The sequence below is a fragment of the Pseudophryne corroboree genome, chromosome 10, assembly GCF_028390025.1.
Source record: "Pseudophryne corroboree isolate aPseCor3 chromosome 10, aPseCor3.hap2, whole genome shotgun sequence".
Classification (NCBI taxonomy): domain Eukaryota; kingdom Metazoa; phylum Chordata; class Amphibia; order Anura; family Myobatrachidae; genus Pseudophryne; species Pseudophryne corroboree.
The window spans coordinates 99,826,902-99,971,080 of NC_086453.1; the positions used below are offsets into that span (position 1 = coordinate 99,826,902).

The following is a 144,179-nucleotide window of genomic DNA, read 5'->3' on the forward strand; positions in this document are numbered from 1 at the left end:
TACCTATGCTTCCTTCGTAAAAGCTTCAAAAGTAATTAAATATCTAATACTGGATGGAATTAGATTTAGTCAAAGCCATTCCTAAATGATCTTTAATATCTGTTTGAAGCAAAATTGTATTCATTTATTGTATTGATAGGATGTTACTATATACACATCAAAAGCATTTTAAATAATTATTAGTTCAAATATAGGTAGGATAGAAAACGCCTTTATATGGGTTAAACTGGTATAGGGTTATTTAAGATTGAGATGTATAAATAGGTTCAAGGTAGAATAAGGAGACTTAAGACTGCATGGTAATTTATTCAGTGAGGAAATACAGAACAGAGTAGGTGTACTACTCACAGCCATTTGTGGTACTATTGCCCGAAGACAATTAAGACCTACTATTAACAAGCAAAGAAAGAAAGAAAGAAAGAAAGAAAGAAAGAAAGAGAAAAAAAAAAAGACTGTTTCATATATGCCTGTTCTATTCAAAATCACAACCTGTTTGTGCAAAAGCAATATGGACACTTGTCACAACTGCGGCATTGGAAAAACATTTAAAGGACGCACAAGGCTAAAGACCATTACTGAGGGTCGTCACAAGTACTGAATGTTCAAGACACAGCACTCGACGTACACAGCCCTCTGCCTCAAACAGCGAAATGGCAAGCAAAGGAGCAGCTGCTATGAAGAATTCTACTTCAACTGCCTTCATGATGCAAACGTAATACGTCTCCAATGGCAAGCAAACCACGCAGATGACATTACTCTCCCAGTAAATTGCTACAGCCAAGAACAGCAAAAATGTCCAAACGTACTGATCCAGATACAGAAAAAAGGTCTACAATTGGGCTATGGTATTCCAAATGTCTGTAGAAATTAGTTTTCCTCATGAATACTGAATAAAAACCTCAGTCTTGTCTGCTTTAGTTAAAAAGTAGAATAAGGTTAGGTAAGCTAAGAATTTTTAGAGATTTTTAAAAATCATAATGGTTATTATTATTACACTTATGGTATATATTATGGTTACAACAAAAGTTATGTTTTGAAGAAATTTTGAAATGTATTTGGAAGCAATTACGCTAGTTTAATGTGTGGCCAATCAAAATAATTTCTCATGGCCACAAGGGGGCGACTGTTGACATATAGGTAATTGTCCGCACTCAATATAATATTAGGGCAATGGATGTTGTCTGAATCAAAATATAATTCATTATAAATAGGCGATGTAACCATAATGAACAGTATATTGTACATATATTTTGTAGTAAGGGAATAGATAAAATAGGCTAGTATATATCAGTTGAATGTTTAGACAATTTAGTCACTTCAAAGGCACACAGGTAATGGCATGCGCAAGGAAGTGCCTAAGACTACAATCAGGAATCTGCATATCCTGAGCAATGTATGTTATTCGGCCTTCTGCTTTGAGACAATGACTCCTAGGATCAATTGAATTAACGAAGTCTCAAATGTTGATGAACACTAGCAGTATTTACACTCCAAAATAACCAAAGGAAAACCTTGATAGACAAACAAATATCAGACGCTATGACTCCAGAATTCACCCCCTGCTCGTCACTGTTGAACAAATTATCTGATATGTTTTACAACACCTTTGAATATGTAAATTGGGATTGTTAAAGTTGGGATATAAGACAGGGTTTGGAGCAGTCTTTAGTTAGTGCAGAGGGAAAGAGACAAGGAAGGATCCTAAGACATCAGAAGAAGGTAGCTATGCATTTAACCCTCAATAATTCTTGCAAGTGTACAGTATGTGTGTTAATTGTTTAAGTTTGTAATATTGTTTGTGTTTGTTTAATATGTACTGCAGTTAATAATAATTATAGGATTTATTATCATTGTGTTTTTCATATCTTGTATTTTGTATACCTAGAATAAAGTGTTATTGAAATAGAGCTATTATTCCATGGTTCAAACTCATTTTTTGGAATCTCTAAATCATACAAATCTGCATATATTATATAAGGCTCTGCAAAGTTGGACAATATATTTATACCCCTAAGGTATAGAGCATTGATATATCAAATGAGCCAGAAGGATACATCCCTGCATAAAGTATATTTACCATGTGCACAGATGTATTGCTTGGACAGTAATTGTTTTCAGTAGCTATATTCATACCCACATAGTCAATGAGCCAGGATTATATATCTCTGTAAAGTATAATTACACTTTACCTTGACATATCTCTTGGACAAGTAGATATATAATTCCTAAACCCAAATGAGCCAATCACATGCATATGTATAGGAATGTTCATATAATGTACATTGCTGTGTGATTGGACTAGTGCTAATCTCTGCCCCTTTAGCTATGAGCCAACCTAATTTGTAAGCCTATTATAATATATTTGCAGATGTAAGATACATAAAGCATAAATCAATATATGATATAATAAATATATATTATATAAGATTCCACGCTGTCCTTGTCTCTGTAGTCCGCAGGGACAGGGGGTGTCTGTGCCATGGATTCACATAATATATAACCACTTCACCTAGTGTCACATGGTTACATCCCTTAATGACATGTGACCACGCCCACGGCACGCAGGCACAGTACCACTGAGAAAAAAATGCTGTGTGCACCACAGGTGTCAGTAAGAAGTGTCTGTCAGTAAGTAGTGTTTGTGTCAGTACATTTTGCATGGTGTCTGTGTCAGTAAGTTTTGTGTGTGTCAGTAAGTAGTGTTTGTCAGTAGGTTTTGTACTGTGTGTGTGTGTCAGTAAGTAGTGTCTGTCAGTAAGTGGTGGGTGTCTGTGTCAGTAATACCCCTTTCACACTGCAAAAATAACCTGGTATAGACTGGGTATATTGCTGGGTCGACACGTTCCGATGTGTGTTGTGAAAGGGGTCATGGGCGAATTCTGGATTGCCTGACCCAGTAATTCAACCCTGGAATAAAGAAGGGTTATTCTCGGGTTAAATACCAGGTCCGGTGCAGTGTGAACGGGTCACCCAGGTCGATGCAACCCGGGACCCATAGGGATGATCTCATCTCCCAGCACCGCCTCTGCACCTGATGCCGACTCCATCTCCGCCCACAGATGGCAACCCGAACCGGCAAATTGCCGGGTCGGGTTGGCGGTGTGTAGGGTCAAATGCTGGGTCCCACCCAGGAATGGACACATTTCCAATTCCCAGGTGGGACCCGGCATTGTGATGTGAGAGCGGTATAAGTATTGTGTTGTGTGTGTGTCAGTAAGTAATGTCTGTGTCAGTAAGTTTATCTGTGTTGTGCGTGTGTGTCAGTCAGTAATATCTATCAGTAAGTGTCTGTGTCGGTAAGTTTTGTGTTGTGAGTGTGTGTGTTAGTAAATAGTGTCTGTCAGTAAGTGGTGATTGTGTCAGTTAGCTTTGTGTTGTGTGTGTGTGTCAGTAAGTAGTGTCTGTCAGTAAGTGGTGACTGTGTCACTCACATGGCATAGGCCACACCTATTTAGACCACACCCACACCATACTGATCACACCCCCACATCACTAGTCACACCACCGCAGCGCTGGTCACACCTCCTGCCGAGGCACACAATAGGCCCTTCCTAAATTTCAGCTCCAGGCCCATATGGACCTTAATCTGGCACTGACTGCATTGGACTGGTTAACAAAACTGAGCTCCTGTGCACGGAGGCGGGGTTATAGAGGAGGCGGTGCAAGGCATCCTGGGAACAGTAAAAGCTTTAGCCTGTTGGTGCCTCGGATCAAGATCCAACTCTAAACCCCGATGTTATTCCCTGTGGAATCCAGTGCATCTCGCAGAAAGAGATTTAACGAAGGTAAGTTCTTACCATAAATCTCCTTTTTTGTGGACAAATGGCAGGGGACTGAGACGCTGTTTTGGGTACCGAGACTCTTTTCATAAGCTCAGTCATAGATTGTTTTAAGAACTGCGTCTCTTTCTCATTGCGGGACAATTTTGTAGAAATATTGGAAATCATTCCCCTTATGGAGTCCAGCCATGCTGGCTCTGACCTACTAGCCTGGGAAGGGACAGTACATTGAGTACCCACTGGTGAACCCCCTGGAGAAGAGGAACACTATGCCTTACATGAATGACATTCTTTGCCGAACATACTGTAATAGTGACAGCATACACACACAGGAAAAGGTTAAAATGCACAATTAACCCACAAAGAGCCCTTCCAGGGAGACACAGAGAAAGTATGGAGCCAGCACACGGCGCCCTTACCGCTAATTCCAAGCTTAGCCGAGTAGCGGACTAAGTTCCCAGATTGGGGACTTAGTAGACTAATGATCGCTCCCCCCCTGCTATGACCCCCTGGTACCGCTGAGGTAACCTGGAGTCTTTCCAGAGGAGCTGCGCATCCCTGTCAGTCAGCGTCTGTGTCCGCTGCAGAGGGAAAATGGCGCCTATGAGCTGCTGGATCCGCTCATAGTGAAGCCCCGCCCCTGCAATGGCACGCGTACTTGCCGCTTTTTATTTATACTGGCTGAGGTAAATTTAGTGCTTAAAATGAAGTCAGCCCCCTTTTAACTCTGTGATGCCAGTCTGGGTACTGTGTACACGTATAGTGTACTTAGACTCAGTTCGCCCACTCAGAAGCTTTGCGTCTGCACTGTGTACTGAATTTTGAGACACAGCCGCCCCATGAAGAAGCCGTGTTTCTCCGTACCCTTGTGCCGCCATAATGGCCTGCGACCCGCTAACCGGGGCGCCAGCTTAGTACTCACCACTCTTCTTTCTTCTGGCTCTGTTAGGTGTGGCGGCGTGCTGTGGGAATGTATGTTCGCCGTGGTGGGGCTTGCGAATATTTCCATCAGGAGCTAGTGTCCTGTCAGCGGAGAACGGGATCATTAACCCTTCAAGAGGTTGGGCCGTTCTCCCCCCTAAGTCCCACGTAGCAGGCAGGCTAGTGCCATCCAGGGGTGGTCTTCAGTATGCCGACTGTCGGGATCCCGGCGCACAGTATACCGGCGCCGGAATCCCGACAGCCGGCATGCCGACTCTTTCTCCCTCGTGGGGGTCCACGACCCCCCTGGAGGGAGAATAAAATAGCGTGGAGCCCGCAAGGGGCTCATTTGCGCTCGCCACGCTGTAGGTATGCCGGTAGTCGGGCTCCCGGCGCCGGTATGCTGGTCACCGGGAGCCCGGCCGCCGGCATACCATACTACACCCGCCATCCAGTACTCCCTGAAAATAACAAATATATAAAATAAATGCAGAAAACTCTTCAGGAGCTTCCATAAGCGTGACTTGCTCCTCCGTGCACATTTTCTAAACAGTCTGGTAGGAGGGACATAGAGGGAGGAGCCAGCGCACACTGTCAAATTCTAAGTGCCCAAGGATCCTAGTGGACCAGTCTGTACCCCATGGTACTAAATGGATTCCCAGTATCCCCTAGGACGTAAGAGAAATAGTATTTTATCCATAATATTTCCATGCCAAAATAATTTAAAAGATTTTTACTTCATTAGGAATCTCATTGTCTCTGGAGCATAGAACACAAGTATTCAGTGTTGTTACCAATTTGAAAGGACTTCTTGTATACATAATTGCTTACCTAAATAATAATTCGCTACGGTCTGTGTGGTCTCCAACACGCACACCCCAACCACTCCCACAGCTAGCAGACAGGACAGACTTAGGAAGAGGACCCAGCCGCCAGAAACAGGCTATGTACAGGAGCGGGGAGGCAAGACCAAATGTGTGTGGGGGGGATTGGATGGAGCAGGACAGAGCAATAAAAGATAGAGGGGGGGGGGCAAAGTGGGGGGCAGACTGAAGTGACCCAGCCAATGGGTTCCTTTACTAGTTATATTTCTTCTGTGAGCTTTATGTTTTAAAGTGTAGGAAAGAAGGTACTATTTTACTCCATTATTATTAATTATTATAAATATACAGCAGCTAATGGGATGGCATTTTAGCACTGTAACTATTGTAATAGATGCAACATTTGATACCATGGAATTCTGATTGAGCGCCTGAAAAATGTCTGTGGACTGGATGGCACAGTACTTATATGGTACAAATAATTTCTCACCGGCTGGTCACAGAGCGTTTTGTCTGGCGTACATTCATTGTCACCAGTGCCACTGCCATGTGGTGTCCCACAAGGATCTTTACTATACCCCATGCTTTTTGCAGTATACATGCTACCACTGGGTGAAATAAGCAGACGTCATGGCTTGGTCTACCACTGCTATGCAGATGATACACAACTGTACCTGTCCTTTGATCTGGGTACTCAGAACCCAATAACAACCTTAAATGGCTGCCTAGCCGAGCTCCAGTAGTGGATGAGTGCCAGTTGGCTGCAACTGAATCCTGATAAAACAGACGTCCTTATGATAGGACTGCAACATCATAGGACAAGACTGCAACATAGCCAACCAAATGGACTTATGCTTGGGGATTCAGAATTACAAACCACTGTGCGGAATCTCAGTGTTTTCTGGGATGGTGGCTTCACACTTAAACATCAGATATCAGCAATCATCAAATTCTCAATCTTTCATCTGCGGAACATAGCCAGAATCAAGCACTTAATTCCCTCTGAAGATTTGCCAAAAGTCATACATGCATTTGTATCATCTCTATTAGACTACTGCAATGCCCTCTATCTTGGCCACCCATCAAAAGAATTGCACCGCTTACAGCTGCCAGGCTGATAACCAACCAGCCCCGTTCCAGCCGCATATCACCCATTCTCTACTCCCTCCACTGGCTGCCTGTAAGATGGCGAAACGTCTTCAAGATTGGCTTACTGACTTTCAAAGCACTACATGACCAGGACCCAAGGTACCTAAAGCAGCTTCTGAGTCCTTACTGTCCCACTCGATTACTGCAATCTGTAGATGAAGGACTTTTGGCAATACCAAGAATCTCCTGTAATTCCTCTGGGGGTCGTAATTCATGAGACTCTTGTTCCATGGAACTCTCTTCCCCGCACAGTGCGAGAGGCCCCCACTCTTGAATCCTTCAAAGACAGACTCAAGACTTTCCCGTTTACTCAAGCATTTCTGTAATGTCCCTTTAGTATCTCCATGTTCTCTGTATTTTATGAAAAGCTTTTCTGTACTGTATAATGTTAATTCTGTTAAGTGCCTTGATGCCTATTGGAGAAAGAGCGCTATATAAATAAAATTGTTATTTTCTGGAGAGATATGGTAACAGGGTCTTGATGTTTAGAATGTTTATCACCACCACAAAATTTCTCCCGTGGCACATACATCATTTAATAAGAGCTGTTTATATCGCGCTCACATATTACACAGCGTTTTATAGAGAATATATTGGTCAATCACATTTGTTCCCAGTGGAGCTTACAATTTATATTCCCGACTACACACACAGGTTAGTTTTGTTTGAAGCCATTTAACCAGTTAATGACAATGTTTTTTGGATTGTGGAAGGAAACCTGGGTAGTGGGTACCCAGGAGAATCTCACGTGAACACAAGGTTATCATACAAATAAACAAATAGAGCACCTAGTGGGAACTGAACAGAGCCCCTGACGTTTTCACTTTGACCATTATACCAACTTCCTGGCCAACTAAGAGTAGAGTTTTAAATGGAGTGTATAAAAATTGCAAAGATGCATGTAAATGTACTAATTTCATTCCTGTGCAGATTACATCTATGATTTGTAATGCTAGAAAGGAAGCATACCCTTTACCATAGGCAACACAAATGGACCAATTTACAATTTGGGGGGATAGCGTGTATCTTATCACTGCGCTAACAGACATCCTGCATCAGTGCTTAGTGCAGCAGTGGAGGAGGTCTTTGCTGTGAGATACATTCTAAAAGGCAACCACAGGAGAGGTGTTCTGCTACCCTCCAGCGATCTCTGTCCTGGCTGCAGCAGCGCTCAGCTGATGCCATACGGTACTGCTCCTGGTGGACGTGCTGCCCATGTATAAGACCTTGCAAAACAAGAAGATCTATCACTGGACTAATGGTGCATGCGCAAAGATGGCAGGAGCCGGGACTGGTAACATGCTTTGCCATCCTCAGATAGCGCTACTTGTTAGGGGACAAGCAATGAAAGCTAATCTTTCCACTGCTTAGTAAGTGCCCCATAATACTATTATACTGCACAAGCCAATGGCACCATGTGAGAAATAGGATTTCTCTATGAGCAGCTTTTTAATACATTTTGGGGTAAGGGTAATAGCCCCTTTTTTGGTGAAAATGCTGATAAAAGGGGTTAGCATCACCACTTGATATATGTACCCCTTAGTAACAAATTAATTTAACATACCAAATTATGCCTAGACGTCCTCTCACAGGGGTTACATACATTTTACCGGTGGACAGGACGCCAGCTGTCAATATCCCGACAGCGGACTCCCACCCGCCAGAATGTCGGCAGCAGGGTGAGCGCAAACAGTCCCCTTGCGGGTTCGCTGCGCTCGCCACGCTGCAGGCTCGGTGGCTCACCACAGGATCGATTCCCACTCTAGGGGTGTTGTGGACACCCACGAGTGGGAATAGTCCTGGTGCGCCAGGGGTTCAGTCTGTCGGCAGTCGGGATTTCAGCGTCGGTATCCTACACACGGGATCACGACAGCTGGCATTTTAACTGCAAACGTTGCACAGAACATAGACAGAAGCCAGTACATGCAGAGGGAACACATGGGGGTATATTTACTGATGTGCGGGTTTTTAGAATTGGAGATGTTACCCATAGCAAACCAGATTCTAGCTATTATCTTCTAGAAGCAGCTAAATAAATGTTAAGAAGACTCTGATTGGTTGCTATGTGCAACATGTCCACTTCTAAAAACCCGCACTTTAGCAAATAAACCCCATGGTTAGTCTCAATGCGGCAATAAAACGCTCTCTGAAATAATAATTTAGGCACCATCAGAAATTACTAAACACTGGTTACTTTGCAAACCCCACCAGCAACATTACATGCTGATATTTATGCTTTAAGACCTCCGGCTTTTCTGACTTACAAGACTTTAGGAGAGGAATTCAAAACATTAACATTAAAGGAACAGGAAGACAATACAAATGGTGTATACTTATTTTAATGTGATACATATTATTTGTGAATAAGCAAACCCAGTGCAACGTGAGAAACAATATTATTAGAATAACCATAGAATGAGGATTGCTTTCTTGGGGCGTTTGGGGGTGGGGGAATCAGAGAGAGTCTGCTGAAAACGCAGGAAAGAAAATATTTGCCAGGAGATTCCAATCTTCACATTCCAAACATCAACTCCATAAGTGCTGCAAATAAAAACAGCGGCATTAAACAGATGCATAACTGATATTGTGCTTTAGTTGCAACATATTTTGTACAATGGGCAAGAAAACAGATGGAGGACAAAATAAAGTCTGCTGTTACTCATAAATCTGATTGGTTGATATAGGCAACAACATATTCTATAGCACAATGCACCACGATGCAATATAGGGCCCAATTCAGAGATGCACGCTAACCCGATGGACAAATACCTTTATATGGAGTGTTTAGTAGGGTTTGCTCAATATTTAGTAAACCTAGCATGGACAAATTCCTACCTTGTAGACCTTGCTGTATCCACAAAGGGTGCAGGGTATGAGGTGCACACAGGACCCTCTTGGTCAAGGAAGGCCCCCTGATGCACACACTGCAACCTCAATGTGTGCCAAGCAGGCACCTCCTACTAAATAGGTGAGATATTTGTAAATTCCGACCAGGTCAGCATCCCGACGCCGGAATGCTGACAGCCGGAATCCCCGACAGACGGAATCCCAAAGGAAGTATAGCTGGGAGGGACAGGACTTCTCTGCGGATAGGGGGAGTTTTAGGTGCCACTAGGGTTAGGGTTAGGCTATGGGAGTGAACGAAGTTGGGGTTAGGCTATGGAAGGAGCGAAGTTGGGGTTAGGCTATGGGTGGGAGCGAAGTTAGGGTTAGGCTATGGGAGGGAGCGAAGTTAGGGTTAGGCTATGGGAGGGAGTGAAGTTGGGGTTAGGCTACGGGAGGGAGCGAAGTTGGGGTTAGGCTATGGGAGGGAGCGAAGTTAGGGTTAGGCTATGGGAGGGAGCGAAGTTAGGGTTAGGCTTAGGGAAGGAGTGAAGTTAGGGTTAGGCTATGGGAAGGAGCGAAGTTAGGGTTAGGCTATGGGGGGGGGGGGGAGTTAGTGTTAGGCTATGGGGGGGAGAATTAGGTTTTGGCACTAAGGGGAGAGGGTTACATTGTAGGCTGTGGAAAGGTGTGTGTGTGTGTGTGTGTGTGGGGGGGGGGGGGGTTAGGTTTAGGCTGTGTAAGGGAGGTTTAGGTAGAATACTTAACTCACCCCTGTCGGGATTGTGACCATCGGGATACCGGTGTCTGTATTGGGACAGCCAGCATTACGTCAGCCGGAATTACATACAGATCCTGCTTCAGGTAAGGGGAACCCTCCCGCAATTCTTACACATTTATTGTGTCATTTTTTTCTGGCTACAACAATCCTAATTCCAAAAACTATAACAGTCTTACCAGGATAACAACTATACTTGCAAAAATAAATGCATGACATGGAGGCATGGCTGAATAAGCAACTCGTGTAGAAAAAGTTATGCCTACAGTAGGTTTGCAGGTGGTAAGTAAAGGCATATCAAAGTGTATATTATTTTGTAAACATTACATGGCTTAGATTGTGTAAGGCCAGGTACCCATCAGGACAATCGGCAATCATGCTGATAATTGGGGTGATTTCCCTTCGCCGCGGCCTATCACAAGTTGTCAGTACAATATTTAATGAACAATGAAACAATCTATCGTTCTGTCCTTCATTAATATGCATAGACACACACACGATAGCGTTTTACTGACCGTGCAGTGTGGTCAAACAATATTGTATGTTGTCCACGGAGCGCGCAATTGAGGGTACACAAAAGACATTTTTTTTATTAAAGTACAACAAATCGTCCCAATATCGGCCCTCATTCCGAACCGATCGTATGCTGCGCTTTCTCGCAGCGGTGCGATCGGGACTAGAATGCGCATGCACTTCATTGCCCGGCGACACCCGTCACCGGGCAACGACACTGACAGTGGAGAAAGCGGTTGCAGCGGCAACCGCAAGAAGATTGACTGCAGGAAGGAGTTTCGGGGCGTCAACTGACCGTTTGAGGCCGTTTCAACTCTTCCCTTTTTCACCAAAAGTAATGTTGATTAAAGGGCCCTACACACTGGATGACATTTTAGAAAGATATTAAAGATATTGTTAAAAAATGAACGATATCATTCACATCGTTCAGTGTGGAGGCACCGTCGATGAACGATGCACGTCCCCACAGTCTTTCATCGTTGGTCTATCATCATCTACCATTGCAAGCCAATTTGGACGATATAGATGTTTGCAATGTCAAATCGTTCATACAAATCGTTCAGTGTGTATGCAAAAAATTGTTACTAAAAAATCGTTAATTGTTCATATTGTTCAAATCGCCCAGTGTGTAGGGCCCTTTGGAGGACAATCCACATTGCACACTTTAATGAATATGAAAAATAAGGCTCTGTGGCCAAGCTGAGCCCCTATTAAACCAATGACTAACCGGTTTATCGAGCCTTCTAAAGAGGACAAGTGCAGAAGTTGCCCATAACAACCAAACTCTAGCTATTATTTATCTAGAATCTTATTTGTTGCTCTTGGCAACATCTCAGCTTGACTCTTTTTTAAGGTTTGATAAGCTTGACTCTTTTTTAAGGTTTGATAAATATTCCCCTGGTATGTCTCACTGAAAGGTCTCATCCCACAAGAAAGCATGTAATATTTGCATGTGGGTGTAGAGACACTTTGCTGCTGAACCATTTACTGTATATCAGAAGTTCCCAAACACAGTCCTCAAGGCATCATAACAGGCCAGGTTTTAAGAATAACCAAGCTTGGGCACAGGTGACTTAATTAGTACCTCAATAAACTTAATTTTATCATCTGTACTTAGCCATGGATATCCTTAAAACCTGAACTGTTAGTGTGCATAGAGAACAAAGTTTGGGAACCACTGCCTTATATTAAACCACATGGCTACCCTTAAGAGCATACTATAATAGGGGTACCATGTCACAAAACTGAAAACTTAATGCAGTCAGCTTTGTAACTCATTTAGGGGTCTATTCATGAAGCAGTGAAAAGTGTGGAGAAATGAGCCTGTGGAGAAATTGCCCATAGCAACCAATCAGCACTGAAGTAACATTTATAGTTTGTATACTATTTAATTGTACGGGGCATGTTCACTTCTCCACTGTTTTCACTGCTTCATGAATAGACCCCTTAGTGACACTTAAGTACTGTTAAAATATTACAGGAAATAGCATGTTCATTTTAACTGCTTCTTATAACATCTATTATAACCTGGTTTGTTCATACTCCTTCGCAACACACGTAGTAACTCATCCGATAAGGCATGCATCTCAGTGCGGAACTTTCTCCGTCCCTGGCGGGTTAGTTTCCACAGGCAAGCACGTCTATGTCCATCAGCACTCTCCCAGCCAGCACTCTTCTCAAAACTACTGCTGAAGCAAAGGTTGTGACGGACCGTATTCTTCCAGCCGTCTGGAGCAGCACGAAAAAATGGAAACTGCTCCCTAAGAATTGTAGAAAGTAAATAGCTTGTATCAAATTGGTGCATAACAAAACTAGATCCTGAGTGAAGAATAGGATAGAACATTCACAAATACTGTATATGTATGTGCCCCATTCCATTCCTGGGGTTTGGATTTGGATGGGAGAGAAAAGGGTAAATATAAATTGATGCTCTTGTGACATAATTGGTATGTACCAATTTTACAAACTCATCAGCCAACCTACAGTGACAGTCTACTACTGTAGAAAGGCAATAATACAAAACTAAACTTGGGACTGGATCGTGTTAAGTGGGTAGTTTAATATCTCGCATGCACTATTGAACTTGTCTCATTTTCTGTCCTGCAATTGAAAAGCAAAACTGTGCCGCTGGGTTTTCTTCATTTCTGGCCCTTATTGGAATTCCTCCCAAAGGATGTAGTTCAAGAGCTGACACTACTCCCTGCCTTATCTTGTACTGTAATCACAACCTAATTCAGGTACTGTCATCCAAACAGAACCCTGCATAGACACTAGGGGGGGAATTCAAATGTTTGAAAAATCGGTTGGGTGTCTGTTTTTTTCCTATCTCATAGACAGGAAAAAACAGACACCCAACTGACTTTTCAAACAATTGAATCTCCCCCTAGGGGTCTGATTCAATTTACCCGAAAATTCCCCTGCCTGCAAATGCTGCATTGAGCAGTTCCGAGCAATTCTGAGTAATTTTGGTCACTTTTCACGTGCAGGTGAAGTGGCATTACTGTCAGTGATCACGCGTCGGAGAGATATCCATCTATATAGATCTCCTGAATTATTTATTTTCCAACAACTTATCTGGACCCCAACATGCTCTTAAAAGCCCCATTTTCAATTACTTAGGTTCACAAACCTACAAGCTGGTCCATCACTAACTGACTTTGGGGCCCATTTATCAAAGATCGCATATTGCATGTGATCTGGGCGGCATCTTACCACCCAGGATCGCATTGCAATATGCGATCCAATCGGCGGCATGTATCACCCTGCAAATACAGGGACAAGGGCTCTGAAAGGAGCCCGTCCCTCCGATGTGCTGAGCGGGGTGTCCGGGCCTCTGCACATGCGCAGTCAATAGTGGCAGCTGTGCGCAGGGGCCATTTCCGGCGGAGGGTTCCTGTGGAACCCTGCTGTAACTACATCCCGCGATATGTAGCCCATAGGCTACCGCAATCAGGATAATCAGGAGATTGCGGTAGCTGCGGGTCTGCCGAATGTATCATTGGCCTGCAGCCAGCCCAATGTATCATTCCCGATATCGATACACTGGGCTGGCTGCAGGTGACAGTGGAGGGCAGGCTGCAAGTATCGCTGCGATCACTCCTTCATACATTCGGGGGATACCTAGTATTTGCGGTTAGACCCCAAAAACACCCGTTTACATAGCCACAAATACTTTTTGATACATGGGCCCCTTAATTATTGACTCCTGGACACAGTTTATGAGAAAAGTCTTGAGTTTACTTCTTTCTTTGAGTTAGGAATAACGAGATAGAAACCTAATAGTAAGTTGCCTGTATTAACTTTATTGAACTTAATGTTTGAAAGCACTGACTCTCATAAATGTTGTAATTAGTCTAATTTATCCACTCTTATTCTTGGCGCTGCCTGTGATTTATTGTCTCTTCAGCTCCTTTTGCATACGATGTATCTTTTACTATCCCAGCCATTCCTGCAGGATCCGACATATCACGAGTGCGGCTCTAGGGTGATTCGATCCGATGCTCACGGGAACGCGCATTGGATCGGGTGTAAAGCACAATGAAAATGCCCAATTTCACCCAATATATCGTCTCCAATGCCCGAATTGGGCTGAAATCGGCCATTATCGTTCTAGTGTATGGGGCCCTTTACAGAAGTACAGTATGTGGAGACTGTAGATGTAACTTAAGTTGGAACTCTCTGGAAGGAACATCACTGACACAGGTGGGAGGGATCAGAGGGTGCATCAACAGTCATTACATGACAAAGTGATGACATCATTTTTATCAGCAGTTGACTTTACAGATTCTGGTCTGCGCAACCATGACGAATTATACATATTTGGGTTGTGGAACAGAAACATAGAAATACTTTAGTGCATAGCCCTGTCTGCATGTTAGTTGTGCGATTCCAATTGGGAAGGTCTCTGTGTCGGGGTATAGTTCGGAAGCTGAAAAGGAGATTTATGGTAGACTTACCATAGTTATATCTCTTTCTGCGAGGTACACTGGGATCCACAGGGAATACATTGGGGTGTAGAGATGGATCTTGATCCAGAGCCACCAACAGGCTAAAGCTTTAGACTGTCCCAGGATGCATTGCGGGGCCTCCTCTATATAACCCCACCTCCAGGCACAGGAGCTCAGTTTTGTTAACCAGTCCAATGCAGAAGTAGGTACGAGAGAAGGCAGATGTTAGTCACATAAAACCACGTTCTCACGACAAAAGAAGGGACCAGCGGCTAATGCCATACAAACCCAAAGAAGCTAAGTGCGTCAGGGTGGGCGCCCTGTGGAACCCAGTGTACCCCGCAGAGAGATTTAACTATGGTAAGACTACCATAAATCTCCTTTTCTGCAGCGGGGTACACTGTGTTCCACAGGGAATACATCGGGGATGTCCTAAAGCAGTTCCTCAAGGGAGGGGACGCACCTTAGCGGGTATGAGAATCCGGCGTCCAAAGGAAGCATCCTGGGAGCGGAAGTATCAAAGGCATAGAACCTAATGAACATGTTCACTGAGGACCATGTAACCGCCTTGCACAATTGTTCTGGGGACGCGCCACGGCGGGCCGCCCAAGAAGGTCCAACAGACTGAGTAGAATGGGCCTTAATAGCTGCAGGAGCTAGGAGCTCAGCCTGCGCATAAACTTGTGCAATCACCATTCTAATCCATCTGGCCAAGGTTTGCTTATTCGCAGGCCAGCCACGTTTGAGCATCTGACATCCTAATAGAGGCAATCCTCTCCACATAAATATGGAGAGCCCTTACCACATCCAAAGACCGTTCTTTGGAGGACAAATCAGAAGAGATGAAGGCCGGAACAATATCTTGGTTAAGGTGAAAAGATGACACCACCTTAGGCAAATAACCTGGGCGAGTTCTAAGCACTGCCCGGTCACGATGAAATATCAGAAAGGGTGGACGACAGGACAAGACGCCTTGGGGGGTCATTCCGAGTTGTTCGCTAGCTGAATTTGTTTGCAGCGCAGCGATCAGGCTAAAAATTGGCAGTGCGGCGCAATGCGCACGCGCGACGTACGGGCACAACGAACGATGTTGTTTTGCACAGGGTCTAGTGATGCATTTCAGTCGCACTGCTTGCCGCAGAGTGATTGACATGAAGTGGGCATTTCTGGGTGGCAACTGACCATTTTCAGGGAGTGTGCGCAAAAACACAGGCGTGCCAGGAAAAACGCAGGCGGGTTTGTGGCGTCAAATCCGGAACTGAATAGTCTGAAGTGATCGCAAGTGCTGAGTAGGTTTTGAGCTACTCTGAAACAAAAAATTTTTGCAGGCGCTCTGCGATACAACCGTTCACACGTCTGCTAAGCTAAAATACACTCCCAGTGGGCGGAGGCATAGCATTTACACGGCTGCTAAAACTAGCTTGCGAGCGATCAACTCGGAATGACCCCCTAAGTCCGATACCGTTCTAGCAGAGGGTAAAAACCAGTAAAAACAGTACCTTGGCTGTGAGCCATTTAAAGTCCACTGTCTCAAGAGGTTCAAATGGAGACTCTTGCAGGGCATTCAGGACAACAGACAGATCCCATGGAGCCACAGGAGGGACATAGGGAGGCTGAGTCCGCAGTACACCCTGAGTGAATGTATGAACGTCAGGTATAGACGTAATTTTTTTCTGAAACCACACCGACAAGGCAGATATGTGAACCTTGAAGGAGGCCAGACGAAGTCCTAAATCCAGGCCTTGTTGCAAAAAAGCCAGAAGTCTGGAAGTACTAAAGTTGTAAGCATCGTAATTCTTAGCAGCACACCAGGTGAAGTAAGAATTCCAGACCCTATAATAAATCCGTGCAGAACCCAGTTTGCGGGCCTTTAGCATAGTTTGGATAACCGCCTTGGAGAATCCTTTGGCTCTCAGGAGTGAAGCTTCAAGAGCCATGCTGATAAACCCAGTCTGGCCAGGTCCGGGTAGACACAAGGGACTTAAGGATGAGGTCTTGGCGTTGAGGAAGTAGAAGAGGACGCTCTATCCAAAGACCCTGCAGGTCTGGAGAAACATTGCCTTCTGGGCCACGCTGAAGCAACTAGAAGAAGTAGTATTCCTCTTTCTTGCTTGAACTTCCGTAGTACCCAGGGCAGAAGTGACACTGGAGGGAACATGTAGGGCAGCCGAAAGTTCCATGGAATTGCCAATGCATCCACGAACGCTGCTTGAGGATCCCTTGTTCTTGATCAGAAGACCGGAACTATGTGATAGTGTCGAGACGCCATCAGGTCTACATCTGGTAGACCCCACTTTTCCACTAGGAGTTGAAAGACTTCCTGATGAAGACTCCACTCTCCGGCGTGCACATCCTGACGACTGAGGAAATCCGCTTCCCAGTTGAGGACTCCCGGAATGAACACTGCCGATATTGCTGGCAGATGGCATTCCGTCCAATTATGGATCTTTGACACTTCCATCATTCCCATACGGCTTTGAGTGCCGCCTTGATGATTTATGTATGTCACCGTGGTGGCGTTGTCTGATTGTACTTGAATAGGCCTGTTCTGTATCAGAGGCAGGGCAAGAATCAAAGCGTTGAACATCGCCCGCAATTCCAGAATATTTATCGGGAGGAGAGATTCCTCCTTGGTCCACCGACCCTGGAGAGAGTGTTGCTCCAGCACTGCGCCCCAATCCCTTAGACTGGCATCCGTAGTCCGTAGGACCCAGTTGGGGATCCAGAAGGGACAGAACCTTCGGAGTCAAGGAGATCATTTGAGACCTGACCCGATGAGGCAGGCCATCCCACTTGGAAAGGATTAACCTCTGTAGAGGGCGGGAACGAAATTGAGCGTACTCTACCATGTCGAAAGCAGACACCATGAGGCCTAGTACTTGCATTGCTGAGTGTATCGACACTCTTGGGGCGAGAGAGGAAGTATCTGATCCTGTCCTTAAGTTTCAGGATTTTCTCTGGAGACAAACTGTCTTTGGCTGTGTGTGTCCAGCAGTGCCCCCAGGTGCACCATGCTCCGAGCAGGGACTAGTGAGGACTTCTTCCAGTTGACCAACCACCCATGGGCTTGTAGGAAGCGTACAGTCAGTTGCAGATGACTGAGGAGAACATCCTGGGAGTTCACCAGGATCAGCAAGTCGTCTAGAGACGGCAGGATCCTGATTCCCTGACGACGCAGATGAGCAGTCATCACGGCCATAACCTTGGTGAAGATCCGAGGGGCCGTGGCCACTCCAAATGGCAGAGCCCAGAATTGATAGTGAAGGTTGCCAATAGCAAACCGCAGATATATCTGATGCGATATGGCAATAGGTATATGCAGATAAGCATCTTGTATATCAAGGGATACCATATAATCTCTGGGTTCCATGGCCAGTACAATTGAGCGCAGTGTTTCCATACGGAACTTGGACACTCTCACAAACTTGTTCAGTGATTTGAGGTTGAGATAAGCTAGAAAGACCCATCAGGTTTCGGGACTAGAAACCGGTTCGAGTAGTATCCACTGCCTCTCTGGGGCAGAGGTACCGGCACTACCACTCCTGTTTCCAGGAGGAAACGCACAACCATCAGTAGAGCTTGCGCCTTGAACGGATCCAAACGGATAACCGATGTGCAGAACAGGCAAGGGGGACGTCTCTTGAAAGAGATTGCGTACCCGTGAGAGACAACTTCTCGCACCCATGTGTCTGAAGTGGTCATTAACCAGACTGGATGAATCGGAGAAGTCAGCCCCCCACCCTGGGATCCCCCAGGGGGAGGCCTGTCCCGTCATGCAGCAGGCTTGTCATGAGAAGCAGGCTGACGAGCAGCCCAGGATTGTTAGGCTTTGGGCTTAGTGGTTGTCGGGAGCACGAGACAATCTCGGGTATGCCTGACCTTCGCTTTCCCTTAAGGCCAAAAGCAGGGAAAAGTGGTACCTTTTGCCTTCTGTGCAGAAGGAGTAGCAGTTGAGAGAAAGGCAGTCATAGTAGCTGCCGATTCAAACCCCATCTTTAATTAGGTCTTCCCCAAATAACATGTCCCCAATAAAATGTGAATACCTCCAAGGACTTTTGGAGTCCAGGTCCACCATCCATGACCTCAACCACAGAATAGAGCGAGCCAGGAAAGACTTATTCAACGCCTTGGCTGCCAACACACCCGCCTCTGGGGACACCTCCTGGTGTAGAAAAAGGTGGCGGTGATATTGTGAGACAGGGAATGTTTGGCATTGTCAGATATATCCTCGGGCAGCTCTTCCTCTAATGCCTGATCCAGTCATCAATCTATTTTGCAGCCCCAAGAGGACGCAATCGTGGTCTATGTACAACACCCGTAAGAGAGTAATAGACTTCAGGCATCCCTCCACACGCTTATCTGTCGGTTCCTACAGTGACGGAACAGTGGTGAGAGGCAGAGTGGACGACACCCGATGGGTGACACATGATATCGAGATAATGCCCGTTGTTTAGACAGGGGGAATGTCTTCCCTGGATTAGACCAGGGGTCTTGTCTGCTGTACACTTAATGGTCAGAATGTGGTAATAGAGTTTTATATACCCTCTGATGTGTGAGCGTATCAGTTTGCTTAACCACAGTAGGGGAATCCTCTTATCAGTGATTTGTAGTATTTGCTTCCCAGTAACCACAAGGGCAGTAGTATCATTTTGCAATGGAAAATCCTTGTCAGAAACACCTAAGATAGGTACTGACAGAACAGCATGTTCCCCCTCTCTTCAGATTAAATATATGAGAAATTATTGGATAGGGAGGAGGAAGCAGCACGCTTAGATGACCCAGAGACACGAGAGTGAGCTGGAATAGGGTTTTGCCTGACCAAGGAATGAGTCATACACTGCAACCTGTGAGGCAAAATTTTCCCACCCAAAGCGGAGTAACCATGGGGACATCGGTGACTGCATACCCTCCAACTGTACCTTTTTGGCAGGTACAGTACCTTTTTATGGTCTGTACCGATTTTTGGCTCTCCAAACTTCCATTGAAAGTATAGGAAAAGGGGAGAGGCCTTTCCTAATTTGTACCGATTTTTATGTTTAAAATGTTGGAGGGTATGTGACTGTAATGTTACAGGTGGTCCCATAGGGGGCATAAAGCATTAAACTAGAGAACCCAGGAGGTTTGAGAACGCAGCCCAGGTTGGCTTCTGATTGATTACAGAAGCTGCGGACTGACTGGGTGACGTATGAGAAATAGTACACAGAGCATCACAAAAAACTTCCCCCTCAGTAAAATCCGTTGCGCATGCTCTGCAGAATGCAGGAGCGTCCCCAGATTTACTGCCTTACATGTTAAACATTATACACAAATGCAAGAGAGCGCGGTTTAGTACGATGAAGCCAGACAGAGTACAATACCTGCAAATAAATCCGTTAGCATGTGACTGAGTACCCAGTAGACAACACCTGCGAATAAATCCGGTATTATGTGACTGAGCACACAGTATAATATACATAATAGGTAAATACTGTGACGCACTATATATTGACCCAGACGGACCTAGTCCCCTAGGGTACAGTATACAGTGATAGATATATTTGGAATACACCGCAGTGAAATTACATAGCAGATACAGGCACAATAAAATTGCATTGGATTATTATATGATTATATGAACACATATAAATACATTATAAAATCTCTCCCTCATACACACTGGGTGACACTCCTGGGGGACTTATCAAATCAGAAAAAACGACAGAGACTGCGCTCCGGAGCGCAGTCTCCATCGTTTTTTCTGATTTGATAAGTCCCCCAGGAGTGCCACCCAGTATGTATGAGACATTGCGGCCTGCAGCCAGGGAAGGCACCGGGGCAGTTGATGGTATAAACAGAATGCCGGTCGTTTGGAGGAGTGTATATATATATATATATATATATATATATATATAAAACAATGCACGGTCTGAGACAAGGATGTATATATCAGAATACTCGTACAATATATTCTGCCACAGGTACCCTTGTTCTTCTTAACTAACACTGTCTTAATACCGACATGTAGAATCCTTAAGTGTTTGTAAAACCACGGTGCTGAAGTACAGGCGGGTTTACAAAGCAGACCTTGCCCTGCAGTCCCGGAGACCATTCGCATTTATTTAGTCAGGGAGTGAGGGACCGTGTAAGGCAGCTCTAGAGCGGGAACACCAGCAGTAGATGGCGCCAGGAGCTGTGGGAGGGGCTACAGGTCAAGCGCCTTATCCCCTATGCTGGTCCTCACCACCTGGTACTGTGGAGCCTTGTTAAAATGGATATTTAGGTATCCGACCTGTGCTCCCATGCCCTGGTGGATATAGTGGGGTCCCTGCACGGCCACAGTGTCCACGCCAGCGTCGCGGTCAGTCTCCTTAGACCGCGACCGGGATGCGATTTAATGGCGGGTCCTGCCTGGGGGACCCTCTTACCTCCACCCTTAGTAGCAGCCACGCGATCCAGGAGAGAGTCTGCGGTGGTGTGCCTAGGAACCGGAGCACCTCCGCCGCAAGTACCCGGGAACAGAACCAGCGGGAGTATGCTACGCCGCTGGAGAGGAAATGGAGCCACAGCACAGTATGTCACACGTACATATGAAGTGCAGCAGCCCTTAAAGTCTTCTAAAAAGCTTTTTCAGGGCTGCCTAGCGCAGCCCCCCTCTTAAGTGACCTGCTTCATGCAGGCACCAACTCTAAAACTGAGCTCCTGTGCCTGGAGGCGGGGTTATATAGAGGAGGCCCCGCAATGCATCCTGGGACAGTCTAAAGCTTTAGCCTGTTGGTGCCTCTGGATCAAGATCCATCTCTACACCCCAATTTATTCCCTGTGGAACACAGTGTACCCCACTGCAGAAAGATTATTTTCGGAATAGAACATCAACAACCACCACACATCAAGATCCAGCTGACCTGCAACCAGACCACATCACACCATCCCTTGCCTCACCAGAGTACCGCGTAAATACATCAACTACAGACAGGACAAAATATGTACAGTTATCAAATTGTGAAGTTCATCCAGTTTTGGAGATGTTGTGTGACATGATAAATGGTTACCTATGAGATAACTGTACTGGTGTTTAGTTAGATGGTTTCTACAATGTTAAATTGGAAATACTTAAAGTAGTCTTTCCCCTACAGCTCTTGCGCACCACTCTGGACACTCCCCCGAGCTGGACCTTGGTAACTTGTGTGTGAGTATCTGTCCACATACCCAAACTCCCATCCTTAATCCTAATACCCTAACAGTATTACCTTCACCCTCACACTTAAACACCTTGAGGGGGCTCGCTGACAGATCATGGGAGTCGGGAGGGTATTTCTGAATTCCGATGAAAATGTTCGGGTGCTGGGCTGGCTTATTACTCCTGGCACAGTGTCAGTGACTAGATAGCTGCCAGTACACTAGTATATTTACCATCCACCTGCTATAATCGGGCGGAGGGCAGATTGGGGAGCATACACTGACAGGGGGGCGGTACAATGAGCAGGGGCCTGTCTGCTACTATCGGTGCTCTGTATGTGTGTTTGTGTGGAGGGGGCACACTGAGGGTTGTTTGAGGAAGAGGGGCCCAAAATCTGTGTCTTGCTTGGGGCCCATTGAAGTCTAAATCCGCCTCTGGACACGGACTACGCCTAGAAATCCATGTTAACTCTACTAGTGATGCTGTGATATTAGATTGTCTGTTTCATCAGGCATACAGACTTTTGGCTGATTTCTAATACCTTCCAAGGCTACTACAGTATCTCACCCTGTTCTTCCAGGTGCCCCTTGTAAGCTCACCTGACAAAGCTGTAAATCTGTTGCACGTTTAGACTGCCTTCCTCACTATTTCTTAACGCCACTGAGATCAAGTTGCAGTAATTTATTGGAGGTCGAGGCCATTTGTACTGAGCTCCGGTCCTTCTTACTCGCTCCTTCTTAACGTGGCAATTCATGCTGGACAAATGAGCTGGACGGGTAATGAAGGAGTTGTCGTCTTCTGTACACTGGTTTAGAGAGATTACAATGAGGTTATATCAGAGCTACACTGAGCTCACTAAAGCCAGTTAATAAATGGAACTTGGCTAAAATTGGATAAGTGTTTTTATTATTTAATCCCCAGAAAACCATAGCCAGCCCATTATATCTAACCTAACTGCCTGGGGGTGGTGGGTGATTGCACTGCCCAGAAATAAACTTCTGCAAAGTTTTTTAATGAACTTTTGTACAAAGGACCATACCGAACGGAAGAAAACACGGGGAGGTTTTATTTTCTGTTCTGTGAAGGCAGAAAAGCTGAATAAACCCTTATCACATGATGAGGTGATGGCAAAGTCAGCGTCAATTAAACATTGGATCGAATGATCTTACAAGATATAAGGGCCTAGATGCATCATCGTTTGGAAAGTGATAAATTGGAGAGTGAAAAAGTACCAGCCAATCAGCTCCTAACTTCCATGTCACAGGCGGTGTTTGAAAAATGGCAGTTAGGAGCTGATTGGCTGGCACTTTTTCACTCTCCATTTTATCACTTTCCAAGCGATGATGCATCTAGCCCGAGATCTGTAGCTATAAATAGTAGATGACATTGTGGGATTCAAGAGAGTTCTAAAGCACAGGGCACAAGTATCTTCTAATGTAAGAAATAGAGGCAGAGGTACGGTCATTTGGAAGCACTTGAGTCATATGCATTATTTTCCTCTGTTTTGATTACTTAGTGTTAGCCCTGTGAGGGGTACACAGAGGAATATGGCATTAGGTGACACCAGGCAGCATCTAATTATAACAGGTGTTTGGACTCCCAGATCATGTGATTTGACTAATAGTTAATAGGGGAAACAAAAATCAGCAACAGGATTTTTTTTGTAATAAAAATACCTTAAAAAAAGTATATATGCTTAACTTTGATTTTTTTACTGACACACTTTACGTACACTACATACATACGAGCAGGGCCCTCCACTCTCATGTGCTTATCCTTCTCTTACTTGAACCATCTTCGACGATACAAATCCCGCAATTTTCTGCCACCCTCATACATAGGGTCACCTGCTGATGTAGCTATGTTTATATACCCTGTATTTGTCCTGTTCTGCCTTTAACTGTAACTCACTATTTTCCTGTTTTGATTATTCGTTTATTTACTCTGTCATTGGGCGCCGCGGATCCCTTGTGGCGCCATATAAATAAAGGATAAGAATAAGAATACACTATATGTATCACCATACAATACAGGATGCATTACATACATACACTACATGTATCATATACTACATGGCGCATTACATGCATACACTACATGTATCATATACTACATGGCGCATTACATGCATACACTACATGTATCATATACTACATGGCGCATTACATGCATACACTACATGTATCATATACTACATGGCGCATTACATACATACACTACATGTATCATATACTACATGACGCATTACATGCATACACTACATGTATCATATACTACATGGCGCATTACATGCATACACTACATGTATCATATACTACATGGCGCATTACATACATACACTACATGTATCATATACTACATGGCGCATTACATACATACACTACATGTATCATATACTACATGGCGCATTACATGCATACACTACATGTATCATATACTACATGGCGCATTACATACATACACTACATGTATCATATACTACATGACGCATTACATGCATACACTACATGTATCATATACTACATGGCGCATTACATGCATACACTACATGTATCATATACTACATGGCGCATTACATACATACACTACATGTATCATATACTACATGGCGCATTACATACATACACTACATGTATCATATACTACATGGCGCATTACATGCATACACTACATGTATCATATACTACATGGCGCATTACATGCATACACTACATGTATCATATACTACATGGCGCATTACATGCATACACTACATGTATCATATACTACATGGCGCATTACATACATACACTACATGTATCATATACTACATGGCGCATTACATGCATACACTACATGTATCATATACTACATGGCGCATTACATACATACACTACATGTATCATATACTACATGGCGCATTACATACATACACTACATGTATCATATACTACATGGCGCATTACATGCATACACTACATGTATCATATACTACATGGCGCATTGCATACATACACTACATGTATCATATACTACATGGCGCATTACATACATACACTACATGTATCATATACTACATGGCGCATTACATGCATACACTACATGTATCATATACTACATGGCGCATTGCATACATACACTACATGTATCATATACTACATGGCGCATTACATACATACACTACATGTATCATATACTACATGGCGCATTACATGCATACACTACATCAGGGCTGGCCAAACCGGTCCTCGAGATCTACCAACAGTTCATGTTTTCCAGGCCTCCTGGAGATCTGTAGAATTGTCAGTTAGGAATGAATGCAGCACATCTTAATTAGTAATGACTACACCTGTGCACCAGCTAGGTGGTCTGGAAAATGTGTACTGTTGGTAGATCTCGAGGACTGGTTTGGCCAGCCCTGCACTACATGTATCATATACTACATGGCGCATTACATGCATACACTACATGTATCATATACTACATGGCGCATTACATACATACACTACATGTATCATATACTACATGGCGCATTACATACATACACTACATGTATCATATACTACATGGCGCATTACATACATACACTACATGTATCATATACTACATGGCGCATTACATACATACACTACATGTATCATATACTACATGGCGCATTACATGCATACACTACATGTATCATATACTACATGGCGCATTACATACATACACTACATGTATCATATACTACATGGCGCATTACATGCATACACTACATGTATCATATACTACATGGCGCATTACATGCATACACTACATGTATCATATACTACATGGCGCATTACATACATACACTACATGTATCATATACTACATGGCGCATTACATGCATACACTACATGTATCATATACTACATGGCGCATTACATGCATACACTACATGTATCATATACTACATGGCGCATTACATACATACACTACATGTATCATATACTACATGGCGCATTACATGCATACACTACATGTATCATATACTACATGGCGCATTACATACATACACTACATGTATCATATACTACATGGCGCATTACATGCATACACTACATGTATCATATACTACATGGCGCATTACATGCATACACTACATATATCATATACTACATGGCGCATTACATACATACACTACATGTATCATATACTACATGGCGCATTACATGCATACACTACATATATCATATACTACATGGCGCATTACATACATACACTACATGTATCATATACTACATGGCGCATTACATGCATACACTACATGTATCATATACTACATGGCGCATTACATGCATACACTACATGTATCATATACTACATGGCGCATTACATACATACACTACATGTATCATATACTACATGGCGCATTACATACATACACTACATGTATCATATACTACATGGCGCATTACATGCATACACTACATGTATCATATACTACATGGCGCATTACATGCATACACTACATGTATCATATACTACATGGCGCATTACATACATACACTACATGTATCATATACTACATGGCGCATTACATACATACACTACATGTATCATATACTACATGGCGCATTACATACATACACTACATGTATCATATACTACATGGCGCATTACATGCATACACTACATGTATCATATACTACATGGCGCATTACATACATACACTACATGTATCATATACTACAGGATGCATTACATACATACACTACATGTATCATATACTACATGGCGCATTACATGCATACACTACATGTATCATATACTACATGGCGCATTACATACATACACTACATGTATCATATACTACAGGATGCATTACATACATACACTACATGTATCATAAACTACATGGCGCATTACATACATACACTACATGTATCATATACTACAGGATGCATTACATACATACACTACATGTATCATAAACTACATGGCGCATTACATACATACACTACATGAAACATTTGTTAGAACTAGAGATGTGCGGTGGACACTTTTCAGGTTGTGTGTTTTGTGTTTTGGTTCTGGTTCCATGCTCGTGTTTTGGATCTGGATTGGTTTTGCCAAAACCACCCTTTCGGGTTTTGGATCTGGATGATTTAAAAACAAAACAAAACATAAACACAGCTATAATCACAGAATTTGGGGGTCATTTTTATCCTACAGTATTATTAACCTCAATAACAATCATTTTCACTCATTTCCAGTCTATTCTGAACACCTCACAATATTCTTTTTAGGCCAAAAGGTTGCACCGAGGTCGCTGGATGACTAAGCTAAGCGACACAGTGGGTGGTACAAACACCTGGCCCATCTAGTAGTGGCACTGCAGTGGATTTTTATAGCATACAGGGCCAGTGTAATGTTATTTGAACAGCAACACCTCTATTTTTTACAGCATACAGGTGCAGTGTGCTTTTAATTTTTAACAACTGCACCCCTGAATTTTTATAGCATACAGGGCCAGCAGCACTCTTATATTTTACAGCATACAGGTGCAGTGTGCTTTTCATTTTTAACAACTGCACCCCTGAATTTTTATAGCATACATGGCCAGTGTAATGTTATTTGAACAGCAGCACTCCAATATTTTACAGCATACAGGAGCAGTGTGCTTTTAATATTTTTAACAACTGCGCCCATGAATTTTTACAACATACAGGGCCAGCAGCACCCCTATATTTTATAGCATACAGGAGGACAGTGCCCATGCACCCTGTACAACCCATGTACAGCTGCAGCACCCGGCCGTAACAGCACATGAAACACCAGTGACAGCCAGGACAGCACCCCTAACACGGCACAGGTACATCACAGTAGCTGCAGCAGCACCTCTACAGAGCACACACTAACCCCACCAACCACAGAGAGAGACAAGTCCGGAGTGAAAATGGCGGCGATGCGCGGGTGATAATATGGGATCCAAAACCCGTGAGAAACCGACAGCGGGATGATGACGTTTTGCCTCGTTCTGGTTTCCAAATCTGGCGGGAAGTCCCAAGCCGGACTCGGATCCGGGATGTTTGGGGGGGGGGGTTCGGGTCTCAGGGAACCGAACCTGCTCATCTCTACTTAGAACCATTTGTTATAGAGATCATTTAAGTGGCTTTTGTATTCTACATCCCTTTGACACATAAAAAGCTAAGTGAGCAAGACTACTGGTGGTTACCAAGTCACTGCTTGACGACATAGCTTCTTCTTCAGAATCTTCCATAGTTGAATAGTCTACAGCAGACGGTGTCCTATTCTCTGGAGTGGAGGACATGTAAGGAGAAGTCATGTGAAGCTCAAGAGGCAACGTAGTATAAATATCAGGGCATGGCATTACCAGATTGGGGTCCACAATGAGCCACAGGGTGGGCTGAAAAGTGTTCTCTAAAATGAAAACAAAATACAGGGCTGTTGATGAGCAACCAAAACAGTATATAATTATTACTATTGCCAGTGTAGGATTATATGGAACCAACATAAATGTCGAGCACTTTGTGAGTTTGTAGGAGGCGTCGGTTCATGCTGTATTACCCTTTCCCAATGTGTAAGAATGCTACAGATTGCCAGACGGATAGTGGTGAATGATGCTTTCAGCGCACTGCATGATAAGTGCTCACCTGCCAATCATGCTATAGCTATACATATATACATATAGCAAAGGCCGTTTTGCTTACCCAGTGGAGAGCCTTCTTCAGACCTACAAGGCAGCATTTCCACGCGGTGCTGTCGTTTTATAGAATACCGCTCCCCCTTCTCATCAGTACCTATAACTAGATACACAAAAGAAACGTAGTTATTACATGTTGCAGCTAATATGCATTTGTTCACCTATAGAATGTCAACAAACACTCCCTTCAGAGGGCAATTGTTAAGGGCCCTCCTAACTGTGATTTCCTGTAGCGAAAACAACACGAGAGAGAGAGAGAGAGAGAGAGAGAGAGAGAGAGAGAGAATTTGCAATTATGAAAACAAACCACATCAAGTATGTCAACCATAGTACCAGCTCCAAAATGAAAAGGGTTTAAATAAAAAACAGACACCCATCACAAGGACTGCAGATAGTATGTTCATGTCTCATATGCATATATTCATAAACCAACTCCATTGATTGAATATAATATTATAATAGTATTTGTGGACCATCATTGGGCAGGATTCAATTGTTTTCAGTGCTGGCAGCCAGTAGATGGTGCCAAACAGAGCTATTCAATTGTTTCTCCAGCACTGGCATTTCAGCTCGCTACCCCCTGAAGTACCAAGCTGAAATGAATGAAAAGTGACCCGTCTGGGCGCCTGAATGGGACTTTTCGCATTGCGCCCATTACTTTGGTTGAGTTTGGCTGCTTTACACAGTCATAACACTACCACACGCCAAGTCATCTAGAAAAATATATTATGGGGTGTGGGCATGTTCAGAAAGAAAATGGCAAATAAAAAGAAAAAAAAAGAAAAAAGTGTCAGGGTTTTTCTTGCGGAGTCATTAAAAAAAACAAACAAAAAAAAAACAAAAACACAACAGGTTGCAACTGTGGTGGCACTTTGGAAATGTATTTGGTTTTCAATGCTGAATGTCTGGCCCCTGAGATGTTACCTAACCCGAATATATTTAGGAAACAGAGTAAAGAACAAATTAAACAAAAAAAAAACACTTAAAAAAATAATAATATTCCGATACAGAAAAAAAAATGCTTCATTTTTTTCATTGAATATCTCTTGCTACTGTAAGGAGGAGTAATGCAGTAGCCTAGCTCGGGGTTTCCAGTTTAACTGTTCATGCGTAAATCGGTAAGCTGGGTCACACATGTGCAGACCCAACAAGGCTGTCACTCTTTTGCCACAGAAATATTCTCTTGATAAATTACAGCAATAGGAGGTTTTCTATTGCTGGGATCAGTGGTGTTAAAGAAAATAAACAGATGGATTGTAATAAACTTCACAAGAAAGAGACACATCACTGGGCTAGAACTGAGCTTGTCTGACGCCTAAACCCATTGCACCATCACCGAGACACAACCGAACTAACCGAGTGCCTCAGGACTCATTTTAGTGACTATGGGGCAGATCTATTAATCCTGGAGAAGTGATAAAGCAGTGATAAGTGGAAGGTGATAACGTACCAGCCAATCATTATGGGTTTGAAAAATGACAGTTAGGAGCTGATTGGTTGGTGCGTTATCACCTTCTACTAATAACTGTATGCTTTATCACTTCTCTTCTCTCTTAATACATCTGCCCATAGGGGGTGATTCCGAGTTGATCGTAGCCCTGCAAAGTTTTGCAGGGCTACGATCATGACCATAGCCATGCAGGGGGACGCCCAGCACAGGGCTATTCTGCCCCGCATGTTGGTGCCACCCCTCCCCCACCCGCGCAGAAGTGCAAAAGCATCGAATAGCTCCCGGCCAGCACAGCTTTAGCGTGCTGGCCGGGAGCTACTCGTCGCTCCCCAGCCCGCAGCGGCTGCGTGTGACGTCATGCAGCCGCTGCGGCCCGCCCCCCGCACAGTCCAGGCACGCCTGCATTGGCCGGACTGCGCCCACGAAATGGCGGCCGCCATTCCGCCCCCCGCCAATCAGGCAGAGGCGATCATAGCGCATCGACGTCTGGCATGCACCGGCGCACTGTGGCACCGGCGCATGCGCAGTTCTGAACCGATCGCATCGCTGCGATAAACTACAGCGAGCGATCGGGTCAGAATGACCCCCATAGTACCATTAGTCACATGTGAAAGGGAGTGTGGTCTCATTGGAAAATTAATGTGGCTTAATCTAATTATGGAGATATATATATATATATATATATATATATATAGATATATAGATATAGATATATATATATATATATATATATATATATATACTGCTCCAAAAAAATAAAGGGAACACTAAAATAACACATCCTAGATCTGAATGAATGAAATATTCTTATTAAATACTTTGTTCTTTACATAGTTGAATGTGCTGACAACAAAATCACACAAAAATTATCAATGGAAATCAAATTTATTAACCCATGGAGGTCTGGATTTGGAGTCACACTCAAAATGAAAGTGGAAAAACACACTACAGGCTGATCCAACTTTGATGTAATGTCCTTAAAACAAGTCAAAATGAGGCTCAGTAGTGTGTGTGGCTTCCACGTGCCTGTATGACCTCCCTACAACCCACACAAGTGGCTCAGGTAGTGCAGCTCATCCAGGATGGCACATCAATGCGAGCTGTGGCAAGAAGGTTTGCTGTGTCTGTCAGCGTAGTGTCCAGAGCATGGAGGCGCTACCAGGAGACAGGCCAGTACATCAGGAGACGTTGGGGAGGCCGTAGGAGGGCAACAACCCAGCAGCAGGACCGCTACCTCCGCCTTTGTGCAAGGAGGAGCACTGCCAGAGCCCTGCAAAATGTTCTCCAGCAAGCCACAAATGTGCATGTGTCTACTCAAACGATCAGAAACAGACTCCATGAGGGTGGTATGAGGGCCCGACGTCCACAGGTGGGGGTTGTGCTTACAGCCTAACACCGTGCAGGACGTTTGGCATTGCCAGAGAACACCAAGATTGGCAAATTCGTCACTGGCGCCCTGTGCTCTTCACAGATAAAAGCAGGTTCTTACTGAGCACATGTGACAGACGTGACAGAGTCTGGAGACGCCAAGGAGAACGTTCTGCTGCCTGCAACATCCTCCAGCATGACCGGTTTGGCAGTGGGTAAGTAATGGTGTGGGATGGCATTTCTTTGGGGGGCCCCACAGCCCTCCATGTGCTCGCCAGAGGTAGCCTGACTGCCATTAGGTACCGAGATGAGATCCTCAGACTCCTTGTGAGACCATATGCTGTGCGGTTGGCCCTGAGTTCCTCCTAATGCAAGACAATGCTAGATCTCATGTGGCTGGAGTATGTCAGCAGTTCCTGCAAGACGAAGGAATTGATGCTATGGACTGGCCCGCCCGTTCCCCAGACATGAATCTAATTGAGCACATCTGGGACATCATGTCTCGCTCCATCCACCAACGCTACGTTGCACCACGGACTGTCCAGGAGTTGGCGGATGCTTTAGTCCAGGTCTGGGAGGAGATCCCTCAGGAGACCATCCGCCACCTCATCAGGAGCATGCCCAGGCATTGTAGGGAGGTCATTCAGGCACGTGGAGGCCACACACACTACTGAGCCTCATTTTGACTTGTTTTAAGGACATTACATCAAAGTTGGATCAGCCTGTAGTGTGTTTTTCCACTTTAATTTTGAGGTTGACTCCAAATCCAGGCCTCCATGGGTTAATAAATTTGATTTCCATTGATAATTTTTGTGTGATTTTGTTGTCAGCACATTCAACTATGTAAAGAACAAAGTATTTAATAAGAATATTTAATTCATTCAGATCTAGGATGTGTTGTTTTAGTGTTCCCTTTATTTTTTTGAGCAGTGTATATACATATATAAACGTTATGGTAAGAACTTACCGTTGATAACGTGATTTCTCTTATGTCCACAGGTATCCACAGGATAACATTGGGATATTGTCGAGCGACAGCGAAAATGGCACCAACACGGTCACGAGCTTTCTGGCCTCCCAGGATGCATTGGGGCCTCCACTATATAGTCCCGCCCACTGACTCAGTCAGATCAGTTCTTTCCACAGCGATTATAGGCAGGAACATTAGGTAGAGACCTGTACAGGCGATAAGAACACACATGCACACCCTTCCATACAAGAAGGAAGAGGTTTTTAGTGTTTGTCTAGATCCTCAAATCAGATGCGTCCGGGTGGGATCCCTGTGGATACCTGTGGACATAAGAGAAATCACGTTATCAACGGTAAGTTCTTACCATAACGTTTATTTCTCTGGCTGGGTCCACAGGATTATCCACAGGATAACATTGGGATTCCCAAAGCCATTTTAGTGGTGGGGACGCTCCTGATTGCACAGGAGGACCTTTCGCCCGAAGTCTGCGTCATGAGAGGCAAAAGTATCCAAGGCATAATGTCTGATGAATGTGTTTATGGAAGACCATGTGGCTGCCTTACATATCTGTTCTGCTGATGCACCCTGTTGTGCTGCCCAAGAAGGACCTACCTTACGTGTAGAGTGTGCAGAGACATTAGCCGGAATAGGGAGATCTGCATGAGAATAAGCTTCAGATATTACCACTCGGAGCCATCTCGCCAGCGTCTGTTTACTAGCAGGCCAACCTCTCCTATGGAATCCGTAGAGGATGAAGAGGGAATCTGTTTTCCTGATGGCACTAGTACGATCTATATAGATTTTTAAAGACCGGACCACGTCCAGTGACGCTTCTCCCGCAGATAGTCCCGATACCTGAAAAGCTGGGACTACAATCTCTTCATTCAGGTGAAACTTTGACACCACCTTTGGAAGATAACTAGATCTCGTTCTGAGAACTGCTCTGTCTGGAAAAAAACTTAGGAAAGGAGACTTATATGATAATGCTCCTAAATCTGACACTCTTCTGGCTGACGCCATTGCCAGTAAAAAAAGAACTTTAATCGTTAACCACTTAAGATCCGCTCTCTCAAGTGGTTCAAACAAAGGACCCTGGAGAAATTTAAGAACTAAATTCAAATCCCAGGGAGCTGCAGGAGGAACAAATGGAGGTTAAATATGTACTACTCCTTGGAAAAACGTACGTACATCCTGTAGGTCAGCAATCTTCTGCTGAAACCATACAGTCAACGCTGAGACTTGCACCCTCAAGGAAGCAACCTTCAACCCCTTATCCAATCCTGCCTGCAGAAAATCCAAAATTCTAGCTACTTTAAAGGCTCTTGGATTGTCATTTTTTCCAGAACACCAATGAATATAGGCTTGCCATATTCTATGATATACACGGGCCGAAGAAGGCTGTAACGGACGCAGCCCAGCTGGCTCTTGAGGAGTACTTTTTGCCAGCCTGTTTCTGGATTCAGTGCGTTAGTCTAAAGAGACAGGACAGAACTGTGTTATCACCTATACAGCATGCTGCCTGGATTCCCAATAGAAATGGACATCACATATTATTGTGAAACATCATCCCTCTGTTATACTGTATGTGTTTGTGTTTATCAGGGAATAATATCTCTAGCCTGATGTTTTGTACAGAATGCATATGAAGATGTATATATATATATATATATATATATATATATATATATATATATATATATATATATATATGATTGTATTGTGTTGTGTTATTATATTGTACAGTTATATTTTATATGTTATATTTGGACTATGCGGTTTATTTGGTTATACCGTGTTCAATGTGTGTAGTTGTTTATAGGAATAGTTATCTGCCAGAGGATTTCACAGACAAATAGCAGCTGGAATACCTTGTCTGCTATAAAGGGGATCAATCTGGTGGTGAATGGACACTATCTGATACTTGGAGGAGGGATAACCTAATTAGCATCCATTGTTCTTTTAGTAGGCATGTATAGACATGTTACAGGACAACAGCAGGTGTTACCCTGCGATGAACCTGGCCTTTTCCCAGCCATATCCACCCCTTACTCTGCAGCTCCAATAAGCAGAGAGCACCACGTCTTGGACAGCCCTGGAAGGCAGGTCTACACCTAGAGGAATTGGTGGGATTTTTAAAAGAGAGACATCTGCACAGAAAGGCAGAGAGAGTGCATGGAAGTTCCTGGCCTGAGAGGAGTGATGTGTTTGGCTTCTGAAAGCTACTGGTAAGAGAGTGCTGCCAGTGTGCTGAGGCCTAGAAGCATTGTTGGAATCCACTGGTTTTAAGAGGCTACTGGACGTGCACTGAGGGTGAGATCTACACAGAAGGACAGAGAGAGTGGATGTACCTCTGGAGTGGAGACACTGACTAGGCATTGCGGTGCCGTCAGTGGCGAGAATCTGTTGCGAAGGGTATTGTGTGAGCTGGTATCCCAGACCAGGGGACACAGAACTACTCCTGGCATGTGACATCAGGAGACTGTAATTCTAAACTACTGTGGGGACTTAGTAAGTACGATACCATCCTGGCATGTAATAGTTACTGTTTTAGTGTACTGTGTGTGTATATTTACAATAAAGTGCATTTGCCACTTTACTAAACTGTTTACCTGAGTGATCTGAGAATCCGTATCTTCACAATTGGTGGCAAGCAGTGGGGTCACTCAGTCCCAGTTTACCCTGGGTAAGGCTGCGAGAGGTGTCAGCGGAGGGCACCTAAGAGCCTTGTAAACAGTTTGGCACACAGTAGCCAGGTATCTTGCTGAAAAGTTGTTAGTACGTTTGGAAAGTCAGCAGCATGGAGGCAGAAACAGAAATGTACATAAACCTCAACAAGAGATTCCTGCATATGGTCTGTCGAGCACGAGGTATTAAGGTGACCGCAACAGATGGAAAGGAATCCCTAATTGCGAAATTGCTGAAATGGGATCAAGAACACCCTTGTGATGAGGAGGAGGACTCTGAGGAGTCAGATGAGGAGGAACAAGTGACGGAGTGGTTGAGACCTACAGCCGGGACATTCGATGCCAGTAACCGCAGGGAGAGCGGAGGATCGGAGGTGGTATCCCGAGGGTTAGTACAACCCCGTCTGAAAGCCCTTGAAGAGGGGAAGGTTGCAGAAATGTTTGAAAGAACACCGGAGGTATTACAGGCCCATCTAGAAGCACTGGGAGATGGCGCGACACCCGAGGATCGGATGCGGGTAATAAAGGAGGTGCTGGGATTACCAGAAGACAGTCCTACAGTGCGGACTCTTGCACCAGCAGCCACCGTTCTACAGACTGCCCTGTCCCATCAGGATGTGCCCCTGAGAAGTTGTCAGCGACGCAACCTGGCGCCTGAAGTTTCATACAGAGGAGATTTGCCAAACCAGCGACTGGGTCAGAGGATGGAGAGCTCGAGCAGTCGGCTGATGGAATCCACTCTAAGGTGGCGTGAACAGACCAGGGAGCAAGGTGTGTTGGATCACTCCAGGAGGCAGTTATCCCCAGAAAGGCGTACATGGAGTCTGGACCATACTGTGCGGGTAAGTGCAGTGAATGCTACCCTGTGCTATTCTATGCAAGAAATATCTGAGGAACAGCTGAGTTATAGCATTCCTTTACAAAGTACTAACCAATCAGCTAAGGTGCCTGTGGTGGGAGGGCTCGATACCCCACACACAGAGGACAAGACCCAGAGTCGTGATCTGCTTGATACAGCAATAGACCTGGGAGAAGTGCAGCTTCCAAGTTTTCCATTTTCAGAGATGGAAGATGACGAACTGGTGAATGAATGCCAGTACCAAGAACATGTTGGTGTCAAGGGTACCAAGGAGCTGATAAGGGCCGAGGATTCAACGCTGCAGGTGAGGTCTAGTCTGTCAGTGGCACCTGAACCAGCTGTCCAGTTTGCTATGCTAGGGGAGGCCCAGAAATTATCAATTGAGGGCGTAGAAGACATTTCAGACCCAAGGGAGGGGGTAGAGGCTTTTGAGGGGGGAGCACGTGGAGAAGAATTACAGTTACTCACTGCTCCCCTGCGGCCAAATTCATCCCAGTGGTTAAGTGCAGAAGAAGGGCCCCAGCCACTGACTATCCCTGCCAGGGTTCCTGATGCAAGGCTGGTGATGCAGATTGTGCTACCCTGTGATACCTCAGAAGTAGAGGGAGTAACGTCACTCAAAATGGGGGAGGGGGAGGCAAACCACTGTCCAGATGCACCAGAGGTGATGGAGGTGGAGTTCCCAGGGAATATAGTGTTGGGGAGGGAGAGTGAGGACCCCAGAGACCAGATCTTGTTGATGCAGATCACTCTCCTCTCTGATGCACCAAAGATAAAGGGAGTGTTGTCATTCAAAAAGAAGGGTGGTGAGGGAAGCATCTCTGATGATAAAGGATACCCACCATTAATCCGGCTGTTTAAACCCAGTGCCTGGGATACTGGAGGGGGTCTTAAAAACTGTGAACTGCTGAGCCCAGACCCTCCACCGCCAGATGGAAATGTAAGCCCACACTTGTTTGACCCAGGCGGTCCAGATGTGATGTCTGCCCATCCCAAATGGGTTACTCTTGTCACTGAATTACAGCGGCTGGAAAAAGTAGGGGAGGTCTGTAACGGACGCAGCCCAGCTGGCTCTTGAGGAGTACTTTTTGCCAGCCTGTTTCTGGATTCAGTGCGTTAGTCTAAAGAGACAGGACAGAACTGTGTTATCACCTATACAGCATGCTGCCTGGATTCCCAATAGAAATGGACATCACATATTATTGTGAAACATCATCCCTCTGTTATACTGTATGTGTTTGTGTTTATCAGGGAATAATATCTCTAGCCTGATGTTTTGTACAGAATGCATATGAAGATGTATATATATATATATATATATATATATATATATATATATATATATATATATATATATATGATTGTATTGTGTTGTGTTATTATATTGTACAGTTATATTTTATATGTTATATTTGGACTATGCGGTTTATTTGGTTATACCGTGTTCAATGTGTGTAGTTGTTTATAGGAATAGTTATCTGCCAGAGGATTTCACAGACAAATAGCAGCTGGAATACCTTGTCTGCTATAAAGGGGATCAATCTGGTGGTGAATGGACACTATCTGATACTTGGAGGAGGGATAACCTAATTAGCATCCATTGTTCTTTTAGTAGGCATGTATAGACATGTTACAGGACAACAGCAGGTGTTACCCTGCGATGAACCTGGCCTTTTCCCAGCCATATCCACCCCTTACTCTGCAGCTCCAATAAGCAGAGAGCACCACGTCTTGGACAGCCCTGGAAGGCAGGTCTACACCTAGAGGAATTGGTGGGATTTTTAAAAGAGAGACATCTGCACAGAAAGGCAGAGAGAGTGCATGGAAGTTCCTGGTCTGAGAGGAGTGATGTGTTTGGCTTCTGAAAGCTACTGGTAAGAGAGTGCTGCCAGTGTGCTGAGGCCTAGAAGCATTGTTGGAATCCACTGGTTTCAAGAGGCTACTGGACGTGCACTGAGGGTGAGATCTACACAGAAGGACAGAGAGAGTGGATGTACCTCTGGAGTGGAGACACTGACTAGGCATTGCGGTGCCGTCAGTGGCGAGAATCTGTTGCGAAGGGTATTGTGTGAGCTGGTATCCCAGAAAAGGGGACACAGAACTACTCCTGGCATGTGACATCAGGAGACTGTAATTCTAAACTACTGTGGGGACTTAGTAAGTACGATACCATCCTGGCATGTAATAGTTACTGTTTTAGTGTACTGTGTGTGTATATTTACAATAAAGTGCATTTGCCACTTTACTAAACTGTTTACCTGAGTGATCTGAGAATCCGTATCTTCACAAAGGCTTTCTTGCTCTAAGCATGGTTTGGATTACTTGCTTTGAAAATCCTTTAGCCTCTAAGATAGAGGTTTCAACAGCCACGCCGTCAAAGACAGGCGATCCAGATGACTGTGACAACAAGGACCCTGCATTAACAGATCTGGACGTTGAGGGAGCAGTATCGGTGCTTCCACGGACATTCTCCACAGATCTGTGTACCAATGCCTTCTTGGCCAAGCTGGAGCTATTAAAATGATTGCTCCTTTTGCCTGTTTTATCTTTCTCACTACTCTGGGTAACAGAGATATTGGAGGGAACAGATATGCCAGCTGAAACCTCCATTCTACTGACAGTGCGTCTACCAGGACTGCTCCTGGGTCCCTTGTTCTTGATCCGTACCTCGGAACTTTGTTGTTTAGACGAGACGCCATAAGGTCTATCTCCGGTAGACCCCATCTGTTCACCAGTGTCTGAAACACTTCTGGGTGTAGTGCCCATTCGGTTTCCTGAATGGTGTGCCGACTGAGAAAATCCGCTTCCCAATTTAGTACACCCGGGACAAATACTGCTGACAATGCTGGGAGATGGAGTTCTGCCCACTTTAGAATGGGAGTTACTTCCTCCATCAGACTCTTGCTGTGAGTCCCTCCTTGATGATTTAGGTATGCTACTGCCGTCGCATTGTCTGAGCGGATCTGGACTGGTCTTCCTTGTAGATTGTCCTTTGCCTGAACTAGGGCCAAGTAAATGGCTCTTATTTCTAACAGATTTATCGGCAGGCGACTTTCCCTTGCGGTCCATTTTCCCTGGAACCATAGGCTTCCGAGTACCGCCCCCCAACCTTGCAGGCTGGCATCTGTCGTCAGGACTTGCCACTCTTTTATCCAAAAGGGTCTCCCCTTGTTTAAATGGTCTGTCTGTAGCCACCATGCTAGAGACCTTTTTACATTTACTGGAATCTTTATCATCTGCTTCTTTATTGTTTGATGATTTCCGTTCCATTTTGTCAAAATGAGATGCTGCAATGGTCTGGAGTGGAATTGCGCATATTCCACCATGTCGAACGTTGATACCATCAGACCCAACAGTCGCATTGCTGCATGGACTGACATTGTCTGGGCTTGCAACGCTTCCTGAGCCATGACCTGCACCTTGACTATTTTCTTCTCTGGTAAGAGAACTCTCTGTAGGTCTGAATCCAATATGGCTCCCAAATGAACCATCCGCTGTGATGGATTCAGGGACGACTTCACCCAATTTATGAGCCACCCGTGTCTCTGTAAACAAACTATCGTCTGTTGGAGATGGCTCAACAGTAAATCTTGCGACTGTGCTAAGATTAATAGGTCGTCTAGGTATGGGAATATCCTTATCCCTTGTTTGCGCAGACAAGCTGCCATAACCACCATGATCTTGGTAAACACCCTGGGTGCTGTAGCTAGCCCGAAGGGCAGAGCTTGGAACTGGAAGTGTTCCTTGAGGATGGCAAACCTGAGGTAACACTGATGTGATAGTGCTATAGGCACATGTAGGTAAGCATCCCGCACATCCAGAGATACCATATAGTCTCCCGGTTCCATAGCCAACATTATGGAGCGTAACGTCTCCATGTGGAACTTCGGGATCCATATGTAATTGTTCAACCTCTTCAGATTTAGAATTGGTCGATATGACCCATTTGGTTTCTGGATTAGAAACAGATTGGAGTAATACCCCTGTCCCTTTTGTGATGGAGGTACTGGGACAATCACACCTGACTGCAGTAATTTTTGGACTGCTTCTTGCAGGGCATTGGCCTTCGACTCTATACGAGACGGGCTGGTGCAAAAAAATCTTTGAGGAGGCTGCCTCCTGAATGGGAACCCATACCCCTGAGATACTACCTTCTGCACCCAGGCATCTGTTGTTGACTGTTGCCATGTGGATGCAAATTGCAGGAGTCGGCCCCCAACCCTGGAATCCTCCAGGCGGAGGCCCGTCTCTTCAGGCTGAGGGCTTTTGTTCAGGTTTGGAAGCTGGCTTTTTGCTAGCCCACTGCTTCCTACCCCTGGATTTAAACTGGGGTTGTTTAGGCTCCTCTTTACCTTTCGCTTTGCTTTGCCAGCGAAATGAGCGAAATTTTAAACCCTTGGACTTAGGGTTGTAGGTAGCCGGAAATCTGACCTTCTTCGATTCAGCCTCTGACTCTAGGATATCCGATAAAGGTTTTCCAAATAATATATTACCCACGAAAGGCAATGCTTCCAATTCCTTCTTGGACTCCGCATCTGCCTTCCAGGTCCGTAGCCAGACTGCTCTGCGAGCGACTACTGCCAGGGCTGAAGCTTTAGAAGCAACAGTGCCTACATCAATGGCTGCTTCTTCTAAATACTGGGCAGATTGTCTTAAACGGCAAAGACGATCCTCTTGCTCCCTAGTAGGAGAGGGGATGTCATTCTCTAGTTCCTCTATCCATTCGCCCATTGCCTTTGCTACCCAGGCCGAAGCCATAGCAGGTCTTACCACTGCACCCACAAGAGAAAAAATATTTTTCAATAGGCTCTCTACCCTCCTGTCTGTGACATCATTCAAAGAGGTAGATGACAGTGGCAAAGCAGATTTGTGCACTAGTCGCAGAACATGTGCATCTACTTTTGGAGGAACTTCTCTCTTCGAACAATCTCCAGCAGGAAATGGATAATAAGAATCCCATCTCCTAGGAATCTTATACTTTTTACCGGGTGCTGCCCAAGACTCATCCATCATTTCCGTCAACTCCTCTGACGCTGGAAATTCAGCTTTCACTGACTTTGTTCGTTTGAATACAGGTGCTTTTGCTTTTAACGCTGTCTTGGCTGGTTCTTCCAGAGAAAGCACAGCCTTTACTGCATTAATGAGTTCAGCTACATCATCTGAACTAAAGCTCTGCGACTGATCATCATACGGAGTTGAATCTATTGTTTCCGCATCATCATCCGATGTATCCTCTTGTGTAGTCTGCCATACAGACGTATCTGTCTTAGTCTTACCTACCCCTTGGTTGCTTGTAGAGGCTACTGGAACCAAACCATAGGAAGGGAGCTGCATGTATGGGTTCATAGTGTAACCTAACCCTTGAGGTGGTGCTACTGGAGCTAACCTGTCCGCTATTGAAGACAGAGTCTTTGCGAACATATTCCATGGTGGCTCTACTGGAGGTTGAACAAACTCCTGTTTTTTACTTCGCTGAAAAGCGAAACAGATTGCACACAAACCCTCATAAGTGACCAATTGAATCATATCAATTACCCCTGACTTACAAGATAAGCATGTTAGGGCTGTAGGAGTGCTTGACAAATTCTCATCACTTTTGCCGCTCACAGACATTTTTTCTGATATTGACTACACAACTTTGTGACTGAACCACACTCTATAATCAGTATATAGAGGTGAAATCAATCTGACCACAGTGCACCTGATTTGAGGGTCAGAACAGGACTGACATTACACAGAAAAGTCAGCACACATACTAGCAGTCAGTCACATGTTAAAGCATTAGACATGGTCATATGAGAATACAACCTCCATAATAACTTATACATAAGTAGGAAAATTGTACTTCTGTTTAACTGGTTCTTTTTCAACATAACATGCAGAAAACACAGTAATATACAGGTCTCATATGCAATAGGTACTAAAAATTAACAGTGCACACTAAGAAGTAGAAGGAATTTTTAGTACTGTATACCCTGCCTCCAGGGAGCGGGATACAGGGAGACTCACCACACTTTCATATCCAAGCAAAGACGCTCGAAAGACGCTGAGTGGATTCAGACGCTACTGGTGTACACTGCCGCTCCTGGTAACTGATAACGGACACGGACGCTCACCAACGGACACGGACGCTGAGCGACTCCACGTGCATGCAGACACTAAAGGCCTGCGACTCGGTCTGGGCGGGTTTATATCCAGTGTACACAACCGCAGCGTCTAAGCTGCGACCGAGTACCCTCGTGGTAGCGTCTGAGCCGGAAGTGAGGTCATTCAGTTCATGAAACGAGAGACCCGCGGGAACTGGCCATGAACTCGGAGGAGGGACGGCCAGGAGAGCGTCTGAAACCCCCTGTTGACTTAAACTCCCAGGATCGCGGCCTCACCTAGTCCTGGCGCCTATGATCCCCGGAGCGTAGCGCTGTCACACTCGAGATGTTCGGCGCATCAACACGCTGTTTGTAGTCTCCACCAAATCAGCGTAGCTGTGTCCTGACCCCTCTAGTAAGAGGAAGTCCATATACTCACTGTCTCCCCATGCTCCGGCCACAGCCTGGTAACGTCTGCTGGACCTGCTAGAACATCCGACACAGACGCCCGTCGAGACAGCACTGTACCGCGAAGGTAAGCGTTGTTGCGACCCGGTGGGGAGTTGTTGGAGCGACTCTTTCTAATACACGTTTAAGACGCTGTTAAGAGAAGTCGCTCAAACCAAAACAGTAAGTCTATAAAAATAAAGTAATGAAAAACTTGAGGCTGCTTTCACAGCAGCCCTGTGACCATGCGGCTTCCTGCCGCACCAAGCAAAAAACTGATCTGACTGAGTCAGTGGGCGGGACTATACAGTGGAGGCCCCAATGCATCCTGGGAGGCCAGAAAGCTCGTGACCGTGTTGGTGCCATTTTCGCTGTCGCTCGACAATATCCCAATGTTATCCTGTGGATAATCCTGTGGACCCAGCCAGAGAAATATATATATATATATATATATATATATATATATATATATATATATATATATACACACATATACATACATACAGTATAATAGTGATCAATGTAACCTTTATTTTACCATTCCACAATATGTATGAGAAATATAATAAAGGAGTTTTGGATATTAGCCAATCAGAACACATCTTGCATACCAGCAGTTTTTTTTATTTTTATACTATGTTATGTAATTAATCACAACGCACCCATACAGATGGAATTCCAGGTCCAGATTTATATACAGCATATAAGTGCATTCACTTTGACATGGCTGCACTATGGGCCTGATTCATGTTTGTATGTAAAGCAAAAAAGCAAGTAACTGAGCAAAACCATGTTGCACTGCAGGTGGGGCAGATGTAACATGTGCAGAAAGATTTAGATTTGGGTGGGGTGTATTCAAACTGATATCTAAATTGCAATGTAAAAATAAAGCGGTCTAACATTTGTGAGCTACATGCAACAGCATCCAGTATTTACCCTGCACAGAAAAAAATATAAACGTATCTGCTCCCCTTGCATTGCAATATGCTTTGTTCCAGATACATTATTACTGGCTTCTTTTTTTTGCTTTATTTGTGAGCACGCCATTAATGATTGGGAAAAATGGTAACACAACACTCAGCCATGCCATTTTCACCACATCCTTCCACGTTTCTTAATCTGGAGACCATATTGATTAAACTGTGCTGTATATAAATTTTGTACCTATACATACATACACAAACCCTATTTTCTGGATATCAAAAGGCCTGGTGTGCCAGAAGGGGATCAGTACCGTCAGTATTCCAACAGCGGGATCCCGGCCACGGGTATGCCGGCAGCGGGCGACTGCTAGCAAAGCCCCTTGTGGGCTCGCTATGCTCGCCATCCTGCGGGCACGGTGGCACGCTGCACTCGCCACAGGATTTATTTTCCCTTTATGGGTGTCGGGATTCCGGCGTCGGTATTTCCCCACTAGTAGGAGTTCCGGCATCGACATTGCGATGTCCGGGATCCCGACTAGCAGTATGGCGACCCCTTCCCGCCAGAAGTGGGAAGCAACATCATATAATGGGTGGATTAGGCAGATCAACTGAATAGCTACAGTTGTCCCGATTTTCCCATCATCAATGTCCCGATTTTCCCATCATCGATGTTAACTGGTATTTGTGTCAGATATTTACGGGGGAATTTAATTGGCAGCAAACTGCCCACCCAGCTGAATCTGTGTGATCTGATAGTGTTCACTACCCCATAGGGTAGCAAGCACTTTTGTGCGAATTGGCCGTATGAAGGATGCAAGATGGGGTACCAATGCCGACGTTTAAATTGAAATAAAAGTGAGTAAGTAATAATGTCATATACGTATTACATATTGCACATTATTGTACTTTTAAAACGCAAAACATGACACACATGTTGTGGAACTACTGCAATTAGCTTACTTGCATGCATTTCTGCTTTATACCTGCATAATAGACATTGCAGGTACAGTGCAAAACCAGGAGCATGAATCTGATCACAGAAGTGGAAAGCACCTCCAATTTTAAAAGTTGTTTCTTGTTTAACATGATAAAAGTTATATAAAGTCAACTAAACCATTTGTTGGGAAAGGCTGGCTCAGCTGTGTCTAGCACCACCAGACTCAATTAGCACAGGTTGAAAAAGTCCCAACAGCAGCATGCATCTTACCAGGAAAGTACTGATCAATAGTCACACACTGTTTCAGTTCCTCCTTCATGTCCCAGTCTTCCAGAGCTGTTGACAGGTGAAGACTTTCATACCTGGATCTATCAGCAAAGCGTAGATACATCCCTGCTCTACCAATCTGGATTGCATGTAACCATCACACACAAGCATGGAGCAGATTCAGTAAGGTTACAGCTGATCCCTCCCACTCAAATTTAAAGGGTCAGCATCACAAAGATTATACTTGTTTTAGGGAACTGTGCACAAGCTTTTCTTATTATATGGGAATGTGATGCATTGCTACTACACAAATAATTAGAGATGTCTTTTCTTGGGTGTTTGTGTTTTGGTTTTGGATCTGAATCTCTTTCGTGTATTGGTTTTACCAAAACCGCCCTTGCGTGCTTTGGATCTGTATTGGTTTTGCCAAAACCGCCTTTGTGTGTTTTGGATCTGTACTGGTTTTAGATCTGTGTTGTTTTTTTTTTTTTTAATCATAAAAACAGCTAAAATCACATAATTTTGGCCTGTTTTTGTTCCTACAGTATTATTAATCTGAATAACATTCATTTCCACTCATTTTCAGTCAGTTTTGACCACCTCACAACTCACAATATTGTTTGTCAACACGCCTGGCTGGCTATCTAAGCAACAGAGCAGCGGCACAAACACACGGCAGTTATTTCTGTTTAAAAATGTTTTAGAAATTAGAAATGTATTAGCAATAATCAATCGAACCAACTCACAAGTACTATCAATAGAAAACAATCCAACACAGAAATTTACTGAGAATCGTGTGTAGAATATCATTGCTCTAAAGTAGTAAACAAAAAACCTCAAAAAACGTGTAAAATAGCAACAGCAGACATTGATGACCCCTACACAAATGCCCCCAGCACATGCCTATTTTTAGTGCCCAGTCTGTACCTCCCTCCTGGGTTACTGATGACTGGCACTCTGTGCTCATGTTAAGCCCCAATCAATCTGCCTTTTTGTCGAGCAGCTCCCCAAAAACTCGCCAATCACAAAAACACAGCATTCCGTACCTGCGTAGTACAGTGCGGAATACTTTGGGGGACACAGTTAAATATCGATCAGGTTACAGTGCTGGTCGTATTATGGTTGGATACAGTGTGGGGCGGATACAGGGGGTCATTCCAACCCGATTGCATGCTGCAGTTTTTCGCAGCGGTGAGATCGGGTCAGAACTGCGCATGCGCCGATGTTGCATGCCAGACGGCCGTCGTTGCCTAGCGGTTGCCTCTGCCTGATTGACAGGCAGAGGCGGTCGCTTGGCGGGAGACGGCGGCGTTTGGGCGATGCTTTTGTACTTGTGCGGTGGGGCCGGGCCAGACATGCGGGGTGGACTAGCCCTGTGCTAGGCGTCCCCCTGCATGTCTGTGTCAGAGATCATAGCTACGATCTGGTCGGAATGACCCCCACAGTGTGAGTTACAGTGCAGGTTGGATACAATGCAGGTTACAGTGTGGGTCAGATACAGGATAGATGGATACAGTGTGGGTTGGATACCATGTAGGTCAGATACAGTGCAGGTTACAGTGCGGGTTGGATACAGTGCAGGTCAGAGTGCGGATTGAAAATAGGGCAGGTTACAGTATAGGTCGGATACAGTGCACATTGACTACAGTGCAAGGTCGGATAGAGTGTAGGTCGGATACAGTGTAGTATACAGTTCAGGCCGGATACATTGCAGGTCAGAGTGCAGGTTGGATACAGTGTGGGTTGGATACAGTGTAGATTACAGTGCAGGTTGCATACACTGCGCGTTGTATACAGTGTGGTTCAGATACAGTGCAGTTTACAGTGCAGGTCAGATAAGAGTGGGTTGGCTATAGTGAAAGGTCAGATACATCGCGTGTCGGATACAGTGCAAGTTGGATACAACAATAGTGCACTTACTGTAGCAGGGGATGTCGGCGTTGTCCTCAATGCAGGGGTGCCGTAGGTGTCCTCAATGTGGGTATGCTGGTGGTGTCGGCAGTGGGTGGTGATGGCGGTTTCCTCAGTGCAAGGGTGTTGGTGGTGTTGGCAATGCTGGATGTCGGCATTGTCTTCAATACGGGTGTCGCAGTGGTGTCCTCATTGCAGGGGACAGTATTTGCAGGAGTGCCGGCAGTATCGGCAGTGTGGGTGTCCCAGTGGTGTCCTCAGTGCAGGGGTGCCAACAGTGCAGGTGTCCTCAGTGGTGTCCTCAGTGGTTGTACTCTGTAAGGGGGCTGCCGGTGATGTCGGCAGTGCGAGGGTGGCAGTAGTGTAATATGTGTGGAGGTGCCGCTGGTGTCCTCTGTACGACAGCTGTGTCGACAATGTAGGTTGTGTCCTCTGTGTGGAGGTGTCGGCAGTGCGGGGGTGATGGCTGTGTCCTCAGTGCAGGGGTGCCGGCAGTGTCTGCAGTGTGGGGGTGCCAGCAGTGCGGGCAGCGGTGTTGGCGGGTGCCATTATCGTGGTGGAGGCATCTATCTTTCCCCCTCTTAGCCTATGGAGACACACTGATTGGCTGAGAGCCGTGACAGACGGCTCTCTCAGCATGAGCTGTCTTCCATAGACTATAATGGGGACTGGCGCCTGAGCCAAAACCTCAGGATCCAACAGTGGGATCCTGAGGTTTTAGGTCGCTCTGGTATCTGGGGCAAGCAAGGAGATCTGAGCTGTGGCTCGGATCGCCCCGGATCCCCTATGTTTGGGTGGGTCTCAGAGAACCATCCCTGCTCATCGCTAGTAATAATATTTACAAAGATTTTACAGAAAGTATATGATATCCTGATCTGTAACTAGAAAGGCCACTTTCAATGAACTGTGCACAGATAGTCGTACCATATTATGCCTATAAACCGGGACTCATGATATATATATATATATATATATATATATATATATATATATATATGAAAGGGGGATGTCTTAAGGGAGCTTAATCAAGGTATTATCTTCCAGGATTTGACCACAGTTCACTTAAAAAACTCCAATTTATTTGTATAAAAGTGTTGGACAGTGAATCACATTGAATAACAAATGGCTGACATATTTAAAATACAGACATCAGATATAAAACAATATAATGCGGACAGTTTGTTAATCCGAAGATGCTCTCTTAATTAATACATATCCGATGCTCTCATATCCGAACCAAAACCCAACGCATTTCGTCCAACTGGACTTCATCAGGGGCTCATTATCAACAAGGTTGGAAGAACATAAAAGAATGGATGACCGATATATGATCGTATTTATCCCTCAAAAAAATCAATAAAAACGCTTGCATTAATGGATGTAATGAAAAGTGCGCTGAATTCACAGCTAAAATGAATGTACCAACTCAGTGAGGCAAACAATAACACAATAGTGCTGAATTCACTACAAGCCACAATGTCGTTTATGCAGATAATGCTCAGCAGGAAGAGTGGCTTCTCCTAGTCAGCAGCATTGTTATGAGCATTAGCAAGCATTGGGGGTCATTCCAACCTGATTGCACGCTAGTTATTTTTTGCAGCGCTGCGATCAGGTAAAAACTCGGCAAAACTGCGCATGCACCGCAATGCGCAGGATCATTGTACGGGTACAAAGCAGATTGGTGCTGGGCGATGGATTTAACGAAGAATCCATTCGCACAGCCGATCGCAAGAAGGTTGACAGGAAGAAGGCGTTTATGGGTGTCAACTGACCGTTTTCAGGGAGTGGCTGGAAAAACACAGGCGTGTCCAAGCGTTTGCATGGTGGGTGTCTGACATCAATTCCGGGACCGGACAGGCTGAAGTGATCGCAGCGGCTGAGTAAGTTCAGACCTACTCAGAAACTGCACAAACTGTTTTTGTACCGCTTGGCTGCACAAGCGTTCGCACACTTGCAAAGTGAAAATACACTCCCCATAGGCAGTGACTATCTGATCGCAGCGCTGCAAAAAATAGCCAGCATGCGATCAGGTCGAAATGACCTCCTATGTCAATAGGAAACTGCATGTGCTTTAAGAAAAGGCCACTGCTTCTTCCAGATCCCCGGCCTAAACCCAAAAGCGAAAATCATTTGCATATGCTTAAACCTGTACTACACTACACATGTTTTATAAGAAGTGCCAGTGCAAAAATGTCAGTGAAAAGCTGTGCATGTCTTTCACCTAAACCCATGCACTAGGGCAGTGGTTCTCAAACTCGGTTCTCAGGACCCCACACAGCTCAAGTTTTTCAGGTCACCCAGCAGGTGCACAGGTGTACTATTCATTACTCACTGACACATTTTAAAAGATCCACAGGTTGAGCTAATTTTGTGATATTGTGAGGAGACCTGGAAAACATGAACTGTTTGAGGTCCAGAGGGCCGGGTTTGAGAACCTATGCATTAAGAGCCTGATGTTGAGTACACATGTTGGACATAATTCACTAGACCCTATAACACACAGGTTCTAAAACTCGGTCCTCAGGACCCCACACAGTGCATGTTTACCAGGTCGCCTCACAGAATCACAATTGAAATAATTAGCTCTACCTGTGGACCTTTTAAAATGTGTTCGTGAGTAATTAATACACCTGTGCACCTGCTGGGTTAAACATGCACTGTGTGGGGTCTTGAGGACCGAGTTTGTGAACCTGTGCTCTAACAAGACCATAGTTGCCTATCCTCTCTCATTCTGCAGGAGACTCCCTGAAATAGCAGCAATCTCCCTGTCTCCCTGAATAGACCAGCAATCTCCCTGATTGTACCTTACCCCCATTATGTAGCTGTTACATTCTTGGGGGGGGAACAATAAATCAGAGATGTATCCATTCAAATAGGATCATCAGTGCCATTTCCCTGCATTGGTTATAAGGCACAATGATCCCTATGGCTACATGCATTTTAAATAAGGTTTTTCATGGCCACTTGCAGTATATGTGTATACAGTATACTGACATTAGGGCTCATTTACATTTGGATGTAAGCAATTTTCACGACACGTCTCTCAGATGTAGCAGCACACGTCCGCGATGATAGGTGTTACTTTCACAATCTCCCTAACATGTTTTTTCAAAAGTAGGCAAGTATGAACAAGACTCCTTCCATCAGGTGAAAATGCTCTGCTCCTTGACTTCTGTTTCAACACAGGTGACAGCAGCTATAAATGAAAAGAGAAGCCCAGGAGCAGAGCATTTTGTACCTGGGTCATGTATGTTGGAAGGCAGTGGCGTATCTAGAGAGGAGGGGGCCCGTGTGCAGTCTCCATGTGTGGGCCCCCTCCTCTCCCATAGCCGCCAGTGCTCTGAGCGCTAGAGACTCTAGCACAGTGCTACAAACTACAGCGCTTGCGCAGGTCTCCGGGAAAATGGCGCAGCTGACATTTATTCGGAGGCCTACGCATATGCTGTAGCCTTTGGCACTGTGCCAGAGTCTCTAGTTTTTCTTACCGCTAACAGTGAACGCTGCCAGCTATGGGAGAGGAGGGGGCCCACACACAGAACCGATGGACACCAGAAAGGTAAGTATAGAAGAAATGGATGCAGTGTGTACGGTGTGGGACCCCTCTGGACCCAGGGGCCCGTGTGTACCGTACACACTGCCCCCATTATAGATACAACACTGTTGTAAGGTCTGAATTCACTAAAAAGCGGCTCATGAAAACAGTATATTGTCATATGCCATTCCTCCTGAAGCCTAGTACACACTGAAGGTAATTCCAAGTTGATCGCAGCAGGAATTTAGTTAGCAGTTGGGCAAAACCATGTGCACTGCAGGGGAGGCAGATTTAACATGTGCAGAGAGAGTTAGATTTGGGTGTGGTGTGTTCAATCTGCAATCTAATTTGCAGTGTAAAAATAAAGCAGCCAATATTTACCCTGCACAGAAATAAAATAACCCACCCAAATCTAACTCTTTCTGCACATGTTATATCTGCCTCCCCTGCAGTGTACATGGGCCCTCATTCCGAGTTGTTCGCTCGCAAGCTGTTTTTAGCAGATTTACTCACGCTAAGCCGCCGCCTACTGGGAGTGAATCTTAGCATCTTAAAATTGCGAACGACGTATTCGCAATATTGCGATTACACCTCTCTTAGCAGTTTCTGAGTAGCTCCAGACTTACTCGGCATCTGCGATCAGTTCAGTGCTTGTCGTTCCTGGTTTGACGTCACAAACACTCCCAGCGTTCGCCCAGACACTCCTCCGTTTCTCCAGCCACTCCCGCGTTTTTCCCAGAAACGGTAGCGTTTTTTCACACACACCCATAAAACGGCCAGTTTCCGCCCAGAAACACCCACTTCCTGTCAATCACATTACGATCGCCTGAACGATGAAAAAGCCGTGAGTAAAATTCCTAACTGCATAGCAAATTTACTTGGCGCAGTCGCAGTGCGAACATTGCGCATGCGCACTAAGCGGAAAATCGCTGCGATGCGAAGAAATTTACCGAGCGAACAACTCGGAATGACCCCCACGGTTTTGTCCAACTGCTAAAAAATGTCCTGCTGCGATCAACTTGGAATTACCCCCACTAGGCGATCCCTACACACTTGCCGAAGCTGGCGGGGAAGGCAGCGACGGCGGTGGGGGAACGACAGCTATGCTGCATCTGCAGCATGGCTGTTGTTAACCAGGGGGTCGTTAACGATGTGCGGGAGCACGCATCGTTAACGACATTGAATGTGCACACTGGACGAGATTGTGAAAGATCTCGCTCAGATCGGCCCTTCTGGCTGAGATCTTTCATTTTCTCGTCTAGTGTGTATGGGGCTTAACTTTCCCGATTTTGTTAGACAGTCCCGATTGGAACCCTCTCAGAAGGAACGCAAAAAGAAGCCCATAGGCTTCTATTGGGTAACGCCATCCCACTGGGTCCAAGCTCTGGAATGTATTGCATTCCGGAGCTTGGTACATATCAAAATGCGGCCAAACCTCACAAAATGCAATTTTCTGAGTTTTCGCCACATTTTCTTGTTTAGTACAGCGTGCCATTAAATAGAATGTTATCTCGATTCTACATGGGTCAAAATACTGGTACAATGTCCTAATATATTGAGTAAATCACATAAAATCAATTTTATAGGGTGTTAGAAGCTGGAACTATACTTAATACACTTAAAAGTCCGATCCATAGCAAATACACAGCAAATTCCAGATCCATATATAAATTGACGGAAAAGGCCAGATCAATAGTAAATACCCCAAAAATCTGGATCCATACCATACACACAGAAAAAGAAGGATACATACTAATTTCACAAACACATATACAGACACCTGGGGGTAAATTTACTAAGATGGGAGATCTATTTAAGATGGGATGTTGCCCATAGCAACCAATCAGATTCCAGGTATTATCTTCTAGAAGGTTCTAGATCATGGGTCTTCAACCTGTGGCCCTCCAGCTGCTGTGAAACTACATATCCCAACATGCCCTGCCACAGTTTTGCTATTACGGTATGCTAAAACTGAGGCAAGGCATGCTGGGATCTGTAGTTCCACAGCAGCTGGAGGGCCACGGGTTGAAGACCCATGTTCTAGATAAATGAGAAGTAGAATTTGGTTGGTTGCTATGGACAACATCCCATATTAAATAGAACTCCCATCTTAGTAAATTTACCCTCTGGTTCTTGCTGTACTAATTTACAGAAACGGTTGGATTCACACACAATACACACAATACACACAAATTGCTACATCCATAACAAATACATTAAAAAAGCTGAATTCATACACATTTTAAAACACTACTTTGATTAACACTAAATTCACATTTTTGTTCACATTTACTGTGGATCGAACTTTCTCTGTGTATTTATTAAGCAAGGGAATTCTGTATGTGAATTTTCAGTGGATTCAATTTTTTCTGTGTATTTGGAGGCAAAAATTGCTTTAGGAACCAACATTTTGCAAACAAATATATTGGGCCGAACGTCTTGCCTTGTAAACCTGGTATTGCCTTGTAAATGTTTGCTGCTTTACAAAAACATATGAGTTTGGATGGAATTTCGGAGCTCCGACCGTCTCGCACTCCATTACATCCAGCCCATTAAGTAAATTGTGCCTACCTGTCACCGTTCGGGTCAGTTCAGAGCCATAACTAGACATTTTGGTGCCCTGTGCCAGAAAGAGAAGTGGTGCCCCCACCGATATTTAAAATAGGGGTGTATCTTCATGTGGAAGGGGTGTGGTCACAGAATAGTACCATTTCACATTACACCACACAGTAGTGTCTGTTATTCACATTACACCACACAGTAGTACCTCTTACACACATTACGCCAGGTACAGTACCTAATACACGTTATGCCAGGTAGAGCCCCTTACACACATTACACCAGGTAGAGCCCCTTACACACATTACACCACATAGAGCTCCTTACACACATTATGTCAGGTAGAGTCCCTTATACACATTCTGCAATGTAGAGCCCCTTATACACATTAAGCCAGGTAGAGCCCTTACACACATTACACCAAGTAGATGAGTGTTTTGTTTATACCGTACAGTTTCTAATGCTCTGCAGTAGGACAGTGTGTGTCGAAATGCTCTGTAGTTAGGACAGTTTGTAATGCTCTGCAGTAGGACAGTCCGTGTAGCAATACTCTGCAGTAGTAGTGTGTGTAGCAATGCTGTGCAGTTAGGGCAGGGTGTAATGCTCTACAGCATGGGTCTTCAACCTGCGACCCTCTAGCTGCTGTGGAACTGCACATTCCAGCATGCCCTGCCACAGTTTTGCTATTAAGGCATGCTAAAACTGAGCAGGGCATGCTGGGATGTGTAGTTCCACAACAGCTGGAGGGCTACAGGTTGAAGACTCATGCTCTACACAGCTATCTCTCTCACTGTCTCCGGGTTGGTGTAGTACAGGCTGTGACAGGCTCTCTCATTATCCGCTCATTGATAGACATAGCCCCGGCCATGGAGTCTGCATTTGCGGCCACTTGGACCCTCACCTTCCCGCACATAGTGGTAGCTCTGATCCCCGGCAGACTCTGCTAATGCTATGAGCTGAGCTGTGTCGGCTGATGGGACTTGTAGTCCTCACAGACACCCCTCCTCCGGGAAACCCAGGAGGACGTCACGCTGAGAGAACTACATATACATTGCATCACAGCCAGAGCGGGAGCACGCCACACATCCCGGCAAAGCCGGCCCTAGGCATAGGCCCTAGGCTACTTGTGCCTAGGGGCACAAGTAGCTTCTGCTGATTAAAATGATATGCAGAATGCCTATTTCTGTGTGTGACTGCGGCTCTATCTGCATACGAAATGCATTACTAATGTGCGGTATTATGTGTATAAGGTGTACTACAGTACTTGGTGGCGAAACGTATAGGAAGGGCACTACTGTGTGAATAAAGAGCAATATGGTGTGGTGTAATGTGAATAAGGGGCACTACTGTGAGGAGTAACGTGGTACTACTGTGTGATGTAACGTGAATAAGAGACACTATTGCATGATATAATGTGAATAAAGTTGCAGTACTGTGTGGTGTAATTTTGACTGGAGGTATTATTGTGTGGCCATGCCCCTTCCCAGCAAGAACACGCACCGTTTTGGGCTGCACACTGAATGTGCACACTGGTCCTATTTAAAATATAGGGGGTAGGAGCACCAAAATGAGGACTGCGATGGGTGAGGGGTGATGGTGCTGGGAAAGGGGTACAGGGTGAGAGGCGGAACAAGCGTCTGTACAAGGGGGCACCAGCCAAAATCTTGCCTAGTGCATCATATTGGTTAGGGCCGGCTCTGCATTCCGGGGGGGGGGGGGGAGAAAGCCCAGAGTAAAATTTTGCTATGTGCAAGGCTACTCTAGTTACGGCCCTGGGTCATTTATGTGGTGGTGGACATGATTGTGGTTCTAACTGTCCACGTTTTATGATTGGCAGCCACTAGCACTGGTTTTGCTTATCACTTTGACCATAAATAATTTGATTTTGTCCGAGACCTAGACCATCAACCTGAGGCACCCCTGCAAGAGCCTCACAGCACCCCAGGGTGCCTAGGCAGTTTGGGAACCACTGCTGTTATCCTACCTGAATTACTTAATGTATGTTTTATTTCAGTTAAACTTTTTTTTTATTGAAAACATTTTTTATTATTATTATCCTTTATTTATATGGGGCCACAAGTGCAATAGCTGTTATAATTAAACACCAGCGCAGTGTTACGTCCTGTATGTTACATGTGTATGTGCTTGAGATTTACACGATTGTTCATCTCTTATATGATCTTCTCTTGCACATGTGCTTATTATTATTAGCCTATGGCTATGCATTGCTCACACAGAGCACAATAGCATGGCATCCACACTACTAAAGATTTTGCAAAGTCACATCCGGGCTATCTCCGACTCCGCCTGTCAAATAGCGTTATTACACTGAAACACATGCAGTGTTTGTTTTTGTTATTTTTCAATAAAGTTATGTGTAAAGTATGATGAAAAAAAAAAGGCATGGATGGGACATTGGGACGCGGAAGAGCGGAAAAGTCAAGGACGTACAGCAAGATGGCGGCCGCTGCATGCTGCATTAGACTAAGATGACCCACTGTGACCGGGGTAGAATATTATGCCGGTTCGTTTCACCGTACTGCGTCTTATTGGTACAGAACGCGTTAGAATCTGCTGGTAGCCTTTAGAAGCGATTATGGTGAGTTAGTAAGAATAATCATTTCTGAAGCGGTGATTGGTTGCAGCGGTGTGCCGCTGTGCTGTGATTGGTTAAAGCGCTTTGTAGATCTCCTGTGATTGGTGGTTGCTCTTGTCACACACTTCAAAAAGTTCTATAGTGAAATATCAGCACGAGCAGAATAAAGTCACTCCTTTGATTATCCTATGATCTGACTGCCTGGGGGACAGTGTCTGCTAACATATTATTTACATGCACATTGCTACCTAGCTTGTAGGTGTCTGTATATGTATAGAGAGAGACAGGTGGGCGCTCACAGTGCACCTGCACTATGTCATTCGGATAAATGAACAAATTATATAAAGCCAGCTGACTTTATGCTTAACTATAATATATTGTTGTGCGCTCATCTGAAATCCCAGAAATTGTGATCCAGTCAACCAGGTCAGATGCAGAACTTGCTGCTGGATATATAGTATCTCTTGGAAACACAAACTTTACTACTTGGAATTGGTGGAAAAATTTGGCGTTCAGCAGCCTGACTCTGACATGTATCTATTCATACTTTTGTATGACTATTACACACTTGTCAGTTTCCCCATTTATGCTTCAGGTCCCTGTGTGGCTTATTATTTATTACCAGTTATTTATATGGCGCACACATATTCTGCAGCACTTTACAGAGAATATTTGGCCATTCACATCAGTCTTATCCTCCATAGGGCTTATCTCCCATAGCATAAACTTCATGGTGCGCCCTCTATGGCTGCCTCATCTGGCACGCTTGTGGATAGGATAAAAAATGGACTTGCCTGTTGGGACCCTACTCCTAGCATTAGGATGCTGCAACCGCCCATTTTGTGTCCGCTCCTCCTGGTTGTGCCTTATTCCACCCGGGGTAATCCTACGTAGTGCGCCCAAGATGGCTACCTCCCCTTGTGCCTTGCGTGGGTGGAATATACTACTTGTGGAGGTTATTACCCAAAATGTCTGCACCAATCCATCAGTATGCTTACTGTGCGCTCTAGTATTAGTTGTTGTTTATTATTTCTGTATGTGTTTCAGCTTGCTGTAATTCTAGTGCCTTTTGTACAGTGTACCATGGTTGTTGTTTTTGTTTTTTTAAACATTACTTTTTATTGAAAATTTTTCACAAACAAATGTGGTACAAAAAGAAGAGAGGGAAAAAACAGGGAGCCAGGTACACTATATACAACAAGTTGGAGGCCCGGTTTAACTTTAAGTAAAAGATACATAGTATAATGAAGGTTATTACAAATCCTAATGAGGAGAATTTAGCACAGACAGGTCAGTTGGGAGAACTATATATGGTGGAGTGGCCCATTTGTTCTCTATAAAGATAAAGCATATTTAGCCCCAGCCGTTTCAAACATACAGTGTTTATGTATCTTATTCTGAATAACTAACAAAGATAGGATTGCCTCTGTTTTCCAGAGCTGAGCAATCGCAGCCTTGGTAGCAATAAAGATATGTCCCATAACATATTTATCCCCAGCAGACCGCTGACCCAAATAAATGTGAAATAGAGCTGAGATGGGGTCTGCAGGAATATCCACTCCAAAGATCTGACCCATAATTTGAAACACCTCTCCAAAGTGATTGTAGCTGCGGGCAAGCCCAGAAAATATGATGTATATCGCCTGTCCCTCCACATTTCCTCCAACAAAATCGTGACGTAGAGGGCCAGATTTTATGTTGTCTTTCTTGGGTAAAATATGCTCTTTGTATCAATTTGAAATACTTTTCTGAGTGGTTAATACATTTTGGAAATTTTGAAACAAGTACCAAAGATCGAATCCCACTCGTCATCAGTAAATGTACCATGTTTTTGATGTATGTGAAGGGACTTTGAGTCCTGTGGGAGAAAAGTTCTTTATAAATACAATTATTATCCTGAGCCGTAACCGCCACGGAGACACTCCAAGAACATATGTCGCCATAGGCAAGATCCACCCAGTCTGGTTACCACTTGAGAAATATGCCCTTCTGCTCCGTACACACGTTTGCAGTCATGTGAATATGTTTGGGTTTCCCCGCACATTAAACCCCTGAAGCTGCATTTAACGCAAAGTCTGCGTTATGAACTGGGATGCAGAATCTGATTGAATAAGTCCAGGCTGTCATTTACACAGCAGCTAACTGGCTATGCCTCCTAATGAAATCATTTCAACCTGAAAATCAAAGATGTTATCTCTGTATTACACACTGTACACATTATTCTGTCAAATCTGAATAATCCGATGACCAAATGCAATAGGCTTTGATTTGGCAAAGCTAGATTTTTCAATGGTTTTGCTGCAAGATGTAAAGAGCTTTAAATCCCATTGCAAAATGGTTGGTTCTAAATCGGAGTGGGAGAAGGGACCTTCTGACATCACTAGGGGAGGAGACACGTCACCAGTGGGAGTAGCTACGGCCGAACAGGGTACCCGAAAAGTACCCTCGCGGCCGTGCTTCGCTCGCCATGCTTCGGGCCACCTGATTACTTAAGGTAATAGTTGGTGGCGTGGATAGTAGAGGAACTATCCCGCTGGCCTAGCTCTTCCCCCTTGTGTTGTGGCTCCTCCCCCCTGACGTAAAAGGTCCCTTAGGCCACTTGAATCTAGCATCAACCATTGCAAAATTGCACAATGGAAACTTGGGGGGGAATTCCGTTCTCCACACGTTGCATTAACTCCTGGGTTATGTGCCTGGAGCTATTCAATTAGTACTTAAGTCAGGATATAACGTTTGTCTGTGGCTTAGGGGGATATGTACTAAGCAGTGAAAAGAGCGGAGAAGTTGTCCATGACAACCAATCAGCATTGAAGTAACGTTTATAATTTGCATACTTTAAAATGATACAGAGCAGCTGATTGGTTGCCATGGGCAACTTCTCAACTGGCTCATTTCTCCACGCTTATCACTGCTTAGTACATGTCCCTCTGTGTTATGGTAAATGGCATCTCCTGACGAGGTGCCGGGCGCGATGCTGTTAGTGAATGCGGAAAGCCCACAACTAGCAGCGAGGCACTAGTTAAGGCATATTTCTGCACACACCTTGGGAGGGTGGAATTAGAAATCCTCTAGTCGCGAGTTTACAGCGCCGCCAGTTAATTAGCTCCGGGCACTCATCCCGTAACTTAACAATCTCACACTGAATTTAATTCACCCCGTTAGATTCTGCCCTGAGAGTTTCAGATACTTTGCCTCAAGTGCTGAAGTGTGTAATATGGAACTGGATAGTAAGCTCTGGGACTAAACAGTTTGTTCCCTTTAACTTTCTAGTTCCTCTTTGGTCACTTGAGCTAAGAGTGGATGTTTCTCACTGAAATGAAACGTATTGTCATATTTCTCTAACGTCCTAGTGCATGCTGGGGACTCCGAAAGGACCATGGGGAATAGCGGCTCCGCAGGAGACTGGGCACAAAAGTAAAAAGCTTTAGGACTACCTGGTGTGCACTGGCTCCTCCCCCTATGACCCTCCTCCAAGCTTCAGTTAGATTTCTGTGCCCGAACGAGACGGGTGCAGGCTAAGGGGCTCTCCTGAGCTGCTTAGTGGAAAAGTTTAAAGTAGGTTTTTTATTTTCAGTGAGACCTGCTGGCAACAGGCTCACTGCATCGAGGGACTAAGGGGAGAGAAGCGAACTCACCTGCGTGCAGAGTGGATTGGGCTTCTTAGGCTACTGGACATTAGCTCCAGAGGGACGATCACAGGCCCAGCCATGGATGGGTCCCGGAGCCGCGCCGCCGGCCCCCTTACAGAGCCAGAAGACTGAAGGTCCGGAAAATCGGCGGCAGAAGACGTCCTGTCTTCTATAAGGTAGCGCACAGCACCGCAGCTGTGCGCCATTGCTCTCATGCACACTTCACACTCCGGTCACTGAGGGTGCAGGGCGCTGGGGGGGGCGCCCTGAGACGCAATAAAACACCTTTTTGTTGGCAAAAAATACATCACATATAGCTCCTGGGCTATATGGATGCATTTAACCCCTGCCAAATTTCCATAGAAAAGCGGGAGAAAGGCCGCCGTGAAGGGGGCGGAGCCTATCTCTTCAGCACACTGGCGCCATTTTTCCTCACAGCTCCGTTGGAGGAAGGCTCCCTGACTCTCCCCTGCAGTCCTGCACTACAGAAACAGGGTAAAACAAAGAGAGGGGGGCACTAAATTGGCATAGAAATATATACAGCAGCTATATTAGGGAAAAACACTTATATAAGGTTATCCCTGTATATATATAAATATATATAGCGCTCTGGTGTGTGCTGGCAAACTCTCCCTCTGTCTCCCCAAAGGGCTAGTGGGGTCCTGTCCTCTATCAGAGCATTCCCTGTGTGTGTGCTGTGTGTCGGTACGTTGTGTCGACATGTATGAGGAGGAAAATGGTGTGGAGGCGGAGCAATTGCCTGTGTTAGTGATGTCACCCCCTAGGGAGTCGACACCTGACTGGATGGTCTTATGGAAAGATTTACGTGATAGTGTCAGCACTTTACAAAAGACTGACGACATGAGACAGCTGGCAAATCAGTTAATACCTGTACAGGCGTCTCAAACACCGTCAGGGGCTATAAAGCGCCCGTTACCTCAGGTCGATACAGACACGGACACTGACTCCAGTGTCGACGGTGAGGAAACAAACGTATTTTCCAGTAGGGCCACACGTTACATGATCACGGCAATGAAGGAGGTTTTGAACATTTCTGATACTACAAGTACCACAAAAAAGGGTATTATGTGGGGTGTGAAAAAACTACCCGTAGTTTTTCCCGAATTAGATGAATTGAATGAGGTGTGTGATGAAGCGTGGGTTTCCCCCGATAAGAAACTGCTAATTTCTAAAAAATTATTGGCATTATACCCTTTCCCGCCAGAGGTTAGGGCGCGTTGGGAAACACCCCCTAGAGTGGATAAGGCGCTCACACGCTTATCAAAACAAGTGGCGTTACCGTCTCCTGATACGGCCGCCCTAAAGGAACCAGCTGATAGAAAGCTGGAAAATATCCTTAAGAGTATATACACACATACTGGTATTATACTACGACCAGTAATCGCCTCAGCCTGGATGTGCAGTGCTGGGGTGGCTTGGTCGGATTCCCTGACTGAAAATATTGATACCCTGGACAGGGACAATATATTATTGACTATAGAGCATTTAAAGGATGCATTCCTATATATGCGAGATGCACAGAGGGACATTTGCACTCTGGCATCAAGAGTAAGTGCGATGTCCATTTCTGCCAGAAGAGGATTATGGACGCGACAGTGGTCAGGGGATGCGGATTCCAAACGGCATATGGAAGTATTGCCGTATAAAGGGGAGGAGTTATTTGGGGGCGGTCTATCGGACCTGGTGGCCACGGCAACGGCTGGGAAATCCACCTTTTTACCCCAAGTCACCTCGCAGCAGAAAAAGATACCGTCTTTTCAGGCTCAGTCCTTTCGTCCCCATAAGGGCAAGCGGGCAAAAGGCCACTCATATCTGCCCCGGGGCAGAGGAAGGGGAAAAAGACTGCAACAGACAGCATCTTCCCACGAACAGAAGCCCTCCCCCGCTTCTGCCAAGTCCTCAGCATGACGCTGGGGCCTTACAAGCGGACTCAGGCACGGTGGGGGCCCGTCTCAAGATTTTCAGCGCGCAGTGGGCTCACTCGCAAGTGGACCCCTGGATCCTGCAGGTAGTATCTCAGGGGTACAAATTGGAATTCGAGACATCTCCCCCTCGCCGGTTCCTGAAGTCTGCTTTACCAACGTCTACCCCCGACAGGGAGGCGGTATTGGAAGCCATTCACAAGCTGTATTCCCAGCAAGTGATAACCAAGGTACCCCTCCTACAACAGGGAAAGGGGTATTACTCCACGCTGTTTGTGGTACCGAAGCCGGACGGCTCGGTGAGACCCATTTTAAATCTGAAAGCCTTGAACACTTACATAAAAAGGTTCAAGTTCAAGATGGAGTCACTCAGAGCAGTGATAGCGAACCTGGAAGAAGGGGACTACATGGTGTCTCTGGACATCAAGGATGCTTACCTCCATGTCCCAATTTGCCCTTCTCACCAAGGGTACCTCAGGTTTGTGGTACAGAACTGTCACTATCAGTTTCAGACGCTGCCGTTTGGATTGTCCACGGCACCCCGGGTCTTTACCAAGGTAATGGCCGAAATGATGATTCTTCTTCGAAGAAAAGGCGTCTTAATTATCCCTTACTTGGACGATCTCCTGATAAGGGCAAGGTCCAGAGAACAGTTAGAGGTCGGAGTAGCACTATCTCAAATAGTACTACGACAGCACGGATGGATTCTAAATATTCCAAAATCGCAGCTGATTCCGACGACACGTCTGCTGTTCCTAGGGATGATTCTGGACACAGTACAGAAAAAGGTGTTTCTCCCGGAAGAGAAAGCCAAGGAGTTATCCGACCTAGTCAGGAAGCTCCTAAGACCAGGCCAGGTGTCAGTGCATCAGTGCACAAGGGTCCTGGGAAAGATGGTGGCTTCTTACGAAGCGATTCCATTCGGCAGATTCCACGCAAGAACTTTTCAGTTGGATCTGCTAGACAAATGGTCCGGATTGCATCTTCAAATGCATCAGCGGATAACCCTGTCTCCAAGGACAAGGGTGTCTCTCCTGTGGTGGTTACAGAGTGCTCATCTCCTAGAGGGCCGCAGGTTCGGCATTCAGGATTGGGTCCTGGTGACCACGGATGCCAGCCTGAGAGGCTGGGGAGCAGTCACACAGGGAAAACATTTCCAGGGCTTGTGGTCAAGCATGGAAACGTCACTTCACATAAATATCCTGGAACTAAGGGCCATTTACAATGCCCTAAGTCAGGCAAGGCCTCTGCTTCAGGGTCAGCCAGTATTGATCCAGTCGGACAACATCACGGCAGTCGCCCACGTAAACAGACAGGGCGGCACAAGAAGCAGGAGGGCAATGACGGAAGTGGCAAGGATTCTTCGCTGGGCGGAAAATCATGTGATAGCACTGTCAGCAGTGTTCATTCCGGGAGTGGACAACTGGGAAGCAGACTTCCTCAGCAGACACGATCTCCACCCGGGGGAGTGGGGACTTCACCCAGAAGTCTTCCACATGATTGTAAACCGTTGGGAAAAACCAAAGGTGGACATGATGGCGTCTCGCCTCAACAAAAAACTGGACAGATATTGCTCCAGGTCAAGGGACCCTCAGGCAATAGCTGTGGACGCTCTGGTAACACCGTGGGTGTACCGGTCAGTGTATGTGTTCCCTCCTCTTCCTCTCATACCAAAAGTACTGAGAATCATAAGAAGGAGAGGAGTAAAGACTATACTCGTGGCTCCGGATTGGCCAAGAAGGACTTGATACCCGGAAATTCAAGAGATGCTCACGGAAGAACCGTGGCCTCTACCTCTAAGACAGGACCTGCTCCAGCAGGGACCATGTCTGTTCCAAGACTTACCGCGGCTGCGTTTGACGGCATGGCGGTTGAACGCCGGATCCTGAAGGAAAAAGGCATTCCGGATGAAGTCATCCCTACCCTGATCAAAGCCAGGAAGGATGTAACCGTACAACATTATCACCGTATTTGGCGTAAATATGTTGCGTGGTGCGAGGCCAGGAAGGCCCCTACAGAGGAATTTCAACTGGGTCGATTCCTGCATTTCCTGCAAACAGGACTGTCTATGGGCCTCAAATTAGGGTCCATTAAGGTTCAAATTTCGGCCCTGTCGATATTCTTCCAAAAAGAACTAGCTTCTGTTCCTGAAGTTCAGACGTTTGTCAAGGGAGTACTGCATATACAGCCTCCTTTTGTGCCTCCAGTGGCACCTTGGGATCTCAATGTAGTTTTGGGATTCCTAAAATCACATTGGTTTGAACCACTCACCACTGTGGACTTGAAATATCTCACATGGAAAGTGGTGATGCTGTTAGCCCTGGCTTCAGCCAGGCGTGTATCAGAATTGGCGGCTTTATCCTATAAAAGCCCATACCTAATTTTTCATACGGACAGGGCAGAATTGAGGACTCGTCCTCAATTTCTACCTAAGGTGGTTTCAGCATTTCACTTAAACCAACCTATTGTGGTGCCTGCGGCTACTAGGGACTTGGAGGATTCCAAGTTGCTGGACGTAGTCAGGGCCCTGAAAATATATGTTTCCAGGACGGCTGGAGTCAGAAAATCTGACTCGCTGTTTATCCTGTATGCACCCAACAAGCTGGGTGCTCCTGCTTCTAAGCAGACGATTGCTCGTTGGATTTGTAGTACAATTCAGCTTGCACATTCTGTGGCAGGCCTGCCACAGCCAAAATCTGTAAAAGCCCATTCCACAAGGAAAGTGGGCTCATCTTGGGCGGCTGCCCGAGGGGTCTCGGCTTTACAACTTTGCCGAGCAGCTACTTGGTCAGGGGCAAACACGTTTGCTAAATTCTACAAATTTGATACCCTGGCTGAGGAGGACCTGGAGTTCTCTCATTCGGTGCTGCAGAGTCATCCGCACTCTCCCGCCCGTTTGGGAGCTTTGGTATAATCCCCATGGTCCTTTCGGAGTCCCCAGCATCCACTAGGACGTTAGAGAAAATAAGAATTTACTTACCGATAATTCTATTTCTCATAGTCCGTAGTGGATGCTGGGCGCCCATCCCAAGTGCGGATTGTCTGCATTACTTGTACATAGTTATTGTTACAAAAATCGGGTTTTTGTTGTTGTGAGCCATCTTTTCAGAGGCTCCTTCTGTTATCATACTGTTAACTGGGTTCAGATCACAAGTTGTACGGTGTGATTGGTGTGGCTGGTATGAGTCTTACCCGGGATTCAAGATCCTTCCTTATTGTGTACGCTCGTCCGGGCACAGTATCTTAACTGAGGCTTGGAGGAGGGTCATAGGGGGAGGAGCCAGTGCACACCAGGTAGTCCTAAAGCTTTTTACTTTTGTGCCCAGTCTCCTGCGGAGCCGCTATTCCCCATGGTCCTTTCGGAGTCCCCAGCATCCACTACGGACTATGAGAAATAGAATTATCGGTAAGTAAATTTTTATTATTTGTGTACTTGGGGCCTACTTCAGAACTGATCACTGTTGTGCGAAATCGCATGGCGGCCGATTATCGATCGCTAGGCGTAAGCAGGCTGATTGACGTAAGCAGCCGTTTGGGGGTGGTAACTGCCCATTTTCTGGGAGTGTCAGGAAAAGGCAGGCGTTGCCAAGCGTTTTCAGGGAGGGTGTGTGTCAGCTCTGGCCCGATCAGCCTGTTTCTTTTGCACTGTAGGAGTAGGTCCTGGGCTACACACAGACTGGAAAAAGCATTCAATGGTGTGTGAGTTGCGAACGGATTTGCAGCTGATTGCCGTTGGCAAAGCTTTTTGCATGGCGTACGCAGACTTGCACGGGGGGCGGATTTTCACTCTGGCTGGGCGGCGACTGTCCGATCGCAAACCTGTGCAAATTCGCACAACTGCAGTCAGATCGGAATTAGGCCCTTAGACACCCTGGGGGTGATTCAATTGTTGCGCACACCCCCTGCTGGGCATCTATAGAGATGGGCGTTTACCGGAACTATTCAATTGATGCTTCAATCAGATAAGTCACAGCAGTCACATTTGTTTCTTGCAGCTTTCAGAGGTGCAAGAAAAAAGTGTTTAAAGTCCTAGCCATTTTGCGTGGCTAATCCCGGAGCTTTCAGGCACATAAACTACTAATGGGCGTCTGATTGGAGCAACAATTGAATTGCTCTGATAGATGCACATTAGTATTCTGCATAAAATGCTGGAAACCATGGGTTTTCCCGCACGTTAGACTCCAGAGGCTGCATTTAACATGAAATCTGCATTACATACAGGGATGCTGGACCTAAGCAGCTGTTATGCTGCTACTCTGATAAAGACATTCTCTGGTAATGCAGTTGAAACCTGACATAACCGGTGGCAGTTATATCACTATCCAGCCTAAAGCTATTTTGTGATGCGAATACTAGCCTTTGGGCCATTCGAAACTTTATTTTTTTTTTAGTTGGTGTGGTCGAGGGAGTTAACTAGGCTGCTCGGTCTGGTTATTGCACAGTGTGTACGGAATCCGTACGAGATCCCACCGGTCGGAATACCCCACACCGGGATCCTGACCGACACAATCCCGGCGGGGGCAAGCGCAATGCAGCCCCTTGCGGTCTCGCTGCGCTCACCACGCTGCGGTCATGGTGCCTCGCTACGCTCAGCACACTAATTTATTCTCCCTCTATGGGTGTCGTGGACACCCACAGAGGGAGAATGTCAGGATTGTGCCGGTTGGGATCCCTGTGTCAGTATTTCGACCGCCTGGATCCTGTTCGGCGGGATCTTGACCGCATCCCGTGTGTACACAGCACCCGGGACCGGCGGTTGTTTCAGAAGCAATCAGATCTGCTCATGATATCAGGAGTGCTGCATTAGATTTGTATGTCCCAATTAGCGGATATCGTGGCACGACTGCAGTGTGTACAGAGGTCTCATCAAAAAGTGCATTTAAAAACGTCACTTCAACGATCTCTACGGATATATATTGCTCAGATAGAAATGATAATTGAGCAGTGTCTGCACTGGATACCGGATGTTCTGGCACTGCTTTTAGAAGAAAATAAAATTTGTGAACCATTTCTCTAATATGTCAGATGTGTACCTAGCTTTAATCTAGAATACAAACATTCTTTAGATGCACTGCTCACAAATCCACTGCATCCCCGATGGCTGTAATGGTCACATGCTGCATTCCTCTACCCTCATGCTTGACCTGTTTCATGTAGGCTGATTGTGTTCCTATGCTTGTTCTCAGGGAACTTCAGTTTTCAGGAAAAGGTCCTTGATACCCACTCATACCCCTTTCACATCGCACAAATAACCCGGTATCGACACAGCATATTGCCATGTCGACACGGGTCAGTATGCGATGTGAAAGCACTTAGCCCGAATTAGCGGGTCGCCTGACCCGGTAATTTAACCTGGTATAAAAGAAGGGTTATTACCGGGTTGAATACCGGGTCAGGCGCAGTGTAAATGGGAGCCGTGTCGATGCGATACGGCTCCCATTCACTGCATAGGGAGAGGCGGCGCAGGAGATGAGCTCATCTCCCAGCGCCGCCTCTGCCCCTGCTGCTGCTGCGCCCCCCCCCCCCCCCCTGCTATGGCAACCGACCCGGTATATTGGCGGGTCGAAAAGCCAGCAAAGCAGAGCAAATGCCGGATCTCCCCCGGTAAGGACACGTTTCTCTTCCCGGGTGGGATCTGGCATTTGCGATTTGAAAGCGGTATCAGTCTACTTCATGAATTGGAGACTCTGTTGTGTAGCATATTTTGAACTAAGGTTCACTGATGTGTGTCTTATGAATTGGGGGCACTACTATGTGGCATATGAATTGGGAATGCTGCTCTTTAGCATGTTTTGATTCTTGTGGCCGACGGAAGATGCGGCGAGAGGGCTGTGAGTTTCTTCACTCCCTGGTGTCACCTGGCCCCATAGCCCTGCATGCTAATATGGACGATATTGTCCATATTGGCTTGCAGGTATAAACGAGCCGGCGCCAACGATGAACGATGGCAGGGCCATGCATTGTTGATCGTTGGTGCCTACACACTGAGAGATATGACCAATCTCTCGTTCATTACTGGACGAGATTGTTCATATCGGCTGCACACATCGGCAAGTGTGTAGGGCCCTTAAGGCGCTGCTCTGGAGCATATTATGAATTAGGGCACTGCACTGTGGCATATTATGGGGGCACTACATAATGCCATCAGTCACAACTCCATTGTTTGCGTTAATACAGCATCTCATCATAGTGAGTAAAATTGTCATCTAGAAGCATTAATATATTTTTATTAGTTTTTGTGTTTTTTAGAATATTTACTCAGCAAAGAACATTACTTTACTTTATTGCTAGGAGAAAATTGTGGATCTGGGTTCAAAGTAATTTTCTTAATATGGCGCCGCGATTGTAGAAGTTGTGCATTTGTTAGCGGAAGCTGTTACAGCTGCTGTTGGGGTGGTCCTCAGAGGATAGTTACTGGTTCAGCGATAATTTGTTTCTTTTAATCTCTGAGGCGTAGGAAGTGTATATTGACTTTGTCATGTGAAATCAGTCTTTTTATAGGGTTGTATCTTGCACTGCAAACCCAGGAAATATGTCCTCTTTGAGTGACCATATTTAATCAAATATATACACACTATATAGACAAAAGTGATTGGACGCTTGCAGCAAATAGATCAACGAGATTTTATGGACGCCCGTAGTTTGTAGGTCCACCACGTGTGGTGATTACTGCAGACACCCTTCTTGGCAAATTGTCCACAAGTTCCTGGACAACAGTAGGTGGTATGTTTTACCATTCCGCTTCAAGCACAGTGAACATCTGCAACACTGATCCCAGATGTTCTGAGTGGTATTAAGATCTGGGCTTTGAGCTGGCCAGTACATCCGGGTTACTGAATTTTTTGTATACCAGTCCAGCATCGCCCTGAAAACATGACATTGCGCAGCCTACGTGATCCCCTTTTCAAACTCTGTTAGCTCCTTCTTGCAAGTCATTTCGTTTGCAAATGGTCTAATCAGTGCCCCTATAACTATTTTATACCTTCACGAGCGCATGCCTGCTGCAGTAGAACACCATTTCGCTTGTCCAATCATTTTTGTCTACGTAGTGTGTATATTGTTTAACAAAGTGCTGACTATTTACACAGAACGGATCATGACACAAGCACATTACATCACGCGACATGTAACGGATACAATTTTAACAATCTTTCTGTTCATGGGCAACTTTTTACATCATTAAATTGAGCACATGTAGAACTGTTCTCCTTAAGGCGGACATGCACTGCGCAATTGTCCCACTCAGCTGATCATTGGCTGTCTGAGCTGATAAGTGCACAGAGTATGTCCGCGATTGGGCAACAATTATCACCCTGTCAAGCATGAGTAGGCTTTCATCATCCCTGACAGATGTGGTCATTGCTGCTTAGATCTAACAGTGGCTATAATCGCCATCAGACAGAGACCAACTATCTCACAGTATATGGCAATATTAGATAATTGATCTGTCAGATAGTTTCATTCACAAGGTGTATGGCCAGTATTAGACATAAGGAACAGGTTCTTCGGTTTACTCGCTAAGATGGGAAAGCTGGTCTATGCTGTACTCTAAGGCTTCATTTGGAAAGGAGAAATAGCCATCTGCAGAGCATTGCAAAATGCTGCTTTAGCTGTTGATTACTTGTTTTCGTTCCCAACACTTCCCAAAGGTTGGTGTAACAGTAATACCACTTTCTCTAACGTCCTAAGTGGATGCTGGGGACTCCGTAAGGACCATGGGGATTAGCGGCTCCGCAGGAGACTGGGCACAACTAAAGAAAGCTTTAGGACTACCTGGTGTGCACTGGCTCCTCCCACTAAGACCCTCCTCCAGACCTCAGTTAGATTCTTGTGCCCGGCTGAGCTGGATGCACACTAGGGGCTCTCCTGAGCTCCTAGAAAGAAAGTATATTTTAGGTTTTTTATTTTACAGTGAGATCTGCTGGCAACAGACTCACTGCAGCGAGGGACTAAGGGGAGAAGAAGCGAACCTACCTAACTGGTGGTAGCTTGGGCTTCTTAGGCTACTGGACACCATTAGCTCCAGAGGGATCGACCGCATGGAACCGGCCATTGATGTTCGGTCCCGGAGCCGCGCCGCTGGCCCCCTTACAGAGCCAGAAGCAAGAAGTGTTCCGGAAAATCGGCGGCAGAAGACTTCAGTCTTCACCAAGGTAGCGCACAGCACTGCAGCTGTGCGCCATTGCTCCTCATGCACACCTCACACTCCGGTCACTGATGGGTGCAGGGCGCTGGGGGGGGCGCCCTGAGCAGCAATATAAACACCTTGCCTGGCAAAATCATCACAATATATAGCCCCAGAGGCTATATATGTGATAAATACCCCTGCCAGAATCCATAAAAAAAGCGGGAGAAAAGTCAGCAAAAAAGGGGCGGAGCTATCTCCCTCAGCACACTGGCGCCATTTTCTCTTCACAGTGCAGCTGGAAGACAGCTCCCCGAGCTCTCCCCTGTAGTTTTCAGGCTCAAAGGGTTAAAAAGAGAGGGGGGGGGGGGGCACTAAATTTAGGCGCAATATTGTTTATACAAGCAGCTATTGGGGGAAAAATCACTCAGTTATAGTGTTAATCCCTGCATTATATAGCGCTCTGGTGTGTGCTGGCATACTCTCTCTGTCTCCCCAAAGGACTTTGTGGGGTCCTGTCCTCAGTCAGAGCATTCCCTGTGTGTGTGCTGTGTGTCGGTACGGCTGTGTCGACATGTGGGATGAGGAAGGTTACGTGGAGGTGGAGCAGAGGCCGATAAATGGGATGTCGCCCCCTGTGGGGCCGACACCAGAGTGGATGGATAGGTGGAAGGTATTAACCGACAATGTCAACTCCTTACATAGAAGGCTGGATGACGTAAAACAGCAGTGGGACAGCCGGCTTCTCAGCCCGCGCCTGCCCAGGCGTCTCAAAGGCCATCAGGGGCTCAAAAAAGCGCCCGTTACCTCAGATGGCAGACACAGATGTCGACACGGAGTCTGACTCCAGTGTCGACGAGGTTGAGACATATACACAATCCACTAGGAACATCCGTTACATGATCTCGGCAATGAAAAATGTGTTATGCATTTCTGACATGAACCCAAGTACCACATAAAAGGGGTTTTATTTTTGGGGAGAAAAAGCAGCCAGTGTTTTGTTCCCCCATCAGATGAATGAATGAAGTGTGTAAAGTAGCGTGGGTTCCCCCGATAAGAAACTGGTAATTTCTAAAAAGTTACTGATGGCGTACCCTTTCCCGCCAGAGGATAGGTCACGTTGGGAGATATCCCTTAGGGTGGATAAGGCGCTCACACGTTTGTCAAAAAAGGTGGCACTGCCGTCTTAGGATACGGCCACCTTGAAGGAGCCTGCTGATAAAAAGCAGGAGGCTATCCTGAAGTCTGTATATACACACTCAGGTTATATACTGAGACCTGCAATTGCCTCAGCATAAATAGTGCTGCTGCAGCGTGGTCTGATACCCAGTCAGATAATATTAATATTCTAAGACAGGGATAATAGTTTGCTAACATAGAGCATATTAAAGACGTCGTCTTAGATATAAAGGATGCACAGAGGGATATTTGCCGGCTGGCATCCAGAATTAATGCAATGTCCATTCTGCCAGGAGGGTATTAGAAACCCGGCAGTGGACAGGTGATGCTGCCTATAAAAGGCACATGGAGATTCTGCCTTTATAAGGGTGAGGAATTGTTTAGGGATGGTCTCTGGGACCTCGTATCCACAGCAACAGCTGGGAAGAAAATTTTTTACCTCTGGTTTCCTCACAGCCTAAGAAAGCACTGTATTTTCAGGTACAGTCCTTTCGGCTTCAGAAAAGCAAGCGGGTCAAAGGCGCTTCCTTTCTGCACAGAGACAAGGGAAGAAGGAAAAAGCTGCACCAGCAGCCAGTTCCCAGGATCAAAAATCTTCCCCCGCTTCCTCTGAGTCCACCGCATGACGTTGGGGCTCCACAGGTGGAGACAGGTGCGGTAGGGGCGCGTCTCGGGAACTTTAGGGACCAGTGGGCTTGCCCACAGGTGGATCCCTAGGTTCTGCAAATAGTATCACAGGGATACAGGCTGGAGTTCGAGGCGACTCCCCCTCGCCGTTACCTCACATCAGCCTTGCCTGCTGCCCTCGGAGAAAGGTAGTACTGGCGGCAATTCACAAGCTGTACTTCCAGCAGGTGAAATCAAGGTACCCCTCCTTCAACAAGGCCGGGGTTACTATTCCAAAATGTTGTGGTACCGAAACCAGACGATTCGGTGAGACCCATTCTAAAATTGAATGCCTTGAACACTTATATACGAAGGTTCAAGTTCAAAATGGAATCGCTCAGGGCGATTATTGCAAGCCTGGAGAATTTCATGGTATCACTGGACATCAAGGATGCTTACCTGCATGTCCCTATTTACCCTCTTCACCAGGAGTACCTCAAAATTGTGGTACAGGATTGTCATTACCAATTCCAGACGTTGCCGTTGGTCTGTCCCCGGCACAGAGGTATTTACCAAGGTAATGGCCGAAATAATTATCCCGTACTTGGACGATCTCCTTATAAAGGCGAGGTCCAGGGAGCAGTTGTTACGGCGGAGTAGCACTATCTCGGGAAGTGCTACAACAGCACGGCTGGATTCCGAATATTCCAAAGTCGCAGCTGGTTCCTACGACGCGTCTACTGTTCCTGGGTATGGATCTGGACACAGAACAGGATAAAAAGGGTTTCTCCCGGAGGAGAAGTCCAAGGAGTTGTCGTCTCTAGACAGAGACCTCCTAATACGTATACAGGTGTCGGTGCATCAATGCACGCGAGCCCTGGGAAGGATGGTAGCTTCTTACGAAGAAATTCCATTCGCCAGGTCCCATGCAAGGATTTTCCAGTGGGATCTGTTGGACAAGTGGTCCGGGTTGCATCTTCAGATGCATCGGCGGATAACCCTGTCTCCAAGGGCCAGGGTGTCGCTGTTGTGGTGGCTGCAGAGTGCTCATCTTCTAGGGGGCCGCAGATTCGGCATACAGGACTGGGTCCTGGTGACCACGGATGCCAGCCTTCAAGGCTGGGGGGCAGTCACACAGGGAAAAAACTTCCAAGGCTATGGAAAAGTCAGGAGACTTCCCTACACATAAATATTCTGGAACTAAGGGCCATTTACAATGCCCTAAGTCAGGCTAGACCCCTGCTTCAACACCGGCCGGTGCTGATCCAGTCAGACAACATCACGGCGGTCGCTTATGTAAACCGACAGGGCGGCACAAGAAACAGGATGGCGATGGCAGAAGCCACAAGGATTCTCCGATGGGCGGAAAATCATGTGTTAGCACTGTCAGCAGTGTTCATTCCCGGAGTGGACAACTGAGAAGCAGTCTTTCTCAGAAGACACGACCTCCACCCGGGAGAGTGGGGACTTCATCCAGAAGTTTTCCAAATGATTGTACACCGTTGGGAAAGGCCACAGGTGGACATGATGGCGTCCCGCCTCAACAAAAAGCTACAAAGATATTGCGCCAGGTCAAGGGACCCTCAGGCGATAGCTGTGGACGCTCTGGTAACACCGTGGGTGTACCAGTCGGTGTATGTGTTCCCTTCTCTGCCTCTCTTACCCAGGGTAATGAGAATAATAAGAAGGAGAGGAGTAAGAACTATACTCATTGTTCCGGGTTGGCCAAGAAGAGCTTGGTAACCAGAACTCCAAGAAATGATCTCAGAGGACCCATGGCCTCTGCCGCTCAGACAGGACCTGCTGCAGCAGGGGGCCTGTCTGTTCCAAGACGTACCGCGGCTGCGTTTGACGGCATGGTGGTTGAACGCCGGATCCTGAAGGAAAAGGGCATTCCGGAGGAAGTTATCCCTACGTTATTTAAAGCTAGGAAAGAAGTGAACGCAAACCATTATCACCGCATATGGTGGAAATATGTTGCGTGCTGTGAGGCCAGGAAGGCCCCAAAGGAGAAATTTCAGCTAGGTCGATTTCTGCACTTCCTACAGTCAGAGGTGACTATGGGCCTAAAATTGGGTTCCATGAAGGTCCAGATTTCGGCTCTATCGATTTTCTTCCAAAATAGAACTGGCTTCACTGCCTGAAGTTCGGACTTTTGTTAAGGGAGTGCTGCATAGTCAGCCCCCGTTTGTGCCTCCAGTGGCACCGTGGGATCTCAACGTAGTGTTGGATTTCCTGAAGTCGCATTGAGTTGAGCCACTTAAATCCGTGGAGCTACAATACCTCACGTGGAAAGTGGTCATGCTGTGGGCCTTGGCGTCGGCCAGGCGTGTATCAGAATTGGCGGCTTTGTCATGCAAAAGCCCTTATCTGTATTTTATATGGATAAGGCGGAATTGAGGACTCGTTCCCAATTCCTTCCTAAAGTGGTATCAGTTTTTCATGTGAACCAACCTATTGTGGTGCCTGCGGCTACTTGGGACTTGGAGGATTCCAAGTTTTCTGGACGTAGTCAGGGCCCTGAAAAATATATGTTTCTAGGACGGCTGGAGTCAGAAAGACTGACTCGCTATTTATCCTGTATGCACCCAACAAGCTTGGGTGCTCCTGCTTCTAAGCAGACTATTGCACGCTGGATCTGTAGCACGATTCAACTTGCACATTCTGCGGCTGGACAGCCGCACCCTAAATCTGTAAAAGCCCATTCCACGAGGAAAGTGGGCTCTTCTTGGGCGGCTGCCCGAGGGGTCTCGGCTTTACAAAATTGCCGAGCTGCTACTTGTTTGGGGTCAAACACTCTTGCAAGAGTCTACAAGTTTGATACCCTGGCTGAGGAGGACCTAGAGTTTGCTCATTCGGTGCTGCAGAGTCATCCGCACTCTCCCGCCCGTTTGGGAGCTTTGGTATAATCCCCATGGTCCTTACGGAGTCCCCAGCATCCACTTAGGACGTTAGAGAAAATAAGATTTTACTCACCGGTAAATCTATTTCTCGTAGTCCGTAGTGGATGCTGGGCGCCCATCCCAAGTGCGGATTGTCTGCAATACTTGTATATAGTTATTGCCTAACTAAAGGGTTATTGTTGAGCCATCTGTTGAGAGGCTCAGTTGTTATCATACTGTTAACTGGGTATAGTATCACGAGTTATACGGTGTGATTGGTGTGGCTGGTATGAGTCTTACCCGGGATTCAAAATCCTTCCTTATTGTGTCAGCTCTTCCGGGCACAGTATCCTAACTGAGGTCTGGAGGAGGGTCATAGTGGGAGGAGCCAGTGCACACCAGGTAGTCCTAAAGCTTTCTTTAGTTGTGCCCAGTCTCCTGCGGAGCCGCTAATCCCCATGGTCCTTACGGAGTCCCCAGCATCCACTACGGACTACGAGAAATAGATTTACCGGTGAGTAAAATCTTATTTTCACACCGCACAAATACCCCGGTATCGACACAGTATATTGCCGGGTCAACGCGGGTCGCTGTGCGGTGTGAAAGGGGTCAGTGACGAATTCCCAGGTCGCCTGACCCGGTAATTCCACCCGGGAATAAAGAAGAGTTATTACCGGGTCAGGAGCAGTGTGAATGGGTTGCTGGGTCGATACGACCCGGGAGCCGTTTACAGCATAGGGAGTGGCGGTGTGGAGATGATCTCATCTCCCAGTGCCGTCTCCGCGCCCCCCGCCTGCAATGGCAACCGGGCAATATGCGGAATGTGAAAGGGTCCAATGCCGGGTCCCGGACCCGTTTCCAATTCCCTGGTGCGACGCGGCATTGCGATGTGAAAGGGGTATAATTAGAGCAGCTCGATAGGGTGGCTGTTTGGGGAAACTGCCTTTTTTAATCCATGAGAAGGAAATTCATTTTAGAAAAGTGAGCTTCGCAATTACCTTTGCTTGTGCCCATCAGATTTTCCAAATTGGTGGGGAACAAGTTGTTTGATGCCCCTTCTTTTTCATATGTTAGTCTGCATGTGTCACTGTTATTGCTGTTTACGCAGATCCTTCATTTCTTTTTTAAACTTTAATGAAATAAAGGGCAACCCTGACATAATTAAGGGGTGTATTATTGGTGACATAAAGGCCCTGCATACAAATTAATTTCTTGTCACTGAGCTAAGAAATTTGAAAGGGCCAATTTATCAATTCCTGTGGCCAGGACTGGTTCCAGTTAGAGCCAGTCCTACGTCGAGTAAAAAGTACAATGATGCTATCACTTTACTGTGGATTTTAGCCTTGGTATTCTTATGCGACCATCTTACTGACCACGTGTACATGTAGGCTGCCCTGTAGGGATCCAAAATTCTCACTATCTTGCTGAAAGGTAGACTATAGGCTACAGTGTTCTGCAGGTCCTTAATTAACGCAGAAGATATCTCCTGCATTACAGCTTTAATGGAAATCAGGTGGAAACAGCAGTTTTTAAATGTTTTTTCTGAACAATACATTGGCCCCTTTAAACACCCCAAAAAACTGTAGCGTATTTCCCCCCCAAAAAGGTAAACCTGCAGAACAGTGCCTATGTTACTTCTGGTGAGCCGTACCGAATAATGTCACCTGACCGTGAATCATCTCTACATATTATAAAACGAGAAGGGTTGTGTCTGTACATAGCAATTTTTTGAGAGAAATATACTTCTAGGGACTGTTTATGAACTGAGGAGACAATTTTTTTTTTCTCTCGTCATTTTTGTCTGTTCGTTCCGGCATCACATAAAAACTACTGGCTAAGGGGCTAATTCAGGTCGGATCGCAAATCGCGATCCGTCCAGAATTTTTGCGGGGGTGCCGCGGGCGCATGCGCAGCGGGCCCTACTGCGCATGCATCCGCATTTTCTGCGGGGTGCCGCAGAAAATGCGGTCGCCTTTGCATGTCAATCAGGCAGAGGCGGTTGCGGGGTGGTAGAGGGGGGGGCGGCGTTCCATTTTCAGGAAGGAAACGTAGCGGGGCAGCCCGAACGGTGGCCTGTGCGGCGCGAACAGGGGCGTGTCGGGGTCCCGGCTGCGTGGCGTCACACGCAGCCGCCGCAACAGGCAAGATGGCGCTGGGCCCCTAAATTTGGATGGCGTTTTCACTATTGGACAGCTTTTCAATGTGACATCAGAAAGAGGGGCAATAAAGGGAAAACCACTGAAAGTAGGTGTTCCAATGATGAATCTGCAGAACTTGACTCCGCCTAGGTTATCCGACTAATGCTGGGTACACACTGGTAGATATAGTGGCCAATCAATTGATCGGCCAATATATCTTTTGCCGATCTGCAGGTGTGTACAAGCAATATGTCTGTGAAAGACGTCTTTCACAGATATATTGCATCTTCTGTGCAACACATTTGTAAACCAAATTTGCTCTGCGGGGGTTTTCAGGTTGGATTGCAGATTCTGCTAAAAAGCAGAATCTGCAATCTTCTTCTTTTTTTTCTTTTTCTTTTTTTTAATGCTGGGGGCTGTACAGCATGCTGATGTCACGCAGCCTCCCCGAAAAACACCCCCGCCCCATGAACGCCTCTACCTGTCAATCAGGTAGAGAGAGGCCTTCACAGCCATTGCGATTGCATGGGCAGGGCTGCGTAAGCGTGTACACAGGCGCTGCCAACAGGGAAATTTGCTGGCTCAGGCTGCTCACTAAACAACTCCTTTTCTACTATTTCACAGAATAATAGATCTGTATCTACGTAGCCAAAAAAAGCCATTCCGCTCTGCCTCTCTTGTTCATCATTACTAAGTAAACATGCTCGATAATGGCTAGACATTTCCCATTTTAATTCATATCTGTGCTACTTCTGAGGCACTTTAATATGAGGCAAAGTCTCTTTGGTGTCTACTACTGTATATCCGACTTGTAAGAACATTTAGACCTCATGCACACTTGCAGCATATGTGACTGGCCTTGAGAACATGTTACGTTAACGTGACAGCCATGTGTTTTCTTTGCTCCTTAGTGGGCACATGCAAAAAATCTGAATCTAATAAATAATAGGGTGATTTTGGAGAAATGTAGGCATGGAAAGGACCTGCTCTGAAATATCTTTTTATTGTGTGATCCATTTTGCCTACGTTCAGCAACTGATACACGTGGCTATCTGCATAGATGGTAGTGTTCATTTTGGGCGCTCAGCACTCTGAGGGGAGTTACCCTCATGAGCCCAGATAACAGGGTCTCATTCATTTGGTTTCCGTAAAAGAAAGTCTAGCCTGAGCACCACTGATAACATACTCTGAGCTTCCATGTTGAATCGTTTTGATGGGCGAGGTCCTAGAATACTATCTACACCCACCCCCTGGCCATTTAACTTATCAGTTTGACCATAGCGTCCCAGAGAGATTCTACAAACTGTCACTGTTACAACTCCAGCTTATGAGAGAGGGTACACGTGTGCCAGGCGGCCGTGGTAGGTTCTAGAGCAATTGTTAGCCATGGAGAACTGGAAAACAAAGGTAAAACTATTTTTACTTATTGTAAAGCTGGTGTCTGTAGGGCATCTAGTTGTGGAGATGGCGGTATTTATGTTAGAGAAAGTAACTGTTTTATTTACATGGTCTCTTATGTTTATTTTATATTCACATAATGACAATGTGCATCATAATGTTTTATATTTTAAAATAAAATCAGACTACAAATTGTTAAGGCCCATACACACGGTGAGATTCGTGCTATGCCCGATTCTCACTATGTGACCAGGGTTAGGTCGGCATTGCAAACAAATAGAATGAGTGTGTTTGCGATACTGACTTATGTGAGATTTTGGTGTCAATTTTGACCATCTTTTCTATAGAGCTAGTCAAAATTGACTTGCCTGCACAATCTATGTAGTCTGGCGATGCCGACCGCGCATCGGAATCGCAAGGTGACTTTCACCTTACAATCTGCACTAACCTTTCTTACGATTTTGACTATATAGTCAAAATCGTAAGAAAAAATCTCCCCGTGTGTACACACCATAAGGGGTAACAGACGGTGCAAATCCTAGATACACTTTTTACAGCACATATTTGAAGTATTATCTAGAATGCTTGAGATTAGGGGTTCTCCAGATAACCTTTTATTATATGTAATTTAGTGCACCATGCCTCCATCACAGTAACACCTCCCCTCATACTAAATGTAGGAAATAGTGGTCAGGTCTGTCTGTATGCATGATAGAATTACTAACCAACCGTAATCAAATAATTTTTTTATTTGTGTTTATTTATTTGATAAATGGTATATCTGCATAAGAGATTATGTGCCTGTATATACTAGATTTAATACAATGGATTTACTGGATAAAACAAATTTGAAGTGGGTACAAAGCTTGGATTTTAATTTATTCTGATTTATTTAATTGGTAAAATATATTTTGTCTTTAGCAGTGATTAACAGGTAATGGGATTCTTGGTGTAATAGATTAACGAATCAGTTTGGCTGTCCATGTTAATTGAATGACAGAAGCATATTCTGGGGGGAATTCAAATGTTTGAAAAGTCAGTTCGGTGTCTGTTTTTTCCTGTCTTTTAGATAGGAAAAAAACAGACACCCAACTGACTTTTCAAACATTTGAATTCCCCCCAAAGTGTCTCATGTTATAGGGGGCGAGACAATTCGTAGCGAGGTTCCATCGGAACGTCGCGTTCTACTCTGTACTATCTTTATGAGCAGGGTAGCCTTGCACTGTGGGATGCAAGCAAAAAGAGGCAAGGTTTTCCCATAGTTACCCACAATGTGTGCAGCATAGACATTAATAGATTCGCAGCCATAAAATATAGTTCTGGTGTTCTTGATTTTATTATTAAATCACTTTGGCAGTGTTTGGCGTAGTTACATGTCTAGTTCTCTCCTGCAGGATGGATCGGGGGAGAAAGCAGGTACCATCAGAGTTGGTACCAGGAAGAGCCAGGTGAGCTTATTCCTATTTTTTACGTGAATGCTTATAAAGTATTCCCAGAGAAGGTAGAGTGCCATTTATTCAGTAACGGTATTGAACTTTCAGATGTATTTTCTGTGCATAAACTTGTCACACGAACATGTACAAAATGTATACCTGTATTTGCTGTTGCAATCAGTCAGTTTGGTAATAGCACTTGTTAAACCTGCTAAGTCTTCTTACAGCTGGCTCGCATCCAGACAGACAGCGTGGTAGAAATGCTGAAAAAGAAGTTTCCTGATGCCAACTTTGATATTGGTAAGATGCCCAGGTCGATATTGGCATAGCTGAGAAAACCTCTTATTTAATTTTTAATATTCACACAGACATACAGTATAGCCTGCATCATTTTTTCTCTGACGTCCTAGTGGATGCTGGGGACTCCGTCAGGACCATGGGGATTAGCGGCTCCGCAGGAGACAGGGCACAAAAATAAAGCTTTAGGACCAGGTGGTGTGCACTGGCTCCTCCCCTCATGACCCTCCTCCAAGCCCCAGTTAGGTTTTTGTGCCCGTCCGAGCAGGGTGCAATCTAGGTGGCTCTCCTAAAGAGCTGCTTAGAAAAAGTTTTTAGGTTTTTTATTTTACAGTGAGTCCTGCTGGCAACAGGCTCACTGCAACGAGGGACTTAGGGGAGAAGAAGTGAACTCACCTGCGTGCAGGATGGATTGGCTTCTTAGGCTACTGGACACCATTAGCTCCAGAGGGATCGAACACAGGCCCAGCCATGGAGTCCGGTCCCGGAGCCGCGCCGCCGACCCCCTTGCAGATGCCGAAAAGTGAAGAGGTCCAGAAACCGGCGGCAGAAGACTTTTCAGTCTTCCTGAGGTAGCGCACAGCACTGCAGCTGTGCGCCATTGTTGTCACACACTTCACACCAGCGGTCACGGAGGGTGCAGGGCGCTGCGGGGGGCGCCCTGGGCAGCAATGAAATACCTATACTGGCTAAAAGATACATCACATATAGCCCCTGGGGCTATATGGATGTATTTAACCCCTGCCAGGTCTCAGAAAAACGGGAGAAGAAGCCCGCCGAAAAGGGGGCGGGGCCTATTCTCCTCAGCACACAGCGCCATTTTCCCTCACAGAAATGCTGGTGGGAAGGCTCCCAGGCTCTCCCCTGCACTGCACTACAGAAACAGGGTTAAAACAGAGAGGGGGGGCACTTATTTGGCGATATGATTATATATATTAAGATGCTATAAGGGAAAAACACTTATATAAAGGTTGTCCCTGTATAATTATAGCGTTTTGGTGTGTGCTGGCAAACTCTCTCCCTCTGTCTCTCCAAAGGGCTAGTGGGGTCCTGTCCTCTATCAGAGCATTCCCTGTGTGTGTGCTGTGTGTCGGTACGTGTGTGTCGACATGTAGGAGGACGATGTTGGTGAGGAGGCGGAGCAATTGCCTGTAATGGTGATGTCACTCTCTAGGGAGTCGACACCGGAATGGATGGCTTATTTAAGGAATTACGTGATAATGTCAACACGCTGCAAGGTCGGTTGACGACATGAGACGGCCGGCAAAGTCCAGGCGTCTCAAACACCGTCAGGGGCGTTAAAACGTCCTTTTACCTCAGTCGGTCGACACAGACACGGACACTGACTCCAGTGTCGACGGTGAAGAAACAAACGTATTTTCCTTTAGGGCCACACGTTACTTGTTAAGGGCAATGAAGGAGGTGTTACATATTTCTGATACTACAAGTACCACAAAAAAGGGTATTATGTGGAGTGTGAAAAAACTACCTGTAGTTTTTCCTGAATCAGATAAATTAAATGAAGTGTGTGATGATGCGTGGGTTTCCCCCGATAGAAAATTATTGGCGGTATACCCTTTCCCGCCAGAAGTTAGGGCGCGTTGGGAAACACCCCTTAGGGTGGATAAGGCGCTCACACGCTTATCAAAACAAGTGGCGGTACTGTCTCCAGATAGGGCCGCCCTCAAGGAGCCAGCTGATAGGAGACTGGAAAATATCCTAAAAAGTATATACACACATACTGGTGTTATACTGCGACCAGCGATCGCCTCAGCCTGGATGTGCAGCGCTGGGGTGGCTTGGTCGGATTCCCTGACTGAAAATATTGATACCCTTGACAGGGACAGTATTTTATTGACTATAGAGCATTTAAAGGATGCATTTCTATATATGCGAGATGCACAGAGGGATATTTGCACTCTGGCATCAAGAGTAAGTGCGATGTCCATATCTGCCAGAAGTTGTTTATGGACACGACAGTGGTCAGGTGATGCAGATTCCAAACGGCACATGGAAGTATTGCTGTATAAAGGAGAAAAAGACAACGTCTTTTCAGCCTCAGTCCTTTCGTCCCCATAAGGGCAAGCGGGCAAAAGGCCAGTCATATCTGCCATGGGATAGAGGAAAGGGAAGAAGACTGCAGCAGGCAGCCCATTCCCAGGAACAGAAGCCCTCCACCGCTTCTGCCAAGTCCTCAGCATGACGCTGGGGCCGTACAAGCGGACTCAGGTGCGGTGGGGGGTCGTCTCAAGAGTTTCAGCACGCAGTGGGCTCACTCGCAAGTGGACCCCTGGATCCTACAAGTTGTATCCCAGGGGTACAGATTGGAGATTCGAGACGTCTCCCCCTCGCAGGTTCCTGAAGTCTGCTTTACCAACGTCTCCCTCCGACAGGGAGGCAGTAGTGGAAAAATTCACAAGCTGTATTCCCAGCAGGTGATAATCAAAGTACCCCTCCTACAACAAGGAAAGGGGTATTATTCCACACTATATTGTGGTACTGAAGCCAGACGGCTCGGTGAGACCTATTCTAAATCTGAAATATTTGAACACTTACATACAAAGGTTCAAATCAAGATGGAGTCACTCAGAGCAGTGATAGCGAACCAGGAAGAAGGGGACTATATGGTGTCCCGGGACATCAGGGATGCTTACCTCCATGTCCAAATTTGCCCTTCTCACCAAGGGTACCTCAGGTTCGTGGTACAGAACTGTCACTATCAGTTTCAGACGCTGCCGGTTGGATTGTCCACGGCACCCCGGGTCCTTACCAAGGTAATGGCCGAAATGATGATTCTTCTTCAAAGAAAATGGACGATCTCCTGATAAGGGCAAGGTCCAGAGAACAGTTGGAGGTCGGAGTAGCACTATCTCAAGTAGTTCTACGACAGCACGGGTGGATTCTAAATATTCCAAAACCCCAGCTGTTTCCGACGACACGTCTGCTGTTCCTAGGGATGATTCTGGACACAGTCCAGAAAAAGGTGTTTCTCCCGGAGACGAAAGCCAGGGAGTTATCCGAGCTAGTCAGGAACCTCCTAAAACCAGGAAAAGTGTCAGTGCATCATTGCACAAGGGTCCTGGGAAAAATGGTGGCTTCTTACGAAGTGATTCCGTTCGGCAGATTTCACGCAAGAACTTTTCAGTGGGATCTGCTGGAAAAATGGTCCGGATCGCATCTTCAGATGCATCAGCGGATAACCCTGTCTCCAAGGACAAGGGTGTTTCTTCTGCGGTGGCTGCAGAGTGCTCATCTACTAAAGGGCCGCAGATTCGGCATTCAGGACTGGGTCCTGGTGACCACGGATGCCAGCCTGAGAGGCTGGGGAGCAGTCACATAGGGAAAAAATTTCCAGGGAGTGTGATCAAGTCTGGAGACTTCTCTCCACATAAATATACTGGAGCTAAGGGCAATTTACAATGTTCTAAGCTTAGCAAGACCTCTGCTTCAAGGTCAGCCGGTATTGATCCAGTGGGACAACATCACGGCAGTCGCCCACGTAAACAGACAGGGCGGCACAAGAAGCAGGAGGGCAATGGCAGAAACTGCAAGGATTCTTCGCTGGGCGAAAAATCATGTGATAGCACTGTCAGCAGTGTTCATTCCGGGAGTGGACAACTGGGAAGCAGACTTCCTCAGCAGGCACGACCTCCACCCGGGAGAGTGGGGACTTCATCCAGAAGTCTTCCACATGATTGTGAACCGTTGGGAAAAACCAAAGGTGGATATGATGGCGTCTCGCCTCAACAAAAAACTGGACAGGTATTGCGCCAGGTCAAGAGACCCTCAGGCAATAGCTGTGGACGCTCTGGTAACACCGTGGGTGTTCCAGTCAGTGTATATGTTTCCTCCTCTGCCTCTCATACCAAAAGTACTGAGAATTATACGGCAAAGGGGAGTAAGAACGATACTCGTGGCTCCGGATTGGCCAAGAAGAACATGGTACCCGGAACTTCAGGAGATGCTCACGGAAGATCCGTGGCCTCTACGACGGGACCTGCTTCAGCAGGGACCGTGTCTATTCCAAGACTTAACGCGGCTGCGTTTGACGGCATGGTGGTTGAACGCCGAATTCTAAGGGAAAAAGGCATTCCGGAAGAGGTCATTCCTACACTGGTAAAAGCCAGGAAGGAGGTGACTGCACAACATTATCACCGCATTTGGAGAAAATATGTTGCGTGGTGTGAGGCCAGGAAGGCCCCCACGGAGGAATTTCAATTGGGTCGATTCCTACATTTCCTGCAAACAGGATTGTCTATGGGCCTCAAATTGGGGTCCATTAAGGTTCAAATTTCGGCCCTGTCGATTTTCTTCCAGAAAGAATTGGCTTCAGTTCCTGAAGTCCAGACTTTTGTAAAAGGAGTACTACATATACAGCCCCCGGTTGTGCCCCCAGTGGCTCCGTGGGACCTTAATGTAGTTTTGGATTTTCTCAAATCCCATTGGTTTGAGCCACTCAAATCGGTGGATTTGAAATATCTTACATGGAAAGTAACCATGCTACTGGCCCTGGCTTCAGCCAGGAGAGTGTCAGAATTGGCGGCTTTATCCTATAAAAGCCCATATCTGATTTTCCATTCGGACAGGGCAGAACTGCGGACGCGTCCTCAGTTTCTGCCTAAGGTGGTGTCAGCGTTTCACCTGAACCAGCCTATTGTGGTGCCTGCGGCTACTAGCGATTTGGAGGATTCCAAGTTGCTGGACGTTGTCAGGGCATTGAAAATATATATTTCAAGGACGGCTGGAGTCAGAAAATCTGACTCGCTGTTTATACTGTATGCACCCAACAAGCTGGGTGCTCCTGCTTCTAAGCAGACGATTGCTCGTTGGATTTGTAGCACAATTCAACTTGCACATTCTGTGGCAGGCCTGCCACAGCCTAAATCTGTCAAGGCCCATTCCACAAGGAAGGTGGGCTCATCCTGGGCGGCTGCCCGAGGGGTCTCGGCATTACAACTCTGCCGAGCAGCTACGTGGTCGGGGGAGAACACGTTTGCAAAATTCTACAAATTTGATACCCTGGCTAAAGAGGACCTGGAGTTCTCTCATTCTCGGTGCTGCAGAGTCATCCGCACTCTCCCGCCCGTTTGGGAGCTTTGGTATAATCCCCATGGTCCTGACGGAGTCCCCAGCATCCACTAGGACGTCAGAGAAAATAAGATTTTACTTACCGATAAATCTATTTCTCGTAGTCCGTAGTGGATGCTGGGCGCCCATCCCAAGTGCGGATTGTCTGCAATACTTGTACATAGTTATTGTTACAAAAAAATCGGGTTGTTATTGTTGTGAGCCGTCTGTTCAGAGGCTCCTACGTTTGTCATACTGTTAACTAGGTTCAGATCACAAGTTGTACGGTGTGATTGGTGTGGCTGGTATGAGTCTTACCCGGGATTCAAAATCCTTCCTTATTGTGTACGCTCGTCCGGGCACAGTATCCTAACTGAGGCTTGGAGGAGGGTCATGGGGGGAGGAGCCAGTGCACACCACCTGATCCTAAAGCTTTATTTTTGTGCCCTGTCTCCTGCGGAGCCGCTAATCCCCATGGTCCTGACGGAGTCCCCAGCATCCACTACGGACTACGAGAAATAGATTTATCGGTAAGTAAAATCTTATTATAGTGTGTTGGTGTGTGTGTGTGTGTTTGTTTTTTTTTTTTTTTTTTTTTTTTAATTCTTATTAGGTTGTTTAAACTTGTTCTTTTCCTCTCCCTCCTTGGCTTTCATCTATCTCCAACGCCGCCCCTTTTTAAGCCATTTCACCCAACCTTACCCATCTCCATTTTTGTGTCTGCAGATGTGACTGACATCTCTCACCTTGCCTTTCTAGTTGCCATGTCCACAACAGGAGACAAAATTCTAGACACTGCTCTATCTAAGGTTAGAATGCCTTATACACAAATGTCATTTTGATGCATGGGTGAATGGAACCGTTTTTGATGAAGTTGTATGATATGGTGTTTTATGTATTGTTTGTGTGGGGATGCGGTGAGGATCCCGGGGGATGGAATCCGGACAGTCAGAATGCCGACAGCGGCATCACGTTGCTCATAATCCCGACTGTAAGTACTGAGGATAAGGTTAGGCTGCATGAGGGGGTGGTTGGGGGTAGGGTTAAAATACTTGCTGGGATCCGCCAGGATTCTAAGCATTGTGATGCAGCTGTCTGCATTCTGACTGCCGGGATTCCAATACCATCCTGTTTGTGTGTATGTGACTAGTATTACTATTTCTCTGAGTGTTTGATGTTCTGCTCTCCATTCTATTGAATCATTGTTGAACTGAGAATTAGAACCAATGTAGTTTTCTTCCTACTTCCGTGCAGATAGGAGAGAAGAGTCTATTTACAAAGGAGTTGGAGAATGCTCTGGAGCGAAACGAGTAAGTTGTGATGGGAGGGCTCTGAGCTGTAATTAGATTATGTGAGGCTGCCTAAGCTGTATGAATATTGATTATTACTCTCTTCAGCGTGCCTGTAAGCAGTATAGCCCCATTGCTGAATCGGTTATTTGGAGTGCCTCTATATTTCATTTTCAATCCATGTTCTCCTCCAGGGTTGATCTTGTGGTTCATTCACTGAAGGACTTGCCAACCACTCTACCACCTGGTTTCACAGTTGGAGCTGTGTGCAAGTGAGTGCATGGTGTTCTCCAGAGGTCTCCTAATGTGAGGTCAGCGGCCTGCTATTTTCTATTATAATTGTGATTGAATTGTTTTCTATTGTTTTCTGCAGACGCGAAGACCCGCACGATGCAGTGGTTTTCCATCCTAAAAATGTTGGGAATACGTTAAACAGTTTGCCTGAAAATAGGTAAGGTGTATCCGGTCACTGCTCTCCGCAATAGGTGATTATGGGGCTAATTCAGAGATGGACACTATGGCTCAGCTGCTGCTTCTTTGTATGCAATGGCTATGTGAAATGATGCTAAAGCTGCTAGCTGCTGGGGGCATCTTAAGTAAATAGACACCACCTGCTGCCTTCTATGATGCGATCTATGGGGGTAATTCAAAGTTGATCGCAGCAGCAAATTTGTTAGCAGTTGGGCAAAACCATGGTGGTCATTCCGAGTTGATCGCTCGCTAGCAGTTTTTAGCAGCCGTGCAAACGCTATGCCGCCTCCCACTGGGAGTGTATTTTAGCTTAGCAGAAGTGCAAACAAAAGGATAGCAGAGCGGAGTCAATTTTTTATTTTATTTTTTTTGGGCAGTTTTAGAGTAGCTCAATACCTACTCAGCGCTTGCGATGACTTCAGACTGTTCAGTTCCTGTTTTGACGTTGCAAACACGCCCTGCGTTCGGCCAGCCATGCCTGCGTTTTTCCTGGCACGCCTGCGTTTTTCAGAACACTCCCTAAAAACGGCCAGTTGACACCCAGAAACGGCCTCTTCATGTCAATCACTCTACGGCCAGCAGTGCGACTGAAATGCTTCGCTAGACCCTGTGTGAAACTACATCGTTCGTTGAAATAGTACGACGCGTGTGCGCATTGCGCCGCATGCGCAGAAGTGACTTTTTTTTTGCCTCTTAGCTGCGCAGCGAACGAATGCAGCTAACGATCATCTCGGAATGACCACCCATGTGCACCGCAGGTGTGGCAGATATAACATTTGCAGAGAGAGTTAGATTTGGGTGGGTTATTTTGTTTCTGTGCAGGGTAAATACTGGCTGCTTTATTTTTACACTGCAATTTAGATTTCAGTTTGAACACACCCCACCCAAATATAACTCTCTCTGCACATGTTATATCTGAACACCCGACCCCCCGCAGTGCACATGCTTTTGTCCAACTGCTAACAAATTTGCTGCTGCAATCGACTCTGAATTAGGCCCTATGATGGGATCCCGATCGGACAGGTAAGCTGTGTGGTGGTAAGAGGAGGTGCTTGGTTTAGGCTGCGCAGAGGGAGCGTTAGACACCCCCGGGGAGGGTTAGGGTTACGCTGCGGGGAGGGGGGGGGGGGGGGGGGCGAGAGGGATAGGCTGTTGTAAGGGGGGGTGAGGGGTAGCTAGCTTTCGGACCCCTATTGGGATTCTAAACAGCGGGTTGCCGTGGTCCGTATTTTGACTACCTGCCCCCCAGCATTTTAGCCCCAACCCGTAAAAACATTGTTGAATACATTTTAGCCCTATGTGTAGGAAAATCACTACTACATAATTACGGTTATGGATCAATGAGTCGATCTGAAAAAGGTCAACAGTGTCTAGGTCGACCCAAAAAAGTCGACGTGGAAAAGGTCGATATAGGAAAATGTTGACACAAGTGGTTTCTTTTATTTATTTATTTATTTATTTTATTACATTTGTGTCGTTATCTCCGTGAAAGACCGGAAATCCCAATTAGTGCTCCGCGTCCCGTTTCATGGCTTGCACAGGTTGTTATTCCCAATCGTAGTCAACGTGGATGTAAAGTATGAAAAAGTTGAAAATGGATAAAAAAAACCTCGTGTCGACCATTGCCATATCGACCCTTTGACAATGCCGACCTAATGTATGTCGACCAATAGTGGTCGACCTTAGTACTGTTGAGCGATCATCCGGATACTATGATTGATTACAGCTTGTATCTCAAAGATCTCACTTCGGATAAGCCCCTGAAAGTGGGACATTTTATGTTATTAGTTTTTGTTTTTTTTAAGACATCTGGTACATTAGGTTTAGTGGCCTTGAAGTGTGAGTAACAACTAAATCTACAGAAGTAAAAATGATTGTGTAGCCAACAAGCCTACATTCTGGGTATGATATTCTAACCACAATTAACACCTAAATGGCAGAAAACATAAAGGTCTTTTGGAAGTTTTAGTGGTCATAAGATATGCTAAGTGTAATACATCAATGAACAACATGGGGCTGCGCAAGCTGGCCACCGCAGCTGCTACCTAGAGGCCAGGAAACCTCTATCTTCTGACAGAGCCCTGGACTCTTCCCTCCCCTACAATGGCGGCGATACTCCTTCATTTGGAGAAGCTTAGGCCATCGCTGCCTTCTGTCCGCCCCCAAACGGCGCCAGAGTGTTAGTCACTGACTGTATGTCGCAGGACCCATTTGCGCATGCGGAGAACGTGACCTGCAGATGCGCAAAGTACCGATGATCAGTATTTAGCTGCATGTAACGCTACTCCAACCACATCTGAATTAGCCCCTATGTCCACAGTGACTATGTCAAGATGATCATGCCGGCACTGGGATCCCGGCATAGGTGTAATGCTACAATTTTAATCATGCAGGTCTTAGAACTATAAATATGCCCGTAAGCTATAATAATAGCACAGTTAAATGCTGTAATTAGCATTAGAACAGTGTCTGGATCCCGGCCCCAGCATTGTCATATCGGGTGTAGTATGGTATGCCGGCGTCCGGGCTCCCGGCGACCAGCATACCGACCCACGCTGCGGGCACGGTGGCGCGCATATTTATTCTCCCTCCAGGGGGGGTCGTGGACCTCCACGAGGGAGAAAATCTGTCGGTATGCCTCTGTCGGGATTCTGGCGCCAGTATACTGTGCGCCGTGTTCCCGACAGTCGGCAACCTGAAGACCACCCGTCAAATCACTGTAGTCACTGTGGACATGCTAACTGCATATCACAATGCAGTCTTTGGGGTGTATTCAATAAGAGTCGGAAACTGCCGTCTTGTCGGAAAGACGGCAGTTTCCGACTGGAAAAGGTCAGAAGGGGTTCCGACCTATTCATAACGGGCACATTTTTTCCGACCAGTCGGGAAACCCGACTTGTCGGAAAGCAGGTGGATCGGCGGAATATCAGCCGATCCGCCTGCTGCTGTCGGACACTGGGCCAAATCCGACAGGTTTTGGCCCCCTTTCCGACAAACTCAATTCGACTTGAAAACAAGTCTGATTGAGGTGAGGAGACGGGGAGCAGTGCAGCGGGCTACAGGGATCGGGGATGAGAGGTACCTTGACGGCCGTCCCCCGGCCAGGCCCCTCTCTCCCTGCGGTGCCTACCCCGCCGACGCAGACATCACCCCTGCTGCCAGCTCCGGCTACCGATCCCTGCTCCCCCGCCGGCCGCCACACTGTCTCAACTGCATGTTGGAATGGACCCGACTCTTATTGAATATACCCCATTGGCTCACTTAGAGGGCAGAACATTACTCTCCTATTTCTATGCATCAGCTTCACTGTACATGTGTTCCATGCATTGTGCCTTGTAATTGTTCAATTGTGTTATTTTGCTTTGCACCAATGCTTCCTGTGTTTTGCTAGAAACATTAAGTGACTTTAGCTGCTAAGCCATAATACCTTGAGAAACCATTGGGCTTTCAATTACAATGTGAGAACATATCTGCAAGTTTTCATTGTTTATTTTTATTCTTTTTGCAGCGTTATTGGAACAAGTTCCCTTCGTAGAGCAGCCCAGCTAAAGAAAAGTTACCCTCATTTACAGTTCAAAGATATTGTATCCTTGTCACATGCAGGAAGGCAGCGTGTTACTAAGGCATTGTAAAATTGCATGATTGTTGTGCAGCAGCAGTTTTGATTATTCAACATGTTGGAAATATTTTGCTGGTCTATGGGTGTCATCAAATTATACAGATCAGAATTGGTACCTTTAAAAGATTCAGACTGCACCTGGCCAGTGTCAGCTGGGATCATTTGATTGCCAGGGGAACCCTCTCCTAATTTTGGGGTACAAATTATACATTTGTTTATACCATGGTTCCCAATCCCTGTCCTCAGGACCCCAAACGTTATCCATGCCACCGAGTAGGTGCACAGGTGGAGCCAATCATTTCTCTTGTGATTCTATGAGGAGACATGGATACTGTAGTGGTTGTGCTCTCATATTTATTTGTACAATACATAATTTACATATTCAGGGGCATATTTTATCGGGACTTGGTCTTGAAAATTATAAGACCCCTTTCAGACTGTGGCTTTGACCTGGATTATTCCCAGGTCGGCGCCATTTACACTGGTGCAGTGGAACCTGGTCTGCCGGCGCTTGGAGATGACATTGTCTCCAATCGCCGGGAATGCGGTTAACAGGACTTCGGACGGATGACCTGGGTTATCTGTTCACACTGCCCCTTAACTGTGGTCCTTCCAGGGACCAATTCTGCAAGCGACCCCAATGAATTCCTGAGCAACTGGACCTAGGTTACTTTGGGACCCTTTCACACTGAGCCGCGACCTGGGTTAACCTGGCATTAACCCACGTCGAATCAGCGTTGTGATATAGTCAGGAGTTTGTAATATGTTTTGATTAGGTTCTTTCTAGATTTACAAACTGTTTTACTTCGATCTGTATTAATTTGCATAAAGTATAGCAGTAGTTGTATTTAACAGACTGTACAGTCAAACCTTACACCCTCTGTCCAATCTGTATTTTCACCTATGAGGAAGGACATAGTAATAATCCTTGCCTAAACTTGTTTTTTCTCTGACGTCCTAGTGGATGCTGGGAACTCCGTAAGGAAATGGGGAATAGCGGGCTCCGAAGGAGACTGGGCACTCTAAGAAAGAATTAGGACTACCTGGTGTGCACTGGCTCCTCCCACTATGCCCCTCCTCCAGACCTCAGTTAGAATCTGTGCCCGGCTCGAGCTGGATGCACACTAGGGGCTCTCCTGAGCTTCTAGAAAAGAAAGTATATTTAGGTTTTTTATTTTCAGTGAGATCTGCTGGCAACAGACTCACTGCTACGAGGGACTTTGGGGAGAGAAGCGAACCTACCTGCTTGCAGCTAGCTTGGGCTTCTAGGCTACTGGACACCATTAGCTCCAGAGGGATCGAACACAGGCCCAGCCTCGGTCGTCCGGTCCCGGAGCCGCGCCGCCGTCCCCCTTGTAGAGCCAGAAGCAAGAAGAACGTCCAGGAAATCGGCGGCTGAAGACTCCGGTCTTCATTAAGGTAGCGCACAGCACTGCAGCTGTGCGCCATTGCTCCCCATGCACACCTCACACTCCGGTCACTGATGGGTGCAGGGCGCTGGGGGGGGGGGGGCGCCCTGGGCTGCAATAAGATTACCTTACATTGGCAAAAAAATACACATAATATAGTCATTAAGACTATATATGTGTAGAATCCCCTGCCATATATCCATAAAAAAAGCGGGAGAAGTCCGCCGTGAAGGGGGCGGGGCTATCTCCCTCAGCACACTGGCGCCATTTCCTCTCACAGCTCCGCTGGAAGGACGCTCCCCAGGCTCTCCCCTGCAGTTTCCAGGCTCAATAGGGTAAAAAAGAGAGGGGGGGCACTAAATTTAGGCGCAAATACTATATATATATATATATATATATATATATATATATATATATATATATATATATATATATATATATATATATATATATATATATATATATATATATAAATCTGCTATAGGGTAAAATCACTCATTATAGTGTACATCCCTGTGATTTATAGCGCTCTGGTGTGTGCTGGCATACTCTCTCTCTGTCTCCCCAAAGGACTTTGTGGGGTCCTGTCCTCAGCCAGAGCATTACCTGTGTGTGTGAGGAGTGTCGGTACGGCTGTGTCGACATGTTTGATGACGAGGCTTATGTGGAGGCGGAGCAGGTGCCGATAAATGTGATGTCACCCCCTGCGGGGTCGACACCTGTGTGGATGGATATGTGGAAGGAATTACGTGACAGTGTCAACTCCTTACATAAGAGGTTTGATGACATAGCAGATGTGGGACAGACGGCTTCTCATTCCGTGCCTGCCCAGGCGTCTCAAAAGCCATCAGGGGCTCAAAAACGCCCGCTACCTCAGATGGCAGACACAGATGTCGACACGGATACTGACTCCAGTGTCGACGACGATGAGACTAGTGTACATTCCAATAGGGCCATCCGTTACATGATTACGGCAATGAAAAATGTGTTGCACATTTCTGACATTAACCCTGGTACCACAAAAAAGGGTATTATGTTTGGGGAGAAAAAGCAACCTGTGGTTTTTCCCCCTTCTGAAGAGTTAAATGAAGTGTGTGATGAAGCGTGGGTTTCCCCCGATAAGAAACTGGTAATTTCCAAAAAGTTACTAAGGGCGTACCCTTTCCCGCCAGAGGATAGGATACGTTGGGAGACATCCCCTAGGGTGGATAAAGCGCTCACACGCTTGTCAAAGAAGGTGGCCCTACCGTCTCCGGATACGGCCGCCCTAAAGGAGCCTGCGGATAGAAAGCAGGAGGCTATCCTGAAGTCTGTATATACACACTCAGGTATTATACTGAGACCGGCTATTGCTTCAGCATGGATGTGCAGTGCTGCAGCTGCGTGGTCAGATTCCCTGTCTGATAACATTGATACCCTTGACAGGGACACTATATTGCTAACTGTAGAGCATATTAAAGACGTAGTCTTATACATGAGAGATGCACAGAGGGATATTTGCCAACTGGCATCTAGAATAAATGCAATGTCCATTTCTGCCAGGAGAGTATTATGGACTCGGCAGTGGACAGGTGATGCGGATTCTAAAAGGCACATGGAGGTTTTGCCTTACAAGGGTGAGGAATTGTTTGGGGATGGTCTCTCGGACCTCGTTTCCACAGCGACGGCTGGGAAGTCGACATTTTTACCCCATGTTCCCTCACAGCCAAAGAAAGCACCGTATTATCAGGTACAGTCCTTTCGGCCCCAGAAAGGCAAGCGGGTTAAAGGCGCGTCCTTTCTGCCCAGAGGTAGGGGGAAAAAGCTGCACCAAACGGCAAGTTCCCAGGAACAAAAGTCCTTCCCGCTTCCTCTAAGTCCACCGCATGACGCTGGGGCTCCACAGGTGGAGCCATGTGCGGTGGGGGCCCGTCTCCGGAACTTCAGCGACCAGTGGGTTCGCTCACGGGTGGATCCCTGGATTCTACAAGTGGTATCTCAGGGGTACAAGCTTGGAATTCGAGACGTCTCCCCCTCGCCGTTTCCTCAAATCAGCCTTGCCAACTACTCCCCCAGACAGGGAGGCGGTGCTGGAGGCGATTCACAAGCTGTACTCCCAGCAGGTGATAACCAAAGTACCCCTCCTTCAACAGGGACGGGGTTACTATTCCACAATGTTGTGGTACCGAAACTGGACGGTTCGGGGAGACCCATTTTAAATTTGAAATCCTTGAACACTTATATAAGAAGGTTCAAGTTCATAGAATTTGTCGGCAGATAAGAACCACTTGTCTAGTCTGCCCCTTTTTTTTTTTTTTTTTACATTATTTTTATCTCTAACCTTATTTGATCCTTATTTCTTTGTAAGGATATCCTTATGTCTATCCCATGCATGTTTAAATTGCTCTACTGTCTTAGCCTCTACCACCTCTGATGGGAGGCTATTCCACTTGTCCACTACCCTTTCTGTGAAATAATTTTTCCGCAAATTTCCCCTGAACCTCCCCCCCTCCAGCCTCAGTGCATGTCCTCGTGTCCTATTGCTTCTCTTCATTTGGAGAATGTTTCCCTCAAAATGGAATAGCTCAGGGCGGTTATTGCAAGCCTGGACGAAGGGGATTACATGGTATCACTGGACATCAAGGATGCTTACCTGCATGTCCCCATTTACCCTCCTCACCAGGAGTACCTCAGATTTGTGGTACAGGACTGTCATTACCAATTCCAGACGTTGCCGTTTGGTCTGTCCACGGCACCGAGGGTATTTACCAAGGTAATGGCCGAAATGATGATACTCCTTCGAAAAAAGGGAGTTATAATTATCCCGTACTTGGACGATCTCCTTATAAAGGCGAGGTCCAGGGAACAGTTGTTGATCGGAGTAGCACTAGCTCGGGAAGTGCTACAACAGCACGGCTGGATCCTGAATATTCCAAAGTCGCAGCTGGTTCCTACAACGCGTCTACTGTTCCTGGGGATGGTTCTGGACACAGAACAGAAAAAGGTGTTTCTCCCGGAGGAGAAGGCCAAGGAATTGTCATCTCTAGTCAGAGACCTCCTAAAACCAAAACAGGTGTCGGTGCACCACTGCACGCGAGTCCTGGGAAAGATGGTAGCTTCTTACGAAGCAATTCCATTCGGAAGGTTCCATGCAAGGATCTTTCAGTGGGATCTGTTGGACAAGTGGTCCGGATCGCATCTTCAGATGCATCGGCTGATAACCCTGTCTCCAAGGACCAGGGTGTCGCTGTTGTGGTGGCTGCAGAGTGCTCATCTTCGTGAGGGCCGCAGATTCGGCATACAGGACTGGGTCCTGGTGACCACGGATGCCAGCCTTCGAGGTTGGGGGGCAGTCACACAGGGAAGAAACTTCCAAGGACTATGGACGAGTCAGGAGACTTCCCTACACATAAATATTCTGGAACTAAGGGCCATTTACAATGCCCTAAGTCAGGCAAGACCCCTGCTTCAACACCAGCCGGTGCTGATCCAGTCAGACAACATCACGGCGGTCGCCCATGTAAACCGTCAGGGCGGCACAAGAAGCAGGATGGCGATGGCAGAAGCCACAAGGATTCTCCGATGGGCGGAAAATCATGTGTTAGCACTGTCAGCAGTGTTCATTCCGGGAGTGGACAACTGGGAAGCAGACTTCCTCAGCAGGCACGACCTCCACCCGGGAGAGTGGGGACTTCATCCAGAAGTCTTCCAAATGATTGTACACCGTTGGGAAAGGCCACAGATGGACATGATGGCGTCCCGCCTCAACAAAAAGCTAAAAAGATATTGCGCCAGGTCAAGGGACCCTCAGGCGATAGCTGTGGACGCTCTAGTGACACCGTGGGTGTACCACTCGGTTTATGTGTTCCCTCCTCTGCCTCTCATACCCAAGGTACTGAGAATCATAAGAAGGAGAGGAGTAAGAACTATACTTGTGGTTCCGGATTTGCCAAGAAGAGCTTGGTACCCAGAACTTCAAGAAATGATCTCAGAGGACCCATGGCCTCTGCCGCTCAGACAGGACCTGCTGCAGCAGGGGCCCTGTCTGTTCCAAGACTTACCGCGGCTGCGTTTGACGGCATGGCGGTTGAACACCGGATCCTAAAAGAAAAGGGCATTCCGGAGGAAGTCATTCCTACGCTGATTAAAGCTAGGAAAGATGTGACCGTAAGACATTATCACCGCATATGGTGAAAATATGTTGCTTGGTGTGAGGCCAGGAAGGCCCCAACGGAGGAATTTCAGCTTGGTCGATTTCTGCACTTCCTACAGTCAGGAGTGACACTGGGCCTAAAATTGGGTTCCATTAAGGTCCAGATATCGGCTCTGTCGATTTTCTTCCAAAAAGAACTGGCTTCACTGCCTGAAGTTCAGACTTTTGTTAAAGGAGTGCTGCATATTCAGCCCCCTTTTGTGCCTCCAGTGGCACCGTGGGATCTCAACGTGGTGTTTGATTTCCTAAAGTCGCATTGGTTCGAGCCACTTAAAACCGTGGAGCTAAAATACCTCACGTGGAAAGTGGTCATGCTGTTGGCCTTGGCGTTGGCCAGGCGTGTATCAGAATTGGCGGCTTTGTCTTGTAAAAGCCATTATCTGATTTTTCATATGGATAAGGCGGAATTGAGGACTCGTTCCCAATTCCTTCCTAAGGTGGTTTAAGCTTTTCATGTGAACCAACCTATTGTGGTGCCTGCGGCTACTCGTGACTTGGAGGATTCCAAGTTAGTGGACGTAGTCAGGGCCCTGAAAATATGTTTCCAGGAAGGCTGGAGTCAGGAAAACTGACTCGCTATTTTTCCTGTATGCACCCAACAAGCTGGGTGCTCCTGCTTCTAAGCAGACTATTGCTCGCTGGATCTGTAGCGCGATTCAACTTGCACATTCTGCGGCTGGACTGCCGCATCCTAAATCTGTAAAAGCCCATTCCACGAGGAAAGTGGGCTCTTCTTGGGCGGCTGCCCGAGGGGTCTCGGCTTTACAACTTTGCCGAGCTGCTACTTGGTCGGGTTCAAACACATTTGCAAAATTCTACAAGTTTGATACCCTGGCTGAGGAGGACCTTGAGTTTGCTCATTTGGTGCTGCAGAGTCATCCGCACTCTCCCGCCCGTTTGGGAGCTTTGGTATAATCCCCATGGTCCTTACGGAGTTCCCAGCATCCACTAGGACGTCAGAGAAAATAAGAATTTACTCACCGGTAATTCTATTTCTCCTTCATCCACTAGGGGCCACTGGAGCGTAGTTACAATGGGGAAATAGTAGGTAGTAATTGGGAGCTGGCACTTTAAAATTCTCACACTGTGGCTAGCTCCTCCCCTACTATCTCCCCTCCAAGCCAGTCTTAGTTTAGTGCCCGAGGTGAGCTGGTTCTCTTGGGTTTAGCTGAAGAATTTTTTCCTTTTTCTTTATTATTTTATTTTTCTTTCACACACGCACAGACTGGCAGCTCTGCCACTGCCAGTCTGCACCGCGGGAGCTGCCGGCGGGGTCCCATCGCAGCTGCGTGCAGCTCGGGATGGGCCCCGGCTGAGGGAGACACTGAGCTCTCCTCAGTTGGCCAGACACCGCTGCGTGCGGCGCGTGTCGGGGCCGCTCCACCAGCAGAAGATTCCGGCAGCATGGCAGCGGTAAGTCTAAAAAGGGGCCGGACACCGCTGCGTGCGGCGCGTGTCGGGGCCGTTCTGTCGAGCAGTGTACAACGCCTGACGGAACTACGGGAAAGCGGTGAGTACAATCTCCCCCCTCCTCCAGACTGATTTATATTTATACTGTCAGTTTTAGTGACCCCTATGCTCCCCAGTCATAGACAGGCTGGAGGGTATCAAAGGCGCATTTTATATGTTTTACACATTAGGGAAGCTTCAGCTCGCTCTGTAAGCGGGCTCAGCGCTCTCCGCTCCCTGGCTGCAGCATACAGGCAGCCGGGTGATACAGTCCTGTCACAGATTTAGCAAGTGTCTTCACAGCTGCTAGAGAACTTATGGCTGGCGGGTTATTGTGAGACTTGTAGTTCCACAGTAACTGGTATCTACAAGATCAAAATATATTTTTTTTCCCGCTTATTTTTTTTTACAACAGCATGTTGAAAATTTGAAGGAGGGGGCGGAGCTAACTCCCGCTCCGTGCAGCTGGCTAGGCGCTCCCCGGCCGCAGCATACAGGCGGCCGGGGAGATACAGGGCGCTTCCCGCTTACTTACACTGCAGCGGGTTTCATTTTCAAATTGGGCGCCGAAGCGGAGGGGCGGAGCTAACTCCCGCTCTGTACGGCGGGCTCAGCGCTCTCCGCCCCCCGGCCGCTACAGCACCTCCGCTCCCCGGCCGCTGCAGCAGCGCATACAGGTCGATCCCCGGCCGCTTCAACACCGCCGCTCTCCGGGCTGTTACAACAGCGCTTACAGGTCCCCCGCTCCCCGGGCCGCTGCAAGGCAGTTATTTTACAGGTAACGGTGGGGGTGAAGCTCATTCCCGCTTTGCTCAGCGGGCTCCCGGCGGCGGTTCTCAGCGCTCAGGGTCAGGCAACATAGCCTGTCTTAGGGGGATTTTAGTTTTCTCTGTGGGCTACATTCCTCCCTGCAGAGGAGTCCTTTGCCAGGCATATTATAAAGGCTGTAGATCAGGGAGCCTGCTCTATAACAGGAGCTGGGGCTCAGTTCATTAATGATTTAAATCTAGTATGCAATATTTATTTACAGTATTTCATATTCACTGTGTAAGTGTGTGTGTGTGTGTGTGTGTATATATATATATATATATATATATATATATATATATATATATATATAGATATATAGATATATATATAGATATATATATATATAGATATATATATATAGATATATATACATATATATATGTGTGTGTATATATATATATATATATATATATATATATATATATATATATATATATATATATATGCAGGCAATACCATATATAGGGGGTAGAACACTTCGGCAATGTTTTATAATAACAAAATACCGAAAACATCTGGTGCACCTTAATTAGCGGTACACTACAGCCTTCCCTTTATTATTCCTGGGTGTCACTGGGTACAAATGATATTGGTAATTTGGGGAATGTGTATGGCTCAGCACACTAATCCCCTAAACACCCAACCACAGAGGCCTGGGTCCAAGTACCTCCACAGATACTTTAAGGCATCAGACAAATAGCGCTGCGACTCGGTACGCTAGTAGCGGGTATATGAATAGGGGGACCAGGGTTTGAATCCCAACAAAAAGAGCTCCTATAGCCTAGTGGCTAAGACTCCTGTCCCACAGCGCAGCGCTACTGGTTCAGGTCTCCGCTGCTCCAGACAGTTTATTTGCATCGTGTCGGTCACTACACATTATAGTGCAGACCTTACATAGGGCTCTGTTTATTTAACCCACCTTTTCTCCTTTCGTTTGTCTCACCGGGGACAGTCAAAGTATGTGGTGAAGCCATCTGCTTAGCCCTCCACGCACCTGCAGGACACTCCTGTTTGAACGGCTCAGATTATACAGGTAATGTCGCTGTTAACCAGAGACCTTGTACGTCATTTCCCCTCTCCAGGTTTCTAAATGAACCTTGATAGCCTTCCATATTACACGACTCAGCGGGGGAAAGGCCTCTCTGGGAGAAGGCGAGAGATGTCCAGGATACGGAGGATGTCTGGTTTCGGTGCAGTCTGAACCTGTGTCTCAGAATATCCAGGTGCATTATACAGCAGTTCGTCTAATACTGCAGGTAAAGGAGGCGGACACGTCCGGTCCATCACGACGCCGATGACTAAATGGTCCAGTTTCGGAGGGGCTGCGCAGGCCCCGGTAGGAGGCTTACAGACACCCGAATGCAAAATTTCAGGTATCAAACTATGTTGGTTTTCCTATCCTTTCCCCGCAGACGGAAGGAAATGGCATCAGAACCTCTCCAGGTATACCCCTCAATGTATCACCGGTCCAACAAGCTGCCATTTTCCTGAGGCAACATTGCTCAGGTATCTATCGAAGACACATATACGGCAGCGGGGTTCTACCTTGTCCGGAGCAGGTAGGTTGTGGAACAATTGTCCTCTAGGTTACAGGATATTTCGCATCAGGATCAATTGATACTTTGGGACAGATCAGAATCAGGGTTCTGCTTTTATATTCTTTTGAGGTCTCCACGTCTGCAGACTCGGAACCTGCATTCTCGCTTGGGCTGTCTTAACCCGACGACCTCTGGGGCTGCGACAGTGACAGGTGAACATGAAATCCTACGGGGCAGATGGTTCAGGGGAAGGAACTTTCTGCAGGATTTCTTGAACCATTGGAGGGAAGTCCACTTTTCTTTCTCCTACTACTGCCTCAGCTCCAAGACGGACCTTCACCGGTCTTTCCTTTAGATCTTTCCGTGCCCTTTCAGGCTTCCGATTCCACACGGGCGATATCTCCGTCGCCAGGGAATCTCAGGGTAACAGGCTGAAGCAGAGGCTCAGGATCCTCGGTCCATTCTGATTTTAGGTCATCCTATACACCCACTACAGGTTAGACCTTCCTACCACCTGGAGGGGCCCAGGGTAGGCGCAGGTCGGTGGTCCTACGGGGAGATCTGAGAAGGCTTAGGCGGTTACAGACTAGATTTTGGAGTACAGCCGTCTCAGGAGTCCTTCGGCATGGGTCGGCCGATTTACAAGGATACATAATGCAGGCGGTGCTCCATATGCTTCTAACCGCAAAGGGTGTTGATCCCTGTTTTTCACATATCATTTGAATCGGGACAGTTCTCAGGCCTTTGTTTTCTTTTCGTTCCGAAGCCAGTTGGCTCGGCCAGGCCTATTTTGTCCTTTAGAATCCTTTCAGTCTGTGACTGCTAGTTAAAAAAAAAAGAAAAAAAATAAAGAAGGGGGTTTTACGCGTCCCTTGTCTTTAGGGATGCCTGTTTACTCATTTCCGTTGGGGTTTTCCTCATCGGGCTTTTCTCAGATTCCCATTGCAGGATACTCATTTTCACTGTCAGTCATTTCCATTCAGTCTCTCTTCCGCTCCCACAGGGTTCAGGAAGATCACAGAATAACTCTTTTTCAAGGGCAGGAAGTGACGTTGGTTCCCTAATGGGACAATCTACTGCTACAATCCCACTCTGTACATTAGGTGGCTTCTGAATTTCCGGAAGATCCAGGAGCTTCTGGTTCGACACGGATCCAATTTATGCTTCTCGTAGGCTTTTCTCAACACGGTCTGTCAGAGGATTTTTCTTTCCTCGGCACCAGGTACTCTATTTCTTAAGTCAGGTTGCGACGCAACGAGTGGTCGCCTACACTCCCCTCTGAGCGGAGGACAACAATCTTCTTTCCGGGTCAAGCCGCCAGGTCAGACTCCCGGGTGAGGGGACATTTCCCGGAGTTTTGTCAGCTGGTCCGCTGTTGGCGGAGATTTCGGATCGACCTCAGGGCGTTCTGACTGACTCTTTAACCCTTTCCTACTCTCGGACGTGAGCTCTGGTGGCAGTAGCCGAGGATGCCCTCCTTTTCTATTTCTACCTCACTTTCGGTAACACAGGAGGGGAATATGCGTGCTAGTCCTCTCGGTGGCTCCGGTTGGGCCACGCAGGACTTGAAGATACAGCTACACCTATTGTCAGTAGAGGAGCCTTGGCTCCTACCTCGACTGAACTGTCTACTTCAACAGGGTCCTTTTTCTTTGTTCAATCTTACACTGGTCTTGTTTAACCGTGTGACTGTTCTCGAGACCTCAGAAGGGAGGAGTTCCCTAGTTCGGTTAGGCCTACTGGGCCCCGATTTCAGAAGTCTGTTACCTCTTTTCGCTTCTGCCACTTTTGGAAAACTTTATCGGACATAATAAGGATAAGAGTTTTCCCCTTCCTTCAATTACCATTCAGCCGTCATCTTGGGTTTCTCTGGGAGGTTTTGCTCCAATGCGCTTCAAACCACATTGACCTGAATTTTAATAAGAATTTACTTACCGATAATTCTATTTCTCGGAGTCCGTAGTGGATGCTGGGGTTCCTGAAAGGACCATGGGGAATAGCGGCTCCGCAGGAGACAGGGCACAAAAAAGTAAAGCTTTACTAGGTCAGGTGGTGTGCACTGGCTCCTCCCCCTATGACCCTCCTCCAGACTCCAGTTAGGTACTGTGCCCGGACGAGCATACACAATAAGGGAGGCATTTTGAATCCCGGGTAAGACTCATACCAGCCACACCAATCACACCGTACAACTTGTGATCTAAACCCAGTTAACAGTATGACAACAGAAAGGGCCTCTTAAAGATGGCTCCTTAACAATAACCCGAATTAGTTAACAATAACTATGTACAAGTATTGCAGATAATCCGCACTTGGGATGGGCGCCCAGCATCCACTACGGACTCCGAGAAATAGAATTATCGGTAAGTAAATTCTTATTTTCTCTATCGTCCTAAGTGGATGCTGGGGTTCCTGAAAGGACCATGGGGATTATACCAAAGCTCCCAAACGGGCGGGAGAGTGCGGATGACTCTGCAGCACCGAATGAGAGAACTCCAGGTCCTCCTTTGCCAGGGTATCAAATTTGTAAAATTTTACAAACGTGTTCTCCCCCGACCACGTAGCTGCTCGGCAGAGTTGTAATGCCGAGACCCCTCGGGCAGCCGCCCAAGATGAGCCCACCTTCCTTGTGGAGTGGGCTTTTACAGTTTTAGGCTGTGGCAGGCCTGCCACAGAATGTGCAAGTTGAATTGTGTTACAAATCCAACGAGCAATCGACTGCTTAGAAGCAGGTGCGCCCAACTTGTTGGGTGCATACAATATAAACAGCGAGTCAGATTTTCTGACTCCAGCCGTCCTTGCAATGTATATTTTTAAGGCTCTGACAACGTCCAACAACTTGGAGTCCTCCAAGTCGCTAGTGGCCGCAGGCACCACAATAGGTTGGTTCAGATGAAATGCTGATACCACTTTAGGGAGAAAATGCGGACGAGTCCGCAGTTCTGCCCTATCCGAATGGAAGATTAGATAAGGACTTTTATAAGATAAAGCCGCCAATTCAGATACTCTCCTGGCAGAGGCCAGGGCTAGTAACATAGTCACTTTCAATGTGAGATATTTCAAATCCACCTTTTTCAATGGTTCAAACCAATGGGATTTGAGGAAATCTAAAACTACATTTAGATCCCACGGTGCCACCGGAGGCACCACAGGAGGCTGTATATGCAGTACTCCCTTGACAAAAGTCTGGACCTCAGGGACAGAGGCCAATTCTTTTTGGAAGAATATTGACAGGGCCGAAATTTGAACCTTAATGGATCCCAATTTGAGACCCATAGATAATCCTGATTGCAGGAAATGTAGGAAACGACCCAGTTGGAATTCCTCCGTCGGAACCCTCCGATCCTCGCACCACGCTACATATTTTCGCCAAATGCGGTGATAATGTTTCACGGTGACTTCCTTCCGTGCCTTAATCAAGGTAGGAATGACTTCTTCTGGAATGCCTTTCCCTTTTAGGATCTGGCGTTCAACCGCCATGCCGTCAAACGCAGCCGCGGTAAGTCTTGAAAAAGACAGGGACCCTGCTGTAGCAGGTCCCTTCTCAGAGGTAGAGGCCACGGTTCGTCCGTGAGCATCTCTTGAAGTTCCGGATACCAAGTCCTTCTCGGCCAATCCGGAACCACTAGTATTGTTCTTACTCTTCTTTGCCGTATGATCTTCAATACCTTTGGTATGAGCGGCAGAGGAGGAAACACATACACTGACTGGTACACCCAAGGAGTTACCAGTGCGTCCACAGCTATTGCCTGTGGATCTCTTGACCTGGCGCAATATTTGTCCAGTTTCTTGTTGAGGCGAGACGCCATCATGTCTACAATTGGTCTTTCCCAACGGTCTATTAACATGTTGAAGACTTCTGGATGTAGACCCCACTCTCCCGGATGAAGATCGTGTCTGCTGAGGAAGTCTGCTTCCCAGTTGTCCACGCCCGGGATGAACACTGCTGACAGTGCTATCACGTGATTCTCCGCCCAGCGAAGAATCTTGGCAGCTTCTGCCATTGCACTCCTGCTTCTTGTGCCGCCCTGCCTGTTTACATGGGCGACCGCCGTGATGTTGTCCGACTGAATCAACACCGGCTTTCCTTGCAGGAGAAGTTCCGCCTGGCTTAGAGCATTGTAGATTGCTCTTAGTTCCAGAATGTTTATGTGAAGAGACTTTTCCAGACTCGTCCATACTCCCTGGAAGTTTCTTCCTTGTGTGACTGCTCCCCAGCCTCTCAGGCTGGCGTCCGTGGTCACCAGGATCCAATCCTGAATGCCGAATCTGCGGCCTTCTAATAGGTGAGCCTTCTGCAACCACCACAGAAGTGACACCCTTGTCTTTGGTGACAGGGTTATTCGCAGGTGCATCTGCAGATGCGACCCTGACCATTTGTCCAACAGATCCCTTTGGAATATTCTTGCATGGAATCTGCCGAATGGAATTGCTTCGTAAGAAGCCACCATTTTTCCCAGGACTCTTGTGCATTGATGTACTGACACTTTTCCTGGTTTTAGGAGGTTCCTGACCAGATCGGATAACTCCTTGGCTTTTTCCTCTGGAAGGAAAACCTTTTTCTGAACCGTGTCCAGAATCATTCCTAGGAATAGCAGACGAGTTGTCGGGATTAAATGGGATTTTGGAATATTCAGAATCCACCCGTGTTGTCTTAGCACCTCTTGAGATAGTGCTAAAGCTGTCTCCAGCTGTTCTCTGGACCTTGCCCTTATTAGGAGATCGTCCAAGTATGGGATAACTAATACGCCTTTTCTTCGAAGAAGAATCATCATCTCGGCCATTACCTTGGTAAAGACCCGAGGCGCCGTGGACAATCCGAACGGCAGCGTCTGAAACTGATAGTGACAGTTTTGAACAATGAACCTGAGGTACCCCTGGTGTGCGGGGTAAATCGGAACGTGTAGATACGCATCCTTGATGTCCAAGGATACCATAAAGTCCCCTTCTTCCAGGTTCGCTATCACTGCTCTGAGTGACTCCATCTTGAACTTGAACTTTTTTATGTAGAGGTTCAAGGACTTCAGATTTAGAATAGGCCTTACCGAGCCATCCGGCTTCGGTACCACAAATAGAGTGGAATAATACCCCTTTCCTTGTTGTAATAGGGGTACTTTGACTATCACCTGCTGAGCGTACAGCTTGTGAATGGCTTCCAACACCCTCTCCCTTTCGGAAGAGACGGTTGGTAAGGCAGACTTCAGGAAACGATGAGGAGGATCCGTCTCTAATTCCAACCTGTACCCCTGAGATATTATCTGCAGGATCCAGGGGTCTACCTGCGAGTGAGCCCACTGCGCGCTGTAATTTTTGAGACGGCCCCCCACTGTCCCCGAGTCCGCTTGAGAGGCCCCAGCGTCATGCTGAGGTTTTTGCAGGAGCCGGGGAGGGCTTCTGTTCCTGGGAAGGAGCTGCCTGTTGGTGTCTCTTCCCTCTTCCTCTGCCTCGTGGCAGGTACGACAAGCCCTTTGCTCTCTTATTTTTGTAGGAGCGAAAAGGCTGCGGTTGAAAGGTCGGTGCCTTTCTCTGTTGGGGAGTGACTTGAGGTAAAAAAGTGGATTTCCCGGCAGTAGCCGTGGCCACCAAGTCTGATAGACCAACTCCAAATAACTCCTCCCCTTTATACGGCAAAACCTCCATGTGACGTTTTGAATCCGCATCGCCTGTCCACTGTCGTGTCCATAAGGCTCTTCTGGCTGAAATGGACATAGCACTCACCCGAGATGCCAGTGTGCAAATATCCCTCTGTGCATCACGCATATAGATAAATGCATCCTTTATTTGTTCTAACGACAGTAAAACATTGTCCCTATCTAGGGTATCAATATTTTCAATCAGGGATTCTGACCAAACTACTCCAACACTGCACATCCAGGCAGTTGCTATAGCTGGTCGTAGTATAACACCTGCATGTGTGTATATATTCTTTTGAATAACTTCCATCTTTCTATCTGATGGATCCTTAAGTGCGGCCGTCTCAGGAGAGGGTAACGCCACTTGTTTGGATAAGCGTGTGAGCGCCTTGTCCACCTTAGGGGGTGTTTCCCAGCGCGCCCTAACCTCTGGCGGGAAAGGGTATAATGCCAATAACTTTTTTGAAATTATCAACTTTTTATCAGGAGCAACCCACGCTTCATCACACACGTCATTTAATTCTTCTGATTCAGGAAAAACTGTTTGTAGTTTTTTCACACCATACATAATACCCTGTTTTACGGTATCTGTAGTATCAGCTAAATGTAACGTCTCCTTCATTGCCAAAATCATATAACGTGTGGCCCTACTGGAAAATACGTTTGAATTTCTACCGTCGTCACTGGAATCAGTGCTCGTGTCTGGGTCTGTGTCGACCGACTGAGGCAAAGGGCGTTTTACAGCCCCTGACGGTGTTTGAGGCGCCTGGACAGGCATTAATTGATTGTCCGGCCGCCTCATGTCCTCAACTGACTGTTTAAGGGAAGATAAACCATCACGTAATTCCACAAATAAAGGCATCCATTCTGGTGTCGACCCCCTGGGGGGTGACATCTGCATATTTGGCAATTGCTCCGCCTCCACACCAATATCGTCCTCATACATGTCGACACCACGTACCGACACACACCGCAAACTCACAGGGAATGCTCTAATGAAGACAGGACCCACTAGCCCTTTTGGGGAGACAGAGGGAGAGTCTGCCAGCACACACCACAAAGCGCTATATATACAAGGGATATCCTTATATTAAGTGCTCCCTTATAGCTGCTTTAATATATATATATATAGCCATTAATGTGCCCCCCCTCTCTGTTTTACCCTGTTTCTGTAGTGCAGTGCAGGGGAGAGACCTGGGAGCCGTTCTGACCAGCGGAGCTGTGACAGAAAATGGCGCCGTGTGCTGAGGAGATAGGCCCCGCCCCTTTTTCGGCGGGTTCTTCTCCCGCTATTTTTCCAGTCAGGCAGGGGTTAAATATCTCCATATAGCCCCTATGGGCTATATGTGAGGTATTTTTAGCCTTGTATAAGGTTTATATTTGCCTCTCAGAGCGCCCCCCCCCAGCGCTCTGCACCCTCAGTGACTGCCCAGTGAAGTGTGCTGAGAGGAAAATGGCGCACAGCTGCAGTGCTGTGCGCTACCTTATGAAGACTGAGGAGTCTTCAGCCGCCGGTTTCCGGACCTCTTCACGCTTCAGCATCTGCAAGGGGGTCGGCGGCGCGGCTCCGGGACCGGACTCCACGGCTGGGCCTGTGTTCGATCCCTCTGGAGCTAATGGTGTCCAGTAGCCAAGCAGCAAATCCACTCTGCATGCAGGTGAGTTTACTACTTTCCCCCTAAGTCCCACGTTGCAGTGATCCTGTTGCCAGCAGGACTCACTGTAAAGAAAAAAACCTAAACTAAACTTTCTCTAAGCAGCTCTTTAGGAGAGCCACCTAGATTGCACCCTTCTCGTTCGGGCACAAAATCTAACTGGAGTCTGGAGGAGGGTCATAGGGGGAGGAGCCAGTGCACACCACCTGACCTAGTAAAGCTTTACTTTTTTGTGCCCTGTCTCCTGCGGAGCCGCTATTCCCCATGGTCCTTTCAGGAACCCCAGCATCCACTTAGGACGATAGAGAAAGGTCTCTGCCTTTTTCGGTTTTCTTCCAAAAGAGATTTGCCTGGCGGCCGTAAGTTCGGGCTCTCTTTCAGGGAGTACTCTATTGGCAACTCCCCAGGCTGAGCTTCGGCCTCAGCGGTCGTTTTTTCCAAAGGGGATGTCCGTTTTTCATATAAATCTGACACTAGTGTTTTTCAGTCCTCTTTGACTGTTGTCAGGGCTCGCCGACTCTCTCTACAGAGGTCTTAGGCTATTCGCCGAAGTGTTTTTCTTCTTTGTTCTGTACGATGCTCCCGTACTAAATAGCCGGGGTCCCAGCATATGCTGGGCTGTTGGATACATCTGACCATCAGACAGTCTTCTTGGCGGTTGCTCGGGAGCCTCCGTTTTCCATTTCAGCGCACTTTACGCGCGTTGTGGGACCTTCGTGGGCAGCTGCCCGTAGGGTCTCCATGTCTTATGTCGGGCGGCGACTATATGTCGTGCGGCTACTTGGTCGGACCGACATTTGTTTTGTCAAATTCTACAAGTTTGACACTTTTGCGGCCTCTGCATCACAGTTTGGCCGAGCGATTTTACAGGACTCTCAGCGCTCTCCCACCCGTTTTGGGAGCTCTGGGACGTCCCCATTGTAACTACGCTCCAGTGGCCCCTAGTGGATGAAGGAGAAATCAGGATTTTGGTACTTACCGATAAATCCCTTTCTCCGATTCCACAGGGGCCACTGGACGCCCGCCCAGCGCTGTTCCTCCTTGTATTTTGCTTAACGGTTTGCAGATCATTATATGACTGCTTGTTGAGTTTGGGCTAGCCGGTTGTTTGTTAGGTTCTGTTCCAGGTTTGGTTTGTGTTATCCTGGTTTACAGGGCTTCATTAACCTCCTCTACCTTAGTTTGTTTATTCCAGCTCTCCTCGGGCACAGTTTTACGTAGACTGGCTTGGAGGGGAGATAGTAGGGGAGGAGCTAGCCACAGTGTGAGAATTTTAAAGTGCCAGCTCCCAATTACTACCTACTATTTCCCCATTGTAACTACGCTCCAGTGGCCCCTGTGGAATCGGAGAAAGGGATTTATCGGTAAGTACCAAAATCCTGATTTCTCGTAGTCCGTAGTGGATGCTGGGCGCCCATCCCAAGTGCGGATTGTCTGCAATACTTGTATATAGTTATTGCCTAACTAAAGGGTTATTGTTATGAGCCATCTGTTCGTGAGGCTCAGTTGTTGTTCATACTGTTAACTGGATATAGTATCACGAGTTGTACGGTGTGATTGGTGTGGCTGGTATGAGTCTTACCCGGGATTCCAAATCCCTTCCTTATTGTGTCCGCTCTTCCGGGCACAGTTTCCTTAACTGAGGTCTGGAGGAGGGGCATAGAGGGAGGAGCCAGTGCACACCAGGTAGTCCTAATTCTTTCTTCGAGTGCCCAGTCTCCTTCGGAGTCCGCTATTCCCCATGGTCCTTACGGAGTTCCCAGCATCCACTACGGACTACGAGAAATAGAATTACCGGTGAGTAAATTCTTATTTTTTTTTTTTCATGTGCAACTGAGCCATAATAGATTTTACACGGTCATCATTTATTCAGCTAAAAATAAGCCAATTATGAAGCTGCTTCCATATTAATACAGAAGGTATTTTACATGGGTGTGGAATTATAGATCCACAATGTCTTGGTTGGCCACTATATGGTCAACAAGCATTAGGACGTTGGGTACAAAAGTGCGACACGCAAATGGTCAACACGCGTGTTTTTTCCCCCCAAAACTAGGATCTTTCCTGTTATCTAACCACCATCGTTAGACACTTGTACCCTCGTGGGCTTGCTTCCCCCACCACGCTCCGGGTAAGGTGACTCGATTTGCTCGCCACAGGTTACTATTCCCAGTAGATGTTTATGCGGATAGTAAATAATGCATATGTTGAAAAAAACATAAATCAACCATTTTCAGGATAACCTTTTGACCCTGTCAACCTTATATCTGTCGACCTTTTGTACCTGTTGACCTAATGACTTCAACCTGTACATTGTCTATCTGTCATCTTGATGCTGTTTCTCTGCCAGGTGCTGCTATTTAAGTGCACTTCCCTATTCGACCATGAGGACAGCCATGGTCTGTATGGGTTACAGCAGGCAGATCTGTGCTCACACCGTGCCAGTGAGAAAGGCCTCTGCGGTGATCTGAGAGAAATGTTGCTGCACATCGGTTTGGAAGAGGTCATAAGGTCCTTTTGAATTAATTGGAAGACCATCGCTCTACAGTGAGAGGGACTATATACAAATGGAGAACACGGGCGGCAGTTGCCAATATTCCCCAGAGTTGTTATCCCAGCAAATTACTCTGAGAAATTGCAGAGAACCAGATTCTCAGTGGAAGGATAAGGCTTTTGTTGTAAATGGTAAAGTGGCACGACTAAAGTTTGGCAAAAATTGGATTACGCAAGAGGAGAATAATGTTAAGCACACCAGCCAATGTAACTGCTTAAACAAATACCCACAAACATGAATGAAATTGGTGTTGTAAGGTTACTTCATATTACTGTTGCTTCGTATTGTTGTATATGATTACTTCATATTATTGCTGCTTATCTTGGTTCTGCAATCTACAGAATGATTTGGTGAACTCTTTCATAACTGGGGCTATGTAAGGTCAGTGGTTTGGCAGCTGGGTATAAATGGGCAATGAAAAAAGTGTATCCCCCTAGCCTCTTCATGCTGGCATACTTTTTGTTGCATAATTAATGCCAAAATCTTATGATGGTTTATTTTTCCCTTTTACAACAGATTTATCACAATTTAAGGCTTCTGGTAGACTATGCGATGGTTATTATTAATAATATATATAGCACCACCTAGTGTCTGTAGTGCAGTACATAGAAACAATTACATTGAAAATGCAACCTTTTCACTATACAAAATACAAAAAGAACCGTGTAAGAACTAAACAGTGACTTTTTTTTTAATCACAACTTTGTTAGTGCTGATACAGATATGTTAGAGGTTGTCCTTGCTTTTTTTTACATGACTTCATATTTTCAATGTGTTTTCTCATCTGAAATCATTGGAGGTATTTGTGCACTGTCTGTTTTATATAGTAGATCATCAAATACGATAAATGTTTGTAAAGCTGCTCATTGGGGGTAATTTAGGTGCAGTTACACTTGCAATATCGTGCGCAAATTGCTGATGTTTGGTACTTTGGTGCTCGTACGGTCCCTGCGACGTCGGAAGCAGGACAGCAGCAAACGGTCAGTGATTGACAGTCTGTTGCCGTTCGGGAGTTGGGAGGGGGCGGCGACGACCTCTGTTTAGTGGGTGGGTACAGACCAGGGATCTCTGTCGTAGGACAGAGTTCCTTGTCTCTGCAATGGGCGGCTTGCGCCGCCTGGTGGTGATCGAGTGATCCAATGCTGCTTCCTAGGATGCAGGTCAGATCACTACTGCAGCAGGAGGCATCTGCTTGTAATCGACGCCTCCTGCTGCATCACCATACAGCGCTGTCCCTGGAAACAGCAGTGATACCAACTCCAACCACATCTGAATGAGTCTCATTGTTAGCTCCTTACATTCTATTTTCAGCGGGGTAACTTAAATACTCGTTTGAAAAAGCTGGATGAAAAAGACGATTTTAATGCCATAATTCTTGCTGCCGCTGGACTGCACCGCATGGACTGGGAGAAACGAATTGGGCAGGTGAGATAAAGATCTGTTATGGTGGATCATCACTTCTTAAGTGGAAACAAATAGCTGTTATTATTTATTACCAATTATTTCTATAGAACACACTCATTCCGCAGCGCTTTGCAGTTAATATTTGCCCATTTACATCAGTCCCTGTCCCAGTGGAGCTTACAATCTATATTCCCTACCACATGTACACACACATTCACGCCAATTAACTTACCAGTATATTTTTGGATCGTGGGGCAAAAGCAAAGTACCCGGAGGAAACCCATGCAAGCATGTGGGGACTATACAAAATCCACACAGTTAAGGGCCATCGTGGACATTGAACCCATGACCTCCGTGCTGTGAGACAGGAATGGTGGTAACCAGAACACCATCCGTGCTGCCCAATTGGCACATAAACACTGACTCCAGCTCTAGTAAAGTATTTACTGCAACTCTTTAAAGGGGAGGTGGTCGACGGTCAAAAGATTGACAGGGTCGAAAGGTCGGCACGTTTTTTACAACTTTTGCCGCATTTACTATCCATGTCACAAACTATTACCTTTAGTAACCTTGTTATGAGTGGAGCAAAGAGAGCCACCAAGCCCAAAGCGTGGCGAGCACCGCAACCTTGCGAGGGGGATGCATTCCAACTAATATGGGTAAAAAATATCGACACTATGGTGTAGACCTAATGACTGTCTATCTTTATACTGTCTAACTTCTGTACCACACCCTCTTTTGAAGAAAGCAGTAAATGTTTTGGATTAATTGCTACAAAAAGAGAACATACAGATTTGTCCTCATACACTATGGCTGCAGTCGCGCCAAACATCCCTTCTTGGCGTGCCAGGTCCCGTGCGACTCTCCTCGCACAGAGTGTCTCTTTCTCTGTAATGTGTGCCTTAATTGTAATGTGATGCAACAAAACTTTCACGAGACTGCACTGATTAATATGATATGCAACCCTTATGTCTGTGGAAGATGGAGTCTGAATCTGTATACAAAGTGCAGCGGACACAGCTTTTTTAATGTCCCATTCTGTAGTGGTTTTGTCGCTTCCGATTGCAAATAACTAGCACATTTGGATGAAATATATGCTACACTAGTGCAGCTTACTTGTGCCAGGCATGGCGTGGCGAGGCGAGGTGTATGGGGACACATCTGTAAACAGAGTGAAATAAATGTGACAAGATAAAAGTGGAGGATGAACATGGAATTCCATCCCAGCTTTTACCCACAATGAGAAATGATGGCAATACACTAGAGCAGGCCTAGTCAACCTGTGGCTCTCCGGCTGTTGTTAACCTACAAGTTCCAGTATGCTTTACCAACTGATTCACAGCAGTTGAAGAGCCACAAATTGGCCAGGCCTGCACAAGAGAAAGTAGAAATTTGCAGACTGGATACAAGGCTTCTCTTTCAGCCTTATTTGTTTTCCCTTCCTCAGATCCTGTCACCCGAGGAGTGTCTGTATGCTGTGGGTCAAGTAAGTAATCACAGACTCTAACTTTTTTACTATTCTAATGTCATGTCATTCTTTGCATATAAACCTTTTGGGGGCTATCCTATTAGCCCCGATGCAGCATTTCCCCCTCCCCGGGATTTATCGGGTATTATGCTTTGGGTGCCCGGGATTTTTCGGGTATTATGCTATCGAGTATTATGCTCAGGCACCCGAAGCATAATCCGCGATAAGCGGGCTGCTGGAGCCACGATAACACATGGTATCGGGGACTTATCCCCGATACCATGTGATATCAGACGATCGCAGGTCCATTTTCGTACAATGAAAACTGCCTCTAATTGGATACCGCGATAATGACCATGTCATTAATCGTGATATCTGCCTGTTTTTATCCACCAACGATGGATCGGGGCTAATTGGATACCACCCTTAGAATAATTATCAGGATAGCCATCTATTGTACGCACAGCATCCTGTTGTATCGTGCTTAAAGTTGAATACAGTGTTGAAATAACCTGACGTGATTGGCCTAATGTGTAGAATTTTTTTTTTTTTGTCTGTAGGGGGCACTAGCAGTGGAGGTTAGGGCCAAAGACCAGGACATCTTGAACATGGTGGGCGCTTTACAGGACCCAGAGACTGTGTTACGCTGCATAGCTGAGAGGGCATTCATGAGAAAACTGGTAAGTCTAGCTGCTTCTACAGGGGAACACTGAATATTGTATCACTTTTTCTGATCACTGAAAGACCATTTATGTCCTACCCAGTAGGTCTTCTTACAAAACAGACTAACATTTCCATATTGGATTTGACAGCTTGTTTTCCTCTTATCTCACAACACTAAACCTAGGCTGTCTGTGGCCTTCCTGTGTCAGCCATATAGATGACCAGAAATGAGTTCTGTTCTACAACCGGTGGCGAATTTAAAGATAATTGCACAGGACTGGTTGTTAGAAAAATGGGCACTGCACCCGAGTGCAGTGTCGTCTGGCCGGCGCTCGACGATGACGTCACCTCCAAGCGCTGGCAAAACTGGCAGATCGGGACCCTAGGGGCATGTCCTCGGTTTGAAGGTGCCCACAAGCTGGCAAGCCCAGCACACGGGAAGCGGCTGGGCTGCCTCCAGCCTCCGGCACACACCCTCCATAGCCAGCGCTGCTGTCTGCAAAGCAGGACAGACAGCAGCGCTGTGTCAATCCCCCCCCCTTCCCTCAACCTCCCGCCCGCGGGACACTGAGGTCAGGGAGGTATGGGCTCTATGCCTGCTGTAAAATTGTCCCGGGTCAGACGACCTGGGTAGCCCGTTTACACTACACCCTTACTCTGTTCATTCTTGGATCCAACCCAGGTAGCTACCCGGGTAGGATTTCCAGGTCACGACCCGTTTTTTTTTTTTGTTTGTTGAGGGAGCCGTTGCCACTACCAGAAGAGCATATGTGTTCTTGTGCAAAGGTAGAGGTTCCATACATTAATTGGACTACACCATGGATTACATGATGGTATTTGTCTGGCAACTCATATAGTTTAAAATCTCAGGCTTTTCTGTTCTTTCAACACAATCTGGCTAATTTTCCGGGACTACAGACCTTCCTACAAGGCATGGTTCATGTACAGCCACCACATATCCCACTACGTCCTTCTTGGTGCCTTATTTTAGTGCTCTCTGCGTTCGAGAAACCACCTTTGGACAGGATTGACTTCAAGTATTTCTCATGAAAGCTGGTATTTTTTTATGGCTGTTGACTAGGCCTTTTGAGATTCAGAGCTAGCAACCTTGTCCTGAATGGTGCCATGTTTAATTTTCAATCTGGATTGGGTATTGTTATATACTAGACCTTCCATGCAAAGGTGGTATCCCTTTCCCACATAATACCATACACCAGGATATTGTTTTTCCTGCATTTTGTAAGGGTGACCATCTTTGTTTTTTATTGGAGCTTTGAGCTTTATGAAGTCATGTTGTGAGATTGGCATCCCTAAGAATGACTGGATGAAAGCACCGGGTTTAGCATTGAAAAGCAGCTAAACCCATCTAAAGATCTCTATTGAGTGTCTAAAGTCCGGGTTTGGGCGGCCAAACTATGGACATTTTTTCTTGCACCTCCAGAGGCTGTGAGAAAAAAATGCGACTGTCGTGTCTTATGGGCTCCTGATCAGAGAAACAATTGAATTGCTCTGATATACACCCATTACTATAGACGGCCAGCAGTGAGCGTGATGCACAATTGAATTCCCCCCCCAATGTGATTGTTTCTAAAGTTGTCAGCTGGGCTGCAAAGTTCTGTGTGCTGCTGAAAGCTGAACACCACTCCTCTTAGTGGCTGCTTCGGGAATTCCCCCCCACCCCCCCCCCCCAAGGTAGAAATGTCCTCAGTAAGGATGAAAGAGAAAATAAGAATTTTGGGACTCGCCGTTAAATACGTTTCTCTGAATCCAACTGGGGGACAATCTGTTACCATCCGTCTATTTATTTATTTATTTTCTTCCTTCTGGTTTGACTGTTCTTTTGAGTGTGGAGTTTATTTCCTCCTAGCATTTGGCCTTTATTTTGCTTTGATTGCAAAATTTGAGATTCGTAATCCGGCCGATTGTCAAACGAGTGTTTGCATTGCACGTGCACACCCACAAATTTTACAAGAAGCCACCATTTAGGGGAGGAAACATGGCATTTTGTGGGTGGGTTTGAAAAAACGCAGGCGTGCCCAGGCAATTTTAAGTAGGGTATCTGACGTCAGCGATGACCACTTCCAGCCTCTCGCATCGTCAGAATTGTGGAAACCTTTCCTGGCGTAGATGGAAAAAATCTTTGATGTTCCGGTGATTGCATATGGTTTTGCGATCAGACCGCACATTGCGATGCATTTGTAATTTCTGCAATGGCCATTTTTTCTCTGTTTCTGGGCGGCAACTATTTGATCGCAGCAACTGCATTTTAGCAGAAACTGCAATCCGTCCTGAATGAAGTCCTTAGTTTGTTGAATTGAATTCCTAATAGATGTTAGACACTTGTAGGATGTAGAGGAAAGGAGTTTGTTACAAGCCGTTCTAGTTTATGGCCACTACCCAGATGGCACCCTCTACACACCATGGTAACAGGGAATGGTGTTGCTGAAACAGTTTTCCTACTTTAACCTATTTTTGCTTTATATAATGCTTAGAATATAAATATATTTTATAGAGTATGCTACCAAATGTGCTGACAATAGTGCATATTTTGTGTACATAAAAAAGGGGTAAATATTTTATTCCACATTAAACGGACATCTCACAAGAATGGGAAACTCTGTCCGTTCATGAAGGTAGAGTGGCTAGTCCAGCTGTAGTTTGGGCATTATACATGGCTGGCTGTGGCTATGAAATGGCCTAATAGAGCAAATCCGCAGTCTGACATTGCAGAGTGAAGATTACTAAAACAATTCTAATAGTATCTGACACACAAAATGCCTCATGTTGCTTTTATTTTCCTAGGAGGGGGGCTGCAGTGTACCTGTAGCCGTGAGTACAACGATCAAGGATTCTCAGGTAATAGCATGTTTATAATTGTTGGAAAATCTCCTGTATATTAGCCCAGATCTGTGACTCTGTATATAACGCTGGGCGGAGTCAGGGCGGGATGTACTAACTTCTACCACTGCTGTATCTGTGTGTTCTACTCGGTAATAGGATCGCCGCACGCTGCCCGTCGCTGCCTGTAGTTTTCTCCTCACTGCGCTTCTGCCTCATCACCGCCGCGGCCACTCAGTCCTGAACTCACCGTATCGGTTGATCAGCGCTGCGCTCCCCCTGTCAGTTGTGCATGCGCACACTGGTTATGGCACATAGCAGAGACAAGTGTGCACGCGCGACTGACGGGGGGAGCACAGCGCTGATCAACCGCTAAGGAGAGTTCAGGACTGAGTGGCCGCGGCGGTGATGAGGCGGAAGCGCAGTGAGGAGAAAACTACAGGCAGCGGACGGTGACCCTATTACCGAGGAGAACACACAAGATGCAATAAGCCAGATACCGCAGCGGGAGAGGTTAGTACATCCCGCCTCCTGAGCCCCCCACCCGCATCCACCCCTCCCCCACCCACGGCGCCCCAGCACTCGCAGCGCCACCAGACCCCCACCCCCATCCACCGCACACGCCCCTCCGCCACCCGTGGCGCCTCCAGACCCCCTACCGAAACCGTGGCACCCCCGCACCTGCCACTCCCCCACCCGCGTCACCCCCGCACCTTCCTCACCTGCAGCGCCTCCGTAACACCTCCCCCATCCACAACAGCCCCACACCTGCCCCTCCCCCACACATGGCACCTCCACCACCCGCAGCGCCTCAGGAACCCATCCACCATCCATGGCCCCCACTTCTCCGCACCTCCCCCATCCACAGCATCTCCTCTGCACCCACCCCTTCCCCACCCACAGCACCTCCTGCCCCCTACCCCATCCGTGGCCCACCTGCAGCCACCCCTCCCCCACCATCTACAGACCCCATGCGCGACATCCCGCAACCACTCGTCCCCCACCCGCAGCACATCTGCAACCCATCCCACCCTGCCCCGCCCCCCCCCCACGGACAGCACCTCCAGACCCCCTCCATCTACGGACCTGCCCCTCCCCCACCAGTAGCATCTACATACCCTCTCCCCCATCCACACAAACACACCCACACCCTAAGGACTCCCTTCCCCAACCGCGGAACCCCTGCAACCGCCCCTCCCCCCCACCCCCGGAACCTCCTCCCCCATTCATGTCACTCACCACTCTCCCCAACCACAGCAACCACTAGGTGATTCATCATTCCCTGCGTGCGATGTTCCCGCCGTCACAAGGGGTTACCATCCCACACACATCTCACCATCCCACACCCTTTGTCATTGCAATATTTAACCACTCACGAAATTATGATTGGAGGTAATACTCCATATAATAAAAATATTGCTGACCCCAAAGACATGCAAGGGTTAAAGGGGTGTAGCCCCTTGCGACGGTGTGGAGAGCACCTGTAGAGCACTATGAATCGCCTAGTGTATGATATAAACCTTTTCATGCTGCGTTTCTGTATCCCACTTAAATCATATCTAACTGGCCAGTGCTTCTCCCCAGCTGTACCTTACTGGAGCGGTTTACAGCCTTGATGGGTCAGACTGCCTGAAGGAGACGATGCAGAGCTGTATAGTGTTTCCGAATGAGGTGAGAGAGGCCTCTGATCCTAAATTACAAGTCAGTCTAAAGTATGAACAAAACAGGATGTTTGATATATTATTATTCTGAGCGCTTCCATTCTCAGGTTGGTCCATGACCAGGGAAATGCACATCTCTGCTTTATCTCAAATATTTGGATTTCCAAAATGTACTTGAGACGTATACCCTTTGAATATTATTAGCAGGTCTTTTGAACAAGAAGGCAATAGGAAAAACTCTTGTTTTGTCATTTGTAACGCTGGCTAATTTCTGGCACATTGGTTAGTGTGCTTAACCACCAAGCCATTTATTTTGTTTTAACTGTGTATGTTACTTTTTGCTTGTAATGCTACTTATTATTAAAATCGCCCAATATATCTGGCGGAACATTACCCCTTTCTTTCCCTTCGTCTGGCCAGGTCCATAGTTCCACCTTCCCAGTATAAGTGCTAAAAATTCCTCCTAAGATAAGCATACACAGTTTTCAATACTAATTTGGAGGAGGGGGTCCACTTGTCTTCTAAGTACTACAGTACTGCCATCAGCAATGCCATACTGGCCACAAGTCACATTGTTATATAGGGCAATTACTAATCCACACGTTGGTTTGTTTGTCTACTAGGAAGTGGAAGGACCAAATGATGATTGCCAGCATGTGGGTATCACAGCACTTGGCGTACCTCATAAAAGTCTGGCGTCTGCAGAATCTTTGGGAACCGAACTTGCAGATCTGTTACTGAGCAGAGGAGCCAAAGAGATTCTAACTGTGGCAAGACAACTAAATGATGCCAGATAATAGCAGCACAGAGGAAGAGCCAATTCGGATAGGACAAACGCCTGTTCATTTTCGGTTCCACATAGATGACGTCTGTGTTGTGGTATATTTCTATTCTCCATGCAGCACTGCTTGCAGAGTCTACTAAGGTGTTGGGACTGGGCTGGGAGGCCTACTTTGGATCTAGAATGATGGTCCCATTCCTTTTAGTAATCTCCTGGCTGTGATGCTTGCTCAGTAGTAAATAGTAAAGTACAGCTGAGGGCAGACATTAGGGCGTAGACACCCCCCTACAATTGCCAGTGTGTTTACAATTAATAGTATAACCTTTGACAAATGAAATGTAGTGCATTTATTTTGCACAAAAAGTAATGTTTTTAAATCATTAGTATCAGATTTTATAAAGGACTTCTATATGGGAGATATTCAATTAGCTACGGAAATTGTTCAAGAAAAAAAAGGGAAATAGGGAGCAAATAAATATTTAACAAATTGTTAATTTTGTAAAAAAAAAAAATTTCTTCCTATTTAATTTTTTTTTTTCCGCTGAAAATAAATTCTGTTTTTGTCGAAAACGTATAGGATCCATGATAAGTTTCCGGATCTATGTATTTTCAAAAAAACGGGGCTGATAGGGCTGGTTATCGGGGATTTTAGCTGTGGTAAATTATCGTGACTAATTGAATATCACCATGTATGTGGCTTGGTAATGTGTTACAGTTATAGTGACCATTTATTATGAGAGATCACAATTAAGCTGCTATAATGTTTATGCTGCAGGAAGAATGTATTTATGCTGGTTCAGGGAGTTATGGGCTACGAAACCAATAAGTCGCACATTATTTTTCTATGTTCCCATGAATGTCCTATATTTTTTTTTTTTTTTTTTTGCTATGCCTGTTTTAGGGGGTTTATGTGCGCACACATATCCGATCCCACTGGTGGGTGAATAAAATGCACAACTATTGTTTTCCTAAAGTCAGTATATTAGAATCCTGATTAAAAACATTATTGTCTTGCCTTAATTATGTTTCAATAAAACAATTTAATTGCTAGACCTGAAATATCTACTGCTACTATGTTCATTTGTGTATAAATTAACAAGAATTTCCCATGGCGCAGGAGATACTCAGAAGGCGTGCTAATCTGTACTAATATTCTAAGAACATTATGTCTGTCTGTTCCATGCTGACGCAAAAACTACTGAGAACTGCATCATTTTGAAATGGAAACTCTGGCACCAGCATTGTGATTTATGTCAGGGATCCTGGTGTTGGTTTTCTGACCAGTGTCTGTATTCCGACTGCTGGCATCCCGAACGCTGGTATGCTGACCGGAAATAATCTTCACTTTGTTTTATCTCGGTCCTTCAAGTTAAACCTGAGCAATAACAAACATTTATTGGCATCATTAATGCAAGAGAGAGGTGTGTCACCATGCAATAAGGCCAGTAAGGGATGGAGTGAGAGGTGCTTTGGGCCCGCGTTCACTTGAAACTAAGGTAATAGGTGGTGCGAGAGTTGTTGGTAGGTGGCAGAGGTGAAGCTGCAGATAGAATATGTATTGTAAGAGAATTGTTCTGTCTCTTTAAACCTGCTTTTTAGAAGTAGCACTGGCAATAAAGTGCAAATGTACCACAAGAACTACAAATGTATTATTTCTCATACGTCCTAGAGGATGCTGGGGACACCAAAAAGACCATGGGGTATAGATGGGATCCGCAGGAGATATGGGCACTTTAAGACTTTGAAAAAGGGGTGTGAACTGGCTCCTCCCTCTATGCAAATCAGAAAAAAGAATTAATAGAGGCGCTCATTTCATTTTGACATCATGAAGTCCTAAATTCTTTCACAACCAAGGAGTCAGATGAAAATAGAATAAATATTTATTATCAAATAAATCAATATAAAACACACTTTGTTTATAACAAGCTCATATCTAAAATGCAATACCTAATCCCTGTCCTCACTGAATTGCCACGTGTGTGAAGATTTAAAGCTCACATAAATTGCATATATTATTTCAACAGACACAGAGAGCAGTAAGGCAAAACTGAATAGCTGACGGCAGTCCAAATGTAGCAAGTTGTTTACAATGCTTATAGAACACTGTTGCCAAGACTGCTGTATAAAGATGTATAGCTGTTGAATGAAACACAGTTGCTAAATGTGAAAGAGAATGCTGAAGGCAATTGTGTGCTCTAAAATATTCGGCTATAGTGTAAATCGCCTCAGAGTTCAGGAAGCCGGTATATAGGTAGCAATGGAATGTTAAGTTATCTCTCCAATAGGGCTAGTGGACCCGAGCGTCCTCGGGTGAATCCAAAATGCCCAATAAGTTGTAGAGTGGGAGAATTCGTAGCTGTTTGTCCGTACTGATCAGGATCCCACTGCTGTTAATTCAGTTTCCCTGGGCGTGCACCGCCCGCTGCAATTTTAGGGAAAAGGCAGATGTGCGGCTGATTGAATGAAAGCCGCCACGAGGATCCAGCTATATGTGGGTCTCCTCCGATGCTCCCTGGACGTGCGCCGTCCGTTGCTGATCAAAGGGAGAGAGACTGAAGTATCGGCCACAGCAGCCGCACGGAACTCACACGTCGGCTAAGTCCTGTGTTAGGACGCGTACCGCTCGCTCCTGTAGCCGGTGGAATAGGGCTGTGAGATGTATCCCAGAGCGTGCGGTCAGTCAGTGAGAGAGGGGGGAGGAGTCCTGACGCGTTTTGTCACGCAACCAGTGACTTTTTCAAAGATGACTCCTGTGGCAATGTGTGGCGACAGAGGAAAAGAAGACTTCAGTGACGGCTTTGAGGTACCGCACAGCGATCGCGCTGCGCACCATGCTCCCACACACAGAAAGACACTGTAGGAGGGGGGGGGGGGGGGCAGCATAAAAACCTCGTTTTCTAGCTGGCACAGTGAAATTAGGGTGCAGGGACACTAAATTTCTTACCCCCGCCAGCGTTATTCATTTTAAGAAGAGCGGGCTGAAGCGTGCCGGGAGGGGGCGGGGCTTAGCCCTCACAGCTCTACTCTCTCCGGAGCTACAGAGACGCTGGTCCTTCCTCACCACTGCTATCCAAGTAACAGGGTGCAAAACGGGGGGGGGGGCACAGCAGAATTGAGTGTATAAAGCGCTGCAGGGTCTGAGGCAATATATATTAGAGTTTCAGAACCGGGTCAGGCGCTGGGTTGTGAGCTGGCAAACTCCCTCTGTGTTTCTCTGACAGGCTTTACTGTGGGTCTGTCCCCCTTTTGGCCAGTGTGGGTGTCGGTACAGGTGTGTCGGCATGTCTGAAGCGGAGTGCTCTTCCCAGGAGGAGACTGGGTTAGGGGTAGAAACGGCTGTGAGAGTGACCCTGTCGGCAACGCCGACTCCTGATTGGGTTAATGTTTTGAATGCTAATGTGCCTCTTATCTAATAAGAGATTAGATAAATCTGAGTCTCAGAGCCAGGTTTGGAAAAAATCTGTGGAGGATGTTTGTCACAAGTCCAGACCCCCTCGGGGTCACATAAACGTACTTTTTTGCTCAGTTAGCAGACACCGATACTGACACGGACACTGACTCCAGTGTCGATTATGGTGATACCAGATTAGACCCAAAATTGGCAAAGAGCATTCAGTACATGATTGTGGCAATAAAAGACGTGTTGCATATCACCGAGGACCTTGCTGTTCCTGATACTAGGGTCTGTATGTATACGGGAAAGAAACCTGAGGTAACGTTTACTCCTTCTCATGAACTGAATAGCCTTTTTGAAAAAATGTGGGAAAATCTGGTTAAAAAGTTTCTGATTCCCAAAAGGATTCAAATGGTGTATCCGTTCCCCTTCGGGGATAGAGAAAAGTGGGAATCACCTCCCATTGTGGACAAGGCGCTATCACGGTTGTCTAAAAAGGTGGCTCTGCCATCTCCTGACACGGCAGCCCTTAAAGATCCTGCGGATCGTAGACCGGAAAATACGCTAAAAATAAGAATTTACTTACCGATAATTCTATTTCTCGGAGTCCGTAGTGGATGCTGGGGTTCCTGAAAGGACCATGGGGAATAGCGGCTCCGCAGGAGACAGGGCACAAAAAAGTAAAGCTTTACTAGGTCAGGTGGTGTGCACTGGCTCCTCCCCCTATGACCCTCCTCCAGACTCCAGTTAGGTACTGTGCCCGGACGAGCATACACAATAAGGGAGGCATTTTGAATCCCGGGTAAGACTCATACCAGCCACACCAATCACACCGTACAACTTGTGATCTAAACCCAGTTAACAGTATGACAACAGAAAGGGCCTCTTAAAGATGGCTCCTTAACAATAACCCGAATTAGTTAACAATAACTATGTACAAGTATTGCAGATAATCCGCACTTGGGATGGGCGCCCAGCATCCACTACGGACTCCGAGAAATAGAATTATCGGTAAGTAAATTCTTATTTTCTCTATCGTCCTAAGTGGATGCTGGGGTTCCTGAAAGGACCATGGGGATTATACCAAAGCTCCCAAACGGGCGGGAGAGTGCGGATGACTCTGCAGCACCGAATGAGAGAACTCCAGGTCCTCCTTTGCCAGGGTATCAAATTTGTAAAATTTTACAAACGTGTTCTCCCCCGACCACGTAGCTGCTCGGCAGAGTTGTAATGCCGAGACCCCTCGGGCAGCCGCCCAAGATGAGCCCACCTTCCTTGTGGAGTGGGCTTTTACAGTTTTAGGCTGTGGCAGGCCTGCCACAGAATGTGCAAGTTGAATTGTGTTACAAATCCAACGAGCAATCGACTGCTTAGAAGCAGGTGCGCCCAACTTGTTGGGTGCATACAATATAAACAGCGAGTCAGATTTTCTGACTCCAGCCGTCCTTGCAATGTATATTTTTAAGGCTCTGACAACGTCCAACAACTTGGAGTCCTCCAAGTCGCTAGTGGCCGCAGGCACCACAATAGGTTGGTTCAGATGAAATGCTGATACCACTTTAGGGAGAAAATGCGGACGAGTCCGCAGTTCTGCCCTATCCGAATGGAAGATTAGATAAGGACTTTTATAAGATAAAGCCGCCAATTCAGATACTCTCCTGGCAGAGGCCAGGGCTAGTAACATAGTCACTTTCAATGTGAGATATTTCAAATCCACCTTTTTCAATGGTTCAAACCAATGGGATTTGAGGAAATCTAAAACTACATTTAGATCCCACGGTGCCACCGGAGGCACCACAGGAGGCTGTATATGCAGTACTCCCTTGACAAAAGTCTGGACCTCAGGGACAGAGGCCAATTCTTTTTGGAAGAATATTGACAGGGCCGAAATTTGAACCTTAATGGATCCCAATTTGAGACCCATAGATAATCCTGATTGCAGGAAATGTAGGAAACGACCCAGTTGGAATTCCTCCGTCGGAACCCTCCGATCCTCGCACCACGCTACATATTTTCGCCAAATGCGGTGATAATGTTTCACGGTGACTTCCTTCCGTGCCTTAATCAAGGTAGGAATGACTTCTTCTGGAATGCCTTTCCCTTTTAGGATCTGGCGTTCAACCGCCATGCCGTCAAACGCAGCCGCGGTAAGTCTTGAAAAAGACAGGGACCCTGCTGTAGCAGGTCCCTTCTCAGAGGTAGAGGCCACGGTTCGTCCGTGAGCATCTCTTGAAGTTCCGGATACCAAGTCCTTCTCGGCCAATCCGGAACCACTAGTATTGTTCTTACTCTTCTTTGCCGTATGATCTTCAATACCTTTGGTATGAGCGGCAGAGGAGGAAACACATACACTGACTGGTACACCCAAGGAGTTACCAGTGCGTCCACAGCTATTGCCTGTGGATCTCTTGACCTGGCGCAATATTTGTCCAGTTTCTTGTTGAGGCGAGACGCCATCATGTCTACAATTGGTCTTTCCCAACGGTCTATTAACATGTTGAAGACTTCTGGATGTAGACCCCACTCTCCCGGATGAAGATCGTGTCTGCTGAGGAAGTCTGCTTCCCAGTTGTCCACGCCCGGGATGAACACTGCTGACAGTGCTATCACGTGATTCTCCGCCCAGCGAAGAATCTTGGCAGCTTCTGCCATTGCACTCCTGCTTCTTGTGCCGCCCTGCCTGTTTACATGGGCGACCGCCGTGATGTTGTCCGACTGAATCAACACCGGCTTTCCTTGCAGGAGAAGTTCCGCCTGGCTTAGAGCATTGTAGATTGCTCTTAGTTCCAGAATGTTTATGTGAAGAGACTTTTCCAGACTCGTCCATACTCCCTGGAAGTTTCTTCCTTGTGTGACTGCTCCCCAGCCTCTCAGGCTGGCGTCCGTGGTCACCAGGATCCAATCCTGAATGCCGAATCTGCGGCCTTCTAATAGGTGAGCCTTCTGCAACCACCACAGAAGTGACACCCTTGTCTTTGGTGACAGGGTTATTCGCAGGTGCATCTGCAGATGCGACCCTGACCATTTGTCCAACAGATCCCTTTGGAATATTCTTGCATGGAATCTGCCGAATGGAATTGCTTCGTAAGAAGCCACCATTTTTCCCAGGACTCTTGTGCATTGATGTACTGACACTTTTCCTGGTTTTAGGAGGTTCCTGACCAGATCGGATAACTCCTTGGCTTTTTCCTCTGGAAGGAAAACCTTTTTCTGAACCGTGTCCAGAATCATTCCTAGGAACAGCAGACGAGTTGTCGGGATTAAATGGGATTTTGGAATATTCAGAATCCACCCGTGTTGTCTTAGCACCTCTTGAGATAGTGCTAAAGCTGTCTCCAGCTGTTCTCTGGACCTTGCCCTTATTAGGAGATCGTCCAAGTATGGGATAACTAATACGCCTTTTCTTCGAAGAAGAATCATCATCTCGGCCATTACCTTGGTAAAGACCCGAGGCGCCGTGGACAATCCGAACGGCAGCGTCTGAAACTGATAGTGACAGTTTTGAACAATGAACCTGAGGTACCCCTGGTGTGCGGGGTAAATCGGAACGTGTAGATACGCATCCTTGATGTCCAAGGATACCATAAAGTCCCCTTCTTCCAGGTTCGCTATCACTGCTCTGAGTGACTCCATCTTGAACTTGAACTTTTTTATGTAGAGGTTCAAGGACTTCAGATTTAGAATAGGCCTTACCGAGCCATCCGGCTTCGGTACCACAAATAGAGTGGAATAATACCCCTTTCCTTGTTGTAATAGGGGTACTTTGACTATCACCTGCTGAGCGTACAGCTTGTGAATGGCTTCCAACACCCTCTCCCTTTCGGAAGAGACGGTTGGTAAGGCAGACTTCAGGAAACGATGAGGAGGATCCGTCTCTAATTCCAACCTGTACCCCTGAGATATTATCTGCAGGATCCAGGGGTCTACCTGCGAGTGAGCCCACTGCGCGCTGTAATTTTTGAGACGGCCCCCCACTGTCCCCGAGTCCGCTTGAGAGGCCCCAGCGTCATGCTGAGGTTTTTGCAGGAGCCGGGGAGGGCTTCTGTTCCTGGGAAGGAGCTGCCTGTTGGTGTCTCTTCCCTCTTCCTCTGCCTCGTGGCAGGTACGACAAGCCCTTTGCTCTCTTATTTTTGTAGGAGCGAAAAGGCTGCGGTTGAAAGGTCGGTGCCTTTCTCTGTTGGGGAGTGACTTGAGGTAAAAATAAGAATTTACTTACCGATAATTCTATTTCTCGGAGTCCGTAGTGGATGCTGGGGTTCCTGAAAGGACCATGGGGAATAGCGGCTCCGCAGGAGACAGGGCACAAAAAAGTAAAGCTTTACTAGGTCAGGTGGTGTGCACTGGCTCCTCCCCCTATGACCCTCCTCCAGACTCCAGTTAGGTACTGTGCCCGGACGAGCATACACAATAAGGGAGGCATTTTGAATCCCGGGTAAGACTCATACCAGCCACACCAATCACACCGTACAACTTGTGATCTAAACCCAGTTAACAGTATGACAACAGAAAGGGCCTCTTAAAGATGGCTCCTTAACAATAACCCGAATTAGTTAACAATAACTATGTACAAGTATTGCAGATAATCCGCACTTGGGATGGGCGCCCAGCATCCACTACGGACTCCGAGAAATAGAATTATCGGTAAGTAAATTCTTATTTTCTCTATCGTCCTAAGTGGATGCTGGGGTTCCTGAAAGGACCATGGGGATTATACCAAAGCTCCCAAACGGGCGGGAGAGTGCGGATGACTCTGCAGCACCGAATGAGAGAACTCCAGGTCCTCCTTTGCCAGGGTATCAAATTTGTAAAATTTTACAAACGTGTTCTCCCCCGACCACGTAGCTGCTCGGCAGAGTTGTAATGCCGAGACCCCTCGGGCAGCCGCCCAAGATGAGCCCACCTTCCTTGTGGAGTGGGCTTTTACAGTTTTAGGCTGTGGCAGGCCTGCCACAGAATGTGCAAGTTGAATTGTGTTACAAATCCAACGAGCAATCGACTGCTTAGAAGCAGGTGCGCCCAACTTGTTGGGTGCATACAATATAAACAGCGAGTCAGATTTTCTGACTCCAGCCGTCCTTGCAATGTATATTTTTAAGGCTCTGACAACGTCCAACAACTTGGAGTCCTCCAAGTCGCTAGTGGCCGCAGGCACCACAATAGGTTGGTTCAGATGAAATGCTGATACCACTTTAGGGAGAAAATGCGGACGAGTCCGCAGTTCTGCCCTATCCGAATGGAAGATTAGATAAGGACTTTTATAAGATAAAGCCGCCAATTCAGATACTCTCCTGGCAGAGGCCAGGGCTAGTAACATAGTCACTTTCAATGTGAGATATTTCAAATCCACCTTTTTCAATGGTTCAAACCAATGGGATTTGAGGAAATCTAAAACTACATTTAGATCCCACGGTGCCACCGGAGGCACCACAGGAGGCTGTATATGCAGTACTCCCTTGACAAAAGTCTGGACCTCAGGGACAGAGGCCAATTCTTTTTGGAAGAATATTGACAGGGCCGAAATTTGAACCTTAATGGATCCCAATTTGAGACCCATAGATAATCCTGATTGCAGGAAATGTAGGAAACGACCCAGTTGGAATTCCTCCGTCGGAACCCTCCGATCCTCGCACCACGCTACATATTTTCGCCAAATGCGGTGATAATGTTTCACGGTGACTTCCTTCCGTGCCTTAATCAAGGTAGGAATGACTTCTTCTGGAATGCCTTTCCCTTTTAGGATCTGGCGTTCAACCGCCATGCCGTCAAACGCAGCCGCGGTAAGTCTTGAAAAAGACAGGGACCCTGCTGTAGCAGGTCCCTTCTCAGAGGTAGAGGCCACGGTTCGTCCGTGAGCATCTCTTGAAGTTCCGGATACCAAGTCCTTCTCGGCCAATCCGGAACCACTAGTATTGTTCTTACTCTTCTTTGCCGTATGATCTTCAATACCTTTGGTATGAGCGGCAGAGGAGGAAACACATACACTGACTGGTACACCCAAGGAGTTACCAGTGCGTCCACAGCTATTGCCTGTGGATCTCTTGACCTGGCGCAATATTTGTCCAGTTTCTTGTTGAGGCGAGACGCCATCATGTCTACAATTGGTCTTTCCCAACGGTCTATTAACATGTTGAAGACTTCTGGATGTAGACCCCACTCTCCCGGATGAAGATCGTGTCTGCTGAGGAAGTCTGCTTCCCAGTTGTCCACGCCCGGGATGAACACTGCTGACAGTGCTATCACGTGATTCTCCGCCCAGCGAAGAATCTTGGCAGCTTCTGCCATTGCACTCCTGCTTCTTGTGCCGCCCTGCCTGTTTACATGGGCGACCGCCGTGATGTTGTCCGACTGAATCAACACCGGCTTTCCTTGCAGGAGAAGTTCCGCCTGGCTTAGAGCATTGTAGATTGCTCTTAGTTCCAGAATGTTTATGTGAAGAGACTTTTCCAGACTCGTCCATACTCCCTGGAAGTTTCTTCCTTGTGTGACTGCTCCCCAGCCTCTCAGGCTGGCGTCCGTGGTCACCAGGATCCAATCCTGAATGCCGAATCTGCGGCCTTCTAATAGGTGAGCCTTCTGCAACCACCACAGAAGTGACACCCTTGTCTTTGGTGACAGGGTTATTCGCAGGTGCATCTGCAGATGCGACCCTGACCATTTGTCCAACAGATCCCTTTGGAATATTCTTGCATGGAATCTGCCGAATGGAATTGCTTCGTAAGAAGCCACCATTTTTCCCAGGACTCTTGTGCATTGATGTACTGACACTTTTCCTGGTTTTAGGAGGTTCCTGACCAGATCGGATAACTCCTTGGCTTTTTCCTCTGGAAGGAAAACCTTTTTCTGAACCGTGTCCAGAATCATTCCTAGGAACAGCAGACGAGTTGTCGGGATTAAATGGGATTTTGGAATATTCAGAATCCACCCGTGTTGTCTTAGCACCTCTTGAGATAGTGCTAAAGCTGTCTCCAGCTGTTCTCTGGACCTTGCCCTTATTAGGAGATCGTCCAAGTATGGGATAACTAATACGCCTTTTCTTCGAAGAAGAATCATCATCTCGGCCATTACCTTGGTAAAGACCCGAGGCGCCGTGGACAATCCGAACGGCAGCGTCTGAAACTGATAGTGACAGTTTTGAACAATGAACCTGAGGTACCCCTGGTGTGCGGGGTAAATCGGAACGTGTAGATACGCATCCTTGATGTCCAAGGATACCATAAAGTCCCCTTCTTCCAGGTTCGCTATCACTGCTCTGAGTGACTCCATCTTGAACTTGAACTTTTTTATGTAGAGGTTCAAGGACTTCAGATTTAGAATAGGCCTTACCGAGCCATCCGGCTTCGGTACCACAAATAGAGTGGAATAATACCCCTTTCCTTGTTGTAATAGGGGTACTTTGACTATCACCTGCTGAGCGTACAGCTTGTGAATGGCTTCCAACACCCTCTCCCTTTCGGAAGAGACGGTTGGTAAGGCAGACTTCAGGAAACGATGAGGAGGATCCGTCTCTAATTCCAACCTGTACCCCTGAGATATTATCTGCAGGATCCAGGGGTCTACCTGCGAGTGAGCCCACTGCGCGCTGTAATTTTTGAGACGGCCCCCCACTGTCCCCGAGTCCGCTTGAGAGGCCCCAGCGTCATGCTGAGGTTTTTGCAGGAGCCGGGGAGGGCTTCTGTTCCTGGGAAGGAGCTGCCTGTTGGTGTCTCTTCCCTCTTCCTCTGCCTCGTGGCAGGTACGACAAGCCCTTTGCTCTCTTATTTTTGTAGGAGCGAAAAGGCTGCGGTTGAAAGGTCGGTGCCTTTCTCTGTTGGGGAGTGACTTGAGGTAAAAAAGTGGATTTCCCGGCAGTAGCCGTGGCCACCAAGTCTGATAGACCAACTCCAAATAACTCCTCCCCTTTATACGGCAAAACCTCCATGTGACGTTTTGAATCCGCATCGCCTGTCCACTGTCGTGTCCATAAGGCTCTTCTGGCTGAAATGGACATAGCACTCACCCGAGATGCCAGTGTGCAAATATCCCTCTGTGCATCACGCATATAGATAAATGCATCCTTTATTTGTTCTAACGACAGTAAAACATTGTCCCTATCTAGGGTATCAATATTTTCAATCAGGGATTCTGACCAAACTACTCCAGCACTGCACATCCAGGCAGTTGCTATAGCTGGTCGTAGTATAACACCTGCATGTGTGTATATATTCTTTTGAATAACTTCCATCTTTCTATCTGATGGATCCTTAAGTGCGGCCGTCTCAGGAGAGGGTAACGCCACTTGTTTGGATAAGCGTGTGAGCGCCTTGTCCACCTTAGGGGGTGTTTCCCAGCGCGCCCTAACCTCTGGCGGGAAAGGGTATAATGCCAATAACTTTTTTGAAATTATCAACTTTTTATCAGGAGCAACCCACGCTTCATCACACACGTCATTTAATTCTTCTGATTCAGGAAAAACTGTTTGTAGTTTTTTCACACCATACATAATACCCTGTTTTACGGTATCTGTAGTATCAGCTAAATGTAACGTCTCCTTCATTGCCAAAATCATATAACGTGTGGCCCTACTGGAAAATACGTTTGAATTTCTACCGTCGTCACTGGAATCAGTGCCCGTGTCTGGGTCTGTGTCGACCGACTGAGGCAAAGGGCGTTTTACAGCCCCTGACGGTGTTTGAGGCGCCTGGACAGGCATTAATTGATTGTCCGGCCGCCTCATGTCCTCAACTGACTGTTTAAGGGAAGATAAACCATCACGTAATTCCACAAATAAAGGCATCCATTCTGGTGTCGACCCCCTGGGGGGTGACATCTGCATATTTGGCAATTGCTCCGCCTCCACACCAATATCGTCCTCATACATGTCGACACCACGTACCGACACACACCGCAAACTCACAGGGAATGCTCTAATGAAGACAGGACCCACTAGCCCTTTTGGGGAGACAGAGGGAGAGTCTGCCAGCACACACCACAAAGCGCTATATATACAAGGGATATCCTTATATTAAGTGCTCCCTTATAGCTGCTTTAATATATATATATATAGCCATTAATGTGCCCCCCCTCTCTGTTTTACCCTGTTTCTGTAGTGCAGTGCAGGGGAGAGACCTGGGAGCCGTTCTGACCAGCGGAGCTGTGACAGAAAATGGCGCCGTGTGCTGAGGAGATAGGCCCCGCCCCTTTTTCGGCGGGTTCTTCTCCCGCTATTTTTCCAGTCAGGCAGGGGTTAAATATCTCCATATAGCCCCTATGGGCTATATGTGAGGTATTTTTAGCCTTGTATAAGGTTTATATTTGCCTCTCAGAGCGCCCCCCCCCAGCGCTCTGCACCCTCAGTGACTGCCCAGTGAAGTGTGCTGAGAGGAAAATGGCGCACAGCTGCAGTGCTGTGCGCTACCTTATGAAGACTGAGGAGTCTTCAGCCGCCGGTTTCCGGACCTCTTCACGCTTCAGCATCTGCAAGGGGGTCGGCGGCGCGGCTCCGGGACCGGACTCCACGGCTGGGCCTGTGTTCGATCCCTCTGGAGCTAATGGTGTCCAGTAGCCAAGCAGCAAATCCACTCTGCATGCAGGTGAGTTTACTACTTTCCCCCTAAGTCCCACGTTGCAGTGATCCTGTTGCCAGCAGGACTCACTGTAAAGAAAAAAACCTAAACTAAACTTTCTCTAAGCAGCTCTTTAGGAGAGCCACCTAGATTGCACCCTTCTCGTTCGGGCACAAAATCTAACTGGAGTCTGGAGGAGGGTCATAGGGGGAGGAGCCAGTGCACACCACCTGACCTAGTAAAGCTTTACTTTTTTGTGCCCTGTCTCCTGCGGAGCCGCTATTCCCCATGGTCCTTTCAGGAACCCCAGCATCCACTTAGGACGATAGAGAAATCCATTTTCTCATACGTCTCTAGAGGATGCTGGGGACTCTTCAAGAACCATGGGGTATAGATGGGATCCGCAGGAGACATGGGCACTTTAAGACTTTAAAAGGGGTGTGAACTGGCTCCTTCCTCTATGCCCCTCCTCCAGACTCCAGTTTAGAATCTGTGCCCAGTGAGACTGGTTGCACACTGGGGAGCTCTCCAGAGTTTCTCAGAAAAAGACTTATGTTAGGTTTATTATTTTCAGGGAGAACTGCTGGCAACAGTCTCCCTGCATTGTGGGACTTAGGGGAGAGAAGCAGACCTACTTCTGTGAGTTTCAAGGATCTGCTTCTTAGGCTACAGGACACCATTAGCTCCTGAGGGTCTGAACGCTATGTACGCCTAGATGCTCGTTCCCGGAGCCTGCTGTCACCCCTCTTGCAGAGACAGAAGTCAGAAGACGGGTGAGTAGAAGAAGATCAGAAGACTTCAGTGACGGCTTTGAGGTACCGCACAGCACGCAATGCTCCCACACACCGGCACTACAGGGCGTGGGGGGGGGGGGGGCACGGCACCCTGGGCAGCATGTAAATCCTCAATATGACCTGGAAAAAGTGTTTTTTAAGTGCCTAGGCACTGAATCCGGTCCCCCGCCAGTATAAATATTTGATAAAATAGCGGGGCTGAAGTGCGCCATTGAGGGGGCGGGGCTTAGCTCTCACCAGCGCCATTTTCTCTCCACAGAGCTGTAGAGACGCTGGCCTTCCTTTCCACTGCTGTACCAGTAACGGTGCAAAACCGAGGGGGGCACAGAATATTTGATGATATTTAATGTAATATAAAAGCGCTAACAGGTCTGGGGCTTTATATAAAAGTGTTCAGAACCGGGATAAGCGCTGGGTTGTCAGCTGGCAAACTCCCTCTGTGTTTCTCTGACAGTCTTTACTGTGGGTCTGTCCCCTATATGCCCAGTGTGTTTGGCAGTGTCGGTGCACGTGTGTCGACATGTCTGAGCCAGAGTGCTCTTCCCAGGAGGAGACTGAATTAGGGAAAGAAACTGCTGTGGGAGTGACCCTGTCTGCAACGCCGACTCCTGATTGGGTAAATGTTTTGAGTGCTTTGAATGCGAATGTGGCTCGTTGAATAAAAGATTGGATAAATCTGAGTCTCAAATCCAGGCATGGAAAAAATCCATAGAGGATGTGTAGTCCAAGGTTCAGACCCCCTCGGGGCCACAAAAGCATTCATTTACCCAGATAGCAGATACAGATACCGACACGGACTCTGACGCCAGTGTCGACTATAGTGATGCCAGATTAAATCCAAAACTGGCTAAGAGCATTCAGTACATGGTTGTGGCGATCAAAGACGTGTTACATATCACGGAAGACCCTGATGTTCCTGATACAAGGGTCTGCATGTATAAAGGAAAGAAACCTGAGGTAACGTTTCCTCCCTCTCATGAACTGAATACTCTTTTTGGTTTGGGAAAATCCTGACAAGAAGTTTCAGATTCCCAAGAGAATTCCGGTGGCATATCTGTTCCCCTCGGGGGATAGGGAAAAGTGGGAGTCACCCCCCACTGTGGACAAAGCTTTATCACGGCTGTCCAAAAAAGGTGGCGCTGCCGTCCCCTGAAACGGCAGCCCCAAAGGATCCTGCGGATCGTAAGCAGGAAAATACGTTGAAATCCATTTATATCACTACGGGTACGCTGCTCAGACCGGCCGTGGCTTCGGCATGGGTAAGTAGCGCTATTGAAAAATGGGCAGATAACTTGTCATCTGATATAGATACCCTGGACAGGGATAGCGTTCTTTTGACACTGGGTCATATCAGGGACGCTGCAGCCTATCTAAAGGAAGCTGCGAGGGATATTGGCCTTTTGGGATCAAGGGCCAATGCCATGGCAGTCTCAGTCAGGAGAGCATTGTGGATTCATCAATGGAATGCTGATGCGGACTCTAAGAAGGCTATGGAGTCTCTGCCGTATAAAGGTGGTATCTTGTTTGGTGACTGCCTCACTGACCTGGTACCTACGGCTACCGTGGGTAAGTCGTCATTTTTACCTTATGTTCCTGCACAACAAACGAAAACGCACCACTATCAGATGCAGTCCTTTCGTCCCAATAAATACAAAAAAGGCAGAGGGACTTCCTTCCTTACTTCTAGAGAAAGAGGAAAGGGAAAAAGGTCACCAGCTGGGGCAAGTTCCCAAGAGCAGAAGTCCTCCCCGGCTTCTGTCAAATCCACCGCATGACGCTGGGGCTCCTCTGAGGGAGTCAGCACCGGTGGGAGCACGTCTCAAACTCTTCAGTCAATTCTGGGCTCGTTCGGACCTAGACCCATGGGTTTTGGAAATAGTGTCCCAGGGTTACCAACTAGAGTTTCAAGACGTTCCCCCTCGCCAATTTTTCAAATCGGCTTTACCAGCTTCCTTTCAGGACAGGGAGGTGGTATGCGAAGCAATACAAAAATTGTGTCTAAATCAGGTCATTGTCAGGGTCCCCCTGTCGCAACAGGGAGAAGGCTTTTATTCCAGCCTGTCCGTGGTCCCAAAGCCAGACCAATCCTATACCTCAAATCCCTCAATTTTTACCTAAGGAAATTCCAGATGGAATCTCTCCGGGCAGTGATCTCCAGTCTGGAGGAGGGGGATTTTATGGTGTCGGTAGATATAAAGGATGCTTACTTGCATGTTCCCATTTATCCTCCACATCAGGCTCATCTGAGGTTTGCAATGCAGGATTGCCATTATCAGTTTCAGATTTTGCCGTTTGGTCTGGCCACGGCTCAGAGAATTTTCACCAAAGTAATGGCGGAAATGATGGTTCTCCTGCGAAAGCAGGGAATCACAATTATACCGTACTTGGACGATCTCCTGATAAAGGCGAGATCCAAGGAGCAATTACTGCAGAAGATTACGCTCTCCCTGACAATTCTGCAACAACATGGTTGGCTCCTAAACTTGCCAAAATCACAGTTGGTTCCGACAACACGGCTGTCAATCTTGGGTATGATTCTGGACACAGAATGAAAGAGAGTCTTTCTTCCAGTAGAAAAGGCTCTGGAAATTCAGAACATGGTCAAACAGATTCTGAAACCGGCAAGAGTGTCGATTCATCAATGCACTCGGTTGCTGGGGAAGATGGTGGTAGCCTACGAGGCCATTCAGTTTGGCAGATTCCATGCCAGGGTGTTTCAGTGGGACCTGTTGGACAAGTGGTCCGGGTCGTACCTGCACCGGAAAATTATCCCGTCCTCAAGGACCAGAATCTCCCTCCTGTGGTGGCTGCACAGCTCTCATCTCTTAGAGGGTCGCAGGTTCGGGTTTCAGGATTGGATCCTGGTGACCACGGATGCAAGTCTCCGAGGCTGGGGAGCAGTCACTCAGGAGGAAAATTTCCAGGGAAAATGGTCAAGCCAGGAAGCTTGTCCGCACATAAACATTCTGGAATTAAGGGCCATTTACAACGGCCTTCTGCAAGTGGAACATCTTCTTCGCGGTCTGCCCGTCTTGATTCAGTCGGACAACATAACAGCAGTGGCGTACATAAACCGCAAGGGCGGAGCAAAGAGCAGAGCGGCAATGGCAGAGGCCACAAAAGCTCTCCGCTGGGCGGAAAGACATGCAAGCGCTCTGTCAGCGGTCTTCATTCCAGGTGTGGACAACTGGGAAGCAGACTTCCTCTGCAGACACGATCTCCATCCAGGAGAGCGGGGTCTTCATCAAGAGGTCTTTGCAGAAGTGACAAATCGTTGGGGAACTCCTCAACTAGACATGATGGCGTCTCGCCTCAACAAGAAACTTCAGAGATATTGTTCCAGGTCGAGGGACCCTCAAGCAATAGCGGTGGACGCCCTAGTGACACCGTGGGTATTTCAGTCAGTCTATGTATTCCCTCCACTTCCACTCATTCCAAAAGTGATAAAGATCATAAGAAGAATAAGGGTTCATGCGATACTCATTGTTCCAGACTGGCCAAGGAGGGCCTGGTATGCGGATCTTCAGGAATTACTCATAGGAGATCCCTGGTCTCTTCCTCTACGAGAGGACCTGTTACTGCAGGGGCCGTGCGTGTATCAAGACTTACCGCGGCTGCGTTTGACGGCATGGCAGTTGAACGCCAAATCCTAGCCCGAAAGGGTATTCCCAATTAAGTCATTCCCACACTGCTTCAGGCTAGGAAAGAAGTAACGGCGAAACATTACCACTGTATTTGGAGAAAATATGTGTCTTGGTGTGAATCCAAGAAGGCTCCTACAGAGGAATTTCAGCTGGGGCATTTTCTCCATTTTCTGCAAGCAGGTGTGGCTGCAGGCCTAAAATTAGGCTCCATTAAAGTACAAATTTCGGCCTTATCAATCTTCTTTCAAAAAGAATTGGCCTCCCTTCCAGAAGTTCAGACTTTCGTGAAAGGTGTGCTGCACATCCAACCTCCCTTTGTGCCCCAAGTGGCACCATGGGATCTTAATGTGGTGTTGCAGTTCCTGCAAACTCCTTGGTTTGAACCTTTACATAAAGTTGAGTTGAAATTCCTCACTTGGAAGGTGGTCATGCTGTTAGCCTTGGCATCCGCAAGGCGGGTGTCTGAATTAGCGGCTTTGTCTCACAAGAGCCCCTATTTAATCTTCCATGCAGATAGAGCGGAGTTGAGAACTCGTCAGCAATTTCTGCCAAAAGGGGTTTCATCGTTTCACATGAACCAACCTATTGTGGTGCCAGTGGCTACTGAAGCCTTGACGGAATCGATGTCTCTCGATGTGGTCAGAGCTTTGAAAATTTATGTCGCCAGAACGGCTCACATTAGGAAAACGGAGTCTCTGTTTGTTCTGTATGCTCCCAACAAGATTGGGGCTCCTGCTTCCAAGCAGACTATTGCACGCTGGATCTGTGAAGCGATTCAGCAGGCTCATTCTACGTCTGGGTTGCCGTTACCGAAATCGGAGATGGCCCATTCTACCAGAAAGGTGGGCGCATCCTGGGCGGCTGCCCGAGGGGTCTCGGCATTACAGCTTTGCCGAGCAGCTACTTGGTTGGGTTCAAACACCTTTGCGAAGTTTTACAAGTTTGATACCCTGGCTGATGAGGACCTCTTGTTTGGTCAATCGGTGCTGCAGAGTCATCCGCACTCTCCCGCCCGTTCTAGAGCTTTGGTATAAACCCCATAGTTCTTGAAGCGTCCTCAGCATCCTCTAGGACGTATGAGAAAATAGAATTTTTATACCTACCGGTAAATCCTTTTCTCTTAGTCCGTAGAGGATGCTGGGCGCCCGTCCCACTGCGTACTGTTTCTGCAGTTATTGGTTATGGTTACACACATGTTGTGTTGTGTTAAGTCAGCCTGTTGCTGACGTTATTCATGCCGTTGCATGCGTTTGGTTGAATGCCATGTTGTACGGCATGCTTGAGGTGTGAGCTGGTATGTATCTCACCTTAGTTTAAAATTAAATAAAACCTTTTCCTCGATATATCCTTCTCCCTGGGCACAGTTCCTATAACTGGGGTCTGGAGGAGGGGCATAGAGGGAGGAGCCAGTTCACACTCCTTTTTAAGTCTTAAAGTGCCCATGTCTCCTGCGGATCCCGTCTATACCCCATGGTTCTTGAAACGTCCCCAGTATCCTCTACGGACTAAGAAAAGGATTTACGGGTAGGTATTAAAATCCTATTTACGTCAACACAGGTACACTACTCAGACCAGCTATTGCATCTGCGTGGGTGAGTAGTGCTATCGAAAAGTGGGCAGATAACTTGTCATCTGATATTGATACCCTAGATAGGGATAAACATCCTTTTAACACTGGGTTATATCAGGGACGCCGCAGCTTACCTGAAGGAAGCGGCGAGAGATATTGGCCTCTTGGGATCAAGGGCCAATGCCATGGCAATCTCAGCTAGGAGGGCGTTGTGGATTCATCAATGGAATGCTGATGCTGACTCTAAGAAAGCTATGGAGTCCTTACCGTATAAAGGTGGAGTATTGTTCGGGGAAGGTCTCACTGATTTGGTATATACGGCTACTGCGGTTAAATCCTCATTTTTGCCTTATGTTCCTCCGCAGCAAAAGAAAGCTTATCCCTTGCAGATGCAGTCCTTTTGGACAAACCAGTACAAAAAAGGCCGATGTTATTCCTTCCTGGCAAATAGAGGAAGGGGAAGAGGTAAAAGATCTCCAGCCGTGGCAGGCTCCCAGGAGCAGAAGTCCTCCCCGGCTTCTGCCAAATCCACCGCATGACGCTGGGGCTCCTCTGCGGGAGTCCGCACCAGTGGGGGCATGTCTACGACTCTTCAGTCAGGTCTGGATTTGTTCGGACCTGGACCCCTGGGTGTTAGGAATAGTGTCCCAGGGGTACAAACTAGAGTTTCAAGACGTTCCCCCTCGCCGATTTTTCAAAATGGCCTTGCCAGCTTCTCTTCCGGACAGGGAGGTAGTATGCGATGCAATACAAAAGTTGTGTCTCAATCAGGTTATTATCAGGGTTCCCCCGTCAGAACAGGGAGAAGGCTTTTATTCGAGCCTGTTTGTGGTCCCGAAGCCGGACGGCTCGGTCAGACCTATTCTGAACCTAAAATCCCTCAATTGCTACCTAGGAAAATTCAAGATGGAATCTCTCTGAGTAGTGATCTCCAGTATGGAGAAAGGGGATTTTATGGTGTCGGTCGACATAAAGGATGCCTACTTACACATTCCCATATATCCTCCGCATCAGGCTTACCTGAGGTTTGCAGTTCAGGATTGTCATTTACCAATTTCAGATGTTGCCGTTTGGTCTGTCCACGGCTCCGAGGGTTTTCACCAAAGTTATGGCGGAAATTATGGTTCTCCTGCGCAAGCAAGGAGTCACAGTTATCCCGTACTTGGACGATCTCCTGATAAAGGCGAGATCCAAGGACCAATTGCTGCAGAGCATTACGCTCTCCCTGACAGTTCTGCAACAACATGGTTGGCTCCTAAACTTGCCAAAGTCACAGTTGAATCCGACGAAAAGACTGTTGTTTTTGGGATTGATTCTGGACACGGAATTACGGAGGGTTTTTCTTCCAGAAGAGAAGGCTCTAGAAATTCAGAGTCTGGTCAAACAAATTTTGAAACCAGCAAGAGTGTCTATCCATCAATGCACTCGATTGCTGGGGAAGATGGTGGCGGCCTACGAGGCCATTCAATTTGGCAGGTTCCATGCCAGAGTGTTTCAGTGGGATCTGTTGGACAAGTGGTCCAGATCTCATCTGCACATGCACCGGAAAATAATACTGTCCTCCACGACCAGGATCTCACTCCTGTGGTGGCTGCACAGCTCTCACCTCCTAGATGGTCGCAGGTTCGGGATCCGGGACTGGATCCTAGTGACCACGGATGCGAGTCTCCGAGGCTGGGGTGCAGTCACACAGGGGGAAACCTTCCAGGAAAAAATGGTCAAGCCAGGAAGTTTCTCTACACATAAATGTGTTGGAGTTAAGGGCCATTTACAACGGCCTTCTTCAGGCGGAATGTCTTCTTCGCAACCTACCCGTCCTGATCCAGTCGGACAATATAACAGCGGTAGCACACATAAACCGCCAGGGCGGAACAAAGAGCAGACCGGCGATGGCAGAGGCCACAAAAGTTCTCCGCTGGGCGGAAAAGCATACAAGCGCGCTGTCAGCGGTCTTCATTCCAGGAGTGGACAACTGGGAAGCAGACTTCCTCAGCAGACACGATCTCCATCCGGGAGAGTGGGGTCTTCATCAAGAGGTCTTCGCAGAAGTGACAAGTCTTTGGGGGATTCCTCAAATAGATATGATGGCGTCTCGCCTCAACAAGAAACTTCAGAGATATTGTTCCAGGTCGAGAGACCCTCAAGCAATAGCAGTGGACGCCCTAGTGACACCATGGGTGTTTCAGTCGGTGTACGTGTTCCCTCCGATTCCACTCATTCCAAAGGTGCTAAAGATCATAAGAAGAACAAAGGTTCAGGCAATCCTCATTGTTCTGGACTGGCCAAGAAGGGCTTGGTATCCAGATCTTCAGGAATTGCTCATAGGAGATCCCTGGCCCCTTCCTCTACGAGAGGACCTGTTACAGCAGGGGCCGTGCGTGTATCAAGACTTACCGCGGCTATGTTTGACGGCTTGGCGGTTGAGCGTCGGATCCTAGGCTGAAAGGGTATTCCCAGTGAAGTCATTCCCACACTTCTCCGGGCTAGAAAAGAAGTAACTGCGAAACATTACCACCGTATTTGGAGAAAACGTGTATTGGTGTGAGTCCAAGAAAGCTCCTGCGGAAGATTTTCAGCTAGGGCGTTTTCTCCATTTTCTACAAGCAGGTGTAGATGCGGGCCTGAAGTTAGGCTCAATTAAAGTACAAATTTCGGCCTGGTCAATTTTCTTTCAAAAAGAATTGGCCTCCCTTCCAGAAGTTCAGACTTTTGTGAAAGGAGTGCTGCACATCCAACCTCCGTTTGTGCCCCCAGTGGCACCATGGGATCTTAACGTGGTGTTGCAGTTCCTTCAATCAACTTGGTTTGAACCTTTGCAGAAGATAGAGTTGAAATTTCTCACTTGGAAAGTGGTCATGCTATTAGCCTTATCATCCGCAAGGCGGGTGTCTGAGTTAGCGGCCTTGTCTCACAAGAGCCCGTATTTAATCTTCCATGAAGATAGAGTAGAGTTGAGGACTCGTCAACAATTTCTACCAAAGGTGGTTTCATCATTCCACATGAACCAACCTATTGTGGTGCCAGTGGCTACTGACGCCTTCGCTGAGTCAAAATCTTTAGATGTGATTAGGGCGTTAAAGATTTATGTCGCCAGGACGGCTCATCTGAGGAAAACACACGCTCTGTTTGTCCTCTATGCTCCCAACAAGATTGGGGCTCCTGCTTCCAAGCAGACTACTGCACGCTGGATCTGTACTACGATTCGGCATGCTCATTCTACGGCTGGATTGCCGTTACCGAAATCGGTGAAGGCCCATTCTACCAGAAAGGTGGGCTCATCCTGGGCGGCTGCCCGGGGGGGGTCTCGGCATTGCAACTCTGCCGAGCAGCTACTTGGTCGGGTTCAAACACTTTTGAGAAGCTTTAGAAGTTTGATACCCTGGCTGATGAAGACCTCATGTTTGGTCAATCGGTGCTGCAGAGTCATCCGCACTCTCCCGCCCGTTCTGGAGCTCTGGTATAAACCCCATGGTTCTTTTGGTGTCCCCAGCATCCTCTAGGACGTATGAGAAAATAGGATTTTAATACCTACCAGTAAATCCTTTTCTCTTAGTCCGTAGAGGATGCTGGGCGCCCGTCCCAGTGCGGACTCTATCTGCAATTCTTAGTTATTAGTTCTGTTTACACACGGGTTGTGTTATGATTATAGTCAGCCTGTTGCTGACGTTGTTCATGACGTTGACTGGAGTTTTGTTAATTGCCATGTTGTACGGCGTGTTTGAGGTGTGAGCTGGTACGGGTCCCACCTAAGTTATCATTAAATCCTTTTCCTCGGAATGTCCGTCTCCCTGGGCACAGTTCCTATAACTGGAGTCTGGAGGAGGGGCATAGAGGGAGGAGCTAGTTCACACCCCTTTTTCAAAGTCTTAAAGTGCCCATGTCTCCTGCGGATCCCGTCTATACCCCATGGTCCTTTTGGTGTCCCCAGCATCCTCTATGGACTAAGCTAAAAGGATTTACTGGTAGGTATTAAAATCCTATTTTCACTATGATATAAATATCCAGTATGAGATGCACCCTAAGGTGAATATTGGGAACATGTCCAGGCAATGCTTGCACTGCAGTGCTAAGGCATGGAGCAGAGTAGCACCAGGTATGTGTTACTGTGGGGGCAAGGTGAAGAAGTAACTGTCTGAATACTCCATAGAAATGGATAGATAGCTCCTTTTCATGGCTAAAACCATATTAGCAAACAGTGGGGTTCTTCTCAGGAGCAATGGAATGGGGAATGGAATCTTTATATAGATCTGCAGGGGTGTATCTACCTATTGGCCAGGATGGCACTCGCCAGGGGCGCCAGGCAAGGAGGGGGCGCCATCCGGCTGTGCCATCCATGGCCAGGGGGTAAAACCAAGTGGTACTGTTAGAGTTGGTGACTGTATGTTAGTGCCGGTGCCAGTGTCCGACAGCAGTGCACTGCACCTCGCTTGTAATCAGACTCAACATAAACTACAGCTCCCAGCAGCCCTTGTTGCTGGGATCTCCCAGCACCAAGTGCTGCTAGGAGCTGTAGTTTACTTTAAGTCTGATTGATCACTAGTGCTGAGCTGTGCCGCTGGACACTGGCGCCGGCAGTGACAGACAGTCACCAGGTACAGTCAGAGCTGGATTATTGGGATGGGGGGGGGTCAAGGCACAGGACTGCACTGCCCTGTATTGGGCTAGGGCCATGGACGGAGTGGAAGCACGGGGATGGGACTACACAACACTCACTGCCGGGCAGCCCAGCAGCATGGAGGAGAGGGAGAGAGGACAATGAGCTACTAAAGTACATGCAGTCAGCGTACCCTGTCTGTAATGTGGGGGCTGGTGGAGATCCTATATAGTCTGTCTGTCTGTATGTGTGTCTGCGATTGAATTTATGTATGTGTGTGATTATGAATATATGTTTGTGTGCGTATAAGTATCTACTGTATTTATGTGTGTTTTAGTGTGTGACTATGTATGTGAATAAGTGTGTAACTATGTACAGGACTGCATTTGTATATACTGCATGTGTGACTGTACTGTATATCATATGTATGTGTTTTGTTTGTGACTATGTATGTAAGTGTATATGTGTGTGCCTATGGGCAGGATCAGATATACTAATGGCAAATGTGGTTTGACCGCATTCCTCATATAAAATTAGGATTATATTTATTAGCATTGGTCCACATTTCCATTTTCTATTTGCATTCCCCATATGCCCTGTATAGACTGTGTTTTCTATAGGGGTATGACTGTGTGGCGTAACGTGAATAAGAGACACTACTGTGCGTTGTAATGTGAGTAATGGACACTACTGTGTGGGGTAATGTGATACTGTGTGGTATAATTGGAAATACTATTGTGTGGCCATGCCCCTTCCCCACAAGGCCACATTACTTTTTTGACAAGCCTCCCTTATTTCAAATATATGTGTGTGTGTGTGTGAGGGAAGGGGGGGGGGGGGGGGGCAGCCACTTTGCCAGGGGCGCTCGGACCCCTAGTTACACCCTTGTAGATCTGTATATGGGTTTGGTGTGACTGGTCGACATTCAGTATGATGACACCAGAAGGTCAACACGCTCCAAATTTTGATGGTCAGAATGTCAACACAATCATTAGATTGACAACCGATATGTAGACATGCATTAAGGTCGACATGTTCAGTGTCCACATTTAACATATCCACACCAGAATGATGACGAGGTTTTTTTGCTTATTTTGGCGTAAACTGCAACCTAAAAATCAACAAGAAACATGTCAATATTTTGCTATCGTCATGTTAAATGTCAACATTTTGAATGTGTCGACCTTAATGCACGTCTAGATGTTGGTTGTCGACCTAATAAACATACTGACTGTCAATGTGTTATCCTTCTGGTGTCAACATGCTGAATGGCGACCAGTCACCCTTCATTCCGAATTCTGTGAATTGACAGTGGCATTAAAGGACAGAAGGAAAATGGGTACACACAGCAGTACTGTAACATTTGTGGTCTTGCGTGCAGCATACTGGATGTGTATAAATATGGAATCTTAGTTTATAGTAAATCTGAATAATAATCCCACATACAGGAAACAATGTGTTTTACAGCAGTTATACAACAGCACAAAATACTGGGGAGCACATTCCTTTTGAGAGCTATAATTATGGACAGACAGAAGCGCAGCCCTGTCCAGCCCCCATATAAATGAGCACAAGGATGACCGGTATGCAAAGTGATAAAGCCTATTCTTTACCTTATAACATTCACTATATATTTGTACCAGACTCAGTACGCAATTGGCGTATGAAGTACCGTAATGGTACGCTTATAGCGTAGCAGACGCTGTGCCCACGAGAACACGAGCGGCGCAGACGCTCACAGAATGACACTCAGTAAACCTTGCTAGCAACACACTGAAAGGATATGCTTATACTGTAAAACCTTAGTACTGTAATACTGTAATGATATAATGCTTATAGACCTTGATAATATAAAAACTGTTTGAGCGATATGAGACGCTCAGAATACCCTTTGCAATAACTAGTAAAACACACACTCCTTGCTAAGGTTCCAACACCTTTACTAGATGATATTAGTAAGTAAAAAGGGAAAAAGTACAGTTAACAGCTTATACACTACAAAACTAACATTAATATCTAAACAGAGTAACTAGACATGAATATACAATAGTGGCACAATCGCAAATAATAACAGAGAGAAGGAGTAAATGGCTAACACAGAAGGAGAACAAGATGGTCACAGAGAAACTTACACACGTGGGAATGACTTCGCCGGGGCAACCTGAATTCAGTCCTCAGCTTATCAAGGAGAAAGCCTTGCAGAGTCTTGTGTGACCAAGCCTATTGCAAGCTATATTTATTCACTAGCTCAAGACATAATACAATAGATACTGTGTGCTCTCTTTCCATTGGTTAGGGGGTGGGACATGTACTGCACCGGGGATCATTGGTTAGTTCAAGAAGTGGGCGATGGCTAGGACTTGTTAGTATTCTAAATTCCTCTTTGTCTGGTTATATTGTGGAAAAATATTGTTTTGGATCTTCCAAACAAACTCTGTCTCTGGGCTTTGTTCACCCCACTGTCCCCTCCTTCAGTTGAGACAATTGACAACTCAGCCCTCATTATTCTGGAGAGAAACCTGGTCCTATTCATAAACAAAGGTGTAAGCCCTCTTCATAGAATCTCAAAGCTTAGTGTAAATAACGCTATTGTATTCAGTCTGTGGGAAAGAAATGACTGAATTCCATTCACCTACCCTGCACTTATGTGTAATTTATTCGGAATACAATTAATCTTATTTTCTACTTCTGCGCATAACTATGCGTAGGAATATGCGAATCTTTCCTAACTATCATAGGCATAATACCCTTTTAATACCCTACAGTTGGATACTAAACACTACCTTCCAACCTTTGTCTGAGCCTTCCTAGCATGTAAAGAGGAATCTCTCAGGTCCAAGAAGTTTTAAACTTACCATACTTGCTGATATTGTTAAGGGGAATAATATCTACAAAACACACTATAAAGGTTAAATATGCTGCGATCGAGTCGCTCGCTAGTCGCTCACAAACACTGCCGTAAATACACATCTCTGTGCGCAGGCGACGTCGGAGCGTCCCTTACGCAACCTGAGGGGATGCGTACGCACGGGGGAGTCGGTGCGCGAGCAGCGGGCACGTGCATTGGGGTTAGTACAAGGCAATGTGAAGCATGATATTTTTTCGACTTTGACAAAAGCTTAAGCTGTATACACACTAGGTGATTCTTATTAACGATATGGACAATAACAATGTTAATGAACTTTCTCCTGCAGGGTCCACAGGTTATCCACAGAATAAACATTGGGATATGAGGTAGCGACAGCGGATTGGCACCATCAAAGCTTTCGGCCTCCCAGAATGTAACGGTGCCAGTCCCCTATATCCCCGCCTCCTGGCTCAGTCAATTTAGTTTTTTGTTTGGTGCGGCAGGAGCCGGACCATGGTCAAT

At 46.6% G+C, this 144,179-nt stretch overlaps 2 protein-coding genes across 6 annotated transcripts; one reads left to right on the forward strand and one right to left on the reverse strand.

Moving 5' to 3' along the window:
• Positions 1-8,991: 8,991 nt before the first annotated feature.
• Positions 8,992-48,702, reverse strand: FOXR1 (forkhead box R1). Of its 4 annotated transcripts, none has more exons than XM_063942641.1 (6): positions 48,678-48,702; positions 28,562-28,657; positions 28,066-28,271; positions 22,487-22,692; positions 12,312-12,544; positions 8,992-9,211 (listed from the first exon to the last, which is right to left on the reverse strand). In XM_063942641.1, the coding sequence occupies exons 1-6, from the start codon at positions 48,685-48,687 to the stop codon at positions 9,183-9,185; spliced, it is 780 nt and encodes a 259-aa protein (XP_063798711.1). In that variant the 5' UTR covers positions 48,688-48,702; the 3' UTR covers positions 8,992-9,182. The 4 variants fall into 4 exon arrangements, with proteins under 4 accessions (XP_063798711.1, XP_063798712.1, XP_063798710.1 ...); XM_063942642.1 differs by lacking the exon at positions 48,678-48,702 and adding an exon at positions 44,549-44,757 and having other exon boundaries at positions 28,066-28,145; XM_063942640.1 differs by lacking the exon at positions 48,678-48,702 and adding an exon at positions 44,549-44,756 and having other exon boundaries at positions 12,327-12,544.
• Positions 48,703-54,921: 6,219 nt separating this feature from the next.
• On the forward strand, positions 54,922-118,330 carry HMBS (hydroxymethylbilane synthase). 2 transcript variants are annotated; one of them, XM_063942644.1, is made up of 14 exons: positions 54,922-55,146; positions 78,438-78,491; positions 78,704-78,776; positions 84,600-84,649; positions 85,095-85,150; positions 85,324-85,401; positions 85,503-85,580; positions 89,109-89,184; positions 109,768-109,881; positions 111,308-111,346; positions 111,889-112,008; positions 114,794-114,847; positions 116,414-116,500; positions 117,114-118,330. In XM_063942644.1, exons 1-14 carry the CDS (start codon positions 55,144-55,146, stop codon positions 117,285-117,287), a joined length of 1,056 nt encoding a protein of 351 aa, XP_063798714.1. In that variant the 5' UTR covers positions 54,922-55,143; the 3' UTR covers positions 117,288-118,330. The 2 variants fall into 2 exon arrangements, with proteins under 2 accessions (XP_063798714.1, XP_063798713.1); XM_063942643.1 differs by lacking the exon at positions 54,922-55,146 and adding an exon at positions 76,962-77,052.
• Positions 118,331-144,179: the final 25,849 nt, after the last annotated feature.

Coding starts and splice junctions, on each gene's coding strand:
- FOXR1 (XM_063942639.1), bottom strand. CDS start 44,669: ATGTATCTACGCTTTGCTGATAGATCCAGGTATGAAAGTCTTCACCTG. Junction 28,658..44,548: donor TATTGATCAGTACTTTCCTG/GTAAGATGCATG, acceptor TTGTGTATCTAG/TTATAGGTACTGATGAGAAG. Junction 9,212..12,311: donor AAGGAGTATGAACAAACCAG/GTTATAATAGAT, acceptor TTTTATTTGCAG/CACTTATGGAGTTGATGTTT.
- HMBS (XM_063942643.1), top strand. CDS start 77,032: ATGGAGAACTGGAAAACAAAG. Junction 85,581..89,108: donor AACAGTTTGCCTGAAAATAG/GTAAGGTGTATC, acceptor TTCTTTTTGCAG/CGTTATTGGAACAAGTTCCC. Junction 116,501..117,113: donor GTATAGTGTTTCCGAATGAG/GTGAGAGAGGCC, acceptor TTTGTCTACTAG/GAAGTGGAAGGACCAAATGA.